The sequence below is a fragment of the Myotis yumanensis genome, unplaced genomic scaffold, assembly GCF_028538775.1.
Source record: "Myotis yumanensis isolate MYYU_CA2020_CCGP unplaced genomic scaffold, mMyoYum1.0.hap1 SCAF_16, whole genome shotgun sequence".
In the NCBI taxonomy this organism is placed as follows: Eukaryota; Metazoa; Chordata; class Mammalia; order Chiroptera; family Vespertilionidae; genus Myotis; species Myotis yumanensis.
Window position 1 is genome coordinate 555,149 of NW_027223767.1, and position 134,567 is coordinate 689,715.

A 134,567-nucleotide genomic window follows, 5' to 3' on the forward strand; every position below is an offset into this window, starting at 1 on the left:
GGGCCGTCCTGCTCTACGAGTACGTGGGCAAGCGGACTGTGGACCTGCAGCACACCGAGGTCCCCGACGCCTACCGCGGACGCGGCATCGCCAAGCACCTCGCCAAGGTAGGGCGGGTGGAGGGCCCGCTGGCCAAAGTGCAGATGGGTCCCACCCTGCTGCCAGCCTGCAGCTGGGAGTTGGCGAGGAGTGTGGGGAGGGGGCAGCAGGGGGGGTGGCTGTGGGTGGAGGGGCTGTAGGGGGGGACTGTGGGGCGGCGGGGGGTGGGGGGCTGTGGGGCAGGTTGTGTGTGTGGCTGTGGGGTGGCTGGGAGGCAGGTGGCTGTGGGGCGGCGGGAAAGGGTGGCTGTAGGGTGGGTGGCGGCGGGGGAGTGTGGAGTGGCAGGGGGTTGTGGGGGGTGTGGGTGGCGGGGGAGGGGCAGCGTGTCTGCTGGCCCCCTGCTCCTGGGGCTGGGCGGGGGCGGTGGTCCTGGGCCCAGGCCCCAGGTGCTGCACTGCTGCGGTCCAGGCCCTGACCCTGCTGCCCATCAGGAGCTCGTGGCTGTGTCCCCGGTGTCCAGTGTGTCCTAGGTGCTCCATCACCCTTGGAATGAATGGGTGACGAATGTTTAAGTAAATTGGCTGATGCCCCACCCCCTTCTCCCCAAAGCACCTCCAGCTCCAGCTGTGGGGAGAGCAGTCTGACTGCCGAGGGGACTTGCGCCTGGACCAGAGAAGCCTTCAGTGTCCTGAGGGCTGCTCCTGGGCTGGCTCCCCCTCTGCCCCACACCCCCAGGCCTCTGTGCCTCTCCCACCCTCCATGTGACCCAGAAAGAACTGAGAGCCCTGGCCAGTGTGCTCAGTGGTTAGACTGTCAGCCCACCCACCCAAGGGTGGTGGGTTCGATTCCCTGGCAAGGGCGTGTACCTGGGTTGCAGGCTCTATCCCTGGCCCTGGTTGGGGTGCTTACGGGAGGCAACCAATCAATGTGTCTCTCTCACTTGGAGGTTTCTCTCTCTCTCCTCCTCCCTCCCTCCCTCCCTTCCACTCTCTCTAAAATCAATAGAAAAAGTATCCTTGGGTGAGGATGAACAAAAATAAATAAAATAAACTGAGCTTTACTGACCTGGGGAGCGGGGAGTGGAGCCCTCTCTCCCCCTTGACCAGCGGTTCTCAACCTTCCTGATGCCGCAGCCCTTTAATACAGTTCCTCATGTGGTGGTGACCCCCAACCATAAAATTATTTTCGTTGCTACTTCATAACTGTAATGTTGCTACTGTTATGAATCGTCATGTAAATATCTGATATGCAGGATGTATTTTCATTGTTACAAATGGAACATAATTAAAGCCTAGTGATTAATTACAAAAACAATATGTAATTATATGTGTTTTCCGATGGTCTTAGGCGACCCCTGTGAAAGGGTCGTTCGACCCCCAAAGGGGTCGCGACCCACAGGTTGAGAACCGCAGGCCTAGAGCCCTGCCTGCCAGGGCCTGAGGCACAGGCCTTGGGCACTTACTGTGACGGGCACCTTCGTGGGCTTCCAGTCTTTTTTTCTGCAAATGGGAGGATAGCTGGTTCCTGTCATGAGAGGCTGTAACCCGGGTCAGGGTGGGCTGCGTGGAGGACACCGAGGCCGCTCAGGTGCGGAAGGTCAAAGGGCCAAGTAAGTGCTGCTGCTTTTCATCAGAACAGCGGCCGCCCACACTGTCCTCGGCTTTGTCTCAGCAAACCTTTTCCTGGTTACTAACCCTCACCCGAGGGTATGTTTCCCACTGACTTTTAGAGAGAGTGGGGGGGTGGTCAGGCAGGCGCCAGGTAAGCCTGAGGGCCCTGAAGCGGGAGGGCCGGCTGTGGACAGGAGCCCGGGCGCCTGCAGGATGGACCAGACAGGCAGCAGGCGGGGTCTCCAGGCTCAGCCCCTGCCACGTGGCCCTGGCTGTGGGCTGCGCTGAGTGGAAACCACCTCCTGGGCATTTCGGGAAGAGCTCAGCATCCAGTCCTGGCTTCCTCCCTCCCATGGCCTGTGCTCCAGGCAGTTTCCCCACAGTTCCCGGCTCCCTCTCTGACATGCGGGTGGTGACAGCCGAGGGTGGGGCTCCGGGCACTGACCGCTCTCTCTGCCAGTGCAGGCTGCCCTGGACTTCGTGGTGGAGGAGGACCTGAAGGCCCACCTCACGTGCTGGTACATCCAGAAGTACGTCAAGGAGAACCCGCTGCCGCAGTACCTGGAGCGCCTGCAGCCGTGACCCTGGCTGGGGGCAGGTGCGCCCTGCCAGACCTCTCCTCGCCCTGGCCCTGCCTCCGTGTGCTCTCAGGAAACCTGGATCCCATGGCAGTGGGCCACTCAGCTGTTTTGTAAGGACGCTCATCTGGGCCCGGGAAGCGGCTGGCTGAGGATGGGCAGGTCCGGTGACTGGCAAGGGGAGGCCAGGCAGCCGCATCCCGGCAGCTCCTGCCTGCAGATCTGGCGGCTTCTCAGAAGACCATACGGCCTGTTGTGGGCAGGCCTGTGAGGGCCCGTAGGCAGGACTGGGACACGGACGGGCATCCCTGTGGCCCGCTGTGCCCCCTTGAGTTCCTTGCTCTGTGATTGGCAAGTGCTGTCCTGGCACCCCCTCACCACCCCTGCCATTCGGTCCTATTTGCAGAGGGGGTGTTCCCAGTGTTGAGAGGAGCAATAGAAACTATGGGCCAACTTCCGAGGGCTCAGTGCCAGCTGCGGCTGCAGTCAGCACTGCCCGCCTTCCTCCAGCTGCCCGCCTGGCAGGGGTGGCCGGGGCAGTTCTCCCTGATGTGTGCGGCCGGGAACGGTGGCCTGGGCATTAGCACGGGCTCACCTGTGCACACAGCACACGCAGCACGGAAGCTGAGTGCCAGGCGGTGCGCCGGGCAGAGAGGCGGGGCGGGGGGCACCAGCTGCTCTCTCCCTGCTGCCTGTGCCCTAACTCCTGGCCTCCTTGTCTGTCAGCTCTGCAGGAACTGAGGTCCCGTCCCCTGTGGCTGCCCTGCCCTCTCCATCTGCCTGTCGCCAGGGCAGCTCCAGGGGCACCAAAACCTCCCAGGGACCCGCCCCCCTGGCCCGGGCCCTGGGTGAGCTTCCTCAGAAGGGACCCTGTGGAGCAGAGGTGGGAGGGAGGTGAACTGTCCTCAAAGCCGTCCTCACCACCAGGAAAGACACTTTTCTGCAGAGGCTTCCCTTCGGGGCGCAGCCTCGGGGCACCTTCCGGGGGAGCAGTGGTTGGGCATGGCCGTGACCTGCACGTGCACGCTCTGGCCCCAGGGAGCCTGGGAATGGCGGAGGGCACCTCCTTCCGGCTGTGCTCCCCAACTCTGCAGTGTGCTATATGAGGGCCAGCGGAGCGCCTGTTCCCCTGTGCTGGGAGTCATGGGCCAGCACGGGGTGGGCACAGCTGCTGGGCCCCTCCCAAGGCTGGGGCAGCCCACCCTGGCACAGCTGAAGAAGGCGGGGGAAGGCCTGAGAGTGGACAGACTGGCCGGGTCTTTTCTCTCCCTCCTTCCCTCCCCACTCACACAAGTTTACATACAGATTCGTCATGGAAACTGTCCAGCGGCTCAGTGAGCTGGTGCTCTCGCTCTGCGGCCTGTGGGTGAGGTGGCCCAGTGCTAGGAGGATGCCCGACTCGGGGCTGGGACAAGCAGGCGGTGGGCGGGGCCAGGGGCAGTGTGTCCCAGCCTGAGTCTGGTTCTAACAGCAGGTGGCGGGCCATGCTGGGCCAGCAGGCAGACAGAACTCCTTAATTGAACCAGGAGCTGCTGGGGGAGTGGGGGGCGGGCGGTGGGAGTGGGTAGCCTTGGCCCAGGGACAGCTTGTCCCAGTTCCTGCAGGTGTGGCCGCCTTGCCTCCACTGCCTTAAAGTGCCGCTGACCACTGCGGGCCGTGCTGCGTGGCCACCGGGCCCGGGCAGCAGCGAGAGCCTGACGCTCTCCAGGCTGGGGACACGGCAGCCCTCGGCCGGCACGGTCAGTGTGGCCATGGCTGGCCGCCTCTGGTGCTGCCCCATGTGTCCGGCATCCAGCCCGCCCCCCTCCACCTCCCAGCCAGGAGGCCGGGAGCCCTTGCTGTGGCCGGGGCAGCACCAGCCCCTCCCAGCAGGTCGCTCACAGGCCCGGGTTCCTCACATCTCGCTTAGATTTCAAAACAGGTCGTAACTCACGTGCCTTCCCCCCTCAGGACCCGCTCTGGGTGACGTCTGGCCAAGGCCCTGGGCCCCTTTGTTGTTTTTTAAGTTCCTGACCAGAGCGCTGGACATGCGTGTCAGCGGGAGCCGTGGCCGGCCTCGGGCTGCCTGCTGGTTGGCCCTGTGTTTACCGTGAATAAGCTGAGGCGTGGGAGCCGCAGGTGTGAGGGGCTGGGCGGGGCTCCCCGCCCTCCATCCCTGCTGCCCTGACCTCGCTCGCAGCCCAGCTGTTCTAGGCGGGAAAGGACGGCACGTGCGCACAGGGTGGCCGAGGTCTCACAGCCAGACAGCAGGGCCACCAAGGTCTGGGGGGCACCTTGCTCCCGTGCCTTCTCCCCTTTCACCGCCAGCCAGGGCCCTGCCCTGTCCCTGCCTCCACCCGAGGGAAGGGCCATCTGAGGCCTGGCCATGCCTTCACCGCAGAGCGGCTACAAGGGGCTCACCTGGAAGAGGCGGTGATGTCATAGGGCCTCACATCAGCTGCTGCTCTTAGACGTGTCTCTCTCCCCCACAAAGCCTTCTCTTGGGGCTTCAGGTCCAGGGGAGCGAGATGGGGTGCCCATGCCAGCCTGTGGGGGCAACGTCACCAGTGGCCTCAAAACAGGATCGAGGGGCCTGGCCGGTATGGCTTAGTTGAACACCGTCCCATGCACCACAAGGTCACCAGTTCAGTTCCCAGTCAGGGCATTTACCCGGTTGCAGGTTGATCCCCAGTTGGGGTGTGCAGGGATGGGGGACTCCTTTCTGAGTGGGATGTTTTCCTCCTAGTTCCCAGCCTGGGGGTGACCGTGCTGCCCCAAACACAGGAGGAGGAAGAGGCATTGCGGTGGCCAGGCCATCAAGCCTGTCGGATAGATGAGGGGCAGGCCCTGTAGCCGCAGGAGGCTGGGAGGCAGGGGCAGGGTCTTTGCCCATCCCCCTCCCCATAACACAATGTGCCCTCTGTCCGCTCTGAAGGACGGCCTGGGAGGGCCGTGCACTGTCCCTGCGCCTCCCCTGGTCACTGGGAAAGCTGAGAAGGGCTCTGTCTGGAGCCGCAAGGTCCATGGCTGACGGGGATGCCCGGCGGATGCTGAGAAGGTGGCTGCGTGCCAGGCCACTGTGATGGGGAGATTGACGGAGCGTCCACCCATCCCCTCGCTTGGTCCTCAGCGCAGAAGCCTCTGATTGGCTGATGTCTACCCAGATGTCCCCTCTGCTGTTCTCAGGGCCCCACTTCCTCCAAATCAGCACCCTAAGTTTTCTATGAGGGCACGGAACTGTAGCCTGCAGGCACAATACTGGGTGGTTTTCAGTTGTGTCGTTCTCATGGCTACAGGATATTAAACAGATTCTTTTCTGGCTCTCAGAGACGCTCTCTGGTTCTGTCCTTCCGCCGGGAGCTGAGTCTAGTTTTTTTTCTGCCGACTCCAGGGTGGTCCCAGCAGCCCCCCCACCCCCCAGGGCTTTGTGGCTTTATTGTCCCCACTGCAGTGACAGGGGCCAGCCGGACAGCCTCCCAGCTCCACCTTCGAGAAGCGCCTCGCTCAGGCTCATCAAATAGGTGAGAGACTAACATGTCGCCACCTGCTCTGACCTTCCAGAGCTCCATCTCCCTGGGCAGGCGAGTTGTTACTGGCCCAGTCGGGCCGGGTCATGACCCCAGGTTTCCGTGTGTAAGATCGTGTCTCAGGCCATTCTTGCTCGAAGGGCAGTCTGCACAGAGTCGGGAAGGAAACTGCTACAGGTGCTTCAGACGGGCCTAGTGTGGGGACTGGCGGTGGAAACTGCTGGGAGGACGGGAAGAGCACAAGTAAGAAGGCGAGGGGACCCCAATACTAGCAAATGCACGCAGCTGGAGGAACAGAAGTGTTGCCCACAGCCATGTCCCAGGGCTGCTGCTGGGCCCTTGCCCGGAGCGGTGGGCAGGCCAGAGGGTGGAGAGCCTGGTGGTGAGAGAGGCTGCTCCGCTCGTCTGTTCCCACTGTGGACAGAGTGCACCCACCAGCCTCTCGTAGCAGGTGAGTCCGAGGCTGCGTTCCAGCCGGTGGCATGTGCGTGGGAGTGAGGCGGAAGCCTCCACGGCTCCATCTGTCTCGTTCCATGCTGAGCACTGTGATGACCAGGCTTCAGGGACCGTAAACTCGCCGGCTGTACAGAACACGGGTCCCTGCTTGGCTACGTGGAGAAAACCAACTTGTCAATAACTAACTCTCCTTTTGGCTTGTTATTGAGCAAGAACTGCATATCTGTCGTGTTTTCAGCATTCTACATGTTGGGGTATGTCTGTCATACCAGGTAGTGGACTAACACCGTGAAGTATGGTGCTTCTGTCGTTTAAAACCTGAAGTCCATAGGATTGGCTTAGTGACTAGGCAACAGGGAACATGAACATAGATATTGCAGAGTGGACAGTGGGAGGCTCATGTTATGCAGAGGCAAAGTGTTTGCAAAAATCAAAACTTGCAATAACTCAAAGGGCAGACCAGGGACGTAGAGGCTGTGACTCCAGGGGAAAGAGGTGGGAATGAGCCAGACATCCCTGTGTGTTGGTTGTTCCTTCATTTGTAGTGAGGCGTAAGGAAGAGATACATGCAAGCAAGACACTGTTTGCCAACACAGAAGGGGGAATGAACGTGTTTGAGGCCGTGTAGTGTTGGAAAAGGTAACAGCTACAGGACCCCAAATAACAGGAAATAAAACTGAAAAAGGCCCATTAGAACATTCTCAGCTTTATAGACCAAGGCCTCAGCCCACGGCAAAGGTCCGAAGGAGTCTGTTGACTTGGTCCATAGCTAATCGAGACACTCCGGAGGCATCAGTGAGTTAGACACACACAGCTGAGAAGACAAGGAAGCAAAGAAATAGAGCCCCTGGAAGCCACATTAGAAAGAACCGTGGGTGCAGCTGTGAGGCAGATTAAACAGCTACAGTGGGGCCTTGACTTACGAGTTTAATTCATTCCGTGACGGAGCTCGTAACTCCAATTACTCGTATGTCAAATCAAAAAGTGAACGAGTGAGACGCGTGATGCTGGGCTGATGTTGTGGCATTCACTGTGATGTTCGCTGCGCCAACTAGCGGTGGGGTATCTGAAGCTGGCTCGTAACCCGAATTTTAGCTCGCAACTCAAAGCAAAAAATCTGCCGAGAGACGGCTCGTATCTCAAACTCGTTAGTCGGGACACTCGTAAGTCAAGGCCCCACTGTACTAGAGCAGCAAAGGCAAGAAGGGAGAAAGCCAAGGGGATTGATTTATCTCACCCACTGAACAAAGTTGCCTGAGGCCTTGCCCAACAAGAGGACCAGATGTATGTGCAGACATTCTGAGATCAGCCGCACCAATGCAGAAGGGGACCTGGACACCTAGTCTGCTGCCCAGGGTACCTGCAGGGAGCTCTGAGCCCTCGTGGAGGGTACGAAGCCCCCTGGACCACCACCGGGCGGGGTGCTCACCCCAGCTGAGCTGCCTGCCTGCTGGTGCCTCACACCAAGTCCATTCTTGATGAAGTCTTGCTTTGCTGCCACACTGCTTCCTGTCACCCACCTGCGTCCTTCTCAGGAGACGAACAAGCCTTGAGGAGAGGAGAGCCGCCTCCCCCCACCTCTGACTTGGTGGCTCTCCAGTAACATCTTTTCTGGGGCCATGACTCAGATTAGCAACTGGGACGGGGCTCTGATCACTGCCCAGTCATCTCTGATCCCTGACAATGGATTGCAGTGCGGTCAGTTCCTCTGGGGATTTCTTTTGCAGCATCACAAAGGTTAGCAACACAGACTGGGCCTCTGCCCAGGGACACAAAATTGAAAGTAAAACCAAATGAGTGCCCAGGCTCACCAGGACTCCAAATAAAAGGTAATTCCTCCCTCCAGTTTGAGTCTTGCATGTTCTTACATGAATAAGGTCCTTGTGGAGATGTTTGGGATTTAACCCTAAATTGCACAAGGACCTCAGGGACTTGCATTTCACTTGTAATGAACTGACCGGCTCATCCAAGGATGTGCACATGACGGTTGGCACTCAGCTCTCCAAGCCCTTCCATTGCCTGAGATGGCAGGAAAGGAACCGAGACACATAAGAGGGAGTGGGATGGCCAGGAGCCCTTCCCACCGGCTGCACATTTGGACGCACTACATAAAACCCTACCTGGAGCATGGCCCAGAGAGAACCACGTTTACGTCAGCAGTCAGCAGTCAGTCTGCTGCCTTTCTTTGCCCCTGCCTGTATGGCATATAGGAGAGGAACTTACTGTATATGCAAGCCAAACAGTACAGATCTAGTTACAAGATATTTCCCCTAGGTTGGGGAGGAAGGCCCTTCCCTTGAGGGTTTATATGAACATTGTAAGGAACGACACTGGCCAGAAGCTGTTAATCAACAATGATTATCGTGTGAGCAGAGGCTCAGGCGGGACACCCTGGTTGAACAAATTGAAGCTAAGATCTTACGGTTATTAGCCAGGCTGGGTCAGGGTCCTTTACTCCACCCCATTAATTCAGGTAATGGTTCTGCACCAATTCTGGAATGAATGGGATAAAGGGACCTTCTTCATGTACATACTCCAAGCTCTAATACCTAACATTGAGACACAAAGATGATATCTTCAGAAGGGTGACAGGCACAGCAGGGAATGTTGGGTTTGTCCTACTGAACCTTACAAAAATTTACAGGCTAACAATAAATTACCTGCTTGGAATATACATTCGTCTCAAGGGCACATGGAACATTCACACAGATAGACCACATGTTAGGACACAAAACAAGTCTCTACAAGTTCAAGAAAATTGAAATATCAAGCATCTTCTCGGATCACAGTGGAATGAAATTAGAAATCAACTACAGTAAAAACACCCAAAAACATTCAAACACATGGAGGCTAAATAGCAAATTATTAAGCAAAGAATGGGTTAACAATGAGATCAAGAAAGAAATAAAAAACTTCCTAGAAACAAATGAAAATGAACACAAAACACCCCAAAATCTCTGGGACACAGCAAAAGCAGTCCTGTGAGGGAAATTCATAGCACCACCTCAAAAAACAAGCAAACAAAAAAAGAAAAATCAGCAATAAACTAACCCTACAATTAAAATAACTAGAAAGAGAACAACAAGAAAAGCCCACAGTAAGTAGAAGGAAGGAAATAATAAAGATTAGAGCAGAAATAAATGACCTAGAGACTAAAAAAATACAAAAAGTCAATGAAACAAGAGCTGGTTCTGTGAAAGTATAAACAAAATTGACCCATTAGCAAGACTCATCAAGAAACAGAGAGAGGGATACCACCAAGATGGCGGCATAGGTAAACACCGGAGACTGCTGCCGCAAACAACCACTTCAAAAATACAACTAAAAGACGGAACGGACATCACCCAGAACCACAGGAAGGCTGGCTGAGGAGAGACTCTTCAACTAGAAGGAAAAAGAACAGCAAACCGAGGCTCAGAGGAGGCGCAGTGTGGAAAATTTAAAGGTGCGGAGGTGCGCGTGCAAAGCCAGCTGGTGGCTGAGGGTGCGGTTGTCGTTTTCAATCAGGAGGGAGTCTCAGACTCTGAGCTCCAGATCCGGGCGAGTCTCTAGGGACTCAGACTCAAACGGGAGAAGTGGGATTGTCTAGCATCAGTTGGAACATGAGGGCAGCTTTCTCTCCGAGGTTTGCAGCGGTTGCCGGGGTTCTGAGAAGCAGAGCCTCTGGGAACGGGACTGAGAGCAGCCATAACTGCTCCCTCCGCCCGCCCTGTTGATCCCGCCCCGCCCAAGCCCTGTGCAGAGCCATTTGCCGGATCGTCTCAGGCAAAGGCTAGATTAGCACCTCCCCAGAGGACAGAAGTTTTCCCACAGCTGATTCTCACAGCCAGTCGGCCTGGTGGTCAAATCCCTCTAGTATTAACTACAACAATCAAGGTTTAACTAGAACAAGACTGTGCACAAAGACCACAAGGGGGTGCACCAAGAAAGCATAAAAAATGCGGAGACCAAAAAACATGACAGAAATGGAGGATATAGAGCTAAAAAACGCAATTTTGAGGGCTTGCAATAAACTTGAGGAGAGCCTCACAAAAACTAATGAGACCCTCGATGCTATGATAAAGAAACAACTAGAAATTAAGCATACACGGACTGAAATAAAGAATATTATACCTGCCGAACCAGTTTGGCTCAGTGGATAGAGCGTTGGCCTGCGGACTCAAGGGTCCCGGGTTCGATTCCGGTCAAGGGCATGTACCTTGGTTGCAGGCACATCCCCAGTAGGGAGTGTGCAGGAGGCGGCTGATCGATGTTTCTCTCTCATCGATGTTTCTAACTCTCTATCTCTCTCGCTTCCTCTCTGTAAAAAATCAATAAAATGTATTAAAAAAAAAAAAAAAAGAATATTATACCCAATAGCAGACCAGAAGAGTGCAAGAATCAAGCCAAAGATTTGAAATGCGAAGAAGCAAAAAACACCCAACCAGAAAAGCAAAATGAAAAAAGAATCCGAAAATACGAAGATAGTGTAAGGAGCCTCTGGGACAGCTTCAAGAGTTCAAACATCAGAATTATAGGGGTGCCAGAAGATGAGAGACAGCAAGATATTGAAAACCTATTTGAAGAAATAATGGCAGAAAACTTCCCCCACCTGGTGAAAGAAATGGACTTACAGGTCCAAGAAGCGCAGAGAACCCCAAACAAAAGGAATCCAAAAAGGACCACACCAAGACACATCATAATTAAAATGCCAAGAGCAAAAGACAAAGAGAGAATCTTAAAAGCAGCAAGAGAAAGAGATTCAATTACCTACAAGGGAGTACCCATACGACTCTCAGCTGATTTCTCAACAGAAACTATGCAGGCCAGAAGGGAGTGGCAAGAAATATTCAAAGTGATGAATACCAAGAACCTACAACCAAGATTACTTTATCCAGCAAAGCTATCATTCAGAATTGAAGGTCAGATAAAGAGCTTCACAGATAAGGAAAAGCTAAAGGAGTTCATCACCACTAAACCAGTATTATACGAAATGCTGAAAGGTATCCTTTAACAAGAGGAAGAAGAAAAAGGTAAAGATACAAATTGTGAAGAACAAACATGCATCTATCAACAAGTGAATCTAAGTATCAAGTGAATAAATAATCTGATGTACAGAATGAACTGGTGATTATAATGAATCAGGGACATAGAAAGGGAATGGACTGACTACTCTTGGGGGGGAAAGGGGAATGGGAGATTCGGGAAGAGACTGGACAAAAATCGTGCACCTATGGATGAGGACAGTGGGTGGGGAGTGAGGGTGGAGGGTGGGGTGGGAACTGGGAGGAGGGGAGTTATGGGGGGGGGGAAGAGGAACAAATGTAATCTGAACAATAAAGATTTAATAATAAAAAAAAAGGATGCAGTAAAGGAAAAAAAAAAAAAAAGAAACAGAGAGAGTACCCAAAAAATAGTATCAGAAATGAAAGCAGAAAAGTAACCCCTGACACCACAGAAATAAAAGGACTGTAAGGAAATACTATGAACATCTATAGGCCAACAAGATGAACAATGTGGATGAAATGGACAAGTTCCTAGAAAAAAACAATCTTCCAATACTGAAACAGGAAGAATCAGAAAACCTGAATAGGCCAATAACAACTAATGAAATAGAAGCTGTAATAAAAAAAAACAAACAACTCCCAGCAAACAAAAGCCCAGGGCTGGAGGGCTTCACAGGGGAGTTTTACCAAAGATGAATACTCCTCAAACTATTCCAAAACTCCAAGAGGAAAGAATATTTCCAAGCTCTTTTTATGAGGCCAGCATTATCCTAATTCAAAAACCACATGAAGACACTACAAAGAAAAAAATTACAGGCCAATATCCCTGATGAACATTGAAGCTAAAATCCTCAAAAAATATATTAGCAAATTTAATTCAGCAATATATTTTAAAAAATCATACACCATGACCAAGTGGGATTTATTCCAGGGATGCAAGGCTGGTACAATATTAGCAAATCAATAAACATAATACATCACATAAACAAATTGAAAGACAAAAATCACATGATCATATCAGTATACACAGAAAAAGCATTTGACAAAATTCAACACCCATTTCTGATAAAAACTCTCAGCAAAGTGGGAATAGAGGGAGCATTTCTCAACATGATAAAGATCATATATGACAAATCTATAGCCAACATCATATTCAATGGGCAAAAACTAAAACCATTTCCCATAAGAACAGGAACGAGACAGGGATGTCCACTTTTACCACTCTTATTCAACATAGTACTGGAAGTCCTAGCCACAGCGATCAGACAAGAAGAAGGAATAAAAGGCATCCAAATTGGAAAGGAGGAAAAAAAAACTCTCATTATTCTCAGATGATGTGATATTGTACATAGAAACTCCTAAAGACTCCACCAAAAACTACTAGATTTAATAAATGAATTTGACAATGTAGCAAGATACAAAATCAACACCCTAAAATCGATGGCTCTTTTATACACCAATAATGAACTCTCAGAAAGAAAAACTAAACAAACAATCCCATTTACCATTGCAACAAAAAAATTAAGATACATAGGAATGAACTAAACCAAGGAGGTAAAAGATTTGTATTCGGAAAACTACAGGATGTTGAAAAAAGAGATAGAAGAAGATATAAACAAGTGGAAGAATATACTGTGTTCATGGATTTGTAGAATCAACATCATTAAAATGTCCATACTACCCAAGGCAATCTACAGATTCAATGCAATCCCCATTAAAATACCAAAAGCATACTTCACAGAGCTAGAACAAATACTCCAAAAATTTACATGGAACCAAAAAAAGAACCTGAAAAGCTGCACCAATTTTGAGGAAGAAAAACAAAGTTGGAGGAATCACAATACCAGATATCAAGTAATCTGGTACAAGAACAGGCATATAGATCAATGGAACAGAACAGAGACCCCTGAAATTAACTCAAGCCATTATGCACAATTAGTATTTGACACAGGAGTAAAGAGCATACAGTGGACTCAAGACAGTCTTTTCAATAAATGGTGTTGAGAAAATTGGACAGATACATGCCCAAAAAAATGAAACTAGACCACCAACTTACACCATACACAAGAATAAACTCAAAAAGGGTTAAAGACTTAATTTTAATTCGGTAAACCATAAAAATCCCAGAAGATACCATAGGCAGCAAAATCTCAGACATCTCTCATAGCAATATGTTTACAGATATAATCTCCTAGCAAAGGAAACTAAGGAGAAAATAAACAAATGGGACTACATCAAAATAAAAATCTTCTGCACAGCAAAAGAAACCATCAACAAAGTAAAAAGGGAGCCCACTGTATGGAAGCATATATTTGGCAATGATACATCTGATAAAGGCTTAATATCTCAAATATATAAGGAACTCATGCAACTTAACAAAAAGAAGACAATCCAATTAAAAAATGGGCAAAGGATCTAAGCCAGTGGTTCTTAACCTTCTGGCCCTTTAAATACAGTTCCTCATGTTGTGACCCAACCATAAAATTATTTTCGTTGCTACTTCATAACTGTAATGTTGCTACTGTTATGAATCATAATGTAAATATCTGATATGCAGGATGGTCTTAGGCGACCCCTGTGAAAGGGTCGTTCGACCACCAAAGGGGTCGAAACCCACAGGTTGAGAACTGCTGATCTAAGCAAAAACTTCTGCAAAGTGGGCATACAGATGGCCAAGAGACATATGAAAACATGCTCAAAGTCACTGATCAGCAGAGAGATGCAAATTAAAACAACAATGAGGTATCACCTCACACCTGTCAGAATGGCTACCATCAACAAATCAACAAACGACAAGTGCTGGAGAGGATGTGGAGAAAAGGGAACCCAGGTACACTGCTGGTGGGAATGCAGACTGGTGCAGCCACTGTGGAAAACAGTATGGAGTTTCCTCAAAAATTAAATATGGAACTGCCATTTGACCAATGATCCCACTTCTAGAAACATATCCTGAGAAATCCGAAATACCAATCAGAAAGAATGTACGCCCCCCACCTGTGTTCATAGCAGCACAGTTTACAATAGCTAAGACCTGGAAACAGCCCAAGTGCCCATCAGTAGATGAGTGGATTAAAAGGCGGTGGTACATTTACACCATGGGATACTACGCAGCAGTAAAAAAGAAGGATCTCGGATCCAAGATGGTGGCCGACAGGACAGCAGTGAGGGAGAGAGTGTGAGTGAATGAGGGAGCACAAGGGGAGTGCGTGGATGTGTGGGGCGTGTGCGTATGTGTGAGTGAGGGATAGCTATACTCCGCAAGATTGTTGGGGACTCTCGGACCAGGCTCCCCTAGCTGGGCAGCCTCTACTACCACTGCAATCTCTCCTGGGGCAGCCAGCTCTGCTGCATAGATTGTGCCATCTTGAAGGGGAGAGTGGCTGTGACTGGGAGCCCAGGCTCACCTTCACCCAGGGAGACCTTGGACACCACCCAGGACCCTACAGCCACACTGGCCAGCGACCAGCTGCAAAGTGGACATACAGATGGCCAAGAGACATATGAAAAAATTCTCAAAGTCACTGATCATCAGAGAGATGCAAATTAAAACAACAATGAGGCATCACCTCACACCTATCAGAATGGCTACCATCAACAAATGGCAAGTGCTGGTGAGGAGGTGGAGAAAAGGGAGCCCTAGTGCACTGCTGGTGGGAACGCAGACTGGTGCAGCTATTATGGGAAACATAATGGCTGAGAACCCACGAGCACCAAGACTCCAGCCTCCCTGGCCACAGGCTCCTAAAACGTTTGTCCAAGGAGAGACAAGGTGGCGGCTGAATAGGCAGATGGGTCCTGTGCCTTCTCACAGAGCAGATAGAAGAAACAGCTGAATCGAATAACATCCACCTGGAATTGGCAAATTAAACACAGCTGATGAGGTAATCCATGGATGGAAAGGTCAGAGGTCAACTGGAGAGCAGTGGGATCAGGGTTCTGGGCTGGAGGGAGAAACACGTGCAGCCGGGAGTAGAGTGTCAGAGGGAAACTGGGCTGCACCAAATCTGCGTCCCTTGGGGACAGGGTAGTGCTTGACTGTGGAAGGGGTCCACAGGGCTGCTGGCAGCCTGGGACTCTAGATCTAAGCCCACAGCCGTGGGAGGCTGTGCCCCAAACAGCAGCCTAAAGTTCTGCACCAGTTGTGCAGTGCCAGGGGGGAGAGATGCACAGCGACATGGTCACTCTGTCTTTATATTTTCCTGGCTTTTATTTGCTAAACCCAGTACATAGGATCTTTCAATTACAAACACTCACCGAGGCTGCGGTGCAGGGGAAAGTGGTTTAGGGAAGCTGTGGAGCAAAATAGGGAGAGGTGGCCAGGAAGCCAGCTCTGGGACAGTCTGGTCCCTCCAACCATGGACAGACATTTTTCTCCTGAAGACCAGGCCCCTCCTAGCAGCGCAGCCTCACCCAACCAACCTTGAGCTCTGCAGGGAAACAGATTTGAAATACCTCCAGGGAGCCTTCAGGGACTGGGTTGAGGGACCATTTGGTCCCAGAAACTGATACAGAAACACCGCCAACTAGCGGCCATTTCAGAAATAGACGCTGGTGTAAATACGACTGAAAGCAGGCAGATAAACAAAGCAGGCAGAATGACCCTGCCTGCCTGACACCGAGGCTGCAGAGACAGACACAGAGGAGCGATGGATCACTGGGAACTTCAACACAGTGCTGACTACCTGACAGGAAACAGATGTGGCAGGCAGAACAGTAGAGAGGGGTCTTAAACCAGCCCCCATGGGACATTAAAACTCAGCCGAAGTGAACAAACTTCATTACTTCACTTTATTTTTTTATCTTTTACTTAAGAAACTAAATTTTTTCTCTTTTCTTTATTTTATTATTTTTTATTTTTATTTTTTATTATTTTTTAATGCTCCATTTTTTTATTTTTTTGAATTAGTGTTCTATATTCTATTTTATTTTTTATAATTTTATTTTATCTCATTTTTTCCTTTATACCAACCCTTTCTTCCTCACTTCCCCCTTTTTCATCCTGTTTCTCTTTTCCTGTTTCTGCTTTAGTTTTTCTTTCTCCTTCCTTTTTACTCCTTGTTAAAAATTGATCTTCTTTATCTGCTTTATTGACGTATTACTATTATAGTAGTCTCTGTTGGTTTACTCATATATCTAATTTCCTCTCCCCTGCTCCAAGGCCACGCACCCTTCTCTTTTCTCTTTCTTCACTAGCCAATTTTTTTCTTCTTGTTGTTGTTTGTTTGATTGTTTGTTAGTTTGTTTTTGTTTTTTTATTTTATGCTTTTGTTTTTCTTCTCATCACTTGTTCTCTTCTTCTACTAATAGCTTAATTAGTTTCACTCACCAAACTCAGGCCTAACTGCTCTCTACTCTACTCTCCTTTTCCAAAAATAGATGAATAGATAGGTAGACAGATTAAAGAAAGGGGAAAATTTTATATCCTATCTAATAAAAGTAATATGTAAATTAACCATCACTCTGCGACAAAGATGGCAGTGCACATAGTGGCCAGGGCAGGACGCTGGCGGTGGCACCACGGCAACACGAGCCCAGCGTCCCCGCCCCAACTGCACAAAGGGAGGAGAAGGGAGGGGCCCCGGTCCCGTGGAGGGAGGGGAGGGAGCTCGGGCTAGAGGCCAGGGCCAGGGACCTGGTGTCGTTGCAAGCCAGGCTGAGGGACCCCCCCATGCACAAATTTTGTGCACTGGGCCTCTAGTGTGCGTGTGTGTGTGTGTGTGTGTGTGTGTGTATATTAATAAAAGGGTAATATGCTAATTAGACTGGACATCTTCCGGACAAAGTCACGGTGGTGGGGGCCAAGGCAGGGGAGGGAAGTTAGGGGCGATCAGGCAGGCAGGCAGGCAGGCAAGCGGTTAGGAGCCAGAGGTCACGGATTGTAAGAGGGTTGTCCTACACTGGCAGTTGGACATCCCCTGAGGGGTTCTGTATTGGAGAGGGTGCAGGCTGGGCTGAGGGACCCACCCCCCATGCATGAATTTTATGAACCAGGCCTCTAGTATATATACATACATATATGTTTAATATATTTTTAATTATTATTATTAATTATTATTATTTATTATTAGATTTTTATTGCGTATTTTGATTTTTACTTTTCTTCTTACACTCTCATTCTCTTTCTACCTCCTCTATACTGAGTCGTGGCCACCCCCCACCATTCGATTCCTTTACCGTCCCTTCTGGAAGTAAGCTCTGCCTCTTCAGGTCGGCTCCCCTCCTTTTCTGGTGTTTGTTGTTTGCATTTTTGGTTTGGTTGTTGGTTTTGTGGAGTTTCCCCATATCCGTATATTTTTCCCCATCTTTTTTCTTTTTCTTTTCTCTCTTACCTTTATTCCATTTTTCAATATCATTTTTGTGCTCGTTTCTCTCCCCTAATTCTCTTTTCTCTGGTGGTCACCTTGATTTGGGGTTATTGGTGTCGTGAATACATTCGTGTTTTGTTTTCTCTGTGTCGTGTCTTGTTGAGTTGTATTTTGTGCCTTTTGGTCAAGGTGGTAGAGAGTGAGCCACATACCAGACACCCTGAGAGGAGCCAAAATGTGGAGACAAAGAAACAGCCCCCATACAAAAGAAAAGGAGGAATCACCAGAAAAGGAAGTAAACAAAATGGAGGCAAGCAATTTGTCAGAGAAAGATTTGAGAGCAATGGTCATAAGGACACTGAAAAGGATGGAAGACAAATTCAACAACATGTGTAAGAACCAAGAGGAAATAAAGAAGAATCAAGAAGAAATGAAGAATGACATTGCTGCTATAAAGAACAGCATAGAGCCCTGACCGGTTTGGCTCAGTAGATAGAGCGTCGGCCTGCGGACTGAGTGGTCCCAGGTTTGATTCCGGTCAAGGGCATGTGCCTTGGTTGTGGGCACATCCCAAGTGGGGGATGTGCAGGAGGCGGCTGATCGATGTTTCTCTCTCATCGATGTTTCTAGCTCTCTATCCCTCTTCCTTCCTCTCTGTAAAAAAAATCAATAAAGTATATATTTTTTTAAAAAAAGAACACAATAGCCAGAACCGGTTTGGCTCAGTGGATAGAGCGTCGGCCTGCGGACTCAAGGGTCGCGGGTTCGATTCCGGTCAAGGGCATGTACCTTGGTTGCGGGCACATCCCCAGTGGGGGGCGTGCAGGAGGCAGCTGATCAATGTTTCTCTCTCATTGATGTTTCTGGCACTCTATCTCTCTCCCTTCCTCTCTGTAAAAAATCAATAAAATATATTTTAAAAAAATAAAAAATAAAAAAATAAAAAAAGAACACAATAGACTAGACATTAACAGTAGACTAGAAGAAGCAGAGGAACGCATCACTGAGCTAGAAGACAAGGTAGAAAAAACACCCAAGCAGAACAACTGGAAAAAAAAACCTTAAAAAAACAGGAAGAGAGCCTAAAGCAGTGGTTCTCAACCTTCCTAATGCTGTGACCCTTTAATACAGTTCCTCATGTTGTGGTGACCCCCAATCATAAAATTATTTTCGTTGCTACTTCATAACTGTAATTTTGCTACTGTTATGAATCATCGTGTAAATATCTGACATGCACGATGTATTTTCATTGTTACAAATGGAACATAATTAAAGCATAGTGATTAATCACAAAAACAATATGTAATTATATATGTGTTTTCCGATGGTCTTAGGCAACCCCTGTGAAAGGGTCGTTCGACCCCCAAAGGGGTTGCGACCCAAAGGTTGAGAACCGCTGGCCTCAGGGAACTTTGGGACAACACAAAATGAAACAATATCTGCATAATAGGGATGCCAGAAGGAGAGGAAACTGAATAAGGAATAGAAAACCTGTTTGAAGAAATAATGACAGAAAACTGCGCTGATATTGGGAAGAAAAAACTTACACAAGTCCAAGAAGCTCACAGAGTCCCAAACAAGATGATCCCCAAAAGACCAACACCAAGACAAATCATAATTAAATTGGCAAACACCAATGACAAAGTAAGAATCTTAAAGGCTGCCAGAGAGACAGAAAGTTACCTATAAGGGATCTACCATTAGACTATCAACTGAATTCTCAACACAAAAACATCAGGCCAGAAAGTAATGGAATGAAATATACAAAGTAATGGAAAGCAAGGGCCTGAATCCAAGAATACTATACCCAGCAAGGCTATCATTCAAATTTGAAAGTGAAATCAGGAGCTTCGCAGACAAAAATAAAGGCTAAGGGAGTTTATTACTACCAAACCAGCAATGCAAGGAATGCTTAAGGGACTGCTGTAAAAAGAGGAAATAGAAAGGGAAGAAGGAACACAGGCATAAAGAATAAAAATGGTGGCAAACAAGTACCTATCAATAATAACTTTAAATGTAAATGGATTAAATGCTCCAATCAAAAGACATAGGGTAGCTGAGTGGATAAAAAAAACATGACCCATACATCTGCCTTCTACAAGAGACCCACCTCAGAACAAAGGACTCACACAGACTGATAGTGAAGGGATGGGAAAAAAATTTTCAGGCAAATGGAAATGAAAAAAACAATCTGGGGTAGCAATACCTATATCTGACAAATTAGACCTCAAAACAAAGACCATACAAAGAGATAAGGAATGCTACTTCATAATACTAAAAGGAGCAATTCACAAGAGAAGATAACTCTGATAAACATATATGCACCCAATCCAGGAACACCCAAATACATAAAAAAAATTCTGGAAGATATCAAGGGAGAGATTGACAGCAATACATGATAGTAGGGTACTTTAATACCCCATTGACACCACTGGATGAATCCTCTACACAAAAAATCAGCAAAGAAACCTCAATCCTAAATGACTCACTAGATCAGATGGAATTAATTGACATCTTCAGGATATTTCACCCCAAAGCTACATAATATGCATTCTTCTCAAATGCACTTGGAACATTTTCAAAAATAGACCACATATTGGGACACAGGCAAAGTCTCTTCAAATTCAAGAAGGTAGAAATCATATCAAGTATCCTCTCAGATCACAATTGCATAAAATTAGAAATCAATACCAATAAAAACAATGAAAAAAAATAAAACACTTGGAGGCCAAATAGCATGCTATTAAACAATGAGTGGGTTACCAAAGAGATCAAAGAAAAAATAAAAAGCATCCTGGAAACAAACAACAATGAAAACACAACAATCCAAAATCTATGGGACACAGTCAAAGCAGTCTCGAAAGGGAAATTCACAGCATTACAGGCCTACCTCAAAAAACAAGAAAAAATGGTAATAAATTACCTGACCCTGCAACTTAAAGAATTAGAAAGAGAGCAATAAGAAAAGCCCACAGTATCCAGAAGGAATGAGATAATAAAGATCAGAGCAGAAATAAATGACATAAAGACAAAAAATATATAAAAGATCAATGAAACCAAGAGCTGGTTCTTTGAAAGGATAAACAAGATTGATGAACCTCTAGCCAGGCTCATCAAGAAGCAAAGAGAGAGGCCCCAAATAAACAAAATCAGAAATGAAAGAGGCTGAAACCGGTTTGGCTCAGTGGATAGAGCGTCGGCCTGCAGACTGAAAGGCCCCAGGTTCGATTCTGGTCGAGGGCATGTACCTGGGTTGCAGGCACATCCCCAATAGGAGATGTGCAGGAGGCAGCTGATCAATGTTTCTCTCTCATCGATGTTTCTAGCTCTCTATCTCTCTCCCTTCCTCTCTGTAAAAAATCAATAAAATATATTTGAAAAAAAAAAAAGAAATGAAAGAGATGAAGTAACAACCAATCCCACAGAAATACAAAGGATTATGAAAAAATTCTATGAACAACTCTATTCCAACAAATTGGACAACCTAGACCAGTGATGGCAAACCTATAACACGCGTGTCAGAGGTGACACGTGAACTCATTTTTTTGGTTGATTTTTCTTTTTTAAATGGTATTTAAATATATAAAATAAATATAAAAAATATAAGTCTTTGTTTTACCATGGTTGCAAATATCAAAAAAATTCTATATGTGACACGGTACCAGAGTTAAGTTAGGGTTTTTCAAAATGCTGACACTCCAAGCTCAAAAGGTTCACCATCACTGACCTAGACAAAATGGACATATTCTTAGAAAAATACAAGCTTCCAAAACTCAGCCAGGGAGAATAAAAAACCTGAATAGACCAATCAATAACTACTGAAGAAATTGAAGCAAAAATCTTCCAGCAAACAAAAGCCTGGTCCGGATGGCTTTACAAGGAAGTTCTATCAAGCTTTCAAAGAAGAACTAAAATCCGAACCGGTTTGGCTCAGTGGATAGAGCGTCGGCCTGCAGACTGAAAGAAGAACTAAAATCTATCCTCCTCAGTCTATTCCAAAAAAAATCAAGAGGAAAGCACACTTCCAAGCTCTTTCTATGAAAACAGCATTGCCCTAATTCCAAAACCAGATAAGGACACCACAAAGAAAGAGCTACAGGCCAATATCCTTGATGAACATATAATCTAAAATCCTCAACAAAATTCTAGCAAATCAGATTCAGCATTACATTAGAAAGATCATACACCATGAACCAAGTGGAATTTATTCCAGGGATGCAAGGCTGATACAACATTCACAAATCAATAAATGTGATACATCACATAAACAAATTGAGAGACAAAAATCATATAATCATATCAATTGATGCAGAAAAAGCATTTGACAAAATCCAACACCCTTTCTTTTTTATATATATATACTAGGGGGGGGGGTGTTCCTCAGCCCAGCCTGCCCCCTCTCACATACTGGGAGCCCTAAGGGGATGTCCTACTGACGGCTTATGCCCGCTCCTTGCTCCCCTTGGGGATAGGGCCTAAGCCACAGTCTGGCCTCCCTTTGCGGGAGGTGACCAGGCTGATCAGGGGAAGGCACCAGCCCCATCACCCTGCTGCTGCAGCCACTGCCAGTCACCGCAGCCAGCAAGGTTTTTTCATCAACAAGGATTCCAGTCCCTTCATCATGAAAAAATGACAACTTTCTTTAGGCATTTTCAAGATGTGTTTTTCATATAATAATAATTTCTTTATTATTTTTTTTAATCCTCACCTGAGGATGTTTCCATTGATTTTTAGACAATGTGGAAGAGAAAGGGAAAGACAGAGAGAAACATCAAAGTGAGAGGAACACTTTGATTGGTTGCCTCCTGCATGAGCCCTGACCTGGGTCTCGGCCAGGGAGGAGCCTGCAACCTAGGTACATGCCCTTGGTCACAATTGAACTCAGACCCTGCCATTGGCAGGCCAAGGCATTATCCACTGAACCAAACCGGCTAGGGCAGGATATGATATTTCTTAGCCCTCCAGCAGCAGACCTTCGTTTTTTTCGCCAGGAGTGTGGTGAAAAACCCTGAATCACCTTTTTGGATTCTTATTACCCACGTTACTAAGAATATTATCAGTGGCATACAGGGAGCTTAGCCAATGAGCGGTCAGAAAAGGTGTTTCCTCTGTAGTTCACACCAATCGCCAGCTTGGCCCCCCCACCCCAGGCCTGACACCTCTGGCCCAGGCTTCAGGCCTGGGCAGGGGACCCCTACCTCCCCCCCAATCACTGGCTCCGCCCTCGCCCAGGCCTGACGCCTCCGCCAGAGGGGTCGACCCCCATCACCCTCCGATTGCCAGATTGGCCCCTTGCCCAGACCTGACGCTTCCACCAGAGGTGTCACATCTGGGCAGGGGACCCCAGCTCCCTCCCATTGTCGGCTCTGCCTTTGCCCAGGCCTGATGCCTCGGCCAGAGGCATCGACCCCCATCACCCTTCAATCACCGGATCGGCCACTCGCCCAGGCCGGATGCCTCCGCCAGAGGTGTCAGGCCTGGGCAGGGGACACCCATCTCCCCCCGATCACCGGCTTCTGGGTGGCTTCTGGGGCTGGCCTGCAACCTGGGATGGCAGCTCGCGCTGGCGGCTGCGCAGTCCCGCCCTGCCTGCAGTATGCAAATCAGCCGCCACCTTAGTTGGCGGTTAATTTGCATATCACGCTAATTAGCCAATGGAAGGTGTAGCAAAGGTACTGTCAATTACCATGTTTGTCTATTATTAGATAGGATATTTTATTGATTTTTTTAGTTAATTAAATCTTTATTGTTCATATTATTACAATTGTTCCTCTTTTTTCCCCCCATAACTCCCCTCCACCCGTTTCCCACCCCACCTTCTGCCCTTACCCCCACCCCCACTGTCTTCATTCATAGGTGTACGATTTTTGTCCAGTCTCTTCCCGCACCCCCCACAAACCTTTCCCCACCTGAAAATAGTCAGTCCACTCCCTTTCTATGCCCCTGATTCTATTATATTCACCCGTTTATTCTGTTCTTCAGATTATTTACTCACTTGATTTTTAGATTCACTTGTTGATAGATGTGTATTTATTGTTCATAATTTGTATCTTTACTTTTTTCTTCTTCTTCCTCTTCTTAAAGGATACCTTTCAGCATTTCATATAATACTGGTTTGGGAGAGGAGCCACCACAACTGTGAACAGCACCCACCAGAGGAGCTGCTACCAACTGAGGAGCAGCTGCTACCACAACCGCCCGAGGAGCAACCGCAGCCTGAGGAGCCACTGCCACCCAAGGAGCAGCCACTGAACAAATCAACATCTAGATATGGCGGTAAGATCAAACATGGGTAGACAAAGAAACCCCCAAAGGAAAGAAAAGGAGGACTCGTCAGAAAAGCAGCTGATACAGAGGCATGAAACATGACAGAAAAAGAATTCAGATTAAGGGTCCTAGAGTGCATAAACCGGATAGAGGAAAAACTCAACAACTTATGCAAGAAGCAAGAAGAAACAGATGAAAAAATCAATAAGTTATGTAAGAACCAAGAAGAAATGAAGAGTGATATAGCTGCAATAAAAAACACCATTGAAAGTTTCAACAGTAGACTAGGAGAAGCGGAGGACGAAATTAGTGAATTAGAAGACAGGGAAACAAAACACACCCAAACTGAACAGCAATTGGAGAATAAAATTAAAAGACAGAAGGAGAGCCTAAGGGAGCTATGGGACAACGTGAAACGAAACAACATGCGAATAATAGGGATGCCAGAACAACAGAAAGAGGAACAAGGGTTAGAAAACCTATTGGAAGAAATAATATCAGAAAACTTCCCTGAGGTGGGGAAGAAAAAAATCACACAAGCACAGGGAGTCCCAAACAAGCTGAACCCAAAAAGACCCACACCAAGACACATCATAATTACCATGGCAAATGTTCAGGACAAAGAGAGAATCTTAAAGGCTGCAAGAGAGAGATGGAAAGTTACATTCAAGAGATCTCCCTTTAGATTATCAAATGATTTCTCAACAGAAACACATCATGCCAGAAAAGAATGGACAGAAATTTACAAAGTGAAGCAAAGCAAAGGACTGAATCCAAGAATACTCTATCCAGCAAGGCTATCATTCAAAATTGAAGGGGAAATAAGAAGCTTCACAGACAAAAAAAGGCTAAGGGAGTTTATCACCACCAAGCCAGCAATGCAAGAAATGCTAAAGGGACTGGTGTAAAAAGAAGAAATAAAAAGCTCAGAAAGAAAACAGCCACACACAAAAAGAAATGGCTACAAACAAGTACCTTTCAATAATAACTTTAAACATAAATGAAGTAATGCTCCAACCAAAAGACATCGAGTGGCTGAATGGATAAAAAAACATGACCCATACATTTGCTGTCTACAAGAGACCCACCTCAGAAGAAGGGACTCACACAGACTGAAAGTGAAGGGATGGAAAAATATCTTTCAGGCAAATGGAAATGAAAAAAAAGCTGGGGTAGCAATACTTATATCAGACAAAATAGACCTCAAAGTGAAGGCCATAACAAGAGATAAGGAAGGCCACTTCATAATACTAAAGGGATCAATACAATAAGAAGATATAACCCTGATAAACATATATGCACCCAATGCAGGAGCACCCAAATACATAAAAAAAACTCCTGGAAGATATCAAAGGAGAGATCGACAACAATACAATCATAGTAGGGGACTTTAATACACCACTGACATCACTGGATAAATCCTCTAGACAAACAATCAGCAAAGAAACAGCAATCCTAAATGACTCACTAGATCAGATGGACTTAATTGATATCTTCAGAACACTTCACCCCAAAGCCACAGAATATACATTCTTCTCAAGGGCTCATGGGACATATTCAAAAATAGACCACATATTGGGTCACAAACAAAGTTTCCCCAAATTCAAGAAGATTGAAATCATACCAAGCATCTTCTCAGACCACGATGGCATAATATTAGAAATAATCTATAATAAAAACAACCCAAAATACTCAAACACTTGGAAGCTGAATAGCATGTTATTAAATATTGATTGGGTTACCAATGAGATCAAAGAAGAAATTAAAAACATCCTGAAAACTAATGACAATGAAAACACAACAATCCAAAACCAATGGGACACAATGATAGCAGTCCTGAGAGGGAAGTTTATAGCTCTGCAGGCCTACCTCAAAAAAACAAGAAAAATGATAGTAAATCATCTAACTCTACAACTCAAAGAATTAGAAAGAGAGCAACAAGAAAAGCCCAGGGTGAGCAGAAGGAAGGAGATAATGAAGATTAGAGCAGAAATAAATGACATAGAAACCAAAAAAAAAACCAACACAAAAAATCAATGAAACCAAGAGCTTGTTCTTTGAAAGGATAAATAAGATTGATGAACCTCTAGCCAGGCTCACCAAGAAGTAAAGAGAGAGGACCCAAATAAACAAAATCAGAAACAATAGAGGGAAAATAACAACAGACCCCACAAAAATAAAAATGATTGTTAAAAAATACTATGGACAACTCTACTCCAACAAACTAGACAACCTGGAGGAAATGGACATATTCCTCTAAAAATACAACATTCCAAAACTCAATCAGGAAGAATCTAAAAATCTCAACAAGCCAATAACTATGGAAGAAATTGAAGCAGTCATCAAAAAGCTTCCAGCAATCAAAAGCCCAGGACCAGACGGCTTCACAGGGGAGTTTTACCAAACATTCAAGGAAGAACTAAAACCTATAATCCTCAGACTACTACAAGAAATCCAAGAGGAAGGAACACTTCGAAGCTCATTCTATGAAGCCAGCATCACCCTAATACCAAAACCAGGTAAAGACAACACAATGAAAGAGAATTACAGGCCAATATCCCTCATGAACATAGATGCCAAAATCCTCAACAAAATCTTAGCAAATCGGATCCAGTACTACATCAGAAAGATCATACACCATGACCAAGTAGGATTTATCCCAGGAATGCAAGGATGGTACAATATCCAAAAATCAATAAACGTGATACATCACATAAACAAATTGAAAGAAAAAAACCACATAGTCATATCAATTGATGCAGAAAAAGCATTTGACAAAATTCAACACCCATTTATCATAAAAACTCTCAGCAAGGTGGGAATAGAAAGATCATACCTCAACATAATAAAAGCCATATATGACAAATCCACAGCCAACATCTTACTCAATGGACAAAAACTAACAATTTCCCCAAAGAACAGGAACAAGACAGGGATGCCCACTCTCACCACTCCTGTTCGATATAGTACTGGAAGTATTAGCCATTGCAATTAGACAAGAAGAAGAAGAAATAAAAGGCATCCAAACTGGAAAAGAAGAAGTAAAACTGTCCTTATTTGCAGATGACATGATATTATACATAAAAAACCCTAGACTCCATCAAAAAACTATTAGACTTAATAAATGAATTTGGCAATGTAGCAGGATACAAAATTAACACCAAGAAATCTATGGCATTTCTATACATCAATAGTGAACTTACAGAAAGAGAGACTAAAAAAGCAATCCCATTCACCATCGCACCAAATAATTAAGCTACCTAGGAAGAAACTTAACGAAGGAGGTAAAAGACCTCTTCTCAGAAAACTACGGGACGTTGAAAAAAGAGATAGAGGAAGACATAAACAGATGGAAGAACATACCATGTTCTTGAATTGGTAGAATCAACATCATTAAAATGTCCATACTACCGAAAGCAACATATAAATTCAACACACTTCCCATTAAAATACCAACGGCATATTTCACAGGCCTAGAACAAACTCTCCAAAAATTCATCTGGAATAAAAAAAGACCCCGAATAGCTGCAGCGATCCTGAGAAAGAACAAAGTAGGTGCGATCTCAATACCAGATATCAAGCTGTATTACAAAGCCACTGTTCACAAAACTGCCTGGTATTGGCACAAGAACAGACATATAGATCAATGGAGTAGAATAGAGAACCCAGAAATCGACCCAAACCAATATGCTCAATTAATATTTGACAAAGGAGGCAAGAACATACAATGGAGTCAAGACAGTCTCTTCAATAAATGGTGTTGGGAAAATTGGACAGATACATGCAAGAAAATGAAACTAGACCACCAACTTACACCATATACAAAAATAAACTCAAAATGGATAAAGGACTTAAATGAATGACAGGAAACCATAAAAATACTAGAAGAATCCAAAGGCAACAAAATCTCAGACATATGCCAAAGCAATTTCTTCACCAATACAGCTCCTAGGCCATTGGAAACTAAAAAGAAAATAAACAAATGGGACTACATCAAAATGAAAAGCTTCTGCACAGCAAAAGAAACCATTAACAAAACAACAAGAAGCCCACTGTGTGGGAAAACATATTTGCCAATGTTATATCTGATAAGGGCCTAATCTCCAAAATTTATAGGGAACTCATACAACTTAACAAAAGGAAGATAAACAATCCAATCAAAAAATGGGCAAAGGACCTAAAGAGACACTTTTCAAAAGAGGACATTCAGAAAGCCAAGAGACATATGAAAACATGCTCAAAGTCACTAATCATCCTAGAGATGCAAATCAAAACAACAATGAGGTACCATCTCACACCTGTCAGAATGGCTATCATCAACAAATCCACAAATGACAAGTGCTGGAGAGGATGTGGAGAAAAAGGAACACTCGTGCACTGCTGGTGGGAATGCAGACTGGTGCAGCCACTATGGAAGACAGTGTGGAGTTTCCTCAAAAAGTTAAAAGAGGAACTCCCATTTGACCCAGTGATCCCACTTCTAGAAATATATCCCAAGAAACCAGAAACACCAATCAGAAAGGATATATGCACCCCTATTTTCATAGCAGCACAATTCACCATAGCTAAGATCTGGAAACAGCCTAAGTGCCCATCAGCAGATGAATGGATTAGAAAACTGTGGTACATCTACACGATGGAATACTATGCTGCTGTAAAAAAGAAGTAATTATTACTATTTGCAACAGCATGGATGGAACTGGAGAGCATTATGCTAAGTGAAATAAGCCAGTCAATGAAGGAAAAACACCACATGATCTCACTCATTTATGGGTAATAAAGACCATTATAAATTTATGAACAAAAATAGATACAGAGGCAGAGCTGCCTCGAACAGACTGTTAAACTACAGTGGGAAGGCTGGGGAGGGTTGGGGGGTAGGAAGGGGGGGGTAAGAGACCAACCGAAGGACTTGTATACATGCATATAAGCATAACCAATGGACATAAGACACTGGGGGAGTAGGGGAGGCTGGGGGATTGTTAAGGGATGGAAAGAAAGGAGACATATGTAATACTCTTTGTAATACTTTAAGCAATAAAACAATTTTAAAAAAGGAAAAAAAATACTGGTTTGGTGGTGATGAACTCCTTTAGCTTTTTCTTATCTGTGAAGCTCTTTATCTGACCTTCCATTCTGAATGATAGCTTTGCTGGGTAAAGTAATCTTGGTTGTAGGTTCTTGCTATTCATCACTTTGAATATTTCTTGCCACTCCCTTCTGGCCTGCATAGTTTCTGTTGAGAAATCAGCTGAGAGTCGTATGGGTACTCCCTTGTAGGTAATTGAATCTCTTTCTCTTGCTGCTTTTAAGATTCTCTCTTTGTCTTTTGCTCTTGGCTTTTTAATTATGATGTGTCTTGGTGTGGTCCTCTTTGGATTCCTTTTGTTTGGGGTTCTCTGCACTTCCTGGACTTGTAAGTCTATTTCTTTCACCAGGTAGGGGAAGTTTTCTGTCATTATTTCTTCAAATAGGTTTTCAATATCTTGCCCTCTCTCTTCTTCTGGCACCACCATAATTCGGATGTTGGTACGCTTGAAGTTGTCCCAGAGGCTCCTTACACTATCTTCAAATTTTTGGATTCTCTTTTCTTTTTGTTTTTCTGGTTGGTTGTTTTTTGCTTCTTCGTATTTCAAATCTTTGACTTGATTCTTGCGATCCTCTAGTCTGCTGTTGGAACTCTGTATAATATTCTTTATTTCAGTCAGTGTATGCTTAATTTCTAGTTGGTCCTTTTTCATATCCTCGAGGGTCTCACTAGATTTCTTGAGGGTCTCACTAAGTTTATTGGTGGTTTCTAGAGAATTGTTGAAAAACCTTAGAAGTGTGGTTTTGAACTCTATATCCAGTAGTTTGCTTTCTTCCATTTCTGTCATTTGTGACCTGTTTCTTTCTCTCCGCATTTTGGCTGCTTCCCTGTGTTGATAGAGTGGTTTTCTGTGCTAGGTGTCCTATAGGGCCCAGTGGCTCAGCCTCCCCAATTACCTGAGGTGGACACTCTTGGTGCACCCCTTTGTGGGCTTTGTGCACAGTCTTGTAGTTGTTAAGCCTTGATTGTTGTAGGTATCACTGGGAGGAATTGACCTCCAGGCCAATTGTCTGTGAGAATCAGCTGTGTCTGCCGTGGGAGAACTTCTGTGCTGGAGACACCCTTCTGGGGCAAGACTTGCTTCAGTGGGGCTTTGGTGCTCACTGAGTCTGCCCCCTGAGTGTGTCCCTTATGGATCTGAGGGGTTGTAATCTGATGGTTCCACTCTGATCACTGGGTACACTGGCTCTTGGATCTCTAAGGAGGTGCTAATTTAGCCTCTGCCTGAGGCTACCCAGCAGGAGCTACGGAGAGATCTGCAGATTCCTCTTCTTTGTTTGGGGTTTGGAGGTGCCCAGATGAGGCCCAGCTGTGAAGCAATGCAAGCTGCTGTGGGGCCTTGGGCATTCTTTTAGATGTTCTGGGTCTCTCTGACCCAGCTGCAGTTTGTTAGGTAATTTTCAGATTGCAAAGGGCCAGGCCTTTCATATGCAAAAGCCTCTGCACACAGCTTGGGTGGGACGGGGTCTCAGGGAATCAACAGGGTGGAGCAAACAGCTATGGCTGCTCCTCAGTCCTACCCTAGGAGGCCCGGCTTCTCAGTGTCCAGGTAATCACTGCAAGCACCTCTGAGAAAAAGCCACCCTCGAGTTCTGCCTGATGCCAGACAGTCCAGTTTCTCCCCGTATGAGTCTGGGTCCCCAGAGACTCAGCCGGAACTGGAGTTCAGAGCAGTCAGGAGCTTGAGCCTCCCTCCCGATTGAAAAAGACAGCAATGTCCTCAGCTGCCAGCCCTTTCCATGTGCAGCTCTGTACCTCTGCACTTTACCTCCGCACCTCCTCTGAGTCTCAGTGTGCTTTTCTCTTTCCTTCTAGTTGTAGAATTTCCACTCAGTCAGCCTTCCTGTGGTTCTGGATGATGTCCGTTTTGTCTTTTAGTTATATTTTTGAAGTGGTTGTGCGAGGCAGCAATTTCTGGTGTTTACCTATGCCACCATCTTGGTTTCTCCCTATTTTATTGATTTTTTACAGAGAGGAAGGGAGAGGGACAGAGAGCTAGAAACTTTGATGAGAGAGAAACATTGATCAGCTGCCCCCTGCACACCCCCCCTGGGGATGTGCCCGCAACCAAGGTACATGCCCTTGACTGGAATCAAACCCGGGACCCCTCAGTCCGCAGGCCGACGCTCCATCCACTGAGCTAAACCAGTTAGGGCAAACAACACCCTTTCTTGATAAAAACTCTCAGCAAAGTGGGAATAGAGGGATCATACCTCAACATAATAAAAGCCTTATATGACAAACCTACAGCCAACATCATACTCAATGGGCAAAAACTAAATCCATTTCCCCTACAAACAGGAACAAGACAGGGATTCCCACTTTCACCACTCCTGTTTGACATAGTACTAGTAGTGCTAGCCATAGCGAAAAAAGAGATAGAGGAAGACATAAACAAATGGAAGAACATCCCATGTTCATGGATTGGTAGAATCAACATCATTAAAATGTCCATACTACCCAAGGCAATCTAAAGATTCAATGCAATCCCCATTAAAATACCAATGGCATATTTCACAGACCTAGAACAAACTCTCCAAAAATTCATCTAGAATAAAAGAAAAAAACCCGAATAGCCACAGCAATCTCGAGAAAGAAGAACAAAGTTTGAGGGATCACAATACTAGATATCAAGCCATACTACAAAGCCATGGTTCTCAAAACTGCCTGCTTTGGCACAAGAACAGACATATAGACCAATGGAATAGAATAGAGAACCCAGAAATCGACAGAAGCCATTATACTCAATAAATATTTGACAAAGGGGACAAGAACATACAATGGAGTCAAGACAGTCTCTTCAGCCCTAACCGGTTTGGCTCAGTGGATAGAGCAACGGCCTGGGGACTCAAGGGTCCCAGGTTCGATTCTGGTCAAGGGCATGTACCTTGGTTGCGAGCACATCCCCAGTGGGGAGTGCTCAGGAGGCAACTGATCAATATTTCTCTCTCATCGATGTTTCTAACTCTCTATCCCTCTCCCTTCCTCTCTGTAAAAAATCAATAAAATATATTTTTTTAAAAAGACAGTCTCTTCAATAAATGGTGTTGGGAAAACTGGACAGATACATGCAAAAAAGTGAAACTAGACCACCAACTTACACCATACACAAAAATAAACTCAAAATGGATAAAGGAGTTAAACATAAGACAAGAAACCATAAAAATCCTAGAAGAAGCCATAGGCAGCAAAATAGCAGACATTTGTTGTAGCAATATCTTTATCGATACAGCTCCTAGTGCAATGGAAACTAAGGAGAAAATAAACAAATGGGACTACCTCAAAATAAAAAGCTTCTGCACAGCAAAAGAAACCATCAGCAAAACACAAGAAAGCCCACTGCATGGGAGAACACGTTTGCCAATGTTATCTCCAATAAGGGTTTAATCTTCAAAATTTATAGGGAACTCATACAACTTAACAAAAGGAAGATAAACAATCCAGTCAAAAAATGGGCAAAGGACCTAAAGAGACACTTTTCAAAAGAGGACATTCAGAAAGCCAAGAGACATATGAAAACATGCTCAAAGTCACTAATCATCCAAGAGATGCAAATCAAAACAACAATGAAGGGAGAAACCAAGATAGTGGCATAGGTAAACATCGGAAATTGCTGCCTCGCACAACCACTTCAAAAATACAACTAAAAGACAAAACAGACATCTTCCAGAACCACAGGAAGGCTGGCTGAGTGGAAATTCTACAACTAGACGGAAAGAGAAAAGCACACTGAGACTCAGAGGAGGTGTGGAAGTAAAGTCCAGAGGTACGGAGGCGCAGGTGGAAAGGGCTGGGAGCTGAGGACACAGTTGTCTTTTTCAATCGGGAGGGAGTCTCAAGCTCCCGACTGCTCTGAACTCCAGTTCTGGGCGAGTCTCTGGGGACCCAGACTCATACGGGGAGAAACTGGACTGTCTGGCATCGGGCAGAACTCAAGGGCGGCTTTCTCTCAGAGGTGCTTGCAGTGATTACCGGGAAACTGAGAAGCCGGGCCTCCTAGGGTAGGACTGAGGAGCAGCCATAGCTGTTTGCTCCACCCTGTTGATTCCCTGAGACCCCGTCCCACCCAAGCTGTATGCAGAGGTTTTTGCATATGAAAGGCCTGGCCCTTTGCAATCTAAAATTACCTAACAAACTGCAGCTGGGTCAGAGAGATACAGAACTTCTAAAAGAATGCCCAAGGCCCCACAGCAGCTTGCATTGCTTCACAGCTGGGCCTCATCTAGGCACCTCCAAACCCCAAACAAAGAAGAGGAATCTGCAGATCTCTCCGTAGCTCCTGCTGGGTAGCCTCAGGCAGAGGTTAAATTAGCACCTCCTTAGAGATCCAAGAGCCAGTGTACCCAGTGGTGAATAAAGTGTGACTCCAAACTCTGAGCATTGCTTGATTTATTCCAGTTCTCTGTAACATTATGGCCTTCATTTTGAAGTCTATTTTGTCAGACATGAATATTGCTACACCCGTTTTTTTTCTTTTCTATTTGCATGGAAATTTTTCCCCCATCCCTTCACTCTCATTCTGTGTGAGTCTTTTGTTCTGAGGTGGGTCTGTTGTAGACAGCATACAGTTGGGTCATGTTTTTATATCCATTCAGCTTCCTTATGTCTTTTGATTGGAGCATTTAATCCATTTATATTTAATGTTATTATTGAAAGGTACTTACTTATTGCTATTTTAATTCTGTATGCCTAGGTTTCTCTCTCTCTTCCTTATTCTCATTATAGCAGTCCCTTTAGCATTTCTTGTAATGCTGGCTTGTTGGTGATAAACTCCTTTAGCCTTTTTTTTTTTTTTTTGGAAGCTACCCATTGTCTTCACTATCAGAAAAGTGTACAGAAGAAATGAAGAAGGCTGGTGGATCTTGAGCTCTGGCAAGGGCCTAAGCTATGCACCGATTGTTTATTTGAGACAATGGTGGCTCAAGCAATTTCCTGACCAAATAGTCTCAAAGTAAATCTTTACTAATATTTACTGACCTTTAAGATAGTCTGTCTGCTACCAGAATTGCCTGCCTGACTAAGGGCAATATGTGTATCTAAAATTGAATAAAAGGTTGGCAGGGCCTGGGCACCAGCAAAGCCTTTCCTCTTGAGAAAAGACTCTCCACCTGGCCTCCTGTTTCCAAATTCATATTTCTTGTCTAGTCTTATCATTTGCACGTGGCTTTTAACAGGAAGCTCTTTATTTGCCTGTCTATTTTGAATTATAGCCTTGCTGGATATAGTAATCTTGGTCTCAGATCCTTGCTTTCCATTACCTTGAATACTTCATGTCATTCCCTTCTGGCCTGTAGAGTTTCTATGAGAAACAGGTGTCAGCCTTATGGGAGCTCCTTTGTAGGTAACAGTTTGCTTTTCTCTTGCTGCCTTTAAGATTCTCTCTCTGGAAGAACATACCATGTTCTTGGATTGGTAGAATCAACATCATTAAAATGTCCGTACTACCCAAAGCAATCTATAAATTCAACACACTTCCCATTAAAATACCAACGGCATATTTCACAGGCCTAGAACAAACTCTCCAAAAATTCATCTGGAATAAAAAAAGACCCCGAATAGCTGCAGTGATCCTGAGAAAGAAGAACAAAGTAGGTGGGATCTCAATACCAGATATCAAGCTGTATTACAAAGCCACTGTTCTCAAAACTGCTTGGTACTGGCACAAGAACAGACATATAGATCAATGGAGTAGAATAGAGAACCCAGAAATCGACCCAAACCAATATGCTCAATTAATATTTGACAAAGGAGGCAAGAACATACAATGGAGTCAAGACAGTCTCTTCAATAAATGGTGTTGGGAAAATTGGACAGATACATGCAAAAAAATGAAACTAGACCACCAACTTACACTATACACAAAAATAAACTCAAAATGGATAAAGGACTTAAATGAATGACAGGAAACCATAAAAATACTAGAAGAATCCAAAGGCAACAAAATCTCAGACATATGCCAAAGCAATTTCTTCACCAATACAGCTCCTAGGCCATTGGAAACTAAAGAGAAAATAAACAAATGGGACTACATCAAAATGAAAAGCTTCTGCACAGCAAAAGAAACCATTAACAAAACAACAAGAAGCCCACTGTGTGGGAAAACATATTTGCCAATGTTATATCTGATAAGGGCCTAATCTCCAAAATTTATAGGGAACTCATACAACTTAACAAAAGGAAGATAAACAATCCAATCAAAAAATGGGCAAAGGACCTAAATAGACACCTTTCAAAAGAGGACATTCAGAAAGCCAAGAGACATATGAAAACATGCTCAAAGTTACTAATCATCCTAGAGATGCAAATCAAAACAACAATGAGGTACCATCTCACACCTGTCAGAATGGCTATCATCAACAAATCCACAAATGACAAGTGCTGGAGAGGATGTGGAGAAAAAGGAACACTCGTGCATTGCTGGTGGGAATGTAGATTGGTGCAACCACTATGGAAGACAGTATGGAGTTTCCTCAAAAAGTTAAAAGTGGAACTCCCATTTGACCCAGTGATTCCACTTCTAGGAATATATCCCAAGAAACCAGAAACACCAGTCAGAAAGGATATGTGCACCCATATGTTCATAGCAGCACAATTCACCATAGCTAAGATCTGGAAACAGCCTAAGTGCCCATCAGTAGATGAATGGATTAGAATGTAGTGTGGTACATCTACACTATGAAATACTACGCTGCTGTAAAAAAGAAGGAATTATTACTATTTGCAACAGCATGGATGGAACTGGAGACCATTATGCTAAGTGAAATAAGCCAGTCAATGAAGGAAAAATACCACATGATCTCACTCATTTATGGATAATAAAGATCATTATAAACTGATGAGCAAAAATAGTTACAGAGGCAGAGCAGCATCGAACAGACTGTCAAACTACAGCGGGAAGGCTGGGGAGGGTTAGGGAGGTGGTAAGAGACCAACCGAAGGACTTGTATGCATGCATATAAGCATAACCAATGGACACAAGACACTGGGGGGTAGGGGAGGCTGGGAGAAGGTCAAGGGGGGAAAAAAGGAGACATATGTACTACTCTTTGTAATACTTTAAGCAATAAAACAAAATTTAAAAATAAAAAAAATAAAAAATAAATGAAAACTATTCAACCATTTTTCTCAATATTATTAATATGCAAAATAAAATGTTATTTAAAATAAAATCAAATAAAGATTCTCTCTCTGTCTTTAATTTTTGGCATTTTAATTATAATATGTCTATGCGTGGGCCTGCTTGGGTTCTTCTTGCTTGGAACTGTCTGTATTGTAATGTATCCCGTGAACCACACAAGCACGCTCAAGAAGTTGAATTAAGGAGTCACATTTATTGCAAATCCAGGACTATGAGGGGGCATTTTCCTCTCTCAAATCTTGTAGTAATTACGTAGCCCCAACACCAGATTTATATAGGCAAAAATCACAAAGGCATTGATTACATCTCAAGGTTTGGAATGAGGAACCTGGTTTGCACAAAGCAGTTATAGGAGCAGAATTGAGCATGTTAGTTAAATTATAGTTTTGGGTCTCCAGATCACTGAATCAGTGGAAACACATTACCTGGAGCCATGGGTCTTGGGACCACTGAGTTGACAGGAACACATTACCTGGAGCCACTGAGGCAATTTAGGGTAATTGTGCTGTCCTAGTTCCCAGGTACAGAAGAATGTGCTTAGATAACCAGTAAGATCACAATCAATGGGATATTCACACCACCAACAATGGAGTATTCATCGATTGGGATAGCATACATAAGTTCAGAAAATCAAAGTAACTTTTCTGTTGTTTTAGCAAGCAAATATGTACAGAAGCCAAACAGCAGGATTAAAGTTAAACTACAGTTTCTACTTAAGATGATTGCTACCATACTTCATCTGTGTACCCTGAACTTGTGTGACTTCTTCCTTCACCAGGTTAGAGAAGTTTTCTGCTATTATTTCTTCAAACATATTCTCTATCCCTTTCTCCCTTTCTGTTTCTTCTGGCACACCTGCTATTAGAATCTTGTTATGTTTCATGTTGTCCCACAGCTCCCTTAAGTTGTTCTCCTGTTTTTTAATTGTTTTTTTTCTTTTTGGGTCTCTGATTGAGTGATTTTTTTCTACCTTGTCTTCTAAATCACTGATTCAATCCTCAGCTTCCCCTGCTATGTATTCTTTCCAATGTGTTCTTTGTGTCATGTCATTCTTTATTTCTGTTTTCATTGTTACTATATCATTTCTCAAGCTGTTGAGCATCTTTACCATGATTATTCTGAACTCTATATCAGTAACTATTTCAGAGGACTTTACTAGAATCTAATTGTTTACAAAAATATTTGCTTCTCATATAACTGAAATTATATGAGGCCTTGATTATATTTTAAAAGCTAGTTTATTAAGTAATTAAAGTAGGCATCTTTATTGAAAAAGCAAAGCAAGCAAAATTATATGCCTGACCTGTGCAATGCAGATGCCGCCCCACCCCCAGCCTATTAAAGCGCAGGCTTCCAGGGCTTTTGTTTTTTAAATTCTGTTGTTGAATAATCTGGCTCTATTTAAGAAATATTCTGCAATTTTGCCTTGCCCTCCCTTAGAGGTTAAAATCTTTATAATATTTAAAATATATGTATATAAATAAAATATATTTATTAATTTTTATTTGATAAAGTTTTCCATGTGATTTCAAGTATACTGGATCAGCCTAATTCAAAATATTTCTTTTAGGAAGAGAGAGTAAATGTTTGAATCACTCCAGGGCCCTTGGAATGCTTCAAAAGCCATCTCACGGTTAAAGTCTTGAAATTTAATTTGGAAAGACTATCAAATATATATACATATCATTCAAACATTACATCATATACTTTTTGTAATTATTCTAAAAGACATCAATTAAATTTAAACTGGTTTTTATATTAAAAATTTGGTTCAGACCATAGAATTAATTCTCTTTTATTAATTAGACCTAGGTTGAAATTTTACTATATATAAAGACTATAATATATTTTAAAATACTAATTTCTCTAGAGAAAATACAAGAATTATTTTCTCAAAAATTTCTACACTTTATGCATTTTGTTATCACAACTATATGACTTTTACCAACTTAATTTGAACTTTAGACTCTTAGAAGCCTTAAATTTTAGGTGGCAAGTTAAGTACTTAGCATTTCTCAGATTAGTAATAACTTTACATTTTTTAAAAATACAAGACATATTTAATTAATAGATTCATTTCTATCCTCTAGATTTTTCATATGAGGCAAACTCAGATTAAAAACATTTCAGTATTTTGTTATCCTAAAATACCTAGACATTCAATAAATTTTTATCATTTAATTTAGCAAACTCCAAAGCTCCGAGTTGCCAAAGGCTCTGGAAAACCACATTTCTGGCTGCAAAACAGGTTTGGCCTGGCCGCTTGATGTAAAACTCCCACATTTTTTTCTGCTTGGGGAAGGGCAACCCTCCTTTTTCAAAGAGCAAAGCCAGTTTCCCCTAGGTGACTGGACCTTCATTATTAATACATTATTACTGAAAAGCTTTACTACAAATCCTCCATTTTAGTTACATCCATGTTTCAACAGTTTTGAAATTTTAAAGCCAATTATTATTATCGAAGGCATTTACTTTGGCAAATTCTGTAACAGAGAAAACTTACTGACTTTCAATGGCCTTAAGGTTAACTTTGGAATGCGGTCCATTATTATTTAAAAACTACCCTTTATTATGGAAATACCAATCTTATTGCCCAAACTCAGCCTGTATTTTTTCTTTTGGATCATTTTCACCCTTTTCTTTTGAGAAAAACAGTTTTGGGGTTTATTCTATAGCATCCATAAAGAGATTAAATTTAGTCTCTGCCGTCCAAGATCGGACAGGGTGCGCCATTTTTCTTAAGCCAGTCTTTTTCTCTTTACAAGTACAGAAATCCCAGATGCATCCCTTAAATTCTGCAAAATTTTACCGGGAAATAAAAAATATGGCAGAAATGAGACTTTTCTAATAGTACTCTTCGGAGTGGGCATCCATCTTACAGGATTACTATTAGGTCGGAGAGAGCCCAGGATCGGATACATGCAGACATGTGATGAGACAATGGACTCCCCCTGGAATTTCTCACAGATCAGCGTGCCAGACACAGATACCGGCTTCTTCTCCCTGAATCCACAATGACCCCCACACAGATGCTGACTCATTCCTGAATACCTTGCTGACCCCCCTGCAGCTGAAGCTTCCTCAGCTGAAAACCTCAGCTCATGTCCCCGCCCCTCACCCAACCGCAGTATAAAAAAAGGGCCTCCCTCCATGTTGGTGTGAATCCACGTGCCCTGTCTTTGGGGGTACGTGGGCCTCCCGGGGACGCAGAAATAAACTTTCCTTTCCTTTCTTTTCTGATTCACTGGACTCTCTATTTCTTGCGCCGCCTCCTGAGCCACCTAACCTAACAATTACCACGTGTCTCCCCACCCCTACATCCTATTTCCTCTGGGGAAATTCAGTAAATGGTCTGGCCACGTTTCTTTTCCTAATTAAACTAAAGGCATGCTTAATAAACTAACAATAAACACATTAAACTAAACAAAAATGACAGATAAAAACCACAATCAAATATATATATATATATATATATATATATATATATATATCCCAACAAATCACAGCTCTTTTCCTGAATCTTTTCCTACTCTGCTCTCCATAGCATAGACTGGCCTTTATTTTAGCTAAAAATCTGCCTGTCCCAAGGCGTCCTATGGTAATTTTTAAACAAAGCATCAGAGTGTTCCCTGGTGAGAGGATTAACAGCTCCACTCTCTCTAGCTGCCAAGTCTTTCCACACTAGAAGCAAAGGATCCTGGGCCTTTATAATTTTTACAGACTTTTGATCCCCAATACAAATTAGGCATTTTTCAATTTGAACAAGAACCCACATAGTAAAATATGACAATGGCAGTCTTTTTCCTTGAGTCTGATTTAAGAAAGTACTTTTTGGTATTCTAATTTCTTTATCTTTGAGCATGGAAGCTAAAAATTTACAATAATATTTTTGTCTTTTGGTCAAATCTTTCCCCATTATGGCTTGGCTTGAAACAAAAAACGTTACTAGCCCTGACCAGTTTGGCTCAGTGGCTAGAGCATCGGCCTGTGGACTGAAGAGCCCCAGGTTCGATTCCGGTCAAGGGCATGTACTGGAAGGGCGGGGAGAGATCGACTCCATGTTCCCTTTGTTCTATATCCTCCACCTCCTGAAGTCAGGTTCCCACCCTAGAACCTCTCCAAGAGCCCAACCCACCCTTTTAAATTAGCCAATAGAAATGCAAGAGGGAATTAAGCCTCGCCCTGCCCCCATGTGCAACCTGACCCCGACCAATCAGCGGAGGCCACAAACCTCACCCCTCCTACTACCTCCAGGACTCCTATAAATCAGCGTGCTTGGGACCTCGAGCTCTCTCTGCCTCCTGCCGCTGGGTTGGTGAGTGTGGTGGACGGGGAGCTTGAGCTAGCTCGAATAAAGGCTCTTTTGCGTCTTGCATCGGACTCAGCTCCCTGGTGGATTTTGGGGACCCTGAACACTGGGCATAACAGTACCTTGGTTTCGGGCACATCCCCAGTGGGGGGTATGCAGGAGGCAGCTGATCGATGTTTCTCTCATGGATGTTTCTAGCTCTCTATCCCTCTCCCTTCCTCTCTGTAAAAAATCAATAAAATATATTAAAAATAACAAGACAAACAAAAAACAACAAAAAAAATGTTCCGGCCCACTCTGGATCTCGAATTCCAAAGCTTGGTACAGGCTTTACTCGCAGTGAATCTCCCCACTGAGTTTTCGGTGACCCCACCTCTACTGGTGATCCATGCCCATTTTTACAGGTGATTAACTTCTTTTCTTCGCTCTGGCGAATCTTCTTCTCCAGATGTCACTTGTTGAGGAGCCATAAATGCTAGGGTCTTTTTTGCTGCAAGGGTTCAGGGATCTGGAGAAGGGGCTGTGACATAAATGGAAAAACTAGACATGAGATATAAATTTGGGAGTCATGGGGAGCCAGGGGAGGCTTCACTTTCTAGTGACGTGGGCTCTCCAAATCTCCAGACCCAGGGCTTTTTATTCACACATTTTGCAGTCTAACAGAGCAGATATACATATCAAAGGTAAGGTCTGGTAAACAATAAAGGACCATCAGGTTGGGGGACTGCCTTCGGCTGCTCCAGCAGCAGGTAATAACAGGCAGATTTTCAGCCCTGCTGAGAGAGTCCATTCAACCTTTTGAGGACTTCTTGCCTTTATTATGACCCGCTGGACTTAGCCTCCAGCAGCGAGTGAGTGAGTGAGGTGTGCCACCCCATAGTACTCCACAGCCAGGCATTTTGGTGGACAGGGTGGGAGGGAGATGAGTAAGGGGCCAAGAACTCCCCCGAGCCCTCGGTGGTCTCCTTGGCAAAGCAGATGTTTAAAGCTGAATTTCACTCCCATGGTAACTTTTTTTAAAAATTGAGGTGAAATTCACATAACAAAATTAACCATTTTAAGACTGCTGTACAGTGGCTTATCGTGCATACATATTGTTGTGCGGCCACCCCTTCTCTCTAGTTTCGAACATTTTCTTCATTCCCACAGAAACCTGGTTCCCATCAGCAGCCCCTCCGCAGGCCCCTCCAAGCCCCGGCCCCAGCCCCACTAACCTCCTTTCTGTTTATACGGATCTGCCTGTTGTGGGCATGTCCCACGTGTAACATCTCACACTATTTTCTGTTGTGACTGGCTTCGTTCACTCAGCAAAATATTCTTCAGGTTTATTCATGCAGCAACATGTGTCAGGGCTTCATTCCTTTTTATTCCATTTTGTTGGCTCAACACCCATGGGTGGACATTTGGGTTGTCCCACCTTCGGCGATCACACACAGCGCTGCTGGGGACAGAGTGGACAGGCATCGCTGTGGACACGGCTCTGGGTGGTCACTGCCCTGCCTTCGCAGAGGCCCCCCCAGGGCTCTTTCCGCCGCTTCCTGTGATGGCCAGCCTTTCGGTTCTTCTTTCCAGCTTCGGAACCTGGCCGTCTTCCCGGCGGGGCCTTATGCCTCAGGCGTCCCCTGTGGCAGGACAGAGTTTGAAACAGTCAGAGTCTCACGCCCATCTCCCTCTGCCCAGCTGGGGATGGAATCGGCTCCAGCACAGACCCCTCCCTGTGTCCAGCTCCGCAGGCACCAGGGCAGTGTCTCCCCTTTAGGTGCCTCTGCATGTGGCCACCCACCACTCACTGTGCCCCAATCTGGGAAACCCAAAATCCGTGTCCTGGCCCCGTGTGTCCTTGTCCCAAATCAATCTTCCCTTTGACCTTAAACATCTTCTGGTCCAGACACAGGTGAGGAAGGGCCTCGCTTCAGTTTGTGGCCTCAGTCCAACCTGGGAAAGAGTGTGTTCTGGGCTGAATTGTGTTCCCCCAAAATTCATATGTTGAAGTCCTAACCCCCAGTACCTCTCAGTGTGACTATATTCGGAGATAGCATCTTTAAAGAGGTATTTAAGGTGAAATGAGGTCACATTGGTGGACCTAATCCAATCTGACTGGTGTCCTCATAAGAAGAGTAAATTTGGACACACAAGGAGACACCCCGGGTGCACATACACAGAGGGGTGGCCATGTGAGGACACAGCAGGAAGGCAGTGGTCTGCAAGCCAAGGAGAGGTGCCCTGCCAGCATCTTGATCTTGAACTTCCGGCCTCCAGCATCCTAAGACAATAAATTTCTGTTGTTTAACCCACTACGTTGGGTAGTTATGAAAGCCCTAGCAAAGGAATACGAATATGTTTCAATGCCCTGAGACTATCTTAAATTTCTCTACTTCCCTGGCCATCCCACAGACCCAGTCTGTTTGTGAAATCAAAATATTAATAAATGTCTCACCTTCCTCCCTGGCTTGTTGAGAGGGCGCCAGGAGTTAGAGAGTGGGCTATGCAAAGGCACTGCTATTATCAGCCCAGCTCGTCTTGCTCATGCCACTCGTGTAAGCATGGCCCCGGTGCCCAGGACCTTCCCCTTATTAAACCTGATCTTCCCGTGTCACCCTCTGTGTCTCTGTTCTGTGCTTGCCCACAGCCCTGAACTAGGGGTCACCACGTGGGATGGTGGAAGGCTTGTCCATTTATTCCTCTGCCATGAGGGCAGGTGCTCACGAAGGTTTGGTGATGTGCAAATGAGTAGCACCTTCCCCAAAGAACCCCACGCCTGCTGAGTGGGTCATTACTCCTGCCGGCTGCTCTTGGCTGCCGCTGCGCAGCACACAGGCTAAGTCAGGAGCAATCTATGTGTTTCGCAGACTCATGCTGCAACTCATCCACTGTTTTATCCTGTGGATGACAGGTGCGTACCTGAAAGCCCCCGGGAGCACTTCTGTGCAGGTACACCGTGTCTCACCAGCCGCGGGGGCTCTGTGCCTGAGGACTGGACACTGAGTGTGCGCTCAGCAAGTGTTTGCTAGAAGAATGAACGAGTGAAAAGGGTAGAGAGAGAAGTGACAGGTGGTTTCTGAGGACCCGGCAGGGCCGCCTTCTCATGGCTGCCTCTCTGCCAGGTCAGGGGTCTCGCCAGGAGTTTCCACTGCACAGGAGTCCATGGGAGCCCAGTGCCCACGGTTCAGGTCATGCACTCGTGGGTGCTGTTACTACATGCTGAGTGAACCTGCTGTAAACCTTCCAGAAGGTGAGTCCTCACAGTGATCAAGAGGCAACATTCTGGGGGGGTCTCAGCTCAAGTCAGGAGACCGGAAGCAGATGGCATGTTAGCGGTTAAGGGCAAGAGCACAGGCGATGGGAAATCATCCTGGGCCCACCGTTGTTTGAGCGCTTACATGTCCTCAGTGTGCCAGACATTGGCCTGGACCGTCCTCTTTAACAAGAACAATGGCACTTCCTGATCGGCACCGTAGCATATTGGAACCTCTAGAACCAGACGGCTCGGGTTCAAATCCTGGTGCTGTTCCTGACGGGCATCCGACCTTGGCAAGGCACCCCTGGAACTTGGTTTCCTTCTTTGCAAAATGAGACTGTTGGTAATAACAGTATCACCGTCATAGTGTTGTTGTGAAGATCCAGTTAAATAAACTATTTAGAACAAGATTTGGCATTGACAAGTTCTCATTGTTGCCTTGTGTGCTGCTCTGAGTCTCAGACATGTATCACCATCCAGGTTATACTCAGAGCAGTCCCTGAAGAGAGGTACTGACACCAGCCTCCTGCTACCAACAAGGAAGCTGGGCAACGGAGCTTGTGTGCAAGCAGCCCCAGATCAGAGTGTGGAGTGAGGCTTCCCACCCAGCTGCTCTCCAGTCCCTAGGAACCCTCTTCATCAGCACACAGGTCCAGCAAAAACCAGACCTACCTGCAGGGAGTGACATGCAGCATGGCAATTGTCCAGAGCCCTCTAACGCACCCTGCAGGAAAACAGGTGCGTTCTCTGAGGCAGGCCCGAGATCTAGAAACAGCAATAGTCCATCTTCTTCATCTCATGCACATAATCACTAAAAGTCTGCTGCACATCAAATATATATATATATATATATATATATATATATATATATATATTTGGCCAATCTGACCAAAAAAAGGTGTACTTTTTTTTCTTTTTTTTTTTAAAGGTGTACGTTTGATTTACAAAATAATAATAGTAATTACCTATCCTTTTTGCTCCAAAGTGATTTTTTAAAAAAACTCAGGTGTCTAATCTTGTATATAAGGATTTCAGTACCAAAAATTAACTAATCAGACGCAACCTTATTATGCGACGTGATCAATAAGGTGCAATTCTATTATATGACATACTAGAGGCCTGGTGCATGAAAATTCATGCACTGGAGAGGGGTCCCTCAGCCTGGCCTGCCCCCTCTCACAGTCCGGGAGCCCTCAGGGGTGGGAGGCGACCCGGCGATCAGAGGAAGGCGACGCCCCATCACACCTCTGCAGCTGCCACTGCCAGCAGCGCAAGCCTCAGCCAGCCCTGGTTACCGGAGTCTCGGGTAGCCCTGGGCAGCTGGGGGGCTGAGGGGACTGGGGGACTCCGGAGGCAGGCGCGCCATCTTGTGGCTGTGGGTGAGCATTAAAATATCCCCAGGTGAGCATTAAAAAGAAAATGCTGCAACACACAGGCTGAAAATGGCTGGTCAAGAAGCATAGTTGACTGAGAGAGGGCCATCTTTGAGGGCGGGGCAGCAATTAGCATATCCCTCTTTATTAGATAGGATATTTAGACAAGGCATTCACACAGAGGGCTATTGTTGTGTTGGATGTTGACACTTTTTTATTTGACAATCTCAGGGAAAAGAGGTCAGTGTCCCTGACTCAACTGTCAGGTATTGGTTTGACTCAGCCCATAGAGCGTCAGCCTGCAGACTGAAGGGTCCTGGGTTCAACTGCAGTTGAGAGCACATACCTCGGTTGCAGGCTCCTCCCCAGCCCGGGCACTGGTTAGGGCGCATACAGGAGGCAACCTATCTATATGTTTCTCTCACATTGATATTTCTGTCTTTTCCTCTCTCTAAACATCAATGGAAAAATATCCCCAGGTGAGCATTAAAAAGAAAATGCTGCAACACACAGGCTGAAAATGGCTGGTCAAGAAGCACAGTTGACTGAGAGAGGCATTTAGGCAAAGCACCGACCGCCTGGAGCCCTGCAAGCCCTCCGCATTGGCCAGTCTGGCAAGTTTCAGGCAGGTAAGAGATGCTGGAGAGGTAAGCAACCTCCAAACTGTGGAGGAGTTTCTAGATTGTGCTGAGCGTGACTTTCATTGTGTAGGTAATGAGGAACTGAGAGGCCGGCAGACACTTGTAGAACATGAACGGGAAGGAAACCCAGGAGTCCTCATGGCAGCTGCTTCTACACCGTTGGCCCACCGGCCTGCTGGCTGAGCTCTCCCACACTTGGGCCTGAGAGCAGGCGCTGCGCTTCTTCCTGTCTCTGAATCTGGAGATCTAGGCATGCATTGCTCAAATACTTATGAAACCAATTAATGTCTAGCAATGCCGCCCAGGGAAAGCAGGGGAGGGACTAGAAGTTCAAAACCTGCAAAGGATTCCCCCCAAATTAGCCAGAAGTCTCTAGGAATCGCTGCTTCGTCTGGTTCATCCTGACTCTCCACAGCGCCCAGGTGGGAAAGGCCAGGTTCTGCACAGGTTCCCGTCATTCCGGTAGGAGGGGCTTGTCTCCCCGGTGCTGGTGGAAGTGGGGCCCTTAGGGTCCCGCCGGAGAGGCACTCCCAGGGGCCCCCACGGAGGGTGTGATGTGGAGAAGCTTCATTTCTGTGAAATCACACCCCTGGGCTTCCCTCCGTCCAGTCATCCAAGTGCAGCGGGGGCGTCAGTGGAGCTGAAGTCAGAGCCAGGGTCCAGTTTCCGGTCCATATTCACAAAGTCCAGTTCAGCATCAGGCCGGGCAGTCCTTCAGGCCATGTGCGCGGGGTCCGAATGCAAGAGGACACGCCTGGAGCAGCAAGAGCCGAGAGCCAGGACGAAGAGCAATGAGAGCCGCTTCTGTGTAGGCCGCTGAGCTCGCAGTGGCCACGCCCATTTGGGCCAACCCTGCCCAGGCCCAGGTTTAATGGGCAGACAAGTCCCCTCTCGACGCCCCACCTTCACTGGGCACGCGCCCCTCTTCCCTGGCTGGGGCGTGAGGTGGCGGCTTCCCGGGGAAGCTGCCCAAATGCCTCCTGCAATGCCGGCCTCCCTGCTCCTTCCCTGTGACCCAGCACAACATATGCCATCAGGGGGTGACCCGCTCAGCACAGACCCTCACAGGCACAAGGAGGAGATGACGCCCCGGTGCGAGGCGGGCCGGGGGCCCGAGGCCCCGAGTGGGCTTCTCCCTCACGCCTGGTCCACAGGCGCGCTCCTCCTGTGCTGTCAGCCCCCGACCCCTGCGAGCAGGACCTCCGTGCAGCGGAGGCCCAGCCTGTCTGGTCGCCAAAGGATTCCCCGAACCCAGGTAATTTGGGGGATGAAGCAGGAGGAGCATCGCCTGCCGCCCGGTGACCTTAACGGTCAGGCGGCCGGGAAGGGCAGGAGGGCCGCTCGCGTAGGGAGCGAGGCGCCGGGCCCGCCAGGAAGCGGCGGACAGGGAAGCCGGGCGCCCCCTTTCCGCCCTCCCACAGCTCCCGCTCCCGCAACCTCGGGACGTCCGAGCGGGTGGGGCCTGACTCCCAGGCCAGGAAATAGAAGGACTTCGATCTCTAAGGAGGCGGCCGAACCGCACTCTGCCGAGGCCGCCGCCTCACTGGCCCGCACCAAGGACCACCTTTCCCAAGTGACGCGGCTTGGGGGCTACCGGCCCGGTGCATTGTGGGCATTGTAGTCCGGGGCGGCGCGGCCTCGCCTCCCGCGCCGTCCCGGGCTGCGGTCTGGACTACATCTCCCGTCGGCCCGCGCGCCGCCCAGGCCGCCGCGCGAGGCGTCCGCGAGCCGAGAGTCTGCAAGATGGCCGCGTGGGGACGGAGGCGCCTGGGCCCGGGCAGCGGAGGCGCCCGAGAGAGGTGAGCCCGGCGCTGGCGGCCGCCCCGGCGTGAAGCGCAGCGCGCGTGGCCAGCGAGGCCGCCTGTGGCTGCAGCGCCGTCCCTGCCCTCGTCCCCGGGCGCCCCCTTCGCTCCCACCTCCCTCCTCCCTTCCGTCCCTCCGCCGGGCACGCGGGGCTCCGGTGCAGGCCGACCCACAGCCGCGTGGGAGCCGTGCCGAAGCGGCCTCCACGGGGCTCGGGATCTGGAGCGAGGCCGGACCGGGCCGCGCAGGCCCACGGGGCCCGCCTGCTGCCCGCGGGCCGAGCGGCGTCCGGCTGCCGTCGTGCCGGCCACGCTCGTTTCCCGGCTTCGGCCCTGACGTGGCGCGGACGGACTCCGAGGGAGGGCGCCGCGGAGGACGCGGTCCGTTCTGGCCGGCGGCCTCCGCCCTCCCCCGGGGCCGCGGGAGGGGACTCGGCCTCCTTTCGGGCGGCTCCGCGTGCGCCGGCGGGGAAGTCCTGAGTGACCTTTCCAATGAATGGCGCGGGCGGGAGCGGCGCGTCCCTGCCTCCGCGGACTCCGGGGAGGACTGGCTTCGGGGCGCGGCTGCGCGGACGCGCGGGTTCTGCTCCGGGAGGGTGTGCCCGGCCTCGGCGGGGCGCGGGGGAGGCCCGCGCTGGTCAGGGAGGAGCCGTGCTGTGGCTGCTTGGTCTTCGGTGAAGATTGTCGGGAGGCGCCCCCCCCCCCCCCCCCCGCCGCCGCCCTCTCCCGCTCAGTCCTGTGCGTCCTGCTCTCCGGGCGGCTCGTCCATCGTCTCCGCCGGCGCCGGCAGCGGCGTCCGCCCCGGCGGCCCTGGGAGCGGTCCCGGCCGCCTCGATCCCCGGGTTCTGCCTTCCGCTTCTTGGAAAAGCAGTGAATGGCGAGCAGATGTATTTTTGTTCTTCCCCAACTCCGGCCTTGCGTTTCTTAGATCAGACATTGAAAGAAGTGACCTCGAGGATTTCCCCAGTGGTCCTAAAAGCTAGGGAACGTGTCAAGGCCTTCAATGCAAAGATCAGTCCTTTAGTCATAGGAAATAACCTGTCAGAAACCTGGGTAGAAACCGCGGAAAGGGCGTGTTGGGACGCCCCGGCGGGGCTTCAGCTTCGCTGACCTAAGGAATTAGATGCCGGCCCCGCCGCGGCCGAGCGGGACCCAGGGGCCGGGGCTCCCGGCAGCCGAGCAGGGGTTGGGGCTCGGTCCCCATGTGAGGCTTGCAGGAGGCGGCCGAACAGTGATTCTCTCCTCGTTGATGTTTCTAACTCTCCCTCTCCCTGAAACCAATTTAAAAAAAACCATTAAAAGAAAATAAATGAGATATTGGGGATTTTTTTCTCCTTGGTTTGAGACAATCATTAATTCAAAACTGAGTTTGCAAACCAGCAGCCCATAGACTGAATCCATTCCTTGATTATAGGCCCTCCGTTTTAAAGAGAATTTAATTAGTTTCCAGCACTTTCAAATTGCGGGATTTCACACACACACACACCCTCCCCTCGAAAGGCTGCGTGGTGGCCGACTCTTGGTCAGGTCCAGTGCTTTCTGGTTCATCCATCACCCCTCACCTGACGCTTTGACTCATGGCTGTTACCTGCCTGGTCTCCTTAGGTGTCAGGTTGCAGCCTTTGGCCTGGACCGCAGGCCCTGCTCACACCTGCAGATGTGTTAGCCAGCAGTGGCATCTGGTTTGGTGGCTCTCCTTCTGTGTAATGCACTATTGAAGGGGGCCCCTCTGTTTGCCGTCTGCCTTCCAGGTGCCGTGGGGGTGGGAGGACATGGGGACTTCATTTGCCTTGGCTGTGAGGCCCTAGCTGGGGACCTGGTTTCCCTCGGTGTCCCATGTGAGCAAGGAATGGAAACATAATCTTCCCACACACTCTGGCCCCTGCCAGCTAGCTGACTCCTGGGCATCCCTCCATTCCTGCGCTGTGGGTGGGCAGACTGGGTGGGGCAGGCTGGATTAATGGATTGGCAGGCACCGTAGATTATGAGGCCCACGTGTATTATTGGCCCTTAAAACTGAAATGTGGCTGTTTACTGCTCTCTTAAATAACGTTGCTCCATGTCACATTTGTGCTGACTCAGATCTCAGCTCCACATTGTAAGACCACTTCCCTGAGTTGCTGCGCAAACCTGGTTGGCATGTGCTTTATGCTGAAACTGAAGGAAACGGTCTTGCTTGGTGCACGGGCTGAGCAGAGCAATACTTTGGGAGACTTTCCAGAATTGCCAGTGGCTGCAGACTCCACAGCAGGCCTTGCACTTAAAGGCTCCAGTGCCAGGTTGTCCATGAGAATTTCTGTTATCAGCTGTGTGTTAATGATGGTCGAGTTTAGAATACACAGTATATGGATTCTTGCTTCACCTGGTTCTTGAGTCTAGAACTGTGTTACTTCAGTAGCCACTAGTCACATGTGATAGTTACATTTAAATTAATTAAAATTAAGTAAAATGAAAAATTCAGCTCCTCAGTCACACTAGTCACATTTCAGGTGCTGGTAGCCACCGTGGCTGTGACTGTCGTGGGTAGAGATAGGCTTCAGTGCAGGAAGTCCTAGCGACAGGACCCCGCTGGTCTAGACTGAACTAGGAGAGGGTGGAAATAGCAAAATGAAAGCTGCTTGCATGTTGATTTTTCTCTCCACTCCATTAAATCTAGGAAATCAACAATGTTTGTAATGAAGAACATCAGACTCTGAGCTGTAACCTGAATTCTTGTCCAAAATTCAGCACACTGGCAGCGAGCACACGATACAGACTGCCACTTGGCCTGTCGACGTCTTTGAGACACACTTGCCCACCTAGGAAGGCACAGTGCAGGTACCTGTGTGTTCTGCCACTTGGGTGCCAGCCCGGATCAGCTCACAGACGGCCCCGCCTGTCCCCTTGGGCTCCTTGTCTTCATTCACTCGGGGCCCTGCGCACCCTGAGTTCTCCGTGCTTGCTGGAATGTGAGTACAGCCATATGCTCTCAGTTCCTGCATTTATCTGATTCCGATCATGATTTGAGGCAGCAGCACTGTTGGCAGGCCTGGGGTGTTCCGAGGGCCAGGCACGCTGGACTAAATGCTCGGGTTTTAGGGTGAATCACTTTTTGCGCCCTGGCCCTCCCCTGGTTGTGCAGCGTTTTCAGGCAGCCCGTTCGGGGGATTCCTTGCATGTCTTTCACGCTCTGTTCCTTGGTACTTGATCTTTTGACAGCTCTGCTTTAACCTGTGACTCAGACGATGTGGCTCTGGAGGGCTGTGGAGGGTTTGGTTCCCAGTCCAGCTGCACGGAAGGCCCAGGTGCCCCGTGGCAGGTGGCAGGTGGCGCACTCCCCTCATTCTGACCTGGTCCTTTCCTTTTAGCGCTGAAGAACCTTAGGGGTTTGTATTTTATTTCTCCTGAAAGACTCCCATATGGCTCTGCTGTGTGGTTGAAATGTTTGTTTCCTCCTGGTCCAGATGAGCCGTGCACACAGCCTCTGCATCCAGGTCTGTACATGGCAACCAGGAGGGTGGTGGGTCCAGTCCAGCTGGACACACATTCTGATCCCAGAAGTTGGGCATTGTGGGTTAGGGTCTGCTGGGGTGCATCCTCTTAGGCATAAATTTGTTTCCCTTGATTCATTTGAGCAACCTGGAATTCCAGCTGTAGTAACTTGTTAGGCTGCATTCCAGTTCAGGCCCAACTTTCTGAAGAAGAGGAATGATCTTATGTCCAGGGAGATAAGAAGAAGGCTGAGTTTGGCTTCTCTGCCCCAAGCCTCTGTGTGTGTGCATGCATGCGCGTGTGTACATCTGCATGCGTGTGTGTACATCTGCATGCGTGTGTGTACCTGTGCGCGCGCGCATGTGTGTGGGCTTCTGCATGCACCTCAGTGAGTGAGGATAGTGGGAGGAAGGGGAAGGACTCCACAGAGTGAGCACACAGGACCCTCCAGTTGCCACGGTGTTCTGTCCCTGGTGCCAGCGGCAACCATCCGGGCCCAGAGTTCTTGGGAAAGCCCAGAACCACTTAGTAGTCCTAACAGTTCCTTACTCAGGACTGTTCGTTAGGGTAGCCATAGCCACTTGTGACTTTAAAGCATTTGAAGTGTGGCTCATGTGTCTGAGGAACAATGCTTTAATTTTACTTAATGTAAATACTGGGTGGTGCTTCGCAGCGGTCACTGGTTTGGACACCCAGCCCCTCCCCTCCGCTGCAGCAGCCTGGGAGAGCCCACTTAACACCGCAAAGCTGGCTCAGAGTAGCCAGGGGGTTTGCCCTTGGACACAAAGCCAGGGAGCGACTGAGAGGGAACTTGAATGGAGGCCTCTCGATTCCCACACTGGATGCGCTGTGTTCTGTTCTCAGCAGAGAGCTGCTCAGTTACCAGAGCACAGAGGAGGAAGGTGTTCTCTTGCACGTGGAGATGCAGGTGCCAGGTGCCCTGTGAGAGGAAGTTCCTTGACCTGTTTCGAACTGTCCTCCATATTGGGGCTGCATGCCTGTGCCTTTTTGTCCTATCTGGCCCTTAAATCCAAGTATAGAATTTTACTGCTTTCTTTGGCTCTGGATGGAGGAAGCAATTTTTGGTTAGCCAACAGTGGGTTTTCCTAGACTTGGGGGGTAGAGCTCGAATCCAGCACCTCATGTATCATGGGTGACCAAGTGACCATGTGCTTCTTTTTTTAAAAAAATATATTTTATTGATTTTTTACAGAGAGGAAGGGAGAGAGATAGAGAGCTAGAAACATCGATGAGAGAGAAACATCGATCAGCTGCCTCCTGCACACTCCCCACTGGGGATGTGCCCACAACCAAGGTACATGCCCTTGACCGGAATCGAACCTGGGACCTTTCAGTCCGCAGGCCGACGCTCCATCCACTGAGCCACACCGGTCAGGGCGACCATGTGCTTCTTATGTAGGAAGCAACACGACATATGGACCTGGTTTAATTTTCAGCCACCCGTTGTCTTATTGACTAGTTGTTTTTCTCCCGTCACTCATTTCACGCGTACTTCTGCTAATGCCTGTCACGTTCAGGCCCAGTGCTGGGATCCTGGGGTGAAAATACTTCCTCCGCTTTCAGGGACCAGAATCAACAGCCTTTTGTAGTTCGGATGGGAGCTCACACCTCAGTCCTGCCTGTGAGCCCGGGCCCGGAGGAAATGGGCCGAAAGCAAGTGCTCCACCCTGGTGACATTTGGCTCTGGTTCTAGGAAAGGGCACCGGGCGGTGCTTACTTGCGTGAACGGAGCTGGGATCTCCTCCTCTGCACTGAGGACTGGGGAGTGAGGCCCACACGCACCTCAGCTGGAAGTTGCGCTCGGCTCACCGAGCTGGGCTACTCCCCACGCAGGTTTCTCGCAGGCACTCGCTGCCCGAGCGGAGGGCTGCTTCTGTTCCCTGGGTTTTGGGGGCCCCGTAGCTCTCTGGTCTCTTCACCCCAAGGATATAAGGGCTGTTGAACAATATTTCTCCCTGAAAATTTTTATAATGTTCCCATTATAAAAGAAGCACATATTTATATTTTTTAATACAGAATTCTAAGTATGAGGAAAAAATTAAGAATCACCTGCTAGGCCACTATTTAAACAAAACCATTATTGACCATTTTTGTGTATAGCACCTTTGATGGCCCCCCCTCATATAATTTTTCTTGAATTTTTAAAAATTATATTAAACACATCAGAAGTATATTTCTGACAAGTCTGAAACTAGCTACCATATGTATGATCCTTGAAGCTGTTATGCTAAATGATAGAAGCTGGTCACAAAAGCAGTGCACGGATGAGTGCAGGTATATGGAGGGCCCAGACTAGGCAGCCCACAGAGTCAAGCAGTAGATGGATGTTGCCAGGGGCTGGGGAGGTAGGGAATGAGGATGACAGGGCTCTTCAGGGTGATGAAATGTCCTAAAATTGATTGTGGTCATTGCACAACTGGGTGAAAGTGCTGAGCCGTTGAATTGTACACTCAAGTGGGTGAATTCCATGGTGTGTGCATTTTGTCTCAATAAAGCCATTACCTTAAAAAGTACAAATCAGATCCCCAATGAGCTCCCACCTCACACCATCAGGATGGCTAATGTGAAACACAACCGTATGGGTGAGGCTGTGGGGAGGTGGGATTGGTGCTGAGAATGTCAAGTGGTGCGGCGCTGTGGAGAGCAGGATGGCGTTCCTCAGAAAAGGGGAAAATAGAACTACCACCTAACAATTCCATTTCTAGGTATATATCCAAAGAGATTGAAAGCAGAGACTCAAACATATTTTTACATCCATGTTCACAGCATTCAAAACTAGAGGCCCAGTGCACAAATTTGTGCACGGGTGGGGTCCCTCGGCCGGGCTGGCGATCATGGCCAATCAGGACCAGCCTGCCATGGGGAAGGACTGTGGGAGGTTGGCCCGCCACGGGAGGTTAGCTATGGGAGCACACTGACCCCCATGGGCAGCTCCTGTGTTGAGCGTCTGCCCCCTGGTGGTCAGTGCGTCATCATAGCGACGGGTCAACCAGTCATTAGGTCGACCAGTTGTAATGGTCACTTAGGCTTTTATATATATGCTAGAGGCCCGGTGCACAAAAATTTGTGCACTGGGCGGGGGGGGGTCCCAGCCCGGCCTGTGCCCTCTCGCAGTCTGGGACCCCTCGGGAGATAACGACCTGCTGGCTTAGGCCTGCTCCCAGGTGGCAGAGGGCACGCCCAATCCCTAAGTGCAGCCCCTGGTCAGGCTCAGAGCCGGGCCGATTGGGGAGTTGGGGCACCGCCCCGTCATGCACAGAACAGGGCAGATCGGGAGGTTGCGATGCCACCCTCAGTCATGCTCAGGGTAGGGCCGATTCGGGGGTTGGGGCACCGCCCCCTGTCACACTCAAGGCAGGGTCAATGGGGAGGTTGCGGCGCCACCCCCTGTCATGCACAGAGCAGGGCTGATCAGGGGGTTGGGGCGCTGCCCCCTATCACTCAAAGAGCAGGGCCGATCAGGGGGTTGGGGCGCTGCCCCCTGTCACACACAGAGCAGGGTCGATCAGGGGGTTGGGGAGCTCCCCCCTGTCATGCACAGAGCAGGGCTGATCAGGGGGTTGAGGAGCTTCCCCCTGTCACTCACAGAGTAGGGCTGATAGGGGAGTTGGGGCACTGCCCCCTGTCACACACAGAGCAGGGCGGATCAGGGGGCTGGGGCGCTGCACCCTGTCACACTCAGGGCAGGGCCAATGGGGAGGTTATGGCTCTACCCTGTTACACACAGAGCAGGGCCGATCAGGGGATTGGGGAGCTCCCCCATATCAGGCACAGAGCAGGGCTGATCAGGGGGTTGGGACGCCTTCCCCTGTCACGAACAGAGCAGGGTGGATAGGGAGGTTGTGGCCCTGCCCCCTGTCACACACAGAGCCGCAGGGCGATCAGGGGGTTTGGGCGCTGCCCCCTGTCACGCTGATCCCGGTGCCTGGAGCCTCGCTGCTCCACTGATCCCGGTGCTGGGAGGCGTATTACCCTTTTACTATATAGGATAGAGGCCTGGCGCACGGGTGGGGGCCGGCTGGTTTGCCCTGAAGGGTGTCCTGGATCAGGGTGGGGGTCCCCACTGGGGTGCCTGGCCAGTCTGGGTGAGGGGCTGAGGGCTGTTTTCCGGGTGGCGAGTGACTAAAGCTCCCAACCGCTCCTTGTTTTCTTTTTTTTTTTTTTTTTTTTTATTCTGGGCCAGCTTTAGCTCTGAGGCCTCACTGCTGAAAACATCGATACAAAGTTTCGGTCCGCCTGGCTTTCAGTCCAGCTGGTTTCTGGAGTTTTGTTTATCTTCTTATTTGCAACATAGTACATAGTAGCTTAGAGTTGTAGCTCAGAGGCCGGCAAGTGAGGTGGGGAACGTTGGAGTCCGCAGCAAGCAAGCCTCATGCTCCCTTCAGTGCCTGGCTGCCGGCCGCCATCTTGGCTGACAGTTAATTTGCATATACTCACTGATTAGCCAATGAAAAGGGTAGCGGTCGTACGCTAATTACCATGTTTCTCTTTTATTAGTGTAGACTAGAGGCCCGGTGCACGAAAATTCGTGCACTCGGGGCAGGAGGGGCATCCCTCAGCCCAGCCTGTACCCTCTCACAGTCTGGGGCCCAATGGGGGATGTCTGACTGCGGCTTAGGCCCACTTTCTGGGAGATTGGGCCTAAGCTGGAAGTCAGACATCCCTCTGGCAGCTGGGAGCCCTTGGGGGATGTCTGACTGCAGCTTAGGCTCGCTCCCCACAGGATTGGGCCTAAGCTGCAATCTGACATCCTTAGCACTGTTGAGGTGGGAGAGGCTCCTGCCACCGCCACTGTGCTCCCAGCCATCATCCCGGCTTGTGGCCAAGCAGAGCTCCCCCTGTGGAAGTGCACTGACCACCAGGGGACAGCTCCTGAATTGAGTGCATGCCCCCTGGTGGTCAGTGCACATCATAGCAACCAGTCATTCTTGGTGGTTCTGCCATTAGGGTCAATTTGCATATTACTCTTTTATTATATAGAATAAATAGCTGGAAGGTGGAAATAACTTAAGTGTCCATTGATGGATGAAGAGAGAAACAAAATGTGGTTTATACATACATTGGAATATTATTCACCCTTGAAGGAAGGAAGTTCTGACACGTGCTGTATAACAGATGAACCTTGAAAACATTGTGCCAAGTGAAGTAAGCCAGTCACAAGAGGACAAACCCGTATGATTCCACTTACACACGGTGCCTAGAACAGTCACTCATGTTTATAAAGACAGAAGTGGAATGGCAGGGTAGGTGGGAGTTGTTTGATGGGGACAGAGTTTCAGTTTCGCAAGATGAAAAGGTTCTGGAGACAGGTTGCATGACAATATGAATGTACTTACCAATACTGAACTGCACATTAAAAGTGGTTAAGATAGTACATTTTTGTGTGTGTATTTTACCATATTTTAAAAAAATTAATAAACCTGTGTACTCACCACTAAGCTTAAGAAATAGAAAACTAGCATCACCCTGGCCCATGTGTCTCCCCCCAGGCAGAGGCACCTTGCTCTCCTGAGTTGTCTGTCCTCTGCTTGCTTCTCTTCACAGTCAGCACACAGAAACCCTTTAGTCTGTGCTTTAGGATTGAGTGTGAAATGCCCCTGCGTGGGTCCTGCACCTGCTCCGCCTCTGCCTCCGCCTCACCTGAGGGGTGCGCTGCCAAGCGTGCAGCCGGAACTCCTCCACCTTCGTCTGGAGGACGGCACATTGATGGGGGCCAGACAGTGCTGCTCTGAGCATCCTGTGCAGCTAGATTTGGGGACCCCATGTTGGTGACTACTTCTACAATCCCAGATGCCTTTGAAATCATCCTTGCAGTGGGTCAGGAGACCAGGAGGGGCCCAGATCCCAGGGGAAGTGGAGTCTGTCTTGCAGTCCTCGTGGCTGATCAGTGGTTCCCAAACTTATTTGGCCTACCGCCCCCTTTCCAGAAAAAATATTACTCAGCCCCTGGAAATTAATTTTTTTTAAATTTTAATAGCAGTTACTCATCGCCCCCAAATGCACCTGTGGCCATCACCGCCCTCCTGGATCGCTGCAGCGCCCACCGGGGGGCAGTAGCGCCCACTTTGGGAATCACTGTGGCTGATCCTTCTCGAGGCGCCTTGTCCTGGGAAGGCCGTGTTTGTGGGCTCCTCTGATGAGTGTTTCCCAGCACTGCCCGAGCTGGAGTCGGTTCCGAGGAGGAGGGAGGGTCTCGGGTCTCGGCTGACCAGTTGAAGGTGGAGGAGGAGCAGGTTCAAGAGCCCGTCCTAGTGTAGTGTCTGCAGCTGCCGCTCGAGCTCCGATAGGTGGGAGCGGCTCCCCTGGCTGTTGGCCAGGCAGTGAGGCCAGCCTGGGAGAGGTGTCTGGGAGAGCAGCCCTGCTCTGTAAGTACTGACTGAAGTGCTTCCGTCCCCTCCCCAGTGACATAGTCCTCAGGTATTTGTTTATCTGTCCAGGAGGGTCCTGTGCATATAAAAGCAAATGTTTACCATTTAAAAATTTCACTAAAGGCAGTATACCATAAACACTGCTGTGTAACTGACGCTTAACTTCCTTTCTTAGAGACTTTTCCATTCTCAGTGCTTTCTCTCTCTTTTTAGAACACTTTATTATGCTCCCTTACTGATAATTTCACAACTGCAGTAAAAAGCTAAAATACAGTCTCTTAGGAAGCCTGGATCACATGAGCTTTTCTGCAATCTTCTTTCATGGGCTAGGTTCATGGGGGTTGGCTGAACTGGTTCAAGGCAACCTTCTGATTGGATGCTTTCCTGGTTGGGTTACATTTGACCCAGAAACAACCAAGCCGTGTGTGTGTGTGGGTGGGTGTGGGTGTGGGTGTGGGTGGCAGGGGCACTGGGTAGCTGGGCTGTTGTGTGGGTGGGTGTGGGTGTGGGTGGCAGGGGCGCTGGGTGGGCTGTTTGTGTGGGGGGGGGCAGGGGCGCTGGGTAGCTGGGCTGTTGTGTGGGTGTGGATGGCTGGGTAGCTGGGCTGTTTTGTGTGTGGGTGTGGGTGTGGGTGTGGGTGGCTGGGTAGCTGGGCTGTTGTGTGGGTGTGTGTGTGTGTGTGGGTGGCAGGGGTGCTGGGTAGCTGGGCTGTTGTGTGGGTGTGTGTGTGTGTGGGTGGGTGTGGGTGGGGGGCAGGGGTGCTGGGTAGCTGGGCTGTTGTGTGTACGGGGGGCAGGGGGCGCTGGGTAGCTGGGCTGTTGTGTGGGTGGGTGTGGGTGGGTGGGTGGCAGGGGCGCTGGGTAGCTGGGCTGTTGTGTGGGTGTGTGTGTGTGTGGGTTTGTGTGTGTGTGGGTGGCAGGGGTGCTGGGTAGCTGGGCTGTTGTGTGGGTGTGTGTGTGTGTGTGGGTGGCAGGGGTGCTGGGTAGCTGGGCTGTTGTGTGGGTGTGTGTGTGTGTGGGTTTGTGTGTGTGTGGGTGGCAGGGGTGCTGGGTAGCTGGGCTGTTGTGTGTATGGGGGGGCAGGGGGCGCTGGGTAGCTGGGCTGTTGTGTGGGTGTGTGTGTGTGTGTGGGTGGCAGGGGTGCTGGGTAGCTGGGCTGTTGTGGACATGACTCTCCTGGGCATCCTTCGCCAGCAGGTTTCTGAAGTGCCCGCCATGCAGAATGGAATCTGGTGATTGGGGACGTTTTTAAAACCTACATTTGCAGGGTCTGATGGTGTCCCAACTGCCACAGCCCAGGTGGAGGGGCAGGTGCTGACTGCTTGGTGGCTGGCCTCTGGCAAAGGGGGCCTCCTGGTTGTCCATGCAGGTTTGTTTTGAGCCATGCTGTTTCCTTTTTGTACATAGGGTCCTAGGAATCTTCTCTAGGCTCCAGATTCCATGCTTTCCAGTGGACACATCCCTCGCTGCACTGGGGGGGTGGCGGCTCTGGCCGTGTGTGGGCACCGCCCGCTGGGCTGGCCGCGGGCCTGCCTGGTGTGAAGGTGCCGGGAGGTTACTTCAGTGTGGTTGTGCTCTTGTCTGCACACTGTGGAGGGTCGGTTTGCGATGACAGTAGGAGTGCGGATGCTTTGACAGGCTGTGTGCACGAGGTGAGTGCACTGTGCCCACGCATGCTCCTCAGAGCCATGGTGTTCGGGACTGCCCGCAGCTGAAGGCCTGTGAGCTCGCCGTCGCTCCTGTGCTGTTGGGCGGACGGTGGGCGAACTCACATCCTCCAGGCTCCGTGGGACCCAGGACACACTCATCTGTTTTGACAATGACGGGAGGGCTTTGCCTCCCACTCCTACCTGAGGAACCCGAGAGCCCACCAGGATGGCTGGGAAGGCGGGCCTGGGCGGGTGTGGGTGCAGCTGGGCTTACAGAGGCCAGGGCAGCGGGGAAGGAGCTGGGGAGGGCTCGGTTAGCACGGGGTGGGGTGGGATCTGCCCACTGTGTTTCCAGATGAAGTAGGATATCCAGGTGCTGTGGTTCCAACTAGCATTTTCTTGTAAGTCCAACAGTATTTTTCCTAACAGAATGGCTATAATCCGAAGGTAGCTTTGGGGTTTGTCAGGAACATCTGTAATCTCGGCCTTGATACCTGCATTTTGCTTTGAGTGTCCCAGAGGACTCGGTGGCCAGAAAGCTCGCCTCGGACGCCCGCAGCAGCCTCTGTCCCGGCCTCACTGTGGTAGTTAGCCGGACACACAGCTGACTTGGAAGTGTTGCCTCTTCATGAATGAGTTGACCACCGTCTCCCCCGCCCCCCCCCCCCCCCCCCCCCCCCGCAATTCCCTTGTTCTTGTCTCTCCCTCTGCCTCTCTTGGCTAATGAACTGAGAACACAAAGGAAGCCTCTGGGCCAGGGGTGACACCTGGAAACCAGCCTCCTCCGCCCCCGGGGAACGGGGACAGCAGCCGGTTCCAGGTGGTCCGAGTAGGGTTTCTTCTTTGCCACCTTCAGTGCTGAACCCTGCCTGGGAGTAATCATTGAAATGGCCTCTTGTTTATCTCTCTGAATTAAAATCAAATGGAAAAACTCCATAAAGGCCTTCCCAGGGAAAACCCAACATTTCTCATTTCATAAACTTCCGGTGGGTTCTTACAGAAACGCTCGTCACCGCACCGGAAAGGCAGCCCTGGCCACGGGCACACGCAGCAGGTGCTCTGACAGCGTCCCATGTTGAGGAGGCTTGTCCGACCCCCGGGGAAGGACGGCTCCCCAGGGCCCAGTCTCATGAGGCTGGTGACTTTGCTGCGTAGGAGGCTTCCCTGAGCCTGGCTGAATGCAGATCAGAGCTCCCTCCGCCTGAGCCCCAGGCATGCAGGGCCCTCTCAGCGGAGCTCCTCCCACTGCCCTTGGTGGCACTGCCGGCCCAGTCCCAGTGACTCCTCATTTCTGACGTGACCACAGGAGAGCGAAACATCAGCCAGAGCGTGAACCTACCTCTGCGGATCGCGCCTGTGTATCGCTGGATAGTCCCGCTTTCCGCTCTCGTCCTTGTTCCTTAGCGTCTGCCCAGCAGTCCCGTCCCCACCCGCCCTACCATGGAGTTGCTTTCATCTTGGAAGGGGCCTGGGACTCCCTTCCTGCTGCACTCAGGTCTGGGCAATGATCATTGACTTATTACTATTTTATTGTTGTTTATCCTCACCCGAGGATAATTTTCCCATTGAATTTTTTTTCTTTTTTTAATTTTCTTTTTTTAAAAAATATATTTTATTGATTTTTTTTTTACAGAGAGGAAGGGAGAGGGATAGAGAGGGATAGAGACTTAGAAACATCGATGAGAGAGAAACATCGATCAGCTGCCTCCTGCACACTCCCCACTGGGTATGTGCCCACAACCAAGGTACATGCCCCTTACTGGAATCGAACCCAGGACACTTGAGTCTGCAGGCCGACGCTCTATCCACCGAGCCAGTCAGGGCTTTTCTTAGAGAGTGGAGCAGGCGGGGTTTGGGGGGTGCAGAGAGAGGGAAACGTTGATGTGAGAGAGATACATCGATTGGTTGCCTCCTGTACATGCCCCAACTGGGGCCGGGGATCAAACCTGCAACTGAGGTACATGACCAGAATCAAACCCGAGTCTGTGGGCGGACACTTCTAACCCCTGAGCCAAACCAGCTAGGGCTGTTGTTTTAAGATTTTTATTGATTTTTAGAGAGAGAGGGAGAGAAGCATTTATGTGAGAGTAAAACATTGATGAGCTGCCTCCTGCACACACCCCACCAGGGATGGAGCCCAAAAACCCAAGCATGAGCCCTGACGGGGAATAGAACCAGCAACCCTTCGGTGCCTGGGATGATGCCCAACCGATTGGCCAGGGCAAAGGGCTGCTTTTCACTGAGGCATGTGATGAGGTGGCTCTGCATAGCCTGGTGGTAATAGGGATTAAGCAGCTTGATCCGGCCTCAAGAGCTGTGTCTAGCAGTGTCCTGTCAGAGGCTGGGCTAAAGAAGACTTCTGATCAGATGAACAGATAACACAGAGCTAGGAGAAAAGTAGCTATGCTAGACAGCTGTGTGGAGATTCAGAAAGATCAGGACAGGCCGCAACAAGCCAAACGAAAATGACAGGTGTGTACAGGTGTGTACAGGTTTGCAATGAGGTTTGCCGTCAGGAGTGTGGGAAGAGTGCTCTGGGTGGGAAGTCTGCATTAGAGAGGCCTCAGGCTGAGAATCTGGAAACTGCCTCCCTGCTGCTGTTTGGCCTTGATGTGTAAGGCTCCACTTTGAGGATCCTGTTACCCATCCCTGGGCGGGGGGGGGGGGGGGGGGGGGGGGGCGCGGTGGGGGGTCCGATCAGCTCAGCCCCTAGGAGTGGGTCTTTGTGAGACTAAATCCAGTCCTGGCCTACAGGTCAGCATGGGCTCCCAGGTCCACTAAGTGTCAGTCATTGCTGTTCTTGAGATGTCTCTTTTCCTGATTAAATAAAGGGCTTGCTCGCTAAGCAGTGTGCTGGGGTGCTTGGGGGCGCCGGCCTGGGGAGGGCCAGGGGACTTTGTGCAGCGTGTCCTTCCATGAGGGTCAGAGGAGTTTGGTTCTCAGTCGCCCAGGACAAAAGTGCCCTGCAGGCCAGAGGGGACTGGTTTTGAGCCATGCACAGGCAGGGTGTTGGGTGGTCTCTGCCTCAGGCCCTGCGGTTGCGCTGACTTCACCCTGCTCACCTTGGGCTTCTGTGTTGGGGGTGTTAATGCGATCCGGGGCTGACCTCATCCTTGTTTCCTGGGAGCTCAGCTAACTCAGACCTGTCCATCCCCTGCAGCAGACCAACCGCCTGGCGCAGTGTATACTGCAAGTTGTCATTTAGAGATTAGGGTACTCCTGCACCTTTTAATAGTCCGTTAGTTTCTTTCAGAAAAACAGTTCTTCACTGATGATCCCGAGTATTGGGTTCTAAGGGTGATAGAAACCTAAGTGAGATGTGGCGTTTTCAAGAGCGCAGGCTCTCGGCTGAGCTGAGGCCAGACCCCGCCTCAGTGCCTTCCCCTCAGTGTCTCAGCAAAGAAACCTAGTAAGTGCTCCCAGCTAACTCTTGTCTTGTTCTTGCCCCTCCCTCCTAAGGGTGAGCTTGTCGGCCACAGACTGTTACATTGTGCACGAGATCTACAATGGGGAGAACGCGCAAGACCAGTTTGAGTATGAGCTGGAGCAGGCCCTGGAAGCCCAGTACAAGTACATCGTGATCGAGCCCACCCGCATCGGCGATGAGACCGCGCGCTGGATCACCGTGGGCAACTGTCTGCACAAGACCACCGTGCTGGCGGGCACCGCTTGCCTCTTCACCCCACTGGCACTGCCCCTAGATTACTCCCACTACATCTCCCTGCCCGCGGGCGTGCTGAGCCTGGCCTGCTGCACTCTCTACGGCATCTCCTGGCAGTTTGACCCCTGCTGCAAGTACCAAGTGGAGTACGACGCCTATAAACTGTCCCGCCTGCCCCTGCACACACTCACCTCCTCCACCCCCGTGGTGCTGGTCCGGAAGGACGACTTGCACAGAAAGAGACTGCACAACACGATAGCGCTCGCCGCCCTGGTGTACTGTGTAAAGAAGGTGTATGAGCTCTACGCCGTATGATCGCACGCCCTGAGGGAGCAGGCAGCCGGCCCACAGGAGACAGCAGAGTATGCAGGTCGCACAGGAACATTTTTTTGCTCCATGAGGCAATGGAGCCCGGGAAGGTGTTTGGTTTAATAGTTGTTATTTTTTAAAAATAACACAGATCACAAATGTACCAAGGGTTTTTTCAACTCGCCTCACTAAGCTGTGGATTTCTGCAACCCACAGGGAGTCTGAGGCCATGGGATTCTGACTGGGCATGGAATGTTGATGGGAGCTGAGGGGGGTGAGTGTGCTGGGGTGGGGTCTTGAAGTTTATTGTTTAACTACCTTCCAGAGCCAACCAGAAGCAATTGACCATTAAAATGATGAGAATTTCAATTCCAGGTGTCTTTGCTTTTCATGACTGTGCCAGTAGCTGCTGCAGTCGGCCCGTGGATGGCACCAGAGGCTTCCCTGCGTCTGGCTGCAGCTGGTGTCAGCACGTGAGTAGAGCAGGCCCTGAACAGGGCAGGCTTAGACCCAGCCAGAGACATCTCCTCTCTCACCTGGCCTTGCTTCCCAGGCTAGCACTGCTCAACGCCGTGCAGGGACGGGGCAGGGGAGCGTGACAGGCCTGGAGGTCCCCGGGCCTCTGGTGCATGTGCACAACTGGGGTCTGACCTCTTGCCCAGGTTTGGATTTAGGACAACGAGAAGCTCACGTCTGCACCTGTTTAACCGTTTGAGTCCCAAGCAGTGCAGTCGACATAAAATAAAACAAGCGCTATCACGCTGTTTGGGTCTTTTCGTACTCATTTAGAGAAAGCGCGGTTGCGCTGTTTGGGATTCTTCGACAGTGTTTTTTCAATGCCCCCTGGGACTCAAACGGTTAAAGCACTGGAGCTGTTCCTCACGTGCCCTGAGCAGGCCTGTTCCCAGGTGCCCACCGAAAGGCCTGTGAGCACCACCTCCCACTTTCCCTCTAAGCCTTGCGTAAATGGAATTATCCCTCCACGAAGAAGTTGGGCCCCTGCCTTAACGGCAGCTTTCCCAAGACCTGCTCTCAGCCATCCCTGAGCTATGGAAGGGTCAGGGCCCATCCGCGAGGTCATCCTGGAGAGCAATGCCGATCTGTACGAAGGCCTCAGGCGATGGACGTTTTTTCTAGACCCAGAGCTTTAAAGGTGAAAGGCACCCATGGTGGGGCAAGCCCTTGAGATCTTGCTCCTGGGCAGCCTGGTTCAGATAAACTCACAGAAATTCAAAAACAAAACAAGGAGCCCATGGCCACCAGCTGGAGAGACTGCTTGAACTCTAAGGGCTCTGGAGACACTAATCACTCGGTTGAGTGCCAGGGGCCAGAAACCGTGTTGGGTAAACACTACTGTTTCCATGGTGGTCTGGTCACTGGGACCTGGCAAATTGTCAGTGATCCCAGACAGACCTCAGCTCAACTGTGCGATGCCCGCGACTGGGCTGCCTGACTGCTGGCCCCTGAGCCTGCTGGGCAGGAAGGGTACGTGTTGTAATAGCCCAGATTTGGACTTGGAGCCCCATGCCCTGCCTGCAAATCAGGTTTCCTGGGGGAGGCAGATAGACGCAGACAAGCAGTGCCATCCCAGGCCTGCTGAGCAGCAGCCCTCGCCAGAAACGGAGGCCAGGTGCACGGCACAAAGTGATTGCTGTCGGGCGGACCAGCCCCGGTTCTGAAATGCCACCTTAACTGTGTCCATGCTGGAGTGAGCACAGACTAGCTGAGCGGTGCCCCAGGCAGGGAAGGAGCCGTAGAGCCACCTCCCACATCGGGGTGTCTGGCCCTCTGCTGGTGCCCCATGTACCTATTCTGCCACCTTCCACCTAGACACAGCTGACACGGGTCATGCTCACGTTACCAGGCCACAGCGCTCTTGAAGAAACGAAATAGCTGCCACCTGAGAGGAAGCAGAGGCCAGGTGAGGTGGGCCTCCTCTGCTGAGTCCACAGGCATGAGCCCCGTGTGTGTGCTTGTGACTGGGTCATGCCGTTGACCTAGTACCCGAGTCTGGTTTTAACTACCTGCCTTCCTCCAATTTCAGAGAAGAGCAAACTTGGACGGTCTCTCTTCTTGGTCCCGTCTGTCAGCTCCCTCCAGAGCAGTATGCACATCTGGTTCGGCAGCTGTCAGTCCCTGAGGGGGAGAAGGGAGCTCTCTGCTCAGTGCTGCTGGGAGCCAGGCCGAGTGTCCGGCAGCTGCGCCCTTGGCACAGGTGTGCACAGCCTCTGTCGGGAAAAACTCATTCGGTTTTGTTTTTCAGACTCTGATTTTGGCATAAAGCACAGGACAGTGAAACGCCAAGAATCTTGTAAAGTGGAAGGTGTCTTTGAACTTTATCTGAAGGCAGAACTAAGAATTGTGCTTTTCCAACCTACCCATCAGAAGCAAGAATAAAAGATGGGAAAACCACCTTCAAGGACAGAAGAGAGAAACTGGACACCACTACCCCTGGGGGCAGACATTCAAACGTGGGTTTGAGCCAAAGGCCAGGCCTGACCCAGCTCCCCTCTTTGGGATGCTCTTGTGCGGGGTGCACTCACCCTCAGACAGCTGCTCACTGCCATCCCCGTCACAGCGCCGCAAGCCCCACCTTTACCAAACCTGCTTTCCAGGGAGCGGCACCCAGGAGGGCTTAGGTGTAACCTGGGCATCAGAGAGCCCCGAGCCACCGGCCCCTCAGTCCACCTCCTAGTTGCTGAGGGCAGAGCATCTGTGGTGCGAGCACACCTGTGGTACCTCAGACCCTGCCGACCTGAGAGCCAAGCAGTGGACCTAACTAGTTTTAATGGATTTGTTTGTATTCTATCACTTTTTATTTATACGGTAGAATACAAAGTTTCTATAATAAGCCTTAGACAGTGAGCTGCGTATGTAAAAAAAAAATGTTAGGCAGCACAGCCCATGGGCTCAGTGGTTGAGCATCGACCTGTGAGCAGGAGGTTGATCCCCGTCAGAGCACATACGCGGGTTGCAGGTTCCATCCCGTGTGAGGGTGCAGGAGGCAGCTGATCAACGGCTCTTCAATGTTTCTCTCCCCCTCTCTCTGAAATCAATAAAAATATATTTTAAAAACCATAGAACGTTAGGCAAGTAAACACTCAGTGATAGTCAATGTGGTCCACATGTCATAGATAGGTTGAGACCCTTTTTGTCTGCTCCAAGCTGCTTCCCAGCCTACACCTGAGGCCACTGTTGCAGCTGCTCCCAAACCACTCACCTCCACACACAGCCACAGCCATGGCCACCGCCTGGAGGGCAGTGCACCCCACCGGCCCCCGCTGCTGGCCATTTACTTAATGGAGAGGAAAGGACAGCACCCAGACAGGGCCCTTTAGAAAGTACAGCCAAGGCGTGTCCAGGGAGAGCTGTTCTCATCCCACCTACAGAGACAGCGTCCTGGCTGCCTCCGAGGGATGCTGGCGTTGGCGTGTCTGACCAGCCAGGCGTCAGCGTGGCGCCACTGCCGGCTCCAGTCCACCCTTTCCCCACGCCAGGAGGGAGGGAGCTGGTTTCTGAGGAAAGTGAAAAGCCATGTGTCGCGTGTATATCCATCCACATTCCAGCCACGGGTCCTGGGATGGATGTGTGGGCGCGTGGGAGCTGGGGTAGGTCGCCACATCCAACCCACTCCTCATCCTCCAACTTTCAGGAAACTTGCGAGCCTTGAACACCCGACTCACAGGCTGCTCTGGCCGTTGTCATTTGGGGAGTAGCTGCTGAAATGGCAATTAGGACGGAGTGCAGGATACAGTGTGACGGAGGGACTTACTCCAAGGCGGGGAAGCCTACACAGTGGACCCCCATTCCACTGTCAGCTCCAATAGGGGGAAGTTTCGTTCTGAACTGAGGTGTGAAGCTGACCGAAGGAACCTCAACCGTGGAGTGTTAGTAAGTCTGCCACAGGCACACTCTCTGGCTACTCTCAACCATCACAGCCAACAAGTGGCTGCTTCCACCAGGGAGAGCCCCCAGCCCGGCCACATGGCTCAGAGGCTGAGCGTCGACCTAGGAACCAGGAGACCACAGTTCATTCCGTCAGGGCACACGACTAGGTTGCGGGCTCGATCCCCAGTGGGAAAAGTGCAGGACGTAGCCGATCAATGATTCTCTCCCATCATTGGTGTTTCTCTCTCTCTCCCTCCCCCTTTCTCTCTGAAATAAAAAATGTTTTTTTAAAGAGTCCCCGCCCCCGACCGGATTCCGAGCCTCACACCAGAGGACACATGGACCACGTGTCCTTTTCCCGTAGACGCGGTCTCCTTAGTGCGTCTCCTCTGGGAGTGGCGCCTGGTCCTACAGGGCTGGGGGGGGGGGGGGGGGGGGTTGGTCAGCAGGGAAATGGGAACCCTTTTCTGGTCCTAGAACTGGTGCCACTGGGAGGTCAGTGATGGTCACATTAGCCCCCCAGCTGGGCTGAAGGGGACACTGCAGGGCCTGGGGGTGGAGGGGAAGGACAGCATCTTACACACAGGCTTCTCCCTTGGGGCCAAACCATTAGGAGAGTGGTCCTGGGTGAGTCAGATGTGGACAGCGAGGCCGAGGCGCCGTCAGGATGTCTGCTGGTTTCCAGATGGAAACCCGTTCTGGGAGCCGGCGGAAGCTGGGATCTGAAGGAGGCACAGTTATCTAGCCCTCAAGGACTAGGGCTCATGTGTCCATTTGTTTATTTCATGTTCTCAGCATTAAAACCCAGCTCCTTACTCCTCAGGGCCGGCCTCACGGCGGCAGGCCTGTTGCCGCTGTGCTCCGGTCTCGCCCAGCAGGCCGGCCAGGGCTGGGCAGGGGAAGTGCCTCCGGCCTCCACCCCGACAAGCACCCAGGACAGCAGCCCTGCGGTGGCACTAGGAGTCCTTGGGCTTCTGCTCCTTCCGGGCCCGGGAGGCCATGAGGCGGAAGAAGAGCGCGGGGGCCAGCGTTCGCAGGTAAATGGCCAAGGAAGGCGCCAGGCTGGCCAGGACCACATCCTCCTTCTTCTTCGCCACGGCAGCCAGGACGTCTCGGGCCACGTCCGCAGGCACTCGGCCCTGGGCGGTGGTCTCGTCCATAACTAAAGTGGACAAAAGAAACCCGTGAACTTGTAAGCACAAGTCCCTCCCGGCTGAGCTGCGTGGACCAGACCGCGGTGCGGTCAGCTCCCCAGCTTTCCATCGTGCACCCACCATCCTAGCTCTCCTGCACCCAGGACAGGAGGGCCCCTCCGTGGCTCAGGGTGTGAGCTGTGGGCAGGACATGGGGACGGAGGTGGAGCCGCCAGTGCTCAGGACCAGCCCAGGTGGAGTCAGAGGCAGGCGCTCACCACAGCCGAGGGTTTCCCGACCTTAAGAATCTGCGCCTTCGAAAGCACCAATGACTCCAGAAGGTGAGCCGCCAGTCAGCATGGGTGGCTGCTGAGGTCAGCCAGTGGGGGAAGGCCCTGGCCACATGCGCTCCCACTACTCAAGGGTCAGGTGCTCACTGCATGCGGAGCAGGAAGGAATCTGGGTTAGGGTTAGTGACAGCTGTGGGAGCCTGGGTGTTAGGCTGGTTAACAGTAACTGGTTCCTTCTTCCCTCATCATGACAATTTTGCCAAAAAAGTAGGACCCAGGGCAGGCACTGAGGAGGCCACTATCACAGACCATTAGAAACCGCCTGCACTTCCTACCAGCATCTGTTCTCACTGTGTTTTTGTTAACACAGAAGAATAGGTTTCTGATTGTTGCTTATTTTTCAAATTCCAGGGGGAGTTTTTAAAAAAGATTCTTCTAGGTAGAAGTAATATAAAAATGAATCTCTCTGGATCGATGCCTCCATCTTGCCTCGTGAGTGAGAGCCACTGCCCTCAGGGCACGGGCCGTCTTGGCTCAGGCCAGCTGGGGAGCGTGCAGGGCCAGGGAGGCAGCACACCGAGGGCGCTCGGGGCCAGCAGGCCTGTCGCGCTGGGGGAAGCAGAGCTGGCTCCCGCAGCAGCACACCCATGGGCCAGCATACCTGAGAGGCAAAACCCACGGGTCTCTGCTGGCCTGAGCCTGCATCTGGGCCGCAGCTGGGCCACTGAGGTGACAGGCCAGCTCAGCTCTCTTCGGCTGAAGCCAGAGGGAGGTTCTGAGGGATGCACCCACCTCACTCCGGAAGCTCACTGCTCTGAGTGGCCTGAAATCAGTTACTTCTCAAGCATGGTGGGCAGGGAACCCCTTGGGAGATGGGTTTGCTGGAAGACTGGCAGCATCTCAGCTCGGGGATCTCACTCCAGCGGCAAGTCCTGCCCCGATGGTGCAGTGGGTGGTCCAGGGTAAAAGAAGCTTACCTGGTAGGCAGTACATGTGACCAACACCCAGTGTGTCTTCATTTTTTAAATTACATTCAAATGAGTGAGCAAACAATCATCAGCTAAGAGTTTTCTATAAAAGAAGAGGAACTGGAGCCTCACCTCCATATCTGGAGCCGTCGGCGGCGATGGCGTTGAGGGAGAGGTTGGTGCGGATGTAGCCGGGGCTGAGCACAGTCACCGCGACCCCGTGCTGCTCCAGCTCTGCGCGCAGACAGTCGCAGAAGGCCTGGGTTGCATGTTTGGAGGCTGCATCTGCAAAGGTGGTGGCCAGAGGCAGGGTGTGAGTTGGGGTGGGGCATGGCCTGGGGTGAGACCACATGTTCATTCTCTACTCAGGAAACTGGCCCTATAATTTAAGCTTAGACAGTGCAGTGTCACAGCAACACCCTTCCTCAGGAAATGATGGCACCCGCCATCGGTTCTGCCTGAAGGATTTCGGAGGAAAGGAGCAGCCTGTCTCCAACTCTCTCCAAATGGTTCAGGAAAGAAAGAGTATAAACTTCATGTACACATACGTGTGCGCACACAGAGAACATGAAGCAAACATGTAAATGTTAACAACTGGCACAACGGGGGCTCTTTATTCTGTTCCTGCAACTTTTCTAAGAGAAATTATTCTACTTTAAAAGCAAAAAACCCCACTTCATGCCTAATGGGTACAATATTCAATAGGACAGAGGATATGAAGTCGAGAAGTGAAAGTCCTGCCTTCCAATTTCACTCTCCAGAGGGAGCTGATGCGAATGGTCTCTGGGGACTTATTTTTTATGTCCTATGTACACACATGTGACTTTACATGTAAGTAATTTCTTTACAGAATGCGCTCATACTGTTCATGTTATTCCTGTAAGTAGCTTTTTGCACCTGGTGGCAGCAGACTGGACAGACGGCTTCCATGCCAGCCACGCAGACCTGCCCGCTCCCCACAAGTCACCGACGAGGCGCCGGCCCGGAGGGGCCCATCACGGCTGCCCCCGGGTTTGTCACGGAGGCTGGCTCCCAGTGAGCACCTGGCATGCGCTCATGAAAGCCGCAGCCGGCTCTCCCGTGTATCTTGTCTGATGAGCTTCCACGCAGTGCGTTCACCTGGAAGAGCTACCCAGCTGGCTCCACCTCCGCCATGGAGCCCCTCTGCTCTTCCGGCTGCTCACAGCCTGAGGACAGGTCCTCCAAAGGGGACGGAGACCCTACTGGACAGTCTCAGGAAGCACGCGGCATCTCCACTGAAAAAAGTTTCCTCCAACTCAGACTTCCACGTGCTTCAGCCTTAGGAGAGGGGGATCCATCAGCCAATAAAACGGGAGGGGAAACCCAGGACATGGCACAGCGAGTCCCATGAGAAACTCAAGTGTCTGACCTTCCCCCAGCCGCGGGGCCAGATTCTTCAGGGCAGGCCAGGCGCTGGGGCTGCCCGAGGAGCTGGCGGGCAGGTGTGGCGAGAACCGCTCCCCAGCCGTGGTTCCAGGAGGCTGCCCAGGCCCCAGGGCTGAGAAGAGGGGGTCCTCCTGGGGCCTCCCGAGCCTGGTCGCCACTGCCCACAAGGCACCTGCTCAGCACACCGTGGCTCCTCTCACCTCGTCCCCATGACAGCGCTCAGAGTGGGGGAGACTGCTACTCATCGGGGTTCACTGACGGGCCGAGCCCCCACATTTAGTCTGGTCATTACACAGTGCCCAGACCAACCACTATGCCCTCCGTTAGTCACAGGCCAAGTGGAGAACAAAACTCAGGTTACATCAAAGTAAAGTTTGGAAATCATTTTGTCCCAGGAACATGGTATATCCTAATTCTGACGTACCTGTTATTAACTGTTTATCATGTGCTTTACCATTTGCGATTTACGTACATAATCATCCCCGGGCCATCGGAGCAACCTTCGATGGCTGTCCTATGTCCCTGGCGCTGACAGAACACCACCCTAGAAGCAAGTGTGGACACAGGGCTTTGAAATTCACAGGGGCCTTTTCACCTCCAAGTCTCGTTTCCCTGCAAAACAGCTTTGCGGGGCACCTCACGGCTGTAAGTCTCGTTTTATAAGAAGGGAAACGAGGGTCAAACAACTTGCCTGAGGACAGACAGCTAGAACCAAGCGGTGAGCTGGGTGCAGGACAGCAAGCCTCCGCCAGGCCGCTGCTGTGCTCTGCAGGGCGGGCGCAGCCCAGCACAGAAGGTGGTGAGAGCAGAGGGGTCGGTTATAAATATTTACTTCCAGAGGGTGGAGCAAAGGAAGGAGTTACTAGGACAGAAATTACCTCTGAAATCTTTTAACTTAAGGAAACTAGATTCTGCCCGAGCCGGTTTGGCTCAGTGGATAGAGAATCAGCCTGCGGACTGAAGAGTCCCGGATTTGATTCCCGGTCAGGGCACATACCCGGGGTGGGGCTCCATCCCCAGTCGGGGGCGTGCAGGAGGCAGCCAGTCAATGATTCTCATCATTGATGTTTCTATCTCTCTCTCCCTTCCTTTCTGAAATCAATAAAAATATACTTCTTAAATAAATTTAAAAAACTAGATTCAGTTTGCTTGCTGGTGCTACATGATGGCAGATTAATGAGATGAAATCTCAAGTTTTCAGTCACTCCCACACATGGAGGTGAGAGTGTGCACTGGAAGTCATTTGGAAGCTTTAATTATTTGGTCCTGACCTGTTTCCACTTTCGGGAATTCATCTCGCCGAACCCTCCCGAGTGCCTAGAGATATAAGTATTTACCATGTTCTATGTAGTGCATCACTGTAAATGGTCAAAGACTGAAGGGGAAAAAATGAAATATCCAGGAAAATGGCTAAATTATGTCATATATCTACTCAATGAATTACTATATACCTACTTAAAAGGGTTAGGTAAATCCCTATATACTGCTGTAAAAAGATAACTGTCAAGTGAAATGAGCAAACCGCAAAACAGTATGCGTAGTGGGACTCCATTTCTGTGCGTTAGTAGGTCTGGAGGCATAAACGCCAGGGACGTGAGGTGACAGGACCTGGGGGGACATGGGATTGACCGTGGGGGACGCTGGGCGGCGGCCCCGGCTTCACTAAGCAGCTCACCATCCTGGGTTTCGCAGGGCTGACTGCCCCGCCCCCACGCTGCCGGTGGAGCCGGGGTGATGGAGCCGGGGATGATGGAGCCGGGGGTGTGAGTGGGCCTGGAGCAGAGCTGGGCCCGCCTGAACCCAGCATCCGCTCAGCAGGGCACTGGGGAGGCTGCTCCCTGTGCACCGAGCATTTCCCAAGGCTGCGTCCTGGGCTGACGGCGCGGGATTCCCAGCCTCAGGGAAAACAGCAGCGCTCCCAGCGGGGGCGGGAGACTCACAGGCAGACCGGAAGGGGACGCTGATCTTGCCCTGCACGCTGCTGATGGCGACCACGTGGCCTCGCCGCCGCTGGACCATGGAGGGCAGGAGCGCTGCGGGAGAGTCGGGGCTTCAGGAGAGGACTTCCTCTGGTCGCCGCCCCCCGCCCCCCGCGAGAGGAGGCGGCCTCCACTGGATTTCACGGGTACCCGGAGGTGCACGGTGAAGCCCTCAGTGGGGAGGAGCGTGTTCCGGGAACTTCTGGGCCTCCTGCACCCGCAGACCCCGCAGAGGGAGGCAGAGACAGAGCTCGCACACCGGGCCTCTCGCGGCAGCAAACCCTCCTTTTCAGGGGAGAGCCTCCCCCGGAGCCCAGGCCAGGCACAAGGACATCTCCACTCTGCGGGGTTCACAGCGCCACCAGGAGGAAAGGGGGCGATGCTCTACAAATGACGTGCCACTGCAGAGAACATCTGGACTTCAGACCAGAAATGCAAATAAAAGTCTGAAAAAGCTGCCCTGGCCGGTGTGGCTCAGTGGGTAGAGCGCTGGCCTGCGGCCCGAAGGGTCCAGGGTTCAATTCTGGTCAGGGGCACATGCCCGGGTTGTGGACTCAACCCTCAGTGGGAAGTGTGCAGGAGGCAGCCGATCAAGGATTCTCATCATTGATGTTTCTCTCTCCCTCACCCTCTCTCTTCCTCCCTGAAATCCGTCTGGGAAAGCAAGCACCCGAGCTGTAAATGACAGCACGTTTCCAGGGTGAAATAGAGGAGGAGGAACCAAGGGAAGTGAAAACACACAAACCATCATGTCCGTGTGCTTTTCTCTTCCATCTGAGACGTTACCTTTCGTCAGAGCGATGGGGCCGAAGTAGTTGGTCTCCATGACTCTCCTGTCCACGTCCACGGGGGTGTCCAGGATGGTGCCGCGGTAGCTGACCCCCGCGTTGTTGATGAGCACGTCCACGTGGCCGAAGCACTGCAGGATTTCAGCTGCGGCCGCGACGGTGGCCCCGGTGTCCGCCAGGTCGAAGGTCACCATGCGAGGCGTGTGTGTCTGCACCTGGTCAGACATGACAGAAACGAAACACACCTCAGAGTGACAGGCACGTGGGTACGTGTCCCTCCAGGCAGAGCACAGGCCGCGGGGCACCCTGCCACAGAGTTCATGCCTGCCTGGGCGGAAGGAGCATGTGAGAGAGGAGGAGCCACACAGACAGGAGAAGCCTGGGGACCCGGGCCCCGATGATCAGAGCCTCAGGACCGACCCTGTGGCAGCCCAGCTTCCAGGCGGCTTCGACAGCGCCCAGTCTGACCCGCCGGAGGACAAGCCTGTCCCCACTACGCGCTGCTGGTCTGGGCGATCCATTCCTGCGACAGACCGCAGAAGTCATCGCAACCCGTTCGGAGAGATCCGGGCGATGGCCGTGGTGCAGACAGCAGTTTGCCACAAGGCAGGCGGCCGCAATGGCTGCAGGGAAGTCCTTTAAGCTGATGGCCAATGGCTGTCACCGCGACGTGCCATGGGGAAGGTCCCAAGCAGCCCAAGGAAAAGAAAAGAGACAGAACCACAGACTCTGGCATCAAGCGGAGCCCGGCCCAGGCCTGCCAGGAGCTCTCCTCCTCCTGCTGCAGAAGCAGCCTCTGCAGCTACTTCAACCTGCCCAGGCCTCTGGCTGTGGGGAACACCACCTGGTGCCACCCCTGGAATTGCCCCGCCCTACCCCCAGGTTTGGGGCCACCTGTGTTCCACCCAATGGGACCCCCGCCCCTTTCCTGAGGCCCCAGGACCAATGCACTCTGCTTCTCAGGACCTTCGGAGAACGGGGCTCTGCTGGAAACAGCAGCCCTGGCAGAGCCACATTCTGGGGCTCACAGAAGACAGGCAGTCCTCCGGTGACGTCAGACTCGACGCACATCGTTTCCCGGTTACGTCGCCATCTCCCATTTATTTATAAAAAAAAAAAAGTTCCGTCATTTCGACGTATGTACATATGTGGTGTTTTTTTTAACTTTTTTCTTTTTAAACGTATTTCTTTATTAGTTTCAGAGAGGAAGGGAGAAGGAGAGAGATAGAAACATCAGTGATGAGAGAGAATCATTGATCGGCTGCCTCCTGCACACCCCCCACTGGGGATTGAGCCTGCAACCCAGGCATGTGCCCTTGGCCGGAATCGAACCTGGGACCCTTCAGTCCGCAGGCCGACACTCTATCCACTGAGCCAAGCTGGCCAGGGCTGTTTTTTATTATTTATTTACCACAAGCAAAGGTCAGGAATTGTTATCTTTCTTTTAAATTTTTTTTACTGTTTCCCTTCATTACTGCTGTATCTGTGCTCCCTGTGAGTGACATAGGTGCTTATGTAGATGGGTTCCGACTTACGGCGAAAATCGAGGTACGTCGCACCATAGGAACGGATCTCTGACGTAACCCAAGGACCTACTGTATATGATTGTCTAACCACTATGTTGTACTCCTGAAATTAATACAAAATAATATTGAATGTACACTGTAATTGAAAAATAAAATTTAAAAGAGTAGCAAAAAAATTAAGTTGTCATACCTCTTGGAAAAGTATAATTTTAAAAAACAACAGAAAATAACAAGTGTTGGCAAGTATGTACAGAAATTTGGAAACTTGTGCATTGCTGGTGGAAATATAAAATGGTACAGTTGCTGTGGAAAATAGTTCGGCAGTTCCTCAAAAGGTTAAATAGAAAACTACTATATCCACACATTCCTACTCCTAGGTGTACCAGTTAATAATGTGGATTTTGTAATCAAAGAAAACACGATAATTTCAAGAGAAACATCAAAAGTGCTTTATTCAAAGTAATGTGCATCGCCAGCTACACATTTCCCCCATCTTTCAGGTAATTTGTGAATACTGTCCCAGTAAAACTTTTCTTGTTTTGAAGCAAACCATTCAGAGACCCAACTTTCCACTTCTTCGTACATCTTGAAGTGCTGCTCAGAAAGTGCGTGTGCCATCGATCGGAAGAAGTGGTAATCTGAAGGAGCAAGGTCTGGTGAATACAGCGGGTGGGTTCATACTTCCCAGGCAAGATCTTTTAACGTGTCTTTAACTGGTTTTGAAGTGTGTGATGGTGCGTCATCATGAAGCAAAATTACTTTGCCGTGTCTTCTGGCACATTCTGGTCGTTTCATGATTAAAGCGTGGTTAGAATTGATTATTTGTTGTCAGTAGTGATCAGTACTAATGGTTTCACCTGGTTTTAGAAGCTCATAATACCCCACACCTTCCTGATCCCACCAAACACAAAGCAATGTCTTCTTTCCAAAGCGATTTGGCCTTGCAGTCGATGTTAATGGTTGACCTGGATCAACCCATGATTCTGTGCATCTGGGATTCTCAAAAAAAATCCACTTTTCAAGGAGAAACCAAGATGGCGGCATAGGTAAACACCGGAAATTGCTGCCTCACACAACCACTTCAAAAATACAACTAAAAGACAAAACGGACATCATCCAGAACCACAGGAAGGCTGGCTGAGTGGAAATTCTACAACTAGAAGGAAAGAGAAAAGCACACTGAGACTCAGGAGGTGCGGAAGTAAAGTGCAGAGGTACAGAGGCTCAAGCGCGCGTGGAAAGGGGCTGGCAACGGAAGACGCCAGTGTCTTTTGCAATTGGGAGGGAGGCACAAGCTCCCAATGGCCCTGACTCCAGTTCCGGGCGAGTCTCTGGGGACCCAAACTCATACCGGGAGAAACTGGACTGTCTGGCAGCAGGCGGAACTCGAGGGCGGCTTTCTCAGAGGTGCTTGCAGCGATTACTGGGACACTGAAACACGGGACTTCTTAGGGCAGGACTGAGGATCAGCCATAGCTGTTTGCTCCACCCTGTTGATTCCCTGAGACCCCGCCCCACCCAAGCTGTGAGCAGAGGCTTTTGCATATGAATGGCCTGGCCCTCTGAGATCTAAAATTACCTAACAAACTGCAGCTGGGTCAGAAAACCCCAGTACTTCCAAAAGAAGGCCCAAGGCCCCACAGCAGCTTGCATTGCTTCACAGCTGGGCCTCATCTGGGCACCTCCAAAACCCAAACAAGGAAGAGGAACTTGCAGATCTCTTTGTAGCTCCTGCTGGGTAGCCTCAGGCAGAGGCTAAATTAGCACCTCCTTAGAGATCCAAGAGCCAGTGTACCCAGTGGTCAGAGTGGGACCATCCAGATTACAACTCCTCAGATCCATAAGGGACACACTCAGGAGGCAGACTCAGTGAGCACCAAAGCCCCACTGAAGCAAGTCTTGCCCCAGAAGGGTGTCTCCAGCACAGAAGTTCTCCCACTGTAGACACAACTGATTCTCACAGCCAATTGGCCTGGAGGTCAATCCCTCCCAGTGATACCTACAACAATCAAGGCTTACCTACAACAAGACTGTGCACACAGCCCACAAAGGGGTGCACCAAGAGTGTCTACCTCAGGTAACTGGGGAGACTGAGCCACTGGGCCCTATAGGACACCTAGCACAGAAAACCACTCTATCAACACAGGGAAGCATAAAAAATGCGGAGACAAAGAAACAGGTCACAAATGACAGAAATGGAGGAAAGCAAACTACTGGATATAGAGTTCAAAACCACACTTCTAAGGTTTTTCAAGAATTTTCTAGAAACCGCCAATAAATTTAGTGAGACCCTCAAGAAATCTAGTGAGACCCTTGAGGATATGAAAAAGGACCAACTAGAAATTAAGCATACACTGACTGAAATAAAGACTATTATACAGAGTTCCAACAGCAGACTAGAGGATCGCAAGAATCAAGTCAAAGATTTGAAATACGAAGAAGCAAAAAACACCCAACCGGAAAAACAAAAAGAAAAAAGAATCCAAAAATATGAAGATAGTGTAAGGAGCCCCTTGGACAACTTCAAGCCTACCAACATCCGAATTATGGCGGTGCCAGAAGAAGAGAGAGAGCAAGATATTGAAAACCTATTTGAAGAAATAATGACAGAAAACTTCCCCTACCTGGTGAAAGAAATAGACTTCCAAGTCCAGGAAGCGCAGAGAACCCCAGACAAAAGGAATCCAAAGAGGACCACGCCAAGACACATCATAATTAAAATGCCAAGAGCAAAAGACAAAGAGAGAATCTTAAAAGCAGCAAGAGAAAAACAGTCAGTTACCTACAAGGGAGTATCCATACAACTCTCAGCTGATTTCTCAACAGAAACTATGCAGGCCAGAAGGGAGTGGCAAGAAATATTCAAAGTGATGAATAGCAAGAACCTACAACCAAGACTACTTTACCCAGCAAAGCTATCATTCAGAATTGAAGGTCAGATAAAGAGCTTCACAGATAAGGAAAAGCTAAAGGAGTTCATCACCACCAAACCAGTATTATATGAAATGCTGAAAGGTATTCTTTAAGAAGAGGAAGAAGAAGAAAAAGGTAAAGACACAAATTATGAACAACAAATACACATCTATCAACAAGTGAATCTAAAAAACAAGTGAATAAATAATCTGATGAAAAGAATAAACGGGTGAATATAATAGAATCAGGGGCATAGAAAGGGAGTGGGCTGACTATTCTCAGGGGGAAAGGAGTGTGGGGCGTGCGGGAAGAGACTGGACAAAAATCGTGCACCTATGGATGAGGACAGTGGAGGGAGGTAAGGGCAGAGGGTGAGATGGGAACTGGGTGGAGGGGAGCTATGGGGGGAAAATAGAGGAACAACTGTAATAATCTGAACAATAAAGATTTAATTTAAAAAAAAGAAAAAAAAGACTTCCGTGCTATTGAAGCAACATTTTACTAATGACTTTTCGGTTTTCCATTTGTCCTTTGTTCAGTCGATGTGGTACCCATTTTCCTTCCTTTAAAATCGTTCCCATTGCTTGTAAATGATCAGAATTTTTTGCTGAGCAACGTTGAATCTTTCTGCAAGTTGTTTTTGAGTTTGACATGCATCTTCATCCAATAATGCTTGTAATTGTTGGTCTTCAAATTTTTTCAGTTAACCTGGTCATTCTTTGTCTTTCACATCGAAATCATCACTTTTAAAGCATTTAAACCAGCGTTCACAAGTATCTTGAGATGGAGCATGTTCACCATAAGCTTCCCGAAATATTCGATAACTTTTTCTTCAAAATAAATAATGAATTAAAACTTCCCGCAAATGCTCTTTTATTGGCATGAAATTCAACATTTTTAAGCGTAAAAATATCTATGATGTTAACACCTTCAGCAAATTTGACATACGAAGTTTTGAAGCTTGCTGTCAATACAGCAAAATAGCATACATGTCAAATCGCATATATATCAACGTATGTGTAACTCCATCTACTGAAAACATCCGCATTACTAACCGGTACACCTGGTGTATCCAAAAAAATCGAAAGCAGGGACTTAAACAGATACATGCATACCAATGTTCACAATAGCCAAAAAGTAGAAACAACTGCAGTGTCCATCAACAAATAAATGGATAAACAAAACGTGGTGTACACATACAATGAAATATTTTTCTGCCATAAAAAGTGATGAAATTTTAAAAAATATTTTAATTGATGTTTAGAGACAGAAGGGAGAGGGAGAGAGAAAAACATCAATGTGAGAACGAAACTGATCGGCTGCCTGTCCTCTACCGGGGACTGAGCCCGCAACCCAGGTATGTGCCCTGACTGGGAATCAAACTGGCAACCTTTTGGTGCACGGGACAACATCCCACCAACTGAACCACACAGGCCAGGGCAAAAGGATGAAGTTTTGATACATGCTACAATATGGATGAACTTTTAAAACATTATGCTTAGTGAAGTAGCCAGACATAAAAGGACAAATATTGTCTTTTTTCCACTTACATGAGGGATGTAGAATAGGCAGATTCAGAGACAGAAAGTAGCACAGAGGTTTCCAGGGGCTGGGGAGAGGGTATGAATGAATTAATATTTAATGGGTACAAATTTTGTCAGGGATGATGAAACAGGTTTTGGTAGAGAGTGGTGATAATTACGTACATTGTGAGTGTATTTCATGCCACCGAGTGGTACACTTATAAATGGGTAAACTGATACTGTGTTATATCTATTTCTCCATAATTAAAATTTTAAAAGTCATCACTAACCTGCCCTCATCCTGCCCAACAGAAGAGCTGGGCAGGTGCCAGCGGGTGAAGGGGAGGGAGCAGGGCCAATAGGTGGTGGTGGGTCTGACCATGGCAGCCCTGCCTTGGCCGGCTGTGGAGCAGCTGCTATGGCAGCCTGCGGCCACCTGTACAGGGACCACGTCCAGTAGCCCAGGGGCCACTATCTCAGCAGAGGACAGACTGACCCTTCTCCCCAGAAGACGTGGCCGTGGGCTCACCTCGGAGGCCCGAGAAGCGGCGAGTTCTTTGGCGAGCTGCTCCAGGGCCTCTCTGTTCCGGCCGCAGAGCACCAGCTTCGCGCCCGCGGCGTGGAAGACCTTGGCGCACTCTGGAGGGAGAAGAGAACCTGATGTCTGAGACAGTTCAGGGCCTGCCTCCCCGTGCAGCTCCCACTTACCCCATGTTCCATCATCTGTCTTGTTTCTACACGCATAGAACATGTATGTGCTAGCCCCAGTGACGGGCCAGGCATGGCGCCAGGAACTGGGGTCCAGTGATGAAGGAGCCCCAGAGAGCTCACGTCTGGGGCGGGACAGGCATCACAGAGCGAGGGGAGGCCGGCCTGGCTGACGGACTGCTAGGTGCTGTGCTCAGAACTTCCCATCATCTTCTTTAGCTCTGAAGAACCTGTGAGCTCACCCCATGTTCACGACAGAGCAAGCTCAGCAAGGTCAACCAGGCAGTGCCAGCTACTGTGCTGTGCTGGTCTAGGCCTACTTTCTAGCACAACCCAGATGCTGCCCAAGTCATTTTAATGCAACAGGCACATATCTACCAGGGGCACTCACACGGGTCTGTGGAAACACAGAGACACAGGGCTCTGTTGAGAGGGGCTGGGGGCCTGAGGGGCTCTTTTCTGGATAAGGCAGAGGGGGCAGGGGGAGCAGAAGGGGCAGGGGGAGCAGGGGGTGAAGGGGAATATAAGATAATAGGGAGGCTGGCAATCTGAATCTGTGCCAGTGACCAGCATTCTAACGCACCTTCTTGCTGGTAGATAATTAGCTCCATTCTTACCTGGCTGCCTGTCCTGCCTTGCAGAACCTGCTCCCAGAACACTCCCATTTCACAGAGGCCATAACCATGAACCATACACACCCCCAGAGGGCTGTCAGCACTGTCGCCAGCCAGGCCAGGCCTTTGGGCGTAACCTCACTTCCCCCATCCCAACCCACGGGGGGCTGCAAAGCCCGAGAGGAGACCAGAAGCCTGATCCCTATGTGGGGGACAAAGAAACTAAGGGGATAAAAGGAAGGCTTCCTCCACTCTCATCACTCGGGCTCTGGAGGCCAATTCCCGAGTCCCCGCACTAGTGCACCTGCAGTTCTGCATGAAAGGCTCCTCTTCTGAATCCTCTGAGTGCCCGGCTGATTATTCTCCCGTGCCACCTGGCAGCTTATCTGCAACAGGGGCAGGGCGAGCAGAGGGGACAGAGGGAGCAGAGGGGGCAGGGAGAGTAGAGGGGGCGGGGGGAGCAGAAGGGGGGTCTCTCCTCCATTGCTGACCCTCCATCCCACACCGGCCAGTCTCCTCTAGGTGAGTGACGTCCCACAGTTCCCCTCGTCTCGAGTCCTCTGCCCACTCTCTCTCACTGACTTCTCGGAAGTCTCTCATCTCAACAGTCCTAGCGCTGGGCCAGAAGCCTCCTCAGCCGTTCGGCTTGGGTCCTTCTGGATTGGGGACGCCCAGTCCAGGGGCTCGCCTCTCGTTTCTCGTGGTGATTTGTTAGCAGCAGGGACGCCTGCCCTAAGCAGTCCCCTTTGGATCTGTGGTCTGTCACTCACCCTTCCTCCCTCGTGGGCCACGCCCACTCCCTCTGCACACTCGCGGGGGAGATCACGCCCAACCACCTCACTATTCTGTAACACTGTTTGGCCACAACATAAACTAGATACTAAGTCTCAACGGCCTGGAAACAGCGCTTTCCGTTTTAACACACTGAGCAACTTAGATCATTGCTGTCACCGCAATGGACAATGGTCAGAGACTCCCCACGACCAGGCCTTTTCACCCTCAGCCCAGCCCTCTCTCTCCGTCCTGCTCTACCCGTCAGATCCTTCTCCTTCACACGAAACATCACCCCTAACACTTCTGATTCTGAATCTACGTTTGACCCAGCAGACCACCGACCGCTACCCCCTTACACACCCCCTCCCTCACCTGCAGATTCCCAAAACCCAGACCCTCCTAACCAGCAGCCACCTCCCGGCCCCTGAGAGCCCAACTCCCAAGAACTCAAGCTCCACAACAGCCTTTTCCCGCCTAACACTCGCTCTCGGGGCCCCCCAAAGACCACCCTCAACAGCCTTTTATTCCCGCGCCCATTCTACCCGAGGGACGCGGCAGGAACTGAGGGTATTGTGGTCAATTATGACAAACTTAATGAAGTCACTCAGGGCCCTGATGAAAACCCAGCTCTCCTCCTCTCCCGCCTCACGGAGGCCTTGCAGAAATTGTCCACCTTAGGCCCCACCCCCCAGAAGGAATCCGGCCGGGGATTGGCCGGGGATTGGTGATTCGAAGCTCAAGCATATGGCATGGAAGGGCAGGTCCCAGCTGGCCAGGGCCAGCAGCGCCTCCACAGCCACCTGCTGCCAGCACCGTGTGTTGGACACCCGCCATGTTCTGCGCTGCCCCCTGGTGATCAGCGCACGTCATAGTGGTCAAACTCCCGGTAGAGGGGACAATTTGCATATCAGGCTTTTATTATATAGGATCAGCTCCTGATATATGCCGCAAATTTCAAAAAATAGACACAAGTCTACAAACCCCTCAAAGATACCTCATTAACCTGGCCTTTAAGGTCTTTAATAATAGGGATGAGGAGACCCAAGTCCAAAAACAAAAGCGAGATCAAGCCAAGGCTGAGGCCCAAAAGGAGGCCTTCCAGCTCCTAGCCATCGCTCTCACGAACCCCAAACGAAGTGCCGGTCCTCCAACTGCGGGTAGGTCAGGAGCTAAGCCTCCTCCGGGCCCTGCTTCAAATGCAGCAAGGAAGGACACAGGGCCAAGTCCTGCCCAAACCCGAGACCCCCGCCTGGGCCCTGCCCAAGGTGTGGAAGGGAAAGCCACCGGAAATCAGACTGTAGTCTGGGCCCTCCGGGTCGGACCTCAGCCAGTCCAGCAAGGCCGCCCTCTGGATCCAGTTTAAGGCTCCCAGACCTCCTGGGACTGGCCACCGAAGAAGCCGCCCAGGCCCTGACAGGGCCCCACAGACTTACACCACCAGGACAGAGCCTCGGGGAACGACTGTGGTGGTAGGTAAGCCGATCTCCTTTCAATGGACACTGGGCCACTCATTCTGCCCTCCCCGAATTCACTGGGACCCTGTCCCCTCCTCAGTCTCTATTATGGGGGTTGACAGATCAGTCTCACAGCCATTAGCCACCTCACTGCCTCTTACTAAATTCCCCCATTCCCTCTTTTCTTATTCTACCTCGGTGCCCGGCCAGGGCTACTATGCATTCCCTCATAAAGCCCAGTTGTCCCAAACCACAGTCACCTACCTCAATTTCACGGTCTCACCCAACAAGGCCGCGCCATTCCCGGGACTGTAAACGCCTTATCTCCTTATCTCCTCTAAGACTGTCCCCTCCTCTGAACAAGAAATGTTCTTCCTCAGGCTCACTGGGTACTCTCGCCTCCAGGTTCACAACTTTAGTCTTCATGCAAAGCTCCTCTATGACATGACATGGCGAAGGGACCCCCTCACTGAGCCTTTAGGTCCCAAGGCCAACATCCTCACCCCTTTAATGCTCTGAAACTGCTCTGACCTCAGCGCCTTCTCACCCTCCCACCCCATCTCTCCCAAAGAACAACTTTCTTTACTGCACACGCTTACTTAACAGTCCGGCTGTTATCAGAACTGAGCTCATTATCTCCCCAACCTTAGCACGTTATCTCTAAGGAAAAATGTGGCAGTTTTAAATCCAAGCCACGAGAGACCTGCTCTCCCCCCCCCCCCCCCACCACCTTTCTCCAGCCTCATATGCCTATACATAATTTTCCAACGTTTTTATTAACTTAAAGACTATGGAGTGTTGCTGAGTTAAATAATAAACACCTAAATATTTTAAAATAACATACAATACTGAAACATTGATTGCTAGACACGTTTTAACTTACCTGCTCTTAGTTTTTTTTGTTGTTTTTTTTTAAATATGTTTTTATTGATTTCAGAGAGGAAGGGAGAGGGAGAGAGAGAAACATCAATGATGAGAGAATCATTGACTGACTGCCTCCTGCATGCCCCCCACTGGGGGTCGAGCCCGCAACCCAGGCATGTGCCCCTGACCAGAATCGAACCCAGACCCTTCAGTCTGCAGGCCAAGGCTCCATCCACTGAGCCAAACCGGCTAGGGCTGCTCTTAGATTTTATTACAGAGGTTTCTTGTACTTTGTTGAATGTATATTTTCTTGAAAGTAAGAGTGTGTTTAAAGTGTGTTCATAGGAATCTTCCTTGTCCCAGCGGTTGGTGATTGTGATTTCGGCGATGAGCTCCCAGAGAGGGAACGTGGCCTGTTCCAGGCCTCAGAGACATCAAAATATGTTTAGCTTCAAAAATGACAAGTTTGATAAGTGTTCAGACCAAGAAAATTAATACAAAACTTCTTGATGAAGTATGTCAGCGCTGTAAAGAAGTTCTTAAATGGCGTGTAAAATACAGCAAATAAAAACCATTGTCAAAGCCTTAAAAATGTGTGAAATGTTTACAAAAGACAGTGAAAGATTCTTTTCACATAATGTGTAGAGACCATGTGCCTGTGAACTTAAAGTTTGTGCAAAATGTGGAAAGAAAGAAGACATTGTTACTCCGTTTAATAAAGAACCAGAAAAGACAGAAAACATTTAAAATAATCCGCATTACAATTATAAAAGAAGCTGCAGAAGAAATAAAGAAGAAAGTGATGATTTAGATATTGATATTGATTTAGATGACAATCAAATAGATTAATAAATTAAAAGTCAGTGTGAAAACATAAAATTCTGAACAACTTTAGACTTTGAGGGTTATAAAGAAAAATACTGTGAAATCCTAATAAGAATTTAGAATAACAATAACATTTATACATGAACAATATAAATTGTGTATGGTATTTGAACAATTATAAAACTTATGCAGTTTTCTTACAATAAATTTCCAAGTAGCATATGCTAGAAGATCTGCCAAATGAGCATTTTATAATATCAAAGTAAACAAGATTCAGAATTGATGGTTTTGTAAGAACTACCTCATGGGAAAAAATCATATGACATTACTGCTAGACTCAAAAATTGGTCCTCGGGTATGTACCTTTTGATAAATTTATCTCAAGTAAATGACCCATAAACAAAAGCCCCCTTACTTAATGTTTGGTTGCTTTATAAAGCAAAAAGTTAATTTTTTTAATAATAATGTTTAACATGTAGCAGTTTTTAAAAATATATCATCACATTTTTAACCTTTTTTATAAAATATACATACAAAAAATGCATAAAATATATGTATAGTTTAGTAAATACTTATAAAGAAAACTCATATATCCCAGATGAAGAACTACTCCTAAACATTATAAATTAGCTTTATCTGATATTTGAACTTTTTTCTTTTTATTTATTTTTTATTTTTTTAAATAACTTTTATTGATTTCATAGAGGAAATGAAAGAGACAGAAACATCAATGATGAGAGAGAACCAACGACTGGCTGCCTCCCGCATGCCCCACACGGGGGATCCAGCACAGGCTGGCACGTGCCCCGACCGGGAATCGAACCGTGACCTCCTGGTTCACAGGTTGACGCTCAACCACTGAGCCACACCGGCCGTGCTTATTATGAAAAATCTCAAACCTAAAGAAAAGTAGAAAAATAATACAATGAACCTTCGTATACTCCCACCTAGGTTCATATTTGTTAACAGTTGCCATGTTTTGTTTGTATCTGAATAGGTGGATCTGGATATATCTTTTATTTGCTGAACCATTTAAAAATAAGTGGCAGGCATTAGTTTTGAATACACTTATGCACGTTATTTTGTAGCTCCTCTTTATTTTATTATTATTAAACTAGTGAGATTGATTCAGGTTGTTGCAAAAGCTGTTACTAGTACATTTTACATGTCTGTTTTATCCCACTGTATTATATACCGCGATGTATTTTATACTCTCTAATGGTGAGGGACATTGGAGTTATCTCAATGTTTCCCTGTTAAAAACAATACTGCTGTGGAGAAAAGTGTGTTCATAAATGTAAACGCTGGCTGTTTACTTTTTGACTACAGCTGGTTATCTGGTGCCTGGGTAGAAGGTTTGTGCTGTTCAGTGAGTCAGGACACCACCACCTGATGACCCCTGACTTCCGAAGGGAACCCTTCTCTCCTCAGGAGCTAAAGTAGCCCCACGCAGGCTCTTTATATCTGAGCCTAGACTTTATTTGCACCGCTCATTCACAGTCCTGGACACTGTCACTGAACGCCTCACAGGTCTTCCTGCTTGGTATTTAGGAAATTCTCTCCCCTTTTCTAGCCTTCTTAAATGTCATACACTGCAAAGGACACCAAGTAGGGAATGATCCCGTAATACAGGGAAATAACAGAGCAGACCAGGAGGCCAAGACAGTGGCTCGGGGAAGCCCCCGTCTCCCCAACTCTTAGCTATACCCATATAACGCCCTAACACACTCCAGAGGAGCTCAGTCCCTAGCAGCTCTGGGGGCCACTCAGGAAGACCCCATGGCCAAAATTTCCGGGGAAATATATCCTTCTCCAGGGACAGGCCCGCGGTATCTTACGGCCTATTCACAATTCCCTACGTATAGGATACAGACCGCTTCTAGAACTCCTAACCCCCCCAGCACAACCTAGCCAGGCCTCCCTACTGCAAGATCCACCAAAACCTGTTCTACTTGTTACTCAGCATCTCCCCCAGGACAGGGTAGGGTAGACTTCCTTCTTTCCCCGCTCATCAGGCGAGGGGCCAAGTCCCTGGACAGGACTGGCAGACGGACCACGCTCACATGCCTCCTATTAAAAGAACAAATATCTTTGAACCCTCATAGATACTGTCTCAGGGTGGGTAGAGGCCATTCCCCACTGCATCCGACCCACCTCATTACGATCAGAAAATGGACCTGCTTTCCGATCTCAAATGACTCCACAGGTCTCCTCCACTCTGAACTCCAGTGGAACGTACACCCCCACCAGCCCCGGTTTCAGCCAGGGTAGAAAAGGCAAATTCTTAAGTAAGTCCCACCTCACTAAATTAACTCTCGAAACTAAAGAATCTCAAACTACTCTCCTACCTCTAGCCCTTATGCGCATCAGGGCAACCCCCGCCCCCCCCCCCCGCCCCCTCCCCCTCCTTTCTTAGTCCCTTTGAACTCCTGTATGGAAGACCCTTCTTAATCGGAAACTTCCCTTCCACAGAGACTGTCTGCATTTTAAATCTCATCTGACAATTACTGGAGAACATGCTGATCAGGTCCTCCCTCGACCTTTTACAGGAGACCTCCCCCTACTCCTCCTAAAGGAAACCCATCATAATTCAAGCGCTGGAGGCAGGCCCTTACCGGGTGCTCTTAACCGCCCCACTGCAGCTAAACTCTCAGGGCACCCCCCATGGTTCCACCTTTCCAGACTAAACCCACCTCAGGAGCTGGAGTCCCCTAAGTATCATAGCCACCAGCTCGGGCCCACCAGACCCCGCCTTACCCGCATCCCAGAAGAGGACAAATGAGTGAGCACCCCTGCACGTGCCCCTAATACCTCTGACTTCCCTGAAAGCCCACCTCCTCTCCCAGGACAAATCCCCCGGTCCTAGCTACTGCCCCCTCCCTTCGCAGCAGGACTCTCACCTTCCCATGGGACTGCCTTCCACAAAGGACTTGGATTACCCATGGGGCAAGATTTCCTCCTTTCTAGATCCTAAACATACCCTTTCCCCCTTGGGACCATCCGTGCCCTGGAAGTGGGGATTAGCTCTCCTTCTCACCCTATCACAGCCCTCCTCTCCTACTCCCATAAGGAACTTTCCCATCTCCATTCATCTCTAACCAACATTTAACCTCGCCCATTCCCTCCTTAGCCAGGGACTGCTGGCTCTGCCTTTCCCTCTCCTCTTCAGCGTCCACCACCATCCCTATCCCAATCCAGACGTGGAATCAGGCAAACATCACTCTAGCTGATAAAAAGGGAACTATGTTTCTCAAAAAAGCAGACACCCTTCTAGGTAATTATCCTGCAGCCCCTGGCATCAAGCCTCCCTTCTTTTCCGTTCTTATATTCAATCTCCTACTAAGGCAGCTCCTTCCTCCCTCCAGTCACAGGTCCTAACACCCTGCATACCCCACCAATCGCCCAAGCCCCTTTATGCTTTACAAGGTCACAGGGCAATATACTGGTATCAATGGACCACCTCCCATCATCAGCTTGTAGCCCCACAGTTAACCTAGAACTACCAAACGGCATTGGTCCCAACGGGTTGACTCCCAGGTCTCCCCGGAAGCCAATGGTTATTTCCTACAGCCAGTCTTTTTACTTCTTATCCAACCATGCAGGTCCCAGGCTTCAACTGCTCCCTTCCTTCCTTTTCTCTTTTCCCTTGGATAACAGCCCATCCTTACGTTACCTCCCTTTTACTGCAATGGAATCTCAACCACACATCTGTCACCCTTATTGGTAGCGCCATGGAGACGACCCTCTAGGAAAGGGAACCTCACACCCTTTAGTCCCCTCTTCTCCCTACCCCTCAGCTTGTCTCCGTGATCAGGGATTCTTCTTCCTCTGTGGGGAGAACACAGACATCTGCCTCCCAACCAACTGGGCAGGAACCAGTACTCTCGTCTATCTCTCACCCAGTGCAGATGGAACCTGTCCCCATAACCCATCACAGCCGACACAAAAGGGCAATCCAGATAATCCCTCTCCTCATAGCCCTGGGCATCACAGCAGGGGCTGGAACTGCCATCGGGAGCTTAACCACTGCTCTACCTATTTGGAAACCCTGTCTCAGGACCTACAAGAAACATGTGGATGCCCAGCAAGGGGCAAAACTAGGGAAAAAAAGATCCTCACCCCCAGGGTAGTCTATTCTCCCCTTTCATGTCACTAGTCAGGCAACTTAGACCCCTGACCTTTTCCTCCCTAAAGATCACATCTAGGCCTCAGTTGTATTTCAGCTCCAGGCTCAGAGAAGCAGCAAAACCAGACAAGTGACGCTGTGGCAGCCTCAGGACCAGCCTTTACCTCCCAGTCACTCAACAGGACGCTCTCAAGCCTTCACCAACCAGTCAGTCTCTTGGGGAAATCATGCTGCTGCGACCCTCGTCCAGCCAACTATCAAAGTCCATTCCCCTGGGATCTCGACGTCCCCCCTCAGCAGGAAGTAAATACGGAAGATATGATCTTCGTCCCTATTCCATAAAACAAAAAGGCTGGAGTGTTAGGTCTGATCAGATAATTGAATGGACACCCCCTCCCCCGGGAACTGACCTTTAGGCCACTTCACAACAGACATTCCCTTTTGCTTAGCACTTGCTGAGACCATTATCTCTCCCTCCGGACCTGCACAGAGAATTCTCTGCCCAGAAAAAGCCACCCAGAGTCCTTTAAAAGCCGCTGACTCCCGTCACTGGGTGCTGGAGCCAACCAAGCTCAGCCACCTGGTGTGCGGACGATCAAATAAATTCAAAATCCCTCACCTTTCTGGCCTCCTGCTTTCCTCTTTGGCCACCTAACAGGAGGCAGGGGGAGCAGGGGGAGCAGAGGGGGCAGGGAGAGCAGAGGGAGCAGGGGTGCAGGGGGAGCAGGAGGGGCAGGAGAAGCAGAGGTGGCAGGAGCAGGGGGGGCAGGGGGAGCAGAGGAAGCAGGGGGAGCAGAGGGAGCAGGGAGAGCAGACGCCAGCCGGAAGAGCTCCATCTTCATGTCTGAAAGAGTTGCCCCAGGGAGGCGAGGGATGGGGGGGGGGGCGGGGAGGAAAGGGAGTCTCGGGGCCATGTATCTAGGCTTCAGGTGGCCTCCTGGCTTGCAGATCAAGAAGGCAGCTCACTGCTTCAGGTTCAATCCCTGGCCCCAGTTGGGGCACATGTGGGAGGCAACCAACTGATGTGTCTCTCTCACAGCAATGTTTCTCTATTTCTCTCTCCCTCTCTCTCTCCCTTCCACTCTCTCTAAAATCAATGGAAATACCCTCAGATGAGGATTAACAACAGCAACAGAAAGGCTATAAACCAGGGGTGCTCTGTGTGGCCCTCACAGAGGCCCTGAATTATCCATATTTGAAAATCGGAGGCCTTCACATACAAAGCCCTATTTCAACCACCATGGAGCTGAGCAAGGCTGCCCGCTGGGTGGACATGCGCCTCCAGGGGGCCACGGTCTTCCTCACGAGCCTTTGCTCCCACACTGAGGCTGAAGTCTCCTGCACTGAAGCTCTTGCTTTTAGGCACTGGACTGAGCACAGGGACAGACCTTGTTCCCAAGTCCCCAGAGCTCCACCTACGTGCACCTGCGCTGTGTCCCCGTGGCGCCGAGCGGCTCCTCCAGCCAGGCCACCTTCCACACCTGACAGCACTGCCCCCGGGACCCACCTCGCCCCAGGCCCGAGGTCGCGCCCGTGATGACCACCACGGCGTCCTGGAGGTGGGCCTTCATCCGCAGGCACTGCAGCAGCTTGAAGAGGCTGAAGATGCCCACGCAGCCGAGCAGCAGGGACAGGATGGCCGTGGAGGTGACACAGTCCATGGCCCGCACCGTCAGCGACCTCTTCCTGGAAGAACCAAAACCAAGTCAACGAGTGGCAACATGGGAAATGGGAAACTTGCCACCCTCCTGCCCCGGCCGGACAAGAGCCCAGAGCTCTCCTGGGAGGACTTGGGCTCGGCGTCCAGCAGACACCTGCTGGGCCTGTGGTCCGGCCTCGTGTCCAGCCTCGGAGCGTGCTGCTCTCTGAGGTGACAGGACCACGGTCTGGTGGTGCCAGGAGGCACCAGCACGTCAGACGCACCGGTTCTCCTCACAGCTGCTTTGGAACCATATCTGTTTCTCCCACAACTGCCTCCAATTTCCTTACTTCTCAGGCCTCCCCCATCACTCACCTACGACCCTATGCCCAAAGCAACAGCTAAGAGGGGAGACATGAGGTATTTAAAGGTCAAGGCTGAGTGAGTGGCACCAACACTGTGTTGGTCACTTTGAAAGAAATGCCCGTCGGGCCGCCAGTCAGGTGGACCCGCATCTGTCACACAGAGGCCCCCACAGCCCGCCTCCAGGACGCGGCGTCAGGAGCGCCAGGAGCGCCAGGAGCGCCAGGAGCCTCCCCAGGGAAGAGGCTGGAAGCCCGGGGCAGCTCCTGTGACCGCCTGGAGCTTCCACTCACTCATCACACTGGGAGTGACCATGGAACACCCTCCCCTCCCAAACGCCCACCTCCGCAGCTCCTCCGACGTAACACTCCTGCTCCCTTCCCCGGACACCAGCCCTGTGACGCCCACTGAGCACACGCGACCCACTCCCCCAGCTGCTCTGGTCCGGGTCGGGTGGGCCGTCCTGTCAGAACGAACCTGCTCTTCGGCAAAGGGTTCTGCTCCAACTTCAGCTGTGAACCCAGCTAGTTTAGTGTTTATTTTTCACTTGCTTTCCCAATGCACTTAAATTCCCAGTTACCATAAACACCTGTAAAAACGACTCCCATCCACTCACTTCATCTACTTCTGAAAGACCCCCAGCCACTGTCGGCTACGTGGCTGCGTTTCGCTCTCGCCCTCCGTTGTGCCAAGCCTCCAGCTGGTCACTGAAGTGGTTTCTAAGGTGTCAAACTCTTTACCTGGGCACTGAGGGCACCCCCGCCCCAACAGGAGGCACAGGCCAGGAGTTTGGCCCATGACGCAGCTGAATCCCAGGGTAGTGCCTGGGAGCAGGGGAGTGACTGCTGGGCCAGTTTGTTGGTGTCACTTCACCAGAAAATGATGGCAATTGACATAAAACACAGGTAGGCCCCAAGGTAATCAGAGCTCAGAAGTTTTAGGTAATAAACTTGGAGAGAGGGGATGGGACAGGATTTCAACCCAGCGGGATAGCTGTTTGGGAAGAGCTTTTCCCCACTGCAACCCAGGTCCTCATGTGAGGCAGGTCCCAAAGGGAACTACCCTGCCTGGCCCAGAACCAGCTGGGAGCCAGCTGTGGCCTAGGATACCCAGGGGGTGGGGACACTGCTCACGAAAGGAACCAGAGCTCCACTAGGTCAGCAGGTGCGACAAACTACACACTGCTCCCCACCACAGGCCCAGGGTCTGCCTGCTCCCACCTGCAGCCTGGGGCTGAGCAAGCTCCATGGAAGGCTGTGTGTGTGTGTTGTACTGAAAGGTGTGGGGGGAGGATAACAAGCCTGTTGCCTCCCGAAACTCAGAGGTGTCAGAGCCCACCTGGAAGAAGCACTGTAACTGTGTGAGGGAAGGCAGTGCCGGGCCACAGGAGGCTCAGCCACTGCCCAGCCAGGTGAGCGACTCCACGGCTCGGAGCCTGAGAACCCTCACCTGTGAATGAGGGCGCGTGTCCCACTCGCGGGTTTGCTGTGAGTCCGAGGAGCTGGCTCAGGAAAAGGTGTGCCCGGCCCTGGTGCAGTGATGCCAGGAAGCGGAGCTGCTGTCACACCATCCCACCGCCTCGCTCAGTCCTGGCCCAGGCACCGGTTTCAGAGCAGCCTATCTGAAGCTTGTCCAAGAGTCCCTAGTTTATGAACACTGGTTTCTTCTCAATAAAGGGAACTCATATACTTTTCTGTGGTTTTAATTAAATCTCATACCTTCACACCTTTAATTAAATCAACAAATAGGGAAAAAACACAACTTGTCAAACGTCAGGATCCCGTATCCCAAGGGATACTGAAACTGGGCTGCTGTGAAGCCATTAAGGCCAACAGGCAGGAGAGCAGACGAGCTGTGATCTGCCCCTGCTACTTCCTCCTGGCCAGGGCGGAGCGGGAGGAAGACAAACCCCCGGCAAGGCTCCCGCTGGAGCAGCGGCAAAGCTAGCGAATGGCACTGCATGCACCTGCCGTGTCTACACCCAAGTCAACCATCTCCAACACAAGGGAAGGAGAAGCTGCACACAGTGTGTCCACTTCCAGGTTCTCTGGGCACCTGCCCACAGTGCCTCCAGCCAGAACCTCCTGGCACCGGCCAACAGGGCACCCAGGCCGAGTAGGATCTGCCTTGCCCACAGGCCAGCTTCCTATGGGGACAGCACACATCTGCCTTCAGGCTGACAAAGGGTCACAGAATCATAAGGCAAGGAAGTTAGAAATCAGCACAGACGTGCCAGCTCCCTCAAGAAGAGGATGCATGGTGGGAAGACACTCCAGAGCAAGCCATTAATTTGAGAGAATCATGTTCAATTTCAGGGTAACCTTCCTGACCAGGTGAAGCTGGTCATATTAGCAATGTCAACTCTTTCTGGGAGTTTTTCAGACTCTTATGGACCAACTTTTATTCCCCTCTGCAGTGCTTGTGGTCACCCCAATGTGCCCAGGGCCACTGGGCCTCCCTGGACAATTAGAGGCAGCTGTGCCAAACCTTCCTGTCTCACCCCTGGCAGTCACCACCGCCAAGAGAGCAAGACACAGAGCTGGCTCAGCCCACTGCTAGGCTGTGGTCCCGGGGGCCTTCTCCAGCAAAGGACAGCTCCCCAGTGGAAGAAGCGCTGCGTCCTGGCTGGCCACAGTCCAGGTGCGGAAATAAACCTGCTTGTGCAGCAAGTTCAAAGGGGGCCTGTTTTCTCTGAAAACGGCTACAAGAAGAACTTTAATATGTTTATAAATGTTGCATTTTACACCAAAAGGCTTTTTAACTGCTGGTTTCAGATGTAACTGGGAAGTAAGATGAATGGTACAAAAAGCAGTTGGGGGGGGGGGGGGGAATCTCACTCACGACTCCCAGCATTTGGAGATCAGCTTGTAGAAAGAGGGGACACAGTTGGCCCAGCACCCTATGAACCACACCGGAGAGCAGGACAAGTATGTGGGGAGGGGGAGAGAGACCAGAAAAGACAGAAGGTGGGCTCACCCCTCACACAGGAACGGCAGGTCATACATGGTCTGGAAGTAGAGCACACTGACGGACACACTGGTGGCCAGGCCCTCTCTTCATTGACAGGAAGTGGCCTGAAGCACGAACTTACACTATGAGCCGCATCAGCTGGCGTTCGCACACTAAGCCCATCTGCTGGGATTTTCATGCATCAAGACTACGGAGCGACAGACTTGGAAGAGTGGAAAGGTGGGAAGTTCCTTCTCAGGCGAGTGTCCTTAGGGCTGGGCAGCCAGAAAGCTCAGGGCTCTCACGGTGACGTCAGAACTCAGCTGCTCTCTATTTTCCACTGAGAGGTTCTTTTGTTGTTGTTGTTAGTCCTCACCCGAGGGGATTTATAGGGAGAGTGGAAGAGAGAGGGAAAGACAGAGAAACACCAGATGTGAGAGAAACACATCGACTGGATGCCTCCTGCATGAGCCCCGACCAGGACCCAGGCTGGGGAGGAGCCTGCAACCGAGGTACATGCCCTTGACCAGAATCGAACCTGGGACCCCTTGGTCCACAGGCTGACTCTCTATGCACTGAGAGGTTCTTTAAAAGGGCTTTCAGAACCTCTACTATCAAGAAATCAACTGAGCAGAAATGTCACCTTTATGCCATTTGTTCCATTTCTCATACTTTTATCAAATTCTACACTGCACAGATGGAATCAGTTCCTAATATTCCTTCTTTCCTCAAGCAATTATAAAAAATGTTAAATGTGTACTATTAATAAAAACAGATTGTTGGCGTCTACTCCGAAACTACACAGAAATCAAACCCGAGACACATCTGAAAATCAAAGGAGGGAATCTGAAAACCCTTCAAGGTTAAGAACTAACAATAATTTCAGGTCTGTAAAAAGGATTAGCCATGAAGTAATTTTTCACGTTATGCACAAGAAAACCAGGCTCAAGGGCAGGATGCTGAAATCATGTGGCAAGAAGTAGCTTAGTATCACCAAGAGCAGTTGGGGTCTCATCCCCACAAACTGCCACCCATTCTCATACTTCATAACTGCGAACAGCTTGAAATAGCCGATCTATTAAAGGTGACATAAGCCCTAACCAGTTTGGCTCAGTGGATAGAGCGTCGGCCTGCGGACTGAAGAATCCCAGGTTCGATTCCAGTCAAGGGCATGTACCTTGGTTGCGGGCACATCCCCAGTAGGGGGTGTGCAGGAGGCAGCTGATTAATGTTTCTCTCTCATCCGATGTTTCTTACTCTCTATCCCTCTCCCTTCGTCTCGGTAAAAAAATCAATAAAATATATATTTTTTAAAAAGGTGACATAAGCTATGGACCATGCTTATGACCCATTTCTGAAAATAGCTGTCTATTTTCAGAAAGTAAAACCAGAGTAAAGCTGCTCTTTTTTGGTGTGAAACAAATGAGAAGCAGCTGCCAGGCTGTCTTTGAACAGAAAGACTATCCGACCTCAGACAGCAGCTCATGTGACAGTGTGGGTCCTGGTGCTGTGGCCTCTCCGGTGTTTTGACCTGGGCAGAGTGACGGAGACTAGAGGCCGGAGGACACTTTCCGGTCAGCCAGCCCTCTCTGGAATGCAGGACCGAGCTACAGACGAGTGGCCTGGAGGCTGTACTTTGGGAAGCCAGTCTCAGAGCCCCTGGTTGAAAGGAGTCAGGCTGGCATTAGTAAAAATAAAATCCAAAGAAAGGCTGGAGGGTACTGCAGACCAGCTCCTGAATGTCCAGTCCTGGGAAGAGAAACACGGAGAGCGGGCTCTGCTCCCCAGCCAGACGCTGGGCATACACTGCCCCGCAGCCCCCACCAGGAGAGCAGAGGCGGGGCCAGGTCCCTCCTGACCCTGCCATGCAGGCTGCCTACAGGGAACAGGGGGTCAGAGGCTAACGTTGACTATGAGCCAAAGTATTAGTTCAGTTTTTAAAAAAACAGCACTTTAGCACTGAAAACTGGAAGTCTCTTAAACACACACACACAACAGCACTTGTGCTGGCTACCTAGACATCTTGACTCAAAAGCAATTCTGATTTCTAATGTGCTTTACAAAATGAATTTAGTATGACTGGAAGATGCCGGAGTGACCTCAACCTTTTTCCTAGAAAACACACAAACCCAACAAGGCTCACTGTGGGGGCAAAGCAGAAAAAGCAACAATTTATAATCCCACCAGCAATGCACAAAATACTTTATCTGTGTATGTCTTTCAATATAAAGTGGGTCTCGCCCTACCCACTGAGTCTGGCTCAGTGACTAGAGTGTCCACCGGAGGACTGAAGGGTCATGGTTTCAATTCTGGTCAAGGGCATATGTACCTCGGTTGCAGGCGCGATCCCTGGCCTTGGTCAAGGCACATGTGGTAGGCAACCAATTGATATGTCTCTCTCACATTGATGTCTGTCTGTCTGTCTGTCTGTCTCTTTCTCTTCTTTCTACTCTCTCTAAAAAAGCAATGGAAAAATATCCTCAGGTGAGGAATAACATAGATAGATAGATAGATAGATAGATAGATAGATAGATAGACAGACAGGGTGGGTGTCTTGTAGACAGCATATGTATGGGTCTTGTTATCTATTTAGCCACCCTATGTCTTTTAATTGGAGCATTTAAGCCATTTACATTTAACATAATTATTTTTAAATTTATTTTTATTGTTGAAAACATTACAGATGTCCCTGTTTTTTCCCCATTGACCCTATCCACCCCCACTGCCAGGCCTTCACCACAAAGTGATTATTGATAGATATGTAATTATTGTCATTTTGTTATTCAGATATCGTTTTGTCCTCCTCTTATTTTTCTTTAAAAAGTCTCTTTAACATTCCTTGTAAGACTGGATTGGTGGTGATGAATTTCTCTAGCTTTTCCTTATCTGAGAAGTACCTTATCTATTTTGTTGTTGTTGTTAATCCTCACCCAAGGAATTTTGCCATTGATATTTAGAGACCGTAAGGGAGGGCGAGAGATGGAGAGAGAAACATCGATGAGAGAGACACATTGATTGGTTGCCTCCCTCATGAGCCCTGATCAGGGTTGGGGATTGAGCCTGCAACTGAGGTATCTGCCCTTGACAGAATCGAACCTGGAACCCTTCAATCCAAGGGCCGACGCTCCAATCACTGAGCAAAACCAGTCAAGACTCCTTATATCTCTTGATTTTAAATAATAACCTTGCTGAGTAGACTAATCTTGGTTGCAGGTACTTGCTTTTCATCACTTTGAATATTACCTGCCAATCCCTTCTGGCCTGCAAAATTTCTGTTGAGAAATCAGCTGACTGTCTTGTGGGAGCCTTCCTGTAGATAACTGCTTTTCTCTTGCTGCTTTTAAAATTCTTTGTCTTTAACTGTTGCCATTTTAATTATGATGTGTCTTGGTGTGGGCTTCTTTAGGTTCATCTTGTTTGGGACTCTTTGTGCTTCCTGGACATATATGTCTATTTGCTTCTCCAGGTAAGGAAAGGTTTCAGTAATTATCTCATCAAATAGGTTTTCAATCACTTGCTATCTCTCTTCTCCTTCTGGTATTCCTATGATACAAATGGTGGGACACTTGATGTTGTCCCAGAGGTCCCTTAAACTGTCCTCATGTGGGGTGGAACTCTATTTTTTTTTTTTCCTGCTGTTCTGATAGGGTGTTTTCTGCTTCCTTGTCTTCCAAATCACTGATTTGATCCTTTGCTGTATCCTTCATTTTCATTATTGTATTCTAAATTTCTGCCTGGTTCTTTCTGATGGCTTCTATGATTTTTTTTTTGTTTACTATCTCTATGTTGATGTTCTCCCTGAGTTGATCTAGTCTTCCTCTAAGTTTGATGACCACCATTTATTTTATTTTTAATCTTTATTGGGGGTTTTTTTAATTGTATTGTTGAAAGTATTACATATGTCCCCTTTTTGCCCCCATTGAACTCTTCCAGCCCCCTCCCCCAGGTCCTCACCACCCCATATATGCATGGCCTCATTTGTGTCCATGGGCCATGTATATATGCATAAAAACTCCTTGGTTGATTACCTCCCTGTCCCCACCCTTCCCCCGCCTTCCCTCCAAGATTCTGCACTCTGTTCCATGCTTCTATTTCTCTGGATCCATTCTATTCATCAGTTTATTTTGTTAGTCAGATTCCACATATAAGTGAGATCATGTGATACTTGTCTTTCTCTGACTGACTTATTTCACTTAGCAGGATACTCTCCAGGTCCCTCCATGCTGTCTCAAAGGGTAAGAGATTCTTCTTCTTCTTTACTGCTGCATAGTATCCCATGGTGTAAATGTACCACAGCTGTTTTATCCACTCATCTACTGATGGGTACTTGGGCTGTTTCCAGGCCTTAGCAATTGTAAATTGTGCTGCTATGAACATAGGGGTGCATACATTCTTTCTGATTGGTATTTCCAGTTTCTAAGGATATAGTCCTAGAAGTGGGATCACTGGGTGAAATGGCAGTTCCATATTTAATTTTTTGAGGGAACTCCATACTGTTTTCCATAATGGCTGCACCACTCAACATTCCAACCAGCAGTGCACTAGGGTTCCTTATCTTCACATCCTTGTCAGCACTTGTCATTTGTTGATAGTAGCCATTCTGACAGGTGTGAGGTGATAACTCAATGTCATTTTAATTTGCATCTCTCTGATGATCAGTGACTTTAAGCATTTTTTCATGTCTCTTGGCCATCTGTATGTCCTCTTTGGAGAAGTGTCTATTTAGGTCCTTTGCCCATTTTTTAATTGGATTGTTCGTCATCCTTTGGTTAAGTTGTATGAGTTCCTTATATATTTTGGATATTAAGCCTTTATCAGATGTATCATTGCCAAATATGTTCTCCCATACGGTGGGCTCCCTTTTTGTTCTGTTGATGGTTTCTTTTGCTGTACAGAAGCTTTTTATTTTGATGTAGTCCCATTTGTTTATTTTCTCCTTAGTTCCCTTTGCCCTAGGAGATGTATCTATAAACATATTGCTACTAGAGATGTCTGAGATTTTGCTGCCTATGGTATCTTCTGGGATTTTTATGGTTTACCGAATTAAAATTAAGTCTTTAACCCTTTTTGAGTTTATTCTTGTGTATGGTGTAAGTTGGTGGTCTAGTTTCATTTTTTTTTTTTTGCATGTATCTGTCAAATTTTCCCACCATCTATTGAAGAGACTGTTTTGACTCCACTGTATGCTCTTGCCTCCTTTGTCAAATATTAATTGAGCAGTAATGGCTTGGGTCAATTTCTGGGGTCTCTGTTCTGTTCCTTTGATCTATATGCCTGTTCTTGTGCCAGTACCAGGCTCTTTGGGTTATGGTGGCTTTGTAGTATAACTTGAAATCTGGTACTGTCAGTCCTCCAACTTCATTCTTCTTTTTCAAGATTGCTGCAGATACTCAGGGTCTTTTGTGGTTCCATATAAATTTTTGGAGTATTTGTTCTAGATTTGTGAAATATGCTTTTAGTATTTTAATAGGGATTACACTGAACCTGCATATTGCCTTGGGTAGTATGGACATTTTAATGATGTTGATTCTACCAATCCATGAACATGGTATATTCTTCCACGTGTTTATATCTTCTTCTATCTCTTTTTTCAATGTCCTGTAGTTTTCTGAGTACAGGTCCTTTGCCTCCTTAGTTAGGTTTATTTCTAAGTATCTTAATTTTTTTGTTTGTTGCAATGGTAAATGGGATTGCTTGTCAAGTTTCTCTTTCTGAGAATTCATTATTGGTGTATAAAAAAAGCCGTTAATTTTTTGTTGTTGATTTTGTGTCCTGCTATATTGCCAAATTCATTGATTAAATCTAGTTTTTTGGTGGAGTCTTTAGGGTTTTCTACATATAATATCATGTCATCTGAGAATAGTGAGAGTTTTTCTTCCTTTCCAATTTGGATCCCTTTTATCTCTTCTTTTTGTCTGGTCACTGTGGCTAGGACTTCCAATACTATGTTGAGTAAGAGTGGTAAAAGCAGACATCCCTGCCTTGTTCCTGTTCTTAGGAAAAATGGTTTTAGTTTTTGCCCATTGAGTAGGATGTTGGGTGTAGGTTTGTCATACATGGCCTTTATCATGATGAGATATGCTCCCTCTATTCCCACTTTGCTGAGAGTTTTTATCAAAAATTGGTGTTGGCCCTAGCTGGTTTGGCTCAGTGGATAGAGTGTCAGCCTATGTACCAAAGGGACCCAGGTTCGATTCTGGTGAAGGGCACATGCCCAGGTTGGGGGCTTGGGTGCAGGAGGCAGCTGATCAAAGATTCTCTCTCATCATTGATGTTTTATCTCTCTTGCCCTCTCCCTTCTTCTCTGAAATCAATAAAAAGTATTTTTTTTCTTAATAACGGGGGTGTTGGATTTTGTCGAATGCCTTTTCTGTGTCTATTGATATAATGTGACTTTTGTCCTTCAATTTGTTTATATGATGTATCACTTTTATTGATTTGCAAATATTGTACTAGCCTTGCAGCCCTGGAATAAATCCCACTTGGTCATGGTGTACAATCTTTTTAATACATTGCTGAATCCGATTTGCTAATACTTTGTTAAGGATTTCAGCATCTATGTTCATCATGGATACTGGCCTTTATATCTCTTTCTTTGTAGTGTCGTTATCTGCTTTTGGAATTAGGATAACGCTGGCCTCATAAAGAGAGCTTGGAAGTGTTCCTTCCCCTTGGATTTTTTAAAAATAGTTTGAGGAGTCTAGATGTCAGCTCTTCTTTGAATGTTTGGTAAAACTCCCCTGTAAGGCCGTCCAGACCAGGGCTTTTGTTTCTGGAAGTTCTTTGATTACTGCTTCTATTTCATCAGTTGTTATAGGCCTATTCAGGTTTTCTGATTCCTCCTGATTCCGTTTTGGAAGATTGTATTTTTCTAGGAATTTTTCCATTTTATCCACATTGTCCAGCTTGTTGGCCTATAGTTGTTCGTAGTACTTCCTTGCAATCCTTTGTATTTGCAAACACTTTGTAGTGCTGTCAACGGGGTGTTAAAGTCCCCTAATATGACTGTGGGGTCAATGGATATTTCTCCGCTTTCATTTCTGATTTTATTTATTTGGGTCCTCTTTGTTTCATGATGAATCTTGCTAACGGATCATCAATTTTGTTTATCCTTTCAAAGAACCAGCTCTTGGTTTCACTGATTTTTTTGTATTGTCTTTTTAGTCCCTATGTCATTTATTTCTGCTCTCATCTTTATTATTTCCTTCCTTCTACTACTCTAGGCTTTTCTTGTTATTCTCTTTCTAGTTCTTTAAGTTGTAGGGTTAAATAGTTCATTGTTGATTTTTCTTGGTTTTTTTTGAGGTAGGCCTGTAGTGCTATGAACTTCCCTCTCAGGACTGCTTTTGCTGTGACCCAGAGATTTTGGGTTGTTCTGTTTTTTCATTTGTTTCTGGGATGTTTTGATTTCTTTCCTAATCTCGTTGGAAACTGATTCATTGTTTAATAAAATGCTATTTAGCCTTCATGTGTTTGAAATGTTTTTATTGTAGTTGATTTCTAATTTCATTCCACTGTGATCTGAGGAGCTGATTTATATGATTTCAATCTTCTTGTACTTGTAGAGACTTGTTTTGTATCCTAACATGTGGTCTATCTTTGTGAATGACCCATGTGCACTTGAGAAGAATGTATATTCTGCAGCTTTGGGGTGAAATGTTCTATAAATGTCAAATAAATCCACCTAATCCATTGTGTCCTTCAGTGTCACTGTTTCCTTGTTAATTTTTTGTCTGGAAATTCTATCCAGTGCTGTCAGTGGGGTGTTAAAGTCCCCTACTATGACTGTATTGTTGTTAATTTCTCCCTTAAAGTCCTCTAGAACTTTTTTTATATATTTAAGTGCTCCTATATTGGGTGCATATACGTTTACCAGGGTTCTATCCTCTTGTTGGATCAATCCCTTTAGAATTATGCAGTGACCTTTGTTGTGATGGCCTTCATTCTGAAGTCTATTTTGTCAGATATGAGTATTGCTACCACAGCTTTTTTTTTTTTTCCATTTGCATGGTAAATTTGGTTATCCCTTCACTCTCATCTTGTGTGTCTTTTGTTCTGAGGTGGGTCTCTTGTAGACAGCATATAATTGGGTCATGTTTTTTTTATATATACTCAGCTACCCTATGTCTTTTTATTGGAGCATTTAATCTATTTACATTAAGGTTATTATTGTTAAGGACTTATTTATTGCCATTTTAAATTTCTTATCTCCATTTCATTTATCTCTTCTTCTGAAAAATTCTCTTGTTCTTTCATTTGGAGGTTGTTTCTTTGTCTCCTCATTTTGGCTGCCTCTTTGGGTTTGTGACTATGTATTAGGCAGATCTGCTACGCCTCTCAATCTCTAGTGCAGGACAGTGTCAAATGCTGTTTCTGGTTAATTAGATCAGGCAAAGACTCAAAGCCTCTATAGACTGCCTCTGCCTATAGACTGATAGGATTTTGTCTTGAATAGCCCTCAGGCAATCGTCCACTGGTGTAGCAAGAGTTTTTTTTTCAACAGAGTGGGGCAATTGCTTCTGCCTGGGCCTCAGAATCTCCATACCGTGGGGCAACATGTTTTCCAATAGGGTGGCTCAACTGTTTTCCACCCAGGCAAAGATGCCTGTATAGCAAATGTCTGTGTGAGAAAGATGACCTCCACAGCATGAGGGAATGACTCAGCACAGAAAACCGAGGTGTCTGCCTTCTGAGCTCTAACCCCAGAGCCCCCAACCCTGGCTTCTGCTCACACAGCTCCAGTCCTCTCTGCCTTCCCTCTGCCAGAGCACATGGTGGGTGGCTTAACACAGAGAATTTTGTGCATCAGCCTTTAAGAGGTTGCTGTCCATGGCAGAGAACAACCCTGCTGCTTTTCACAGCCAGATGTTATGTGGGCACCCTTTTCAGTTCTGATGCTCTCTGCTGGGGGGCCCCGCTCGGGGATTAGACCTCAGAGTTCTCAATGGCAACCCCCTAGAACTGAGATATCTCTCTAGAACTTCAGTTGCAGTCTGTGGGACCCCGGCCAACCTTGTCCTGCTTCCACCCCTCCTACCAGTCTCTATGCAGTCTCCACTTTGTCCTTGGTTATCAGGGTTCTCTCCAGCGAGTCTTCAGTTGATTATTCAGAAAGTTTTCCTATACTTTATTTTTATTTATTGATTTCAGAGAGGAAGGAATAGGGAGAGAGAGATAGAAACATCAATGATGAGAGAAAACCATCGATTGGCCGCCTCCTGCACACCTCCAACTGGGGATCGAGCCCGCAACCTGGGCATGTGCCCTTGACCAGAATTGAACCTGGGACCCTTCAGTCCACAGTCTGACACTCTATCCACTGAGCCAAACCAGCTAGGGCAAGTTTTCCTATATTTTAGTTGTAATTCCAGTTTTGTCCTGGAAGCATGTCCATGCAGCATCCACTTACTCCGCCCCATTTTTAATCTTCCCATAATAGCATTATACACAATAGTTAAAATTTGGAAACAATCCAAATGTCAATCAAGCAGTAAGTGGATAAACAAAATTTGGTATATACATACAATAAAATATTTTGACCTTAAAAAGGGAGGAAGTTCAACCCTGGTGGTGTGGCTCTCTTTGTTGGGCATTGTACCATGCACCAAAAGATTGCTGATTCGATTCCCAGTCAAGACCCAGGCCCAGGCTGCAGGCTCGATCCCTGGTAGGAAGATGCAGGAGGCAGCCAATTGATCAATGTTCTGCTCTCACATCAATGTTTCTATTTTTTCTTTCCCTCTCCCTTCCTCTCTAAAAATCAATAAAAATATTTTTAAAAGGAAAAGATGGCCCTAACTGGTTTGGCTCAGTGGATAGAGCGTCGGCCTGCGGACTGAAGGGTCCCGGGTTCGATTCTGGTCAAGGGCATGTACCTGGGTTGCGTGCACATCCCCAGTAGGGGGTGTGCAGGAGGCAGCTGGTCGATGTTTCTCTCTCATCGATGTTTCTAACTCTCTATCCCTCTCCCTTCCTCGCTGTGAAAAATCAATAAAATATATTAATAAATAAATAAATAAATAAATAAAAAAGGAAAAGATGAAGGAAGTACTATAGTATACTACAACATGGATGAACACTGAAGACATGCTAAGGGAAATAAGCCAAAATTTGTCACAAAAGGACAAATACTGTAGGAAATCACTTCTACATTCTTTAATGTCCTAGAGACAAAAAGTAGAATGAGGTCACCAGGGACTGGGGTAGGGGAGAATGAAGAGTTATTTTTTTAAGTTTTAAAGATGAAGTGTTTAAGTTTTAAAAGATGAAGAGTTCTGGAGACAGGCAGTGATGATGGTGGCACATTATGACTGTATTTAAGACCACCAAACTGTATGCTTAAAAATGGTTAAGACGGTAACTTTTATGTTATGTGTATTTTATCACAATGAAAAATAGAAAAAAAATTATTTCATTAACATAGGATTAAATATTAAATGCTATCTAATATCAAGTAGGCCTATGGTTGAAATCAGATAATTCTAAATTTTAATAAATTGTTTGGTTTCCTCATGAACTTGATTAACCAGCCTTTCTCTCAGACAATCTGCCTCAATGTAATTACTTGGGATGATGGGTAACCCTGAATTCCAAGCTATTTTTAGACCTGTAAACATTATTTTGAAATTTAACTAGAAATGGCCTTTATTCTGAAACAGTTTTCATTAACGCTCAGACTTAAAACTTTTAGTGCACTGACTTTAATGCCAGAAAACATGAAGGAAAGAATTTCACATACTGGAAGGACTAAAGGAAAAAGCATAACAACCTGAGAGGGTTTTTCCATTGCCAATCTCTAAGCTTTCATCTAAAAATAGCCTGGTTAGTGCCCTATCACTTTATTTTCCCAGCATCCTAGCAAATACTTCCTTGAGGACTTAGCTACACCTTGTCAGGATAGGTCCACAGTAAGTACTTGATCAATCTATTTATTTCACCCAATGTTAGCAGATTTCCAACTTTTCCCCATGCATAATTTTCCACCTATTTCTCTCCCAAAGCCTTTTCAATTAAAAAAGATTTGACAACCCTGACCGGTTTGGCTCAGTGGATAGAGCGTTGGCCTGCGGACTGAAGGGTTCCGGGTTAGATTCTGGTCAAGGGCATGTACCTTGGTTGTGGGCACATCCCCAGTAGGGGGAGTGCAGGAGGCAGCTGATCAATGTTTCTCTCTCATCGATGTTTCTGACTCTCTATCCCTCTCCCTTCCTCTCTGTAAAAAATCAATAAAAAACATTTTTTAAAAAAGATTTGATTTTAGAGTCTATATTAAAAGAAAAAAATCCTTAAATTGGAAATATATTTTATATACTCACAATATTATTGTCAGAGTGTAATAACATAAGGGCTATCTTTTAAACTGCATTTATACTAGAATACCAATATACACTGTTATAACAAAGCTTTTTCCCCCAATCATATAAGTATTAATAAGCTTAGCCACAGAATGAGGTGAAAGCAAACAATTTTAAAATCAATATGTCAGGAAATGAAAGATTTAAGTTTCTTTCTAGTATGGCAAAACACTAATGGTTGTTGGTGTTGGGTAAGGAGTAAATAAGTGTTAGCTATATTACTTTACATTTGTACATCTTTGCGCATGTCTATCATTTCTCATTCATGCTCTACTTTGCCAAAATAAAGTGGGAAAAGTGATTAATTAGCTACATTAGAAGTACCAACCTTGTAAAATAAAATTAGCTAATAAATACCCCAAGAAGAACACCAAGAGAAACAAACTGACCAATGTCAAGTTATAGTGGCATCTACATAGGACAGCATGGTGGGTGGGGTCTTAATCTGGGCCCTTCATGGGACCTGAGACCAGGTGACTGACTTGCAGAGGATGTGACAAGGCTTTTTTAGGCCTTGCTTTCTGATGTATTTTACTAGAGGCCCAATGCATGGGACCTCCCTTCCCTGACTGCTGACCAGGGCCTACTTTGTTCCACACCATCCCCTGGTGGTTAGCGCATGTCATAGCGAGCAATCGAACTCCTGGTCAGTCGAACTCCGAAGGGACATTTTGCATATTAGGCTTTTATATATATAGAAGAAGATGAAGATGGTTCAGAGCCATATTACTCTTTGTAATCCAATCATTACCTGCATTAGAAGCACCTGTTAAAATGTAAATCAATGGCCTTACCCAGTGCAGACCTTTGAAATTGATAATATCACAAAGGATGAGACCTGGGAATCTGGACTCTTAATACCCTCCTCTGGTAATTTTAATGGGTACTGAATATTGAAACCCCTGAAGATCTCCATAGTTGTCTACCAAGAGAGAATGAGCCACCCTGGGGATGACAAAGCTATCTGCAAACCTCTACCCACAAGATAAAGAGTAACTACCTTCATCAACAGGTCAGTGGAAGCTCCCAGCAAGGCCCTCCATCCCCACCCCTATCTGCCTGGAAATTATGGGCCAATCTCATCATACCCTTTTATCCCTACCAGTCACCACAGGAAGTCCAGATCTCCTGAGACATCGCATGTCTCCCAAACCCCAAATCATTCTGTGCACTCCCTGTTCTGACCCAATCTCCAACCTCTCCCCATATTCTGAAACCCTGTGATCCTCTTGGTCTGTCATCAGCAAAATCCCTGCCTCTTCAATCTGTACTCTGAATGGTCCCTTCACCTCTTGTTCCAATGTCTAGTTCAGTGATGGCTTACCTTTTGAGCTCGGCGTGTCAGCATTTTGAAAAACCCTAACTTAACTCTGGTGCCGTGTCACATATAGAAATTTTTTGATATTTGCTACCATAGTAAAACAAAGACATATTTTTGATATTTATTTTATATATTTAAATATATTTTATTGACTTTTTTTACAGAGAGGAAGGGAGAGGGATAGAGAGTTAGAAACATCGATGAGAGAGAAACATTGATCAGCTGCCTCCTGCACACCTCCCACTGGGGATGTGCCCACAACCAAGGTACACGCCCTTGACTGGAATCGAACCTGGGACCTTTCAGTCCGCAGGCCGATGCTCTATCCACTGAGCCAAACCGGTTAGGGCTATTTATTTTATATATTTAAATGCCATTTAACAAAGAAAAAGCAACCAAAAAAATGAGTTCGCATGTCACCTCTGACACGCGTGTCATAGGTTCGCCATCACTGGTCTAGTTCCTTCTGAGAAAATAGATTTCACTGCAGACCACTGCAGTGGTGGCCTTTTTCTCTTCCACAACTCTCATATTCTGGCTCGAAGATGCAGTGGGATCATCTTTGCTCCTCACTACTATTCTCCCCTCCTTCCTCTCATCCATCCCTTAAACCACCCAGCTGTGACTCCTGTCATACTGTCACCTATGGCCCCTCCTTATAATAATCTGCTTTCCTCTTTGTCCTTACTGATATTCTGCCTGCTAGATCTCTCCATTTCTGATAAAGAGGTGTTAAAGTCTCCAATTATAATACTAGATTCATCATCTATTTCTCTTTGTAGTTCTATCAATTTTTGTCTCAGGTATCTTGGCACTCTTATTAGGTGCATATGTGTTAAGAAATGCTGTGCCTTCATGGATCATTAACCCTTTATCTTTATACTAGTGGCCCAGTGCACGAATTCATGCACATTGAAAGGAAATTAATTAGAAGAAATATTTTAATATCGCTATTCATCCTCTCTCTATAAGTGTCAACCAAATTAATGATCGGCAATGACACGCATGTCAAAACACACACGTGTGACTGACACTAACGAGAGCTTTATATGTATCGCACACGCACGAGTCAACTTAGCCTTTTATAGATATAGAATAAACTTGCTTAATTAGACCTGCTTTCTGATGTAACTAAACTTTTTCCAGCCCAGTGAAGCACCCTAACTTCTCCTTCAGGTAATTGTCAGCAACACAGCAGTAAATATTAACATGAAGCAGATTTTTAGTATAGATCACGCAGGGAGAACAAAGGGTATTTAACTGCAGCAGTGTTTGACTATATTCTGTACAGTGAGAAAACCTAAAGTCATTTTCAAGGTCCACCATTTCTTACTTTTCAGTCGGGCCAAGTTTCTAAGCTTTCTAAATCTCCGTTTTCTGGCTAATGAAAAGAAATAGGATTCCACCGAGTCTCCTATCTACCTACTCCAGGACTTCTGTGAGGATCAAATGAGATGAGGCACGGGAAAACACTTCACAGACATTTGGTTAAAGTGTGAAATGTTTGTGCCTGGCTATAAAGCAAGTTGTGTTCTGGGCTGAAGACACTCCAAGGAGGCTAGTTGCTAGGGAGAGGAAACTGGGAGTTGCTACATAACATCATTACCCTGGGCTGTGGGCCGCATTTTGCACCATGGGGTCTCGGCAGCATCTGCTATGATTTGGCGAGCTGTTGCGCCGGGGTGGTGGTGGGGCCTGTGTCCCACTTGGGGGAAGCCAAGTGTTCCTTTGTGGGCGCCAGTTCCACAGTGCCGTTCATTGTTAAATGGCCTGTTGCTAGGGAGAGGAAGCCGAGTGTTGCTACGTGACATCATTCCCCGGTGCCCACAGCCACCATGAGCGTCTGCCACCTGGTGTTCAGTGTGCATCATACTGACCGGTCAGATGGTTGGACACTTAGCATATTTAGCATTTTATATACATAGATGATGCCCTCTTATTCCTGATCACTTTCCTCACTCAGAACTCTGTCCTGTCTGGAATTAATATAGCTACTCTTGCTTTCCTTTAATTAGTATATCTTTCTCCATTCCTTTAATCTATGTTTTTACACTTAAAGAGGATTTATTATAGACAACATATAGGTCAGTCTTGTTTTGTGATTCATTCTGACAATCTGTCTTTTAATTGATGTGCTTAGGCCATTGATGTTTATGTGATTATGGGTAAAGTTGAATTAATATCTACCATATTTGTTACTATTTTGTTTGTTGTCCTTGTTATTTTTCATATTTTTGTCTTCCACAGTTTTTCCACCTTTTGTGGTTTCAACTGAGCATTTATACGGTTTCGTTTTCTCGCCTTCCTTAGCATAGCAATTATACTTTTCAAAGTGGTTGCGGAGAATGGAATCCAAGCCCACTTTCAAACAATACTATACCACTTCACAGGTAATATAAGTCATAAAATATTCCTACTTCCTCTCATCCATCTCTTAAAACACTGCTGTCATTCATTTCACTTATATATAAACATAATTTTTTTATTCTTTCCTAGATTTTCCATCTCTGCTTATATTATCCATCTGTTCTTGCATGTTACATACTCTTTCCTTAAAGTCCTTAGCATATTAATCATAGTTTTTAATAATTACTGGTCTGCCTGCCAGTGTGGCTCAGTGGTTGAGCATCAACCTATAAACCAGGAGGTCACAGTTCGATTCCTGGTCAGGGCACATGCCCAGGTTGTGAGCTCAATCCCGTGTCGGGTGTGCTGGAGGCAGCCAATCAATGACTCTCTTATCACTGGTATTTCTATCTCTCTCTCCCTCTCCCTTCCTCTCTGAGATCAATCGAAATATATCTTTTTTTAAAATAAAAGTTACTAGTCTGATAATTCCAACTTCCCTGTCATATCTGACTCTGGTTTTGATGCTGTTCAGTCTTGTCAAACTGTATGTTTTTGCCTTTCAATATGCCTGGTCATGTTTTGTTGAAGGCAGACATGATACTCGTTCAGAAGAACTGCAGTCCAGAGGCCTGTAGTTATGTAGGGCAAGGCAAGCATTATATCCTTCCACGACTGGGCCCGAGTCTTTTGGTGAGCCAATGCCCCGGACTGAGAACTTCACCAGGGCTTCTCAGCTTTTGTTTGTTGTTTTCCTCCTCTTAGGTGGGTCAGGATGGCTAGAAAGAGGGGAGCAGGTAGGTCCCTGTCCCTAGGTAGCTTAGGCTCTGGTAACATAGTTTCCCTGAGGGGAGGCCTCAGCAAGAACAGGACACGCTGACATATTTCAAAATCATTACTTTCCCACTCCCCCTACCAGGAGCACAAGGGGATTTTTCTCCAACATTCACTGTGAGGGCCTCCTAGAGCTCCTGGGGGTAAAACTCACAACAGTGTGGGCCCCTTTTGATTGGGTTCCTCTGGCGTTTTGAACTCTCAGACTGTCCACACTCAGCCTCCAGCAGTTTGTCGATTACAGTCCAGGTTTTCCTACCCCAGGCTTCTGCTCCAGTCAGTTGTGATTCTGTGCATCCACCTGCCTCTCCATTGCTGGCGTGGGGACAGCAGTTTTCCTTTTGACCTCAACTGGTGGATCTACAAAGAGTTGATTGTTGTTGCTGTTAATCCTCACCTGAGGATATTTTTTTCCATCCATTTTTTTAGAGAGAGAGGAAAGGAGGGAGGGAAGGAGGGGAGAAAGAGAGCGAGAGAGTGAAAGAGAGAGAGGAGAGAGAGAAACATAGCTGTGAGAGAGACACATTGGTGGTTGCCGCCCACAGGCACTCCGACCTGCAATCCAGGTACGTGTCCTTGATCAGGAATCGAACCCGAGACCCTTGGATGCACAGGCCACTGCTCTAACCACTGAGAACACTGGCCAGGGCAAGAGTTGGTTGACTTTTCAGTTTGTTCAGCTTTTTACTTATGATGATGAAAGGGCAGCTTCTAAGCTCCTTGCATGCTGCATAGGAGACTGAAGTCCCAACACCATTCTTTATATAAGAAGTTAGCCACTAGTCATATGGTTGCTTCCCTGTGTGTGATGAGCAAATTTTCTCTTGTTGCTTTTAAGTTTTGTTTGTCTGTCAATAGTTTTACTCTGATGTGTCTGTTTGTGTTTATCCTACTCGGGAGTTCATTGAGTTTCTTGGATCTGTATATTAATGTTTGTGTTATGCCCTGAATATACGCGGAAGATGTCTCCAGTCCCCAGAACCTATTAGTAGTATATGTTCTCTTACTTATATGGTAAAAGGGACTTTGCAAATGTGATTTAAGATCTAGAGATGGGGAGCTTATCCTGCCTCATCCAGATCACAGGAGTCCTCAGAACAGAGAGGCAGAAGATTGAGTCAGAGAGTAGATGTGACAACAGCAGTAGAGGCTGGAGTAATGTGAGGAGGAGTCCCTGAACCAAGGAATGCTGGTGGCCTGCAGAAGCTGGAAAAGGCAAGTAAACCGATTTTCCTGGAGCCTGCAGAAGAAATACAGCTTGCTGAAACCTTGATTTTAAGACTTCTGATCTCCAGAACTAGAAGATAATAAATTTGTGAGGTTTTAAACTATTATATTTGTGGTAACTTATTACAGCAGCAACAGGAAACTAATACAATGTTTTTCATCATATTTGGAAATTTTTAGACATTATTTCAAATATTTTTTTCTGCCTCATTCCTTCGCTACTCTTCTTCTGGAACTCCCAAATGTTAGTTCACTTGATGTCCCACTGATTTTTTAGGCTGTTAATTTATCTTCGACCTTTGTTCTGTTCTTCATATTGAATTTCTATTGAGATTTTTCATGTTTCCCGATCCTTTCTTCTGTCATCTCAAACTTCCTAATGAGCTCCTCCAAAGAATTTTTCCTCCCACTGCCATTTTGTTTGACTACCTCCACCTCAGGTATTTGCTCCAGGATGCTCCCAAGATTCCCAAACCTAACTTGGACCCTGAAGACCTTGTGCTCTGCTAATTCCCTAAGTGTTCTTCTAACAAAGCAATCTCTCCCCTGGGTTTACTTGTCTGTTTCCCTTTCACTGCCTTCTGTGTCATTTGTTGGATAAATAAATTAATGACTCTAGTTACAGAGCATACAGGGGAAGGTGACTGATTCTGATTAGAGACTGGGGAAAATTTCACAAAGGGTGTAGCAATTCAGCTGGGACGGCACTGCTTAAATCTGTATAGCTCCTCAATGCTCCCTGGATGAGGCCCACCCTGACCTTCAAGATTGGGTCTCAGGCCCTAACCGGTTTGGCTCAGTGGATAGAGTGTCGGCCTGCGGACTAAAGGGTCCCAGGTTCAATTCTGGTCAAGGGCATGTACCTTGGTTGCAGGCACATCCCCAGTAGGGGGCGTGCGGGAGGCAGCTGATTGATGTTTCTCTCTCATCGAGGTTTCTAACTCTCTATCCCTTTCCCTTCCTCTCTGTGAAAAAAAAAATAAAAAATATATTTTGTTTAAAAAAAAGATTGGATCGAAACCGGTTTGGCTCAGTGGATAGAGCGTCGGCCTGCGGACTGAAAGGTCCCGGGTTCAATTCCAGTCAAGGGCATGTACCTGGGTTGTGGGCACATCCCCAGTGGGAGATGTGCAGGAGGCGGCTGATCAATGTTTCTCTCTCATCGATGTTTCCAACTCTCTATCTCTCTCCCTTCCTCTCTGTAAAAAAATCAATAAAATATATTAAAAAAAAAAGATTGGGTCTCAGGTTCTCTCCTACTCTCTGCTGGAGTCATCAACTAACACTCACCAGCCCTCTGAGATTCCTACCTTTACCTCACTTCCTGTTGTTTGCAAACACTCTCTCTGTAGGGAAATGCATCCAACCATTTGTCAGTTTCAAAACACTTTATGTTCCTTTATTGCATAACCCCATGTTTCTTATTACCAGAAATTTCAACATATGATTTGTCACCTATAGGTTGTAATGGGGTTAAACATGTTAACTCAGAACAGTTCAAAACTAACTATGAACATGGTAACTAAACATGGACTCAGGCTGGTGGAGAGAAGAATGCCAGTCACAGCCATGGCCCCACCCTTTGTCTACAGCACTTTGTGTGGGTGCATCTGGCTCTGCAGCATAGCTTGATTAGAATTTGGAAAAGCTCACTAGGTCAAAAGCTCATTCTGGTAACAGTCGATTACATATCTCAAAGTTTGTGCCCAAACACCTCAAAAAAGACAGCGTCCAGCTTTTGCAGGTAGACCTGTGTGTGGCAAGGAAAGCACAAAGTTCAGACAATGTTCAAGTCTCCTCAGCTTCACTTCCCAGCAGGCCCTCTCACGGTCCTTCTGTATGTGCACGCAGGGTCTGTGGGAGTTTGTCAAGCCTGTCCCACTTGCAGGACCTCTGTGAAGTTCCCAGCTGGTCCCCCATCCACTCACTGCCCATAAGGGCCACAGCCTCAAACTAGCAAAGCTGTTAGCCTTCACCACTCACCTGCCACCAATGTTGCTACCCTTACTGACAAAGCTGGCATGATGCTTTGTTTTCTGCTCCAAATACTTGGCCTCCTCCAACAGTGAGACTGCTGGTCTTCAGGCTTGCCCTGCCTTGGTTAAACTACTGCACTGAGTGGTCAGTGTGGCTCAGTGGTTGAGCATCGTCCTATTTACCAGGAAGTCACGGGTTGAATTACTGTCAGGACACATGTAGGGGGTGTGCAGGATTGATGTTTCTCTCTCTCTCTCCCTCTCCCTTCCTCTCTCTGAAATCAATAAAAAACATATTTTAAAAAATCTACATTTTTAAAAAACCCACAAAAACAAAACTACTGCACTGGCTGATGAGCTAGGGTTATGGGATTATTTCCATCCACCACCCCAGACAATAATACTAGATTCTCACTGGTCTTACCTAATGTTCAGTGGTTTTTCATGAAAAAATGTTTCCCAATTTGTTGTATGTCTTTGGTCAATTTCCAGACCTCTGATATGGTTGTTTTTGACAATTTTGTCCTGTTTTATAGTTGTTTTTTGTTGTTGTTTTGAGATTTGCCAATTTCCTCACTCTGCCATACCAGAAGTCTTCTCCCGTCACAAGGACTTTTAAATAGAACTTTTTCTACTGCTAGAAACAAATACGCTGACAACAGTACTAACCTAATCAAAGATAAATGTGTCTCTCAAATATTCCTATTTCAATGTCTTCTCTGTGCCAAATTAAGTTAAAAACATTGAGAGGAGTGCATGGGTTTGGATGGATGGCAGGCCCGTCCCCCTGGGGCTCTCATGTGCCCCGTGCCAGAGCAAGCTGCGGCCTTGAACCATTGCCCGGACCGTAGGCTGTAGGCACTGAAGCAGGTTGCACAGGGGGAAAAGATGCTGAGAGGAAAAAAGCAATTATCCTTCATTTAATATTGGGGATGGAGATACTAATCACTGCAAAGCTTTCCTCTTCTTGTATAAATTCACACTTCCTCACTGAGTCCAGCTCCCTGGCCTGGTGTCAGTTGCTACAGCTGTCCAACCATCCCTTCCCTCTGATAGAATTATTTCTTACACTTCAGTGGGTTTTCCCCACTAACATCTCTTTAAATTTCAGTCTGTCTTGCTTTTTCACTAAGATCAAGTTGCCAGCTACCATTTTCCTATTAGAATATAAATGAGAGGTGTGAATAATAATTTCAACTGTTTATTGATACAGTAAACTGTGTTTGGAACCAGGCAGACCTTAGTTTGAATGCCAATAATCAGGCTAAGTGAGTGTCTTTGAATAAGTTATTTAATATTTCAACCAGTTTCCTCACCTGCAAAATATATCTCACATCTGCCTTACACAGTTGCAGTAAGGATAAGTATATGGATGTTAAGAAGCCTTCTATATGGCCCACAATCCTTCACTCCTCTGAATGCAGTAGAAAGAAATTTATGACAACTCCAAACCAAAAGTACATTTTTATTTCTAATATAATTAATTTTTTGTTTTGTAACTCTAACATACATGACCATTAACTAAAAAAATTTACTACACAGATTCTAAAACAAACTAAAAAAAAAGTTAATTTTTAGCCTGTTATCATATATGGCTGTTGTGGAAAAAAATATTAATAATAATTACTAACTTTTTTAGTGTTTGCAATGTGCCAAGACACTGGGATATAAATAAACTTCATACCCATAATCTCGTTTCATCCTCATGGCACTCCTAGGAGGTAGGTATGATAGTTATTTCCATGTTCTAAATGAGAAAACATCTTAAGTCGAATAGCTAGTAAATGGCAAAAAAGACCCTGGCTGGTGTGGCTCAATGGTTGAGCATTAACTATGAACCAGGAGGTCACGGTTTGATCCGGTCAGGGTACATGCCTGGGTTGCCGGCTCAATCCCCAGTGTGGGTGTGCAGAAGGCAACCGATCAATGATATTCTCTTTCTCCCCCTTACTCTCTGAAATCAATAAAAAAAATTTTAATGGCAAAGAAGAGATTTGAACCAGGTATTTAGACTCTAAAGCCCACATTTTTAACTCTTAAGTGCATCAAATAGGTGGTCATGTAAAAAAAAAAAAAAAAAAACCTTAGTAGAAGCCTTAAAGAAGAAGGATTCTAATACTATCTAGGTGGTAAATAGATCCCTAAATTCAGTCTGATCACCCAAACAGAATAGAAAGGTTTTTATGAGATAAGTGAGTGTAAATAAGCTCATTGCTTAACAGGAACTCAGTACAATTTCCTTGAGCTAGTTTACCTAATATGTTAAGCCAATCTGGATTATAATACTATACGCATAGAGAATTTTGAAATAATAGTTTACTAATATACCAGTAATATCTAATTTAGCAACAGCTAAGTCCTACTCACATGAACCTGGAAAAATTTACATTTCCATTCAAAACTTAGTGTTCCAAGTACAAACATGTCCTTACTGAATAAAATAGGAGCTAACTGCAGCAGGTAACCTCAAACTATCATAAGCAATGTTCAATTAATTCAGCAGCCATCAGCATGCCTCTCCCTCCAATAAGCCAAGTCTTGGGCTATTGTGAATTTAAGAAGATGCAGAAGGTAGAATCCAAAGGAATTTGTTGAACTTCTTACATTGGTGGGTGCCAAGAAGCTTCCAAGCTAAATTTACAGGATATTCAATCTCAATTTTCATTCCCATGCTTACAGCCTTCCAGAGCAGGCTAATGGAGAGTTCACTTCCCCATTAAAATCAGAACATTACCAACAAAGAAAGGCCTCGTACTGTACGTTATAACTGGGTGGGTGTGAGAAATGACATCATTAACATGAACAAGGACAAGTCCTCAAAGGGTTAACTACCAGAGACAAAACTTTTGACTGGAATCCAGCAGGATCTGGAACCACAGATAACATTTTTCTTGAAATAACGGGCTAGATCTAACCACTGGAGGGCGTCCTAGCCATGCACAACTGCAAGGCACTCACTTGAAACACCTCCAGGGTAGTCCCCAGGCTGTGCGTTCTGCAGTCCAACACTTCCTGCACTGTAAATAAACTTTAAATAAAGTAAACTTTCCCTTTTGCCAAAGGGACAGAGATCTTTTCTCCCTCCTTTTTCTTAAAGCATTTCTTTGAAAAACCCAGTATTTTTAACTCCTTCCTCTGTTCCTTTGGTATGTCTGCAAATCTTTTAAAAGGCTAAATAAACTAGCTCTAGCTCAGCCAGTGTGGCTCAGTGGTTGAGCACCGACCTACACACCAGGAGGTGACGGTTCGATTCCCAGTCAGGGTACATGCCTGAGTTGTGGGCTTGATCCCTGGTGTGGGGCGTGCAGGAGGCAGCCCGTCAATTATTCTCTCATTATTGATCTTTCTACCTCTCTCCCCCTCTCCCTTCCACTCTAAAATCAGTAACAATATATTTATTAAATAAATAAGTAAACAAACTAGCTCCAGCCACAGATACTACCCAGAAACTTTCTTCTAAAGGGCCTAGAAGTCATCTCTTTCCAATGTAAACATTAAGGAAGAAACTCAGTCACCCTGGGAGGTTACAGGACTACCTGCTCAGAGAGATTAGAGATTTTCTATTTTTCCTCCAGATAAAGGTAATTAACTAGCACAGATGACCACCCCAATTACCAGGTGAATTGAGGGTGAACTATAAAAGCACAGATGGTAGATGGTGCCATCACGTCTTCTTACAAAAGGAATCTGGAGACTATGTGATGTTTTAAATGATGGGATTGTTCTTTTGTTTTTGTAATTCTGGGTTCATTTTATTCAGTAACAGAACTATTTTCTTCCTTTCTACATTTGTGGGAACAATTTTCTAGGTTGGCAGATTTTATTTTTAACTTTCCCCCCACGTAAATGAGAAGAACAGTCTACACTTCCTACTGGGCCACCTCATGCGGCTTTCTTGCCCTCAATGACAGGAAAATTATTCCTCCCTGACCAAAGCTCTTAGGGACCGAGCCCGTTCTTGCTGTCTGAGCGTCAGACCCTCATCACTGCCTCTGTGACACCTCTACTTGGATTATTTCAAGGACATTTTATTCAAAACTGAACTCATGCTCTTCCTCCAGAGTTTCCTGTTCGAGATGCACAAGCCAGAAAAGGAAGAATTAGCCCTGACACCTCCCTCCCTTTTCACCGGAATGAACCTCTAAGCCCCTTCAGCACGCCCCTAACAGCCCTCTCACTGACCACCCTGCCTTACCGGGGAGCCGGAGTGGCCTGATCCCCTAGACCTGCTGGTGCCCCTCCTGTGACGACGCTTCCAGGCTCCCACATTCTCCAGAGAAGCCCCACCGCTTTCGCACCATGAGAGCTGCACGCTCGGAGGCTTGGCTACCTCTCCAGCTTCATCTCCCGGACTCCTCGCTCCCTCGGTCCTCCAGCCCCAACCGGGAGCTTCAGTCCCATGAGGACAGAGACCATGCCTATTGCTGACGCTATGTCCCTAGAACAGTGCCTGCCACGCAGCAGATGCTAAGTAAATGTTTAAGAATAATGTTGGTAAAACAACTGTAGCATCTGACATGGAAGGCAAATAAAACATTAACTAAATTATGCATGGTGAAAGGAAATCACGCATGTTTGTATCCTAGGTGGCTAACACCGGGCTTGGACTATAGTGGGGCTAAAACTATGTTTGTTAAATCCGTTTGCAAACCAGAGACGAATATAATGAAATACAACAACAGCACTCCGTGTCTACCGGCTGCGCAGAGCAGTGTCAATGCCGATGGAGCCTCACATTTAGGTACTTCTCTCCTCTAACCCCCATTCCCGTCCTGTGGACAAGCAGAAGTCTAAGCCCGTGCGAAGGAGGCTGACCTCCGAGACAGCGCAGGGCCGTGCGCGCCTTCCTAACGGAGCCTCCTCTGCGCATGCATTTCAGTCACGGCTCCTTCGGAGGCTCCTGGCGCCGGGCCGCTGAGCGCGCGGGACAACCCTGGGAGCGGGCTCCGGCGAGGAGGGCGAGTCTGAGGGAGACATCGGAAGCCGCCATCCCGGGTGCGGGCTCGCCCTCCGCCCCGCCTCCTCGCTAACCGACGCGACACGGGGCTAAAGGGCAGCCCGCCGCCGGCGCCCGCCATGCGGGAAGGACGGCGCAGCCGGGAGCAGACGCCCTTCGGGGCGCGAGCCGGGCCGCCGCCTCAGTCCGCGCATCTCCAGCCGCGCAACCCGAGCGCCACGAGCCGCAGGCTCCCCACAGAGGACGCCGCGCCCGCGCCCCGCTCGCTCGGCACCTCGCGCCTCCCCGCGCCCGGGAAGGGGGCGCAGCGCCCGGAGATGCCCGCGCGCCGAGGCTCCGGGCGGAACGCAGGCCCCCGCCCGGGGTCCTTCCCACCAGCCCCTACCTGGGCGCCTCAGAGACCATGGGTCCACCCACCGCGTCCTCCGCCCCGGAAGTGACGTCAACTCCCTCTGCCAAGCTCCATCCAATTACAGCCCTCAGGCTGCGCAAGCGCGTTGGCCGTGCTGCCCTCGGGGCGCAGGGTCTACGGGCCGCTTCCTACTTGCGCGCTCCCTCCATCTTCCCCAGGGGAATTGGGAAGGTCTTGTTTTGGGCTCCGCACATTTGGGGAGAGGCGGACAAATTTGGACATGTGTGCTACACCTACGAAGACTTATTAGAAAGCCATAGTAATTAAAATATTACTGTATGACATTGGCGCAAAGATAAACCAAAAAAAATCAATGATGTCAAAAATAATTCGAGAAGTAAATATGAAGATCTGGTTGGGTTTATTAAGTGATTCATGACTGGGGAAGCATCTCACCCAGCAAATAGGAGCTCCAAAGGACTGCAGAAAGGGAAAGTTTTTTGTTATGTTTTTTTCTACTTTTCAATGCCAGGTTGTTACAGAGAGCCGGAATAAATCAAGCAATGCTCAGAGTTTGGAGGCACACTTCATTCACCGCGGTGGGCTCAGAGAAAATGAATTCAAATCCTAAGCAGAGCTACAAGCAGAACTTCCCTTTTTATAAAGAGCCAGCCCTATGTGTGCTTAGCGGTTATCTCGCCGGGGGCCTTGAAAACAACACAGTTCCTTCCAATTAAAAAATACACCAGGCATGGCATTGAGAGTATGGGCGTATCTAGTCTCTGGCTTACAAGGTCAGACAGCTACGTTTATCTTCCACATTATTCAAGCAGGCTAGGAAGCAAAGTTATTTTTTTAGAATAAGAGGCCGTCTAAAGAAGAGCGGAGAATTCCAAACAGTAGTTTTACAAAATAGGGATTAGCCTTCTCAAGGTGACATGCATGATTATATTAGTTTCAGGTGTACACCCCAGCGATTAGACATTTCATAACTTACTAAGTGATCACGCCAGTAAGTCTCACACCATTGACACCATACACAGTTGTTAGGATGTTACTGACCATAGTCCACATGCTGTACTTTACATCCCCATGACTATTGTCACCAAAGTACCAATTTGTACCTCTTAATCCCTTCACCTTTTTCACCCATCCCCCCAACTCCATCTAGCAACCTTCAAAGTGTTCTCTGTATCTATGATTCTGCCTCTGTTTTGCTTGTTCATTTTTTTTAATCCCCACCTGAGGATATTTCTCCATTGATTTTAGAGAGAGGGAGAGATAGAAATATTGATGTGAGAGAAACTCATCGACTGGTTGCCTCCTGCACACGCTCCCACCAGGGCCTGGGCCAGGGAGGAGCCTGCAACCAGGGTATGTGCCCTTGACCAGAATCAAACCCAGGACCTTGGGTCCGCAGGCCAATGCTCTATCCACTGAGCCAAACCGGCCAGGGCTGCTTGTTCATTTAATTTCCTTTTTAGATTCAATTGTTGGTATATGTGTACTTATTGCTATGTTATTATTCATATTTTCTTTTTGTTGTTGTTAATTCTCACCTGAGGATATTTCTGCCCCTAACACAGGAGACCTTATACAGCACGACTTACTTTAGTGGGACTCCAGTGCTCACAGAGTCCACCCTTTGAACTTATGGAACTGGTTGGGTGGTGCTGCTTCAAGGTGGTCTGAAGCTGTCCACTAGGTGCACTGGTGCTGGGGCCTCCCAGGAGGTGTAGGCCCAGGTCAGCCACTGCCTGTGTTCTGTCCGAGGCCACATGAGCTACAAAGCAATCTGCAAATGGATGCTACTTGTGCTGGGCTTGTAAGTGCCCATGCAAGGCCACGCTGTGAAGCAAGGCCGGCTGCTGGTAGCACTGGATCTGGGGCCACTTAGTGAGAAGTACGGTCCATGCTGAGGCCAGCTGCTGCTTGTTTGAGAGATTTTAGGGAAATCTGAAGCATGAGCCAAGACAGGCCATTTGGATAGAAACGCCAATGAAAACAGTATGGGTGCACCTGGAAGTTGGTTGGGGCAGAGTCTCAGGGAATCACCAGTGTCATCTCCTGGGAGCCTTGTCCACGCCCTGGGTGCTGAGTTCTTGTCCGACATGGTGGGTGAGCTCCAGCGCTGGCCTGGCAGCCTGGGCACCCGCATAACCCCAGCGAGGACATGGGCTCCAGCACCACCAGCCTGCAGCCACCGCCGCCACCGCCACAGTCAGCAGCAATGCCATCGCGGCCACCAGTACAGCCCTGGATCTCCCGTAGGCGAAGCTGGGAATCTCCGTGTTGCTGCCTGTAGCTCCCGGGATTGGTTCGCCCCTTTTCTGGCAGCTTACAGACAGGTTCTGGTGCAGCAGCCGAGTTGAGTTCACATCAGGGGTCGCCAGGTCCTCAGGACGCTGACCTCGTCATCCAAGCCCCATGCGTTTAGGGAGATGGTGCTGCTGTCCTTCTTGTGGATCCAGTGCCCGCCTGGCCTGGGGTAGCCCCCCGTAGGGTGCACATGGGGGGAGCTCCTCCTCCTGGGGGGTGGTGGGGCGCTGGCCACCCGCACGCTGTAATTTGCTGCCACTCAGCGTAACCACCATTCAAAATCTGCTCTCAAGCCCTGACCAGTTTGGCTCAGTGGCTAGAGTGTTGGCCTGTGGACTAAAGAGTCCCAGGTTCGATTCAGGTCAGGGGCATGTACCTTGGTTGCGGGCACGTCCCCAGTAGGGGGTGTACAGAAGGCAGCTGATCCATGTTTCTTTCTCATTGATGTTTCTAACTCTCTATCCCTCTCCCTTCCTCTCTGTAAAAAATCAATAAAATATATATTTTTTAAAAATCTGCTGAGAGACAAGATGGCGGCGGAATAGGCAGACGCGTCCAAAGGCTTGTCCTGGAGCAAATAGAATGAGCAGCTGAAACAGATAACATCCACCCCCGAATTGGCGAAGTATACTCAGCTGGTGAGACAGTTTGCAGCCGGGAAGGGCAGAATTTCCCTGGAAAGGTAAAAACCAGGGACCTGGGCAGGAAAGTTTGCCAGATCTCAGAGACCAGAGGGTCAGAGGGAGACCTCACGACACCCAGCCGCGTCCCTTGGGACAGGCACAGCCCCTGACTGGGGAAAGGAAATCTGCAAGACTGTTGGCGCCGGGAGATTTGAGATCTGGGTTCCATAATTACAGAGGACTGAGCCTAAAGGGGGCAACCTGAAGCGCTGACCAGACCATGCAGTGCCGTTCTAGAGAGCAAGCCACATAGCCAGACACCTGGAGAGGAGGAGCAGGGACGCATGCAGCTCACTCCCGTCCAAAGAGCAGCAGCCGTGCAAGCAGCCCACCTCCATCCAAGGAGCAGCAGACTTGCAATCAACATGTCCAAGTCCAAGGAGCAGTAGCCCCACAAGCAGCCCACCACATCAGAGGAACAACAGCAGCATGCAGCCAGCCCCCATTCAAGGAACAGCAGCCACATGAGCAGTCCACCCCAGTTCAAGGAGTAGCAGCTGCATGTGTAGCCCGCCCCCATCCAAGGAACAGCAGCCTCGTGATCAGCACACCCTCTGTCTGAGGAACAGCAGCTGTGTGAGAAGCCTCCCGCCACCAGCCAGAGGAGCCACCACGGCTGTGAACAGCACCCACCAGAGGAGCTGCTGCCAACTGAGGAGCAACTACTACCACAACCGCCCGAGGAGCAACCGCAGCCCAAGGAGCCACAGCCACCCAAGGAGCAGCCCCTTTACGACTCAACATCTAGATCTGTCGGTGAGATCAAACATGGGTAGACAAAGAAACCCCCAAAGGAAAGAAGAGGAGGACTCGCCAGTTAAGCAGCTAAGCGAAACAGAGGCATGCAACATGTAAGAAAAAGAATTCAGATTAAGGGTCCTAGAGTGCATAAACCGGATGAAGGAAAAATCAACAATTTATGCAAGAATCAAGAAGAAACAGATGAAAAAATCAACAACTTATGTAAGAATCAAAAAGAAATGGATGAAAAAATCAATAACTTATGTAAGAACCAAGAAGAAATGAAGAGTGATATAGCTGCAATAAAAAACACCATTGAAAGTTTCAACAGTAGACTAGGAAAAGTGGAGGACTGAATTAGTGAATTAGAAGACAGGGAAACAAAACACACCCAAACTGAACTGAAATTGGAGAAAAAAATTAAAAGACAGGAGGAGAGCCTAAGGGAGCTATGGGACAATATGAAACGAAACAACATGCGAATAATAGGGGTACCAGAACAACAGAAAGAGGAACAAGGGTTAGAAAACCTATTGGAAGAAATAATATCAGAAAACTTCCCTGAGGTGGGGAAGAAAAAAATCACACAAGCACAGGGAGTCCCAAACAAGGTGAACCCAAAAAGACCCATGCCAAGACACATCATAATTACCATGGCAAATGTTCAGGACAAAGAGAGAATCTTAAAGGCTGCAAGAGAGAGACGGAAAGTTACATACAAGGGATCTCCCATTAGATTATCAAATGATTTCTCAACAGAAACACATCAGGCCAGAAAAGAATGGATGGAAATTTACAAAGTGATGCAAAGCAAAGACTGAATCCAAGAATACTCTATCCAGCAAGGCTATCATTCAAAATTGAAGGGGAAATAAGAAGCTTCACAGACAAAAAAAAAAGGCTAAGGGAGGTTATCACCACCAAGCCAGCAATGCAAGAAATGCTAAAGGGACTGGTGTAAAAAGAAGAAATAAAAAGCTCAGAAAGAAAACAGCCACACAAAAAAAGAAATGGCTACAAACAAGTGCCTTTCCATAATAACTTTAAACGTAAATGAACTAAATGCTCCAATCAAAAGACATCGAGTGGCTGAATGGATAAAAAAACATGACCCATATGTTTGCTGTCTACAAGAGACCCACCTCAGAAGAAGGGACTCACACAGACTGAAAGTGAAGGGATGGAAAAATATCTTTCAGGCAAATGGAAATGAAAAAAAAGCTGGGGTAGCAATACTTATATCAGACAAAATAGACATCAAAGTGAAGGCCATAACAAGAGATAAGGAAGGCCACTTCATAATACTAAAGGGATCAATACAACAAGAAGATATAACTCTGATAAACATATATGCACCCAATGAAGGAGCACCCATTTACATAAAAAAACTCCTGGAAGGTATCAAGGGAGAGATTGACAACAATACAATCATAGTAGGAGACTTTAATACACCACTGACATCACTGGATAAATCCTCTAGACAAAAAAATCAGCAAAGAAACAGCAATCCTAAATGACTCACTAGATTAGATGGACTTAATTGACATCTTCAGAACATTTCACCCCAAAGCCATGAAATATACGGTCTTCTCAATAGCACATCGGACATTTTCAAAAATAGACCACATATTGGGTCAAAAGCAAAGTCTCCCCAAATTCAAGAAGATTGAAATCATACCAAGCATCTTCTCAGACCACAATGGCATAATATTAGAAATAATCTACAATAAAAACAACCCAAAATACTCAAACACTTGGAAGCTGAATAGCATGTTATTAAATATTGATTGGGTTACCAATGAGATCAAAGAAGAAATTAAAAACATCCTGAAAACTAATGACAATGAAAACACAACAATCCAAAACCTATGGGACACAATGAAAGCAGTCCTGAGAGGAAAGTTTATAGCCCTACAGGCCTACCTCAAAAAACGAAAAAATGGTAGTAAATCATCTAACTCTACATCTCAAAGAATTAGAAAGAGAGCAACAAGAAAAGCCCAGAGTGGGCAGAAGGAAGGAGATAATAAAGATGAGAGCAGAAATAAATGACATAGAGACCAAAAAAAAAAAAAAAAAAATACATAAAATCAATGAAACCAAGAGCTGGTTCTTTGAAAGGATAAATAAGATTGATGAACCTCTAGCCAGGCTCACCAAGAAGCAAAGAGAGAGGACCCAAATAAACAAAATCAGAAATGATAGAGGCAAAATAACAACAGACCCCACAGAAATAAAAATGATTGTTAAAAAATACTATGGACAACTCTACTCCAATAAACTGGACAACCTGGAGGAAATGGACATATTCCTAGAAAAATACAACATTCCAAAACTCAATCAGGAAGAATCTAAAAATCTCAATAGACCAATAACTATGGAAGAAATTGAAGCAGTCATCAAAAATCTTCCAGCAAACAAAAGCCCAGGGCCAGACAGCTTCACAGGGGAGTTTTACCAAACATTCAAGGAAAAACTAAAACCTATCCTCCTCAGACTGCTACAAAAAATTAAAGAGGAAGGAACACTTCCAAGCTCATTCTATGAAGCCAGCATCACCCTAATACCAAAACCAGGGAAAGACAACACAATGAAAGAGAATTACAGGCCAATATCCTTCATGAACATAGATGCCAAAATCCTCAACAAAATCTTAGCATATCGGATCCAGCAGTACATCAGAAAGATCATATACCATGACCAAGTAAGATTTATCCCAGGGATGCAAGGATGGTACAATATCTGAAAATCAATAAATGTGATACATCACATAAACAAATTGAAAGAAAAAAAAACACATGGTCATATCAATTGATGCAGAAAAAGCATTTGTCAAAATCTAACATCCATTTCTGATAAAAACTCTCAGCAAGATGGGAATAGAAGGATCATACCTCAACATAATAAAAGCCATATATGATAGCCCTGGCTGGTTTGGCTCACTGGATAGAGCGTCGGCCTGGGGACTGAAGGGTCCCAGGTTCGATTCCGGTCAAGGGTATGTACCTTGGTTGTGGGCACATCCCCAGTAGGGGGTGTGCAGGAGGCAGCTGATCGATACTTCTCTCTCATCGATGTTTCTAACTCTCTATCTCTCTCCCTTCCTCTCTGTAAAAAATCAATAAAATATATTTTTTTAAAAAATAAAAAAATAAAAGCCATATCTGACAAACCCACAGCCAACATCTTACTCAATGGACAAATCTAAAACCATTTCCCCTACAAATAGGAACAAGACAGGGATGCCCACTCTCACCACTCCTGTTCAACATAGTACTGGAAGTATTAGCCATTGCAATTAGACAAGAAGAAGAAATAAAAGGCATCCAAATTGGAAAAGAAGAAGTAAAACTGTCCTTATTTGCAGATGACATGATATTATACATAAAAAACCTTAAAGACTCCATCAAAAAACTATTAGACTTAATAAATGAATTTGGCAATGTAGCAGGATACAAAATTAACGCCAAGAAATCTATGGCATTTCTATACACCAATAATGAACTTACAGAAAGAGAGACTAAAAAAGCAATCCCATTTACCATCACACCAAAAAAATTAAGATACCTAGGAATAAACTTAACTAAAGAGGTAAAAGACCTCTACTCAGAAAACTACAGGACGTTGAAAAAAGAGATAGAGGAAGACATAAACAGATGGAAGAACATATCATGTTCTTGGATTGGTAGAATCAACATCATTAAAATGTCCATACTACCCAAAGCAATCTATAAATTCAATGCACTTCCCATTAAAATACCAATGGCATATTTCACAGATCTAGAACGAACTCTCCAAAAATTCATCTGGAATTAAAAAAAGACCCCGAATAGCTGCAGCAATCCTGAAAAAGAAGAACAAAGTAGGTGGGATCTCAATACCAGATATCAAGCTGTATTACAAAGCCACTGTTCTCAAATTGCCTGGTACTGGCACAAGAACAGACATATAGATCAATGGAATAGAATAGAGAGCCCAGAAATTGACCCGAACCAATATGCTCAATTAATATTTGACAAAGGAGGCAAGAACATACAATGGAGTCAAGACAGTCTCTTCAATAAATGGTGTTGGGAAAATTGGACAGATACATGCAAAAAAATGAAACTAGACCACCAACTTACACCATACACAAAAATAAACTCAAAATGGATAAAGGACTTAAATGTAAGAAGGGAAACCATAAAAATACTAGAGGAATCCAAAGACAACAAAATCTCAGACATATGCCGAAGCAATTTCTTTGCTGATACAGCTCCTCGGGCATTGGAAACTAAAGAGAAAATAAACAAATGGGACTACATCAAAATAAAAAGCTTCTGCACAGCAAAAGAAACCATCAACAAAACACCAAGAATGCCCACTGCATGGGAGAACATATTTGCCAATGTTATCACCGATAAGATTTTAATCTCCAACATTTATAGGGAACTCATACAACTTAACAAAAGGAAGATAAACAATCCAATCAAAAAATGGGCAAAGGACCTAAATAGACACTTTTCAAAAGAGGACATTCAGAAAGCCAAGAGACATATGAAAACATGCTCAAAATCACTAATCATCTGAGAAATGAAAATCAAAACAACAATGAGGTACCATCTCACACCTGTCAGAATGGCTATCATCAACAAATCCACAAATGACAAGTGCTGGAGAGGATGTGGAGAAAAAGGAACACTCGTGCACTGCTGGTGGGAATGCAGACTGGTGCAACCACTATGGAAGACAGTATGGAGGTTCCTCAAAAAGTTAAAAGTGGAACTCCCATTTGACCCAGTGATCCCACTTCTAGGAATATATCCGAAGAAACCAGAAACACCAGTCAGAAAGGATATATGCACCCCTATGTTCATAGCAGCACAATTCACCATAGCTAAGATCTGGAAACAGCCTAAGTGCCCATCAGTAGATGAATGGATTAGAAAACTGTGGTATATCTACACAATGGAATACTATGCTGCTGTAAAAAAGAAGGAACTCTTACCATTTGCGACAGCATGGATGGAACTGGAGAGCATTATGCTAAGTGAAATAAGCCAGTCAATGAAGGAAAAATACCACATGATCCCACTCATTTATGGATAACTAAGACCATTATAAACTGATGAGCAAAACTAGATACAGAGGCAGAGCAGCCTCGAACAGACTGTCAAACTACAGTGGGAAGGCTGGGGAGGGTTGGGGGCAGAAGGGGAGGGTAAGAGATCAACTGAAGGACTTGTATGCATGCATATGAGCATAACCAATGGGCACAAGACACTGGGGGGCATGGGAGGCTGTGGAAGGGTCAAGGGGAGAAAAAATAAAGGAGCCATATAGAGATATTCCCATCAAATGCAGACCCCCCCTCCCCCAATACTTCCTGCCACCTCCATCCTTATCACTCTGTGTTCATGTTTTACTTCACTTACATCCTCTTGTGGGAGGCTGCCCATTGTCTTCACTAGCAAGAAGTGCAAACAAGGATCCCGGAAGGCTGGTGACCCTTGAACCCAGGGCAGGGCCTGAGTTATGCACCGATTGTCTAGTCCTGACAATGGGGGCTCAAGCTATTTCCTGATCAAATAGTCTTAGAGTAAATCCTTCTAATATTTACTGACCTTTATGATAGTCTGTCTGCTACCGCAATTACCTGCCTGACTAAGGGCTTTATGTGTAACCAAAGTTGAATAAAAGGCTGGCGAAGCCTGGCACCGGTGGAGGTCCTTCCCCTTGAGTTGGACTTACCCGCCTGGCCCCCCAGTATTTCCGAATTATCTCTTGTCTCTTCTCTTTCATTTGTGTGCGGCTCCTCTTCCAGATCCTGAACCCTAAACCACGCGGAACGTGGGGGGAAACAAACATACAACATCCTCTGCCTTCCTTTTTCCTATCCCGCCTCTGTACTTCCCTCCACATCCATTGATGCCTTGTTGCTTTCCCTTCCCTCTTTATTATAACTTTTCATCCTACACACGAGTGCAGCCTACACATATTTTCAACCTATGCACTAGAGAGCAGGTATAGTTGACACACTACAACCAGGGAACCAAATCCAGCCCATCTGTTATTGTAAATAAAGTTTTATTAGAACACACACACACAAAAATCTGCTGTCAAGCTCCTGAACACCAGGCAGTGAAACCTGTGTTCGTCTTGGGGGTGATGTTGTACAGATGTGGAAAGAAGTCGCCCTGCCATCTGGGCCTGGTCCTTGCACCGGTTGTTGTCATGGCCTGAGGCTGTTTCCCGACAGGGAGTAAGTCACAGTTTCTGGCTTGCTGCCGGTGACACTGATTTGCCAATAAACAAAAAGTTCATTTAAATCGAAACTTTTCTTCCGAGTGAATGCAGCTGAGCTCAACGTCGCTGCCCACCATTGTTCTGACTTCTTTTTCTTGAATATGACCTTGCAGGCCGCTGAGCAGCAGTAGGCGCAGACCAGCACTGCAGCCTCCGCTGAAGTGAGCTCCCCATCGTTCAGGGATGGATGGATGGAAGGAGGGAAGGCCGCAGGCTCCACGTCCTCTCCGGCCCTAGCTTACCCCCTCCTGCCCACCAGCTTAGCTCTCCGACCCTGCGTGTCTCCTGGGCCACGTGCTGCCACCTTTGCACATTGAAGGCTCTCAGAAGCCAGCCGCAGGGAAACCACTTCATCGTTGCTCTTCCGCGTTGGTGAGCCCTGGTCCTCTCGTTTTCTGGTCTGGGAAGGGCTACGCAGAGCTGCGGAAAGCAATTAAACGTGCTGTTTGCTCGGTTCCCAGCCCAGCCCTCTGGGCCCCTGGGTCAGTGCTCCCCACTCCCACCCTCACGGGCCAGGTGTGTGCCACTGAGGTGAGGGAGGTGGGCCCCGAGGGAACAGGGTGCCCTCCCTGCAGAGGCCCCAGGAAGGGCCTGGGATCCTCGGCACCTAGCTCAGGTCTCCCATGTGCAGTTTTCCATCCTGGTGACTTTCTGTACCTGGCCCATCGTCCTTGCTCTGCTCACTGTCTGTCTAACTGCCTACAACAGAGCCTTGGGCTGGGGAGCCTCCTTGTTCTTCAGGGAGTACTTCTGCAGCCAAGTTATCCCTCCCAACCTTTACCTGTCACATGGGGGTGTGAGGCCAGCGTGTTCTGTGTCTCCGCCCCTCCTACCTGTCTTGACATGGCTTCTTCTTTAAAGCCCTAGTTGTAGGGCTTCCATTCAGCCTGATGTCAGGCCCTCTGAATGATGATTGTTCTGTAGTTGTAATTTTTGTTGTTGTTGTTAATATTCACCAGAGGATATTTTTCCATTGATTTTTAGAGAGAGTGGGAGAGGGAGAGACACAGAGAAACATCCATGTGAAGGAGACACATCAATTGGTTGCCTCCTGCAGGCACTCCAACCATGTCCAGGATTAAGCCTGCAACCAAGGTACGTGCCCTTGACCGGAATCAATCTTGGAACCCTTCAGTTTGCATGCTGACGCTCTATACACTAAGCAAACTGGCTAGGGCTATAATTATAATCTTGATGTGGTTGCAGGAGAAGGAGATTTCCATGTTTACCTATGCTGCCCTCTTGACCATAAGTCCAAAAGTGAAAGCTTTTAATTTTTAAAAAATACGTTGTTATTGATTTCAGAGAGGAAGGAAAAGGGAGAGAGATAGAAACATCAATAATGAGAAAGAAGCATTGATCAGCTGCCTCCTGCATGCCCCCTACTGGGGATCAAGCCCACAACCCGGCTTTGCCTTGACCAGGAATGGAACCGTGATTTCCTGGTTCCTGGGTCAACGCTCAATCACTGAGCTGCACCAGCCAGGCAAAAAGCGAAAGCTTTTTTATTTTTATTTATTTTTTAAGGTACATTTTTATTGATTTCAGAGAGTAATGGATAGGGAAAGAGAGACAGAAACATCAATGATGAGAGAAAGTCATTTATCAGCTGCCTCCCGCATGCCCCACACTGGAGATCTGCCTCCTGCACGCCCCACACTGGGGATCAAGCCTGCTACCCCAGCATGTGCTCTGCCCAGGAATGGAACCTTAGTTGAACCATGACCTCTTGATTCATAGATAGACACTCAACCACTGAGCAATTAAACATGGAGTTAACTTATTACTCAGCAATTCCACTCCTAGGTATATACACCCAAGGAAGTTGAAAACATACATCCACACAAAACCTTGCACACAAATGTCCATAGCAGCACTATTCATCATGCCAACAGGTAGAAACAACCCAAAGGTTCATCAATGAATGAACGGGTAAGCAACATGTGGCATGCCTGGGTTGCAGGCTCAATCCCTAGTAGGGGGCATGTAGGAGGCAGCTGATGGGTGATTCTCTCTTGTCATTGATGTTCCTAACTCTCCCTCTCTCTTCCTCTATCTGAAATCAGTAAAAACATTATTTTTTTTTTTTAAATATATTTTATTGATTTTTTACAGAGAGGAAGGGAGAGGGATAGAGAGTTAGAAACATTGATGAGAGAGAAACATTGATCAGCTGCCTCCTGCACACCCCCCACTGGAGATGTGCCCGCAATCAAGGTACATGCCCTTGACTGGAATTGAACCTGGGACTCTTCAGTCCGCAGGCCGACGCTCTATCCACTGAGCCAAACCGGTTAGGGCTGATATTCAAATATTTTAATGGAGCAATAAAAGGTACCCAAACTGCTTTGCTATGAAAGGCAAATAAAAAGTAAAAATAATTTAACATTCTTTGGCATCCTTTGACTTACACAGTATGTCATTTAAAAATTATTGAAATTACATTACATACTCTTGCTATGAAAATTTGGTCATTGCTGAGTAATTTAATTATTTTTTTCTAGCTAAGTAATTGCAAAAATGTGAAGTATAATACAAAATATTAATTCAGAAGCTCTCAGTGAGCTGAGAGATTTGTGTAGCAATTTTGTCCTTTAAATATATGGAGCTATAATCTTGGATATTTCACATATGTAAAATATATATTGTAGTCATTAACCCAGCACAACCAATGAGTTGAACATTCTAATGAGCTCATTGAAACCACCAATGATAGCATTTTTTATTGGTTTCCCTTTGTAAAATATCATACTCTGCTGTTTAAAGTAACCTCTAGATTGGTTGAAAATCAATAGACATTTATTTGAGCAGCAAAGACAATATTCTGTTATGAAAATTAAGTAGCTTGGGTATTCCCCTTTCTTAGTAGGGCCATTCATCTCTAAGTAGAGGGTTGCCTCTGATCAAGGATAACATTTTTCTCAGTACAGGGTCTTTGTCCAGTTTGTTGGACAAATTCAAGTTTGGGATGAGGCTCTAGAGCAGTGGTTCTCAACCTTGGCTGCCCATTAGAATCACCTGGGAATCCTTTCAAAATCCTGACTTCTGGGCCTCATCCTCCGGAAACTCTGCCTCTTTGTTACTAATGTTATGGCCTCACCCCATAACAAAGAAACAGAATTTCTAGAGGATGAGGCCCAGAAATCAGGACTCTAAAAAGATTCCCAGGTGATTCTAATGGGCAGCCAAGGCCGAGAACCACCGCTCTAGAGAGTCCTGCACCATACAGCTTGGCAGATGTAAAGGCAAATGTAAACAGATTTCTACAGAGAGGTGGGGGGTGGGGGCTGTGAAAAGTGGCTATTTCTCCCAGTAGAAGGTCTGATTTTCTGATTTTGAATAGCATTGCCTCCTGCTGGGCCTAAGGATGGAAGAATTGATTTAAGTATCTGGTACATTAACTCGGTAAACATTCTCAGATATTCTGCTTCACAATCTCTACTTAAGAGAACTCAACTGTATTCACTAAACCATCCCAAACCCTATACTTGAAGCCCTGATATGTCCCTCTGGCTTCAATCACAAATCTAAAGGCACTTGCTGAAATCTCCAGAGCATCCCCACCGCCTGAATTTATCATCTCTTCCCCTGTCCAAAACAAGGGGAAGAGATGATAGATTCCTTTAGACTTCTAGTCCATTTCTACAATTCTGCCAGTTTCTCCTGGGTATTGCCAACATGGCCACTGTCCTCTCCTTTTCCTGCCAAAAGTAACTTTCCTTTAATCAGTTACTAAAGCAGACAGGTTTTCCTTCATGTTTCCTATTTGTCCCTTCCCTTCAACTCTTATAGCCAGGGACTAATGTGCTCTGCTTTCAGTTTCTGGTACATTCATTCAGTTCCTGAGTACCTGTCTTTGTAGCTCAATCTCCCTCAGCAAAGCCTATAAAGTAGTAATGCCCTAGCCACTGTTGCGAAGTGGATAGTGCCTGATCCCAGGCACTGCAGGGTCGCAGGTTTGATTCCTGGTCAAGGGCAGGTAACTGGGTTGCAAGTCCCATCCCTGTCCCAGTTGGGGTGCCTGTGGGAGGCAACCAATCTCTCTCTCTCTCCTCCCTCTCTTCCTCCCTCCTTCCCTCTCTCTCTCCTTCCTCTCTCCCTCCCTCCTCCCATCCTACCACTCTCTAAAAAGCAATGGAAAAAAATATCCTCAGGTGAGGATTAACAAAAAAACAAAACAAAGAAAGTAGTAAGAATATTGTATGTGTATTTTCAAGGTTTTCTCAATCCTCACAATGCCCTATAAAATAGTTATTACTATCCACTTTGCAGATGAGTAAGTTGAGGCTCTGAGAGGTTAAGTAATTTACCCAAGGTTGCACAGTTAGTATGTGGCAGTTAAAAATCTAACAGTCTTAATTAACTAGAGTCTAAGAGCGTAGCCACTCTTTTCTCTATACATCTAACTGCTCCTCCCCCACCCGCTCAAACACGGTCTTTTTATAAAAATAAAAATAAACTTGACCTGGCGTTCATCATCCACATAATTCGTTTTACCTACTTATTTTAATGTTTCTCGCTCGTCTCCTTTGTTGCCTCCTCTTCCACAAGATTGGTACTCATTAGTAGTCGCCTTATGTTAATTACGCATACATCTTATCTACCAAATTAGACTGTAAATTCCTAGAATATGGATCACGTCTTTGTTCAACACTTTCTATACCTGAGGCAATAGGAAGAAAAATTGAGGCTCCGGATTGGATGACATAGGCCCGGAGAGGGTTAGGAACTGAGTTTTGACCTCATGTAAAAATACCATCTGAGAATACTTACACTTCGTGGCGCTGGAGGACACCAAAACACTTTATTTTACCTAAAGGTGCCCAGGCCTTTACCGACCGGAAGTTCCCTTGCCCCTAACCTATTTTTTTTTTAAAAGAGTAAATGGTTTGTGCTTTTCCCAATGAGAGTAAACAGCTTCAATCACCTTCCTCGGAGAGACGATAGCAGAACTCAGTTAGTGCCCTTTGCCAACCACACCCAAAGGCAGATGAAGTTAAGGAAATAAATCTCACTTTGAAACATCTGCATGAAGCTCATGAATATTCTATTAAGAAACTCCCCTAAGACCTCCCTACGTGCCCAGCCTTTAACACGTCTCCAAATGAAGGCCCCAGCAGGCACTCTCCCTCCTGGGAGCACTCGCCTCTGCTCTTCACCTCCCTCTCTCCCTCTTCATCCCCCACATGCATGCATCTCCTAAGCTCTGAGGGACCTCTCAAGGGGAGGAATGGGCAGGGACAGCTCATCCTGGAAAACCCCCTTCTCTGACCAAGTGGCCTAGCCTAGGCTTCCTTACCCCACCCCCGTCCTTGTTTAATTGGCCTGTGGATGAAAAGGGGCCAAATGCTAACCTGACAAGTTCAAGGAAGGCCTGCACTGTGGCCTTGCAAACACAGAGACCTAAAATAATCACAAGCATGGTCTGAAATTAAAAAGTTTTAACTAAAAGCAGTTTATGGGAGGTAGTCCTGTCCCAGGCTAGAATCTTCCCTGACAAAAGTCAGTCTTTACCTTAATGGAGCTGCCCATTGTCTTTTGCTTCGATGATAACATGCTTTTGGAAGGTCAGGGTGCTCCCCTTTCTCTGGACACCTCAGTACACAACCAATGCACCAGAGCAGAGACTACAAACCTTCTGGGTGTTATTTTTTTATGTTATTTTGTTGTAGGCAGCAGGAATGGTACCAGGTGTCTGACCTGTGGGGTCTGACCAAACCTGGGTTCAGCAAGCTCGGTACTTGGGTTCTTACTAGGAAAGAATTCAGAGCCAAGATCCAAACTGTAAGAGAACATTTATTTGGTAAACCACAGAGGTAGAGGAAGTAATTCCTAGAAGAAATGGGCTTAGGAAACATGTGATGGGAGGGCCCTTGGAGCTTGGGAGTTGGGAAGCTAATGGTAACCTGCCTGGGGTCCTGAGAGGGAGGAGGAGTGGGAAGGGAAGTTAAGGGAAAGGCACAGCTGTGCTCCTGGGAGAGAGAGCGTACTGGGTCCTCTGTCCTAAGGGTTTTTAAAAATATATTTTTTAAATTGATTTCAGAGAGGAAGGGAGAGAGAGAGAAACATCAATGATGAGAGAGAATAATTGATTGGCTTCTTTCTGTACGCCCCCATCTGGGGGGATCAAGGCCGCAACCCAGGCATGTACCCTTGACCGGAATGGAGCCTGGGACCCTTCAGTGTGAAGGCCAACATTCTATCCACTGAGCCAAACCAGCCAGGGCACAAGGAACCTCTTGGTTCATGAGTTGGTGCTCAACCACGGAGTCACATCGGCCGGACAGGATTTAAACGTTTTTTATTTAAATAAGTAGTGCTACATCTATAGAATATCAATTGGGGGAAGGGAGAAGAACCTTGACTCCTACCTCAAACACAAAAAAATCAATTTGAGATGCATTATAGACCTAAATGTAAAAGGTACAATTCTAGAAAATAATAGCAGGAATATTGTGACCATGAGATAGGTAAATATTCTTATGAAGAGACAAAAAGTACTAAAGAGAAAGGCTGATAAATTGATAAATTGGGTGTCATTAAATTTAAGACATGGAAAGACACCATTAAGGAAGTAAAAGGCAAATAGCAGTGTGGAGAATAGCCATAGACATAAAAGGCTAATAT

At 47.6% G+C, this 134,567-nt stretch overlaps 3 protein-coding genes and 2 pseudogenes across 4 annotated transcripts in view; 4 read left to right on the forward strand and 1 right to left on the reverse strand.

Annotated features, from left to right (window-relative positions):
• NATD1 (N-acetyltransferase domain containing 1) overlaps positions 1 to 5,532 on the forward strand; it is an 18,726-nt gene extending 13,194 nt beyond the window's left edge. The window contains exons 2-3 of the mRNA XM_070393311.1: positions 1 to 107; positions 2,115 to 5,532. The exon at positions 1 to 107 is cut by the window's left edge and continues 12 nt beyond it. Coding sequence (XP_070249412.1) covers positions 1 to 107; positions 2,115 to 2,231 — 224 coding nt within the window. The 3' untranslated portion in view covers positions 2,232 to 5,532. The remainder of the gene's footprint in view (positions 108 to 2,114) is intronic.
• A 41,706-nt stretch (positions 5,533 to 47,238) lies between these two features.
• TMEM11 (transmembrane protein 11) lies at positions 47,239 to 63,183 on the forward strand. Of its 2 annotated transcripts, none has more exons than XM_070395434.1 (2): positions 47,239 to 47,333; positions 62,304 to 63,183. In XM_070395434.1, the coding sequence occupies exons 1-2, from the start codon at positions 47,278 to 47,280 to the stop codon at positions 62,818 to 62,820; spliced, it is 573 nt and encodes a 190-aa protein (XP_070251535.1). In that variant the 5' UTR covers positions 47,239 to 47,277; the 3' UTR covers positions 62,821 to 63,183. The 2 variants fall into 2 exon arrangements, with proteins under 2 accessions (XP_070251535.1, XP_070251536.1); XM_070395435.1 differs by lacking the exon at positions 47,239 to 47,333 and adding an exon at positions 50,061 to 50,284.
• Positions 63,184 to 67,464: 4,281 nt separating this feature from the next.
• DHRS7B (dehydrogenase/reductase 7B) lies at positions 67,465 to 117,982 on the reverse strand. Its single transcript, XM_070395433.1, has 7 exons — positions 117,946 to 117,982; positions 90,102 to 90,280; positions 79,759 to 79,868; positions 73,266 to 73,482; positions 72,441 to 72,533; positions 69,226 to 69,378; positions 67,465 to 67,864 (listed from the first exon to the last, which is right to left on the reverse strand). Exons 1-7 carry the CDS (start codon positions 117,963 to 117,965, stop codon positions 67,659 to 67,661), a joined length of 978 nt encoding a protein of 325 aa, XP_070251534.1. The 5' UTR covers positions 117,966 to 117,982; the 3' UTR covers positions 67,465 to 67,658.
• LOC138995074 (uncharacterized protein C9orf85 pseudogene) lies at positions 84,031 to 84,232 on the forward strand (annotated as a pseudogene).
• On the forward strand, positions 113,358 to 113,484 carry LOC138995237 (small nucleolar RNA SNORA42/SNORA80 family; annotated as a pseudogene).
• Positions 117,983 to 134,567: the final 16,585 nt, after the last annotated feature.

Coding starts and splice junctions, on each gene's coding strand:
- TMEM11 (XM_070395434.1), top strand. CDS start 47,278: ATGGCCGCGTGGGGACGGAGGCGCCTGGGCCCGGGCAGCGGAGGCGCC. Junction 47,334..62,303: donor AGCGGAGGCGCCCGAGAGAG/GTGAGCCCGGCG, acceptor CTCCCTCCTAAG/GGTGAGCTTGTCGGCCACAG.
- DHRS7B (XM_070395433.1), bottom strand. CDS start 117,965: ATGGTCTCTGAGGCGCCCAG. Junction 72,534..73,265: donor CCCCATCGCTCTGACGAAAG/GTAACGTCTCAG, acceptor ACTCTCCCGCAG/CGCTCCTGCCCTCCATGGTC. Junction 69,379..72,440: donor CGTCCCCTTCCGGTCTGCCT/GTGAGTCTCCCG, acceptor CCACCTTTGCAG/ATGCAGCCTCCAAACATGCA.